The sequence below is a fragment of the Chamaea fasciata genome, unplaced genomic scaffold (assembly GCF_029207755.1).
Source record: "Chamaea fasciata isolate MVZ Bird 193981 ecotype frontalis unplaced genomic scaffold, bChaFas1.0.hap1 SCAF_1, whole genome shotgun sequence".
Lineage (NCBI taxonomy): Eukaryota > Metazoa > Chordata > Aves > Passeriformes > Sylviidae > Chamaea > Chamaea fasciata.
The window spans coordinates 135,048,153-135,192,331 of NW_027094086.1; the positions used below are offsets into that span (position 1 = coordinate 135,048,153).

General features: G+C 37.9%; 1 protein-coding gene across 1 annotated transcript; it reads right to left on the reverse strand.

Moving 5' to 3' along the window:
- Positions 1 to 268: 268 nt before the first annotated feature.
- On the reverse strand, positions 269 to 109,133 carry DNAJC1 (DnaJ heat shock protein family (Hsp40) member C1). The gene is made up of 12 exons (XM_066198951.1): positions 108,862 to 109,133; positions 71,576 to 71,677; positions 70,851 to 70,897; positions 64,555 to 64,720; positions 63,595 to 63,692; positions 62,437 to 62,530; positions 52,903 to 52,993; positions 43,081 to 43,247; positions 15,812 to 15,931; positions 3,009 to 3,057; positions 2,080 to 2,558; positions 269 to 896 (listed from the first exon to the last, which is right to left on the reverse strand). The coding sequence occupies exons 1-12, from the start codon at positions 109,024 to 109,026 to the stop codon at positions 828 to 830; spliced, it is 1,647 nt and encodes a 548-aa protein (XP_066055048.1). The 5' UTR covers positions 109,027 to 109,133; the 3' UTR covers positions 269 to 827.
- Between the last annotated feature and the right edge of the window lie 35,046 nt (positions 109,134 to 144,179).

Genomic DNA, 144,179 nt, shown 5'->3' on the forward strand with positions numbered 1-144,179 from the left:
TTTATTGCTGTGATTTACAGCCCATTAAATATCCTTTGTTCCAGCATTTTAGGCTTTTCACAGTTTTGGAAAAGTTAAACAAAACAAAATTACAAGCATGGAATAATATAAATAACCCTTATTACCCCATCCTTCAAGTTAAATCCAGGGTATACAATCATCCCCAAAAGGAGAACTCTTAGCCCAAGAATGTTAGCCATTGTGTACTTAAAAAGTGGTCCTGAAGTACTTTATCTCTTAATTTCTAATTAAAACATAAAGGAAGGCCTTTAGTGTTTTTACCCATTTCAACTTTAGTGAATTAACAATGCTATCAAATACCACTGCAGGGTTGGCAAAAGAAGGTATTACATTGCAGGTCCATATAAATATATGTGGAAGTTAATAATAGAAATCCTACTTATTTCAAAATGTTACCAGGTATTTTTAAGAACAAGGTATTTATAAGCAGATGGTCTTGGATTTAGATGTACAAGAAAGAGAAAATATATTTTGAGTGCAGAGTTTCATTAGTCTTGTGCTTGCTTAACAGTTGCAAACCCACCAGATTCATCATGTGAGTATCAGGGGGCTTTCCTGAAGCTCTGCTCACTTCTAGACACTGTTATCACACATCTGCCGAATGCAGATGTGCCACTTCAATACAAACACACCTTCATTCTTCAACACACAAACCAGGTAAGATGGTATAAGATTTATTGTTATTTTCTTTTACTAAGGCACATGACGTATAGAAATACTGAGGTACAAAAATGCAGCTTCCTGCATATGAGATTCAAAACCCCATTTTGACAAAGATGAGCTACATCTCTTCTTGCTCACAACATTCAGCTTTTAGCCATTTTTTTCTTTTGTACCAGTTCAACAAGCAACTTGTATCTTGCTATACACTCCTCCTGAAAGAAAACACAAAAGTGTTATTCAAAGGTTGGTGTTTTAGTACCGCTTTAACTCTATTCATGCTCCTTCATTATAGAAGAAGAGCTGGGTTCTGGGGGTTGTGTAGGGGTTTTTTTGTTTGTTTGGGTTTGGGTATTTTTTTTTTGCTGCTGTTGTTTGTTTGTGGGGTTTTCTGTTGTGAGGTTTTTGTTGAGTTTTTTTTCTTGGCTGGTTGGTGGGTCGGTCGCTTGTTTTAAAGTTGCACTCTGAATTTGCACACTACATCTAGTGAAGAGGGGATTAGAAAAATGAACTTGCAATTTACATTTCTTAGTGGCTCATTTATCTGAGGAGCACACAAGAAAACCCAAGAAACAGTAGCCCAGTACTTGACAATGACTGCAAGAGCAATTACGGAACAGCTGTATTGCGGTATCTGTTTGAAACAGTTGCTCTGGTGTGAGCCATACTGCAGGCAGGTTAAGCTGAGCCTTCAAGGTCACTAATGCAGCACCTGCTGACACCAGAAACTGCTGAACAGCTTCAGAGCCAGAGACACCAAAATCCTTCCCCACTTCACTTCCTGCTCCCTCACTGTGTTTGGCACAAATATTACAGGGCTTTTCTGCAGCTACAATGGCTGAAGCAAGCAAACTAAAGTATCACAACTATTAGGAAATCTAGTACAGATCATCTATATAAATGATAATTAATGCAATTTTTAAAAATTACACTTACAAAAAGATCATTAGATAAGTTATTGAGCATTTAACACTTGCAGATGGATTACTTATTTTGTTTGTTCACTGAGATGGGTTGAGAAAGGTATTGTGAAAGTGTAAGCAAAGCAGCTCATCAACGTTTGGTTACTAACTTTGAATCAAAATTTGTTTTAAAAAACTAATTTTGTTCTGCAGTTGAAGATATGAAAGGCAGAGAAGAGGTAGGTATTTTAAATGAAACGGCAGTTACTTCAACATTTTCTGTATTAGATCACACAAGCTGAAATAAATGAAAAAGTATTTTAAATAAAGCAACAAACCTGATAGTAACGCTCTTTAGGTCACCTGAGCCTGGACTGAGAGGCCAAGTATAGGCCTCACCTTTCTATGTGGGCTCTCTTTCTTAAGGTAATAATACATTGGAAGCAAATATGTTTCCCCTCAATTTATACCATAGTTCAGTCAAAACAAGTCATACCTTGCTTCTTCCAGGAACACATTTTGCTATTTTATCCCAGCGATCCGATGTTCCCTTTGGATACTGCTGCAAGGCCATTTCAAGAAGTTTCTGTTGATTTTGAGTCCACAGTTCTTCTGGTGCACGGCTTTTCTCCCTTCTTCTGCTTTCATCATCACTCTCTTCCTCTTGCTCAGTGTTATCAAAATCTCTCTGACGTCTCCCTCTGCCCTTCTCTTCTGGCACCTCTTTTGTTGCCAGCAGAGCCGTTTCAGGTGCTTTGACAGTTTTTCGTCTGCGGTGTCTAGTTTCACTTGCCATGCTCTCCTTTGGATCTGTCTGGATATCCATCTGATCTGATGTAAGATTGTAGTTCCCCTCTTCCTCCACTTCCTCTTCCCTTTCTCTCTGCGTGATGATGTGATCCGGTAGATTCATGTTAACTTTGAAATTTTTGGAATTGTGTGCCAGCGTTTTAAGCTCTGAGAGCCTAATGACACCTGTTAGAAGCACTGCGGTTACACTTCTGAAAAAATAAAACACCCAACAAACAAGCAGGGAACTGCCCACAAATTAAAGGTTCTCAAAATAGTGCAGAGTGGACAAAAAGCTCTTCTGAACTGACAGCTTAAGAAAAACAAAATTGAGAAATCAAGGCATTCACTTGATGATCAAGATGATGAACTTTGCCAGTTAGGAGCTTCTCTGATCTAGGGGAAGAGCTACTGAATTCTCACACTGATACAAGCAAAGAGAGCAACGTGAAGAAATGACCAAACCCCACAATAATGAGAAAGCCCAGGAGGATGTAGCTAGAGGGAAAGGTGCCCTCAGAATATCCAGCAGTTCTCTTTCCTCAAAGTAAGGCAAGGTTTCAAAAACCTCTGTGCAGAGCAGACTCTGAAAGGCACAGCTATCACCCAAACCCAGTCATTTTCATAAGCACACACCTGGTGTATATGTAACAGCATCCTTCACCTGTTTGGCTTTCAGGGTAACCTGCATGAAAACAACAAAAATGAAGAACTATTAAAAACTTATATCATTGGGGCTATTGAAGAATTCATTATTAGCTTACCACAAATCACCTGCACTGAAGACACAGTAAATATGGTGACGCTGTTGTTCTTTGGCCGCTTTTGTTCATATGTGGAGTTCAAACTAGTGTGAAGTAACCTTCTAGATTTTGTTCTTTCTAAATCATTCCTGGCTTATTAAATTAATATAACATTTTATTTAATATTGAATAATTAACATAATATAACATTTCTATTACTATCACCATAATGCACCACAGTTGATACTCAAATTTTATTTTCTTTCCTTGTTAAACCCTAATTTTCTGGCCTAGAAATACCACAAGGATGGGGGGAAAGAACCAAATGAGTTATCTTCTCTCTATTAGTTTGTCAATACTGAACAAAAGAACCCACATAGGTCCAGATGATGAAGCACAGAAGTGGACAGGCATTCAGTCCCCAAATGAAAGGTAACAGTGTGACTGCCAAAGATCAGCAAAGACACCTCCTAAGTCCTGGTATTGCAGCAATTACTACCGATAGTCCCAAGGATAGAGACCTGCATAATTCAACCTTCCATGTATACTGAAATCTCTGTCCTGGGAGAAAAATAACACTAGTTTATTTTTTAGAGTAAAAATTGATTGTTTCAATATTTGTTCTGTTTGTAAGCGAACAAAGAGGCTTTCTCCCTACCCAAACCAAGGAGCTTCCTCATCCCAAATTTCTAGACTTCACAACAGACAAGCAGCCAGGCTTCACTTAAAATTAAGATTCCTTATTTACTTAGCATTTTTGTTATGTAGAATGACCACAGAATTATAGAATGGCTTGAGTTGAAAAGGACTTTAAGGATCATCTGGTTTCAACCCTCCTGGCCATGAAGACACCTCCCCACTGGACCAACCAGGCCTTGAACACTTTCAGGCATCCACGACCTCTCTGGGAAACCTTTTCCCGTGCCCCACCACGCTCACAGTAAAAAAATGTCTTCTTAATATGTCATCTAAACCTACTACCTCTCAACTTAAAGCCATTGCCCCTTGTCCTATCACTACAGGCACTTGTAAAAAGTTCCTTTCCAGCTCTCTTGTAGCTCATTTTAAGTAGCAACCTACAGTCCCAAATTCAGGTATCATAAAAAAGCATCTTAAAATGTAGTACTCAGAGAACTACACAATCTTTTTAATTACTGAAAATGTTTTCTAAATACTAGATACATTTTTTTTTTCTTTTTGAACTTGAGGGCTTTATTAAACAGCCAGAAATTGGAATCAAGTAGTCTGAACCACTCAAATCAAACTTAAAATGTGAATGGGCAACACCCTGAATCAAACCTGCTACTACGTGGCATGAGTTCCCTGTGTTCCCTGCTCTCTGAAGCTGGGACCTCAGATGTTAACATCCCTTTAGTGTAAGGTGTGTGGTAGTGTGCTGCCCAGAGCAAAAATACAAAATACATCACTTACAAAGTCAGGAATTCCTCTGTGTGGGATTTATGGGATTTACCCACAACAGGAGTCATTTAGGCCTCCTGAGCCACAGCACAGACTTCTGCTGTTTTAGCTACCTAATGTTAACAATAACAATTATTCCTCACTCACAGCAGCACTAGAGAGCAGACCTGCCAGAGGGTTGTAAAGCCATTTGCTGTGAGAAGAATTAAATAATAAGATTCAGGATTTTTGTTCTATGACAAGATTCATAAGTGAGCACCTCAATAGTTAAAATACCTTGGTACCATCTGCTTCTGGTCTGGTCTGTTTGGTTCCTCCCACCCACCTTTCTGCCCACAAAATTGCAGCAGTTTGCTGTAAAAATAGGCTGGTGCTGGATCTCCTTAAGGAAATGACAGCAAGACTTAACAAGGCAAAGTGGTCTATTTTCCCTACAAATTAAGCCTCATTTTCTGGGATGATTAAGTTCAAATGAAAACTCTGTGAACAATGAAATCCCAACTCTAATTAACCAAAACCTTTATCCAGAGGTAGACATCTGGCACAGAAAACTCCAGTTTCTACTGTTGCAGTACGATAAAGTTTTAATTGTTCAAAGAAAAATGTCAGAATACTGTAATATGAACAGATAATTTTAAGTGGCACTAACAGTTCAGGGATCCTTGTGATCCCAATTTTGAAACAAAAGAAGGAATCTTCTTTGAAAAACATGATCCATTAATAGAAATTGCCTTCCTTAAAAAAATATATTCTAAAATAATCAAAATTAAAATATTTGTGTTCCATCTTTAGCAGTGTCTCTACAGTACTAATAATTTAAAAGGCTGAGAGGAACAGAAACCATTCTTGACTGCTGAACAGGATGGATCCTTAGTGGTGTCCTGCTATGCATCTCTTAAATAGAAATCATGTTACATAAACTGGATTATAATAGATTATTTTCAGAAGAGGGAGAAGAATTTGCCATGCAAGTAAGTAGCTTTTAGAGCTTCCTGCAATGATGCAGTGGATTCATTGTAAATATGACAAGGCCATATCTATCTTTGCGTATTCCAGAAAACTGTCTCTAAACCATTTTGCTGTCTTTAAAGTCGGTCTTTCAGAGATTTACAGCCTGCTCATAAGGACACGAAGGCAAGAAAAAGAGAGCAGAAAAGATTTCCTGAATTAAATAAAGCACAATGAACTGCCAGCAAAGACAGGTACCATGAGCTGCTGCCTCAGTGCCAACTGAGTTCAGTTTTCTCTCTGTTGAACCGCTGGTGTTTTCAGAGGTCAGCAATTACCAGTTTATCTTTCAAGCTGAGACTACACATGCAAAGACAAACTTTGCTTTGGAAGTGGTGCAAATCAGCTGAATTTCAGTTTCCTTTACAAGACAGGTGTCCCCAAATTCAGTTAGTGTATGTATCCCGTAACAGATACAAATTTTGCTGCATATTCCATCTAATTGGACTGGAATCTAAACCATTCCTCTCCATTTGAGCAGTGAAGGATTTTGGTTTATTCTCAGATCCTGACTGCATTTCACATTTCCCTTTACGTGCAAAAAAATCAGGAGTAAGTCTTTTCACAGGTTATCTCATGTTGGCCAACTTCAGTCATTATAGCTTGGTGAACCCAGATGTAACATTTGCAGTAAGTTACTGCATCCATCACATCTAATATTCCCAAGACTTTATCTTTTGAAGGCTTTATGATATCTGCTCATGTTTTGATGGACTTTCAATTTGAACATTCACCAGGTAAGCTGGAAATAACAACTGCATGTATGGTTTAGATACTGAAAATCTACTATTTCAAACATTGAACAAGCACCTTCATTTGACATGAGTTTGACAACTCATCAAGCTTCCCACAGCTTTACTATCATCATTCACAGGTTACAGGGGAAGATTATTTGTCTATTATTATTTTTGTCAGCTTTCTTCTTCATAGGGATGTTTGCAAGTCCTTTTCCAGGTACAGTTCAAGTTTACTTCAGCTCTTTTCACTGAGAGTTCAGGTATCACTTATTTATTTAGGCTTCAGATTTATGTGTCCATCAGCCTCAACTGTCATTGTCATTCCAGATGCTGACACAGGGCAAGAATCGTTAACATGTCAGTATTAAACTGCTGAGGATTATTAGGAATCCAGCCTATGGAACATATAAAATTGTATTTCAATTTGATCTGTTAGAGTTTAATCATTGTTCTTGCCACTCAAATCTGCAGACTCTTCTGTTGCCTGTTCTTCCATGCTTTTTGACATCCTTAATATAAATTTAGATATCCCACTATTCCTTTTCAGGGGTGAACAGTGTTATTTACTAGCTAGTTCCTAACTGATTCATAAAAAATTCACTAAGTTATGCAACATAAATTGCTCCACTGCTTTCTCTACTCAATTACTTACCATAGCTTGCTTATATGATATTACTTTTTCATTATGTAGCAGATAACATACTTGGAAAAATTTATTCAAAGTATGAAGCAGTTGTAGAATACTCTCTTGTAGTTATTACTGCTATTTGTTCCTGCATAATGCTGAAAAATTATAGTTTTCATGTATATTAAATTATGAGTTTTATCCTGACTGTGGGAAGGTGTGCTAAAAGCCTGCTGTTAGGACAACAGCTTTCACCAGTGTATTAGCCAACCCCCTTAAAAAATCTTGGGTCTGGGGACACCTTAAATAATAAGGATCAAGACTGTGAAATTGATTTAAAATGGAAGACAGAAGAGCTCATATTTCTGCAAGTATTTGTACAGCTGAACAGACACACTGCATTATTTTATAGGAATCAACTTTAAATGTTGTAGTCCACCAGGGATAACAGAAGTCACAAATAAAGTCAGGTAATATCATGCACAGTGAAACAGATTTCCTTAGACAGATAAAGATGACAAAAAAAAAACCCCTGGATGCAAGCAATCAAATTGCTGGAGTAGAAATCAAACTATCTTACTATGGGACCTACAGAAAGAAACCACAGGAACAATGTGCTTCTGAGAACTCCCTTCTGAACGGAGTTTCAATAGCTCTTCAGCTATAAAAAGATTCTATCGAAAGCAAGTGGGATTAGTGGGATGATTTTATGTGATGAAAGCCAGACAGCGCTGGTTTCCTCCTGTACTGCTAACAATTAGTCCAGATCACAAAGACTAGTTGCTACTTAACAAGACACCTAGAAGTAAAAACATTTCTCTTCATGACCATCCAGATGTTAAATCTCTTATTACCCTGGACACCTGCCACCTCTCTCAGATGGGACAATTGATACTTCAGAGATATATAGGAAAAATATTCAGAATCAGCTTAAAAAACTCTCAGATGCAGAGGCAGAAGCAAACTTTGCTATCACATGAATGAGAGGGTACATTTCACTCTGCAGGGAAGGCAGACATAAAAAAAGCACAAAACTGTGACAGACCTAGAGGGAAAACCCTGTAAAGTCAGGTACAGTGAACCTACCGCTGCTAAACAGAGAGACAGAAGCCTTTTGCAGAAGATGAAGAGCAATTCCCCATTCTCATATCAGCAGCCACTGGCCCACCAGCTCAGCTGAGCCCTCCAGCACCACTCCCAGCCCAGCCCTGCAGGACACACGCCAAGGTGCCATTGAAGCCTTCTGCTGTCTCCTGGCAATCTTCTGCGGGCAACAACCCATCCGTCTTCTCTAGGATAGTATTTGGATTAGGGTTGCAGCAGATCATCACAGAAGTACAAACCTCTCGGGTTCTAATGATATTTTAAGAAAATAATTTGTAGGGATTTGTAGAGGAAGAAAATCTACATCACTTGGCTTTCCAAATGTATATGAACTTCTTGCAAGGAAGAGTGACAGTATGGTGCTAGTAAACACTGGAGGGTCTGGAAACATTTTTTATTACTCTCAGCATCTTCCTGAGCAGGAGTTCTCTAAGTATTTACTAAAGACATCATGGTTTCTCAGCATTAACTATCAGAAATTTGCTCTCCCAGTAGCAGTCTTCTGCACCCATCTGCACCTGCATGCTCCCCATCTAGTTATGAAAAAATGCCAAGATCTGTGGAGTTACGGAAAGAAAGAATGTGGAGACAGCCTGTGTGTAGTTCAGATTATTATAAAGCAGTGAGGAATTTCTTGAATCTTTGAGGTTAATTTGAGTTTTAATCACATTTTTTCTTACAAGGGAAAGCCAGATACAGAAGGATTTTAATGCCTTCCTGGCTTTGTCAAAGTAGTAGGTTTTTACAGATCTAACTGTCCAGAACCACACAGAATAACTTGCCAAATTTAAAGTTCTCCCCTTATAACCAAAATACTACCTACTGCACTGAATTTTCTTCCAGTCTTAACAGCTTTTTTCATATCAGCCACAACTGTATCAAGCATTGTTTGACACAAGTCAGACAACAATAATGACCCATTCTTTTATTTCCATATGACTCAAAATTTGTTGCTTTATACACTGCTTTTCCTTTCAGACACTAGAAGGGCTGCTAAAATGGTCTTTCAGTTTTACCAGATGGGGGAAACTTCAAATACTGAGGCACTGAGCCAAATCATTCTCCATTTTTCCAAGTATCCTCATTTGCAACTTACAAGACCACTTGGAATAAGTATTCCAAATCAGATGTACCTTTGTTTTGGCGCTGCTTGTAATAGTTTTGTAGAGTGCTACAAACTTTCCTAAAAGTTGGTAATGTAAATAATCTCTAGCCACTGTGGAGGTTAAATTTCATACTAACTCAGCAAATGAGTATTTTAAGGACAACATTCTTGAAAGAACTACAGACTGTGTTATGAATTTAAATGAATTTGCTTAGAACCACCAGTTGCAGCCAGCAACAGTACAGTTATCTTACGCTTATGGACTTTGAAGCCATGTGTGATTCTGAAGTTTGCCACAGCAACAGAAATCCCCAAAACAACTGTGAGTTTAATTATGAGGCAGTTTAAGATGTAGTCTGCAAAAAAGGCAAATTCAATCTGAATCACCAGATGTAGAACTTTCTCAGTTTAAGTCCCCAAACAGTTAATTTAATGCAGAAAAAAAAAAAAAATTGCTCCTTTCTTCAGAGCACAAGAGGAAGAACATTGCAATTAGACTTGTGATAATACTGGAGACTTCGTACTGTGCTTGTTTTTTGTCAGTTAAAATCCATGAGAGAGCTTTTAGCTCTATCCTATGGCCACTCCTGCAGGAGAGGAGTTTGACTCAAATGCCCACTGCAACAACTACTTGGACATCTTATTTTGTTACTGATGATGCAAAATGCATTAACTTTCTTGACAGTCAGAAATTCGAATTCTGCAATGAAATTCAATCCCAGCTCACTGTGAGCTTTGTGAGATATTACCTTAATTTACACCACTGTATGAAATGTTGCAATATCACTGGCTTGACCCCTTCACAAGACATCTACTTGGACCAAGAATTGCTATCCCACTGCTTTCTGTAAAAAAACTATTCCTTCAAGTGAGAAGAATGCTCTGGTCATGCTTTATGAGACAAAAATCCATTTTGTTTATAGGGGCATTGTACCGCCCAATCCTGTAAAAATGGCAGGGACAACTGTAGGAGCGCACAGAATAAAACTGTACAGTGAGAGTGCTGTGAACAGCAACTACCTTTTCCTCCCTTCAAATATCAACAGAGTCACTCTGGTGGGATTAGACAGGTGTTTTGAAGACTTCACTCTCAGACTGAGGGATCTACATGACCTATATATTATCTAAACCCCATCTTAGATATTCATAACTTCTCTTGGACCTCGATCTAGGTCTTTATACTTCAATAAGCAACTGGGAGAACTATTGATTACATAAATATATGCAAACTGCTAAGGCTGAATGTTTCAGAATATCCACAATTGGATTGCACTGTAACTGAGTTAACACAGACACAGTATACAAAATGAAATATAAAACAGTCTTAGGAAAACAGTTAATCTCCAGAAGCAAAAGACCTAATAAATTCATGAGCTTTTACATATGGACCATTCCTCATATAGATGTTTTCTTGATGACAAAGAAATGAGCTGGCATTTGTCAAAAATAAGAAATCTATTTTGCAATGGCATATAAAGTATAATGAGTATAAACTCACAGTCAGACTTACAGGCTGAAACTGTTGCTTGGACATACAAGAGATATCGCAAAATAAGCACCTACCCCCCTCAACCTTATGCTTTCAGGTTTCATGGTAATTCAGAATGTCTGCCACCTGGCTATTGTTTTGCTGTCTACCTCAGTGTTCTTCTATACAAGCAGCAAATCCCAATCAGTCTGTTTTTGCAACACAAATGCATGAGATTAGTGACTGCAGGAGCAAACAGAATCAGTTTAAATCCTGTAAGACAAGTGAATGATATTACTTCACAAGTATGAAATCTGAGATCTCTTTGCCTTTAATTTAAAAAACCTGTACCTAATAATCACATTAAAGTCTGTTTGGCATGCCAGACAGCTTTTACTTCCTCTATTATTTTTACAATTTGAACGTCCTTTGTAGTTACTGAAATTAATTTATGCCTTTCAGCAAATATTTTTTTTAAACTTTTTATCTATAAAGGTTGGTATTGTCAAGGACAATATACTTCTATAATTTCACATCTAAGTGCTTTCTCTCAATTTTTGAATTCGGCAAAAGCTGACAATCATTATTATAAATCTTCATAAGGCTTAGCATTTGTCAAATCAAACAATATAATTTCTGCAGAAATAGTAGTATTGCAACTCCATTCATTATTTATACTATGTAGTAGAGTGTTCACAGTGCTTAGGAAATTCAAACATAACTTTTTTATTTTCTTTTAAAAGGTCAATTATTTCCTTAAGTATTGGCAGACAGGAATGAGAACTAACCCTGGAGCAACAAATTCAGCAAGGAAAATGGGTCAAAGAACAGATGTTTGGAGGATGACAGAGAACACTGGTACAGGTAACCAGGTCAGCAGGCAGGAATCCTGATTAGAGTTAACTGAACTCCATTTCCCTTTCATAATCAAAATATTTGAAAACCTAATTTACAATAACAGCCAATTGCAATAAAAATTACTTTAAAAGCTGCAGAAGCTTTCAGTTGTGAAAGCAATTAGATTTCATTATACTAAGCCAGCTGAAAACCATCTTTATAGGAAAAGATTGCTAAATTCCCTATATGCACATATTGAAGTGACAATTAGCAATTTTAATAATTTAAATAATTAAACATACTGATAAAGTGAGCACAACTTAACTTCATCTGTTTTGGGTCGATTATTCATTGGCTGTTAAATGATGTCTTCCCAAAGAGAGACAAGATAAACATATCCTACATTTACCATGCCAGAAGTTAATGTAGTAAACCCTTCTTCCAGTATGTCTGTACCATGGCTGCAAGCCTACCCTAGCTCTGAGATGAAAAGCACAGGAATACGCTTCAAAGATATTTCTGCTGGTGTCACATGAGGCAGCATAAATAGAAACAGTAGAGCTGAGTGAGCTCAGGGGCACTACAGCATGGATGCAGCTGTTCACTGCTGGATTTTGCGGGCACTTTCCCAGCAGCCTGCATCACACTGGGTGGATGTACTTGTTTGCACAGGGAACCTGGTAGACATACCCATATAATGGGCCTTACAGTAATCCTTATTTGAGTTGTGCTTTGGGAAATAACAATTAACAAACTAAATTTCTACAAAACACCAACTTGAATAGCAGTAGACAAGAAAAAAGCTGAAGGAACACTATTAGGAATTACTGAATTTAAGAAGTCAAGCCAAGGCATATGCAGTGATTACTGACCAACTGTGGTGACTATCTGGCTTTAATTCTACATTTTTAAAAGTGAATTCACACATGCTTCCAATTGTAGGGAAGGTTTTGTTTCCTCCCAGATAGCTTGCACTTGCTGGTGTAATCACAGACCATATGAAGAGCAGGACCTAACCTCAGGCAGAACCACTATATTGATGTTGTTTCTTGCAGATGTTTGTGTAACTTGTTCTTAAAGGCCCACAAATACAGAGACTCCACAGCAGCTTATTCCACTGCTTTATCATTTCCATTGTAATTCTTCGTCCTCCAGTGTCTAACTCTGCAGCCTCTGATTAAATTTGAGGCAATAACTTCTTGCCCTGTAAAACTAATATAGTGGACAAGACCCTTCCTCATTATGGTTTTCTTTTTATGTAGTTGAATACTTACATTCTCAGTTCAGTTTGGTTTTCTTTTTAGTTTAACAACATGAATTCCTTCACAATCTTTCCTTGTAGATAACATTTCAGGAACCTATTATTCTCATCTGGACTCTTTCTATCAAACCACATGTTTAAGTGCAATACTGAAAACAAGACCAAACTAAGGATGTAGTAAGTTAAAACAACACCATGAAGCTGGAAAGTTCAAAAAAGTCAAAAACACTCTCCTCAAGTTGCTGTTTCACACTGCCTAAAAATTACAAGTGGAAACACAGTTGGACGTAGTAGGAATTTATTTCTTTTAAAAAAAGAATAAATGTAAGACAAAATAGAATTTCTTTGGGGTGGTTAGAGGGAGTGAATTTCACTGATGCTCTTCTGATACATACGAATGGTGTCAGTTTATTCTTTAAAATGTTTTGAGATTTATTTCTAACTTTTTTTTCTTTCCCCTGAGGAAGAAAGCTTTGAGACAGAGGCAACAATAGAAACAGCATTTTGGACTGGATTACTCTGAGCTATTTTTATTAATACTTATTTAGCTAATCTACTATTAAATAAGGTTTGAATGCATAGAATCACTCAGAAACAAGCATGTTGTACCTTATTAATCCTTTCTATCATAATTCTCTAACTGTGAAAGGAAAATCAAGCCTTGCTGCTCTTGATACTTTGCAGGAGAAGAATGAAGCAGACGCTAATCTCAAGTTTTTAAAAAGTATTTCCTATACTAGAAAATGTTAGAAAACCAAATTCAAATTCGTCCTTGAATGTTTTTCTTTCTTAAGACCTAGTACATTTCCTAGATAATACATACTTCAAACCCTCTCTGCCTCAATTCCTGTTAAACCAGCTGTAAGCAACGCATTTCCCAACCTCTGCTACACAAGCTGTTTCAAAGCAGCACCTTGTACACCAGGACTTATCTCCTTGCCCTGCTCCCAGCAGAAATAGGGAACAGCTGTTTGGGCAGCAAATGCTGCCTGCACATGCAAGCACCTTTCTTACTGCACACAAAGTTTAACAACCCAGAAGTTCCTCCTGCAGCTTCACCGTAACATTTCTTATCTAATTATGCCCAAACAAAATAGGAATCCTTGCTGTAAGTTTAGATCCTGTGTTACCTTCAAGAAGGATACAGGATAAGCTGTACATCTTATTGAATATTGAAATCTTACTGAATGGATATATATCTGAAGTAGTTTCCAGTTTAACCATTTCTAGTACTGACGCAGTAACAATCTGAGACTGAAAGAAGTTCCCATGAAGCTTTTGTTTAAATCATTAATTTTGTAAAACATTCGGTTTTGTTTGCTGGTAATACCTAATTGCTGCAATTCTGTGTAATGCAATGACAAAAGTAGCAGAAACTCTAATAATTAGTTTGTGTCAGGAAAGCTGACCTAGCACTAGCAGCAGTTGAAAATTTTTAGAGAAGTAAAACTTGTATGGAGAACAATTACATTAATCATATAGTTGGAGGTTACTAGAAGTAAAAAGGATTACACTCAGACCTTTCTCCACACATAAAAATCTTGGAAATTCCTTTTTTCATAGAAGAAAATGAGGGCTCTTAGAACAATGACATTTCTTCCATTTCTCTTTCCTACTCACTGAAACAAAACAGCAAGTTGCTGAGGACCTCTCATCTAATGGACGAAACAAATGAGCTTTGTTTTTTTCTTTCAGTACTGGCTGTGTGCAAGTATGATGGCCAAATATATTATGCAAAGAATTCTTAATACACCCAAGTCAAGGAATAAAGCAGACACTGGGTGCAAAAGGCAATCTGAAGACAGTGTTAGTTTTGTGATGGATGTAGGTAGGACTATTCCACATGTCCATTCTATCTGTATCAAGATAATCAAATTTTCCAAACCAATCTCAAAAGCTCTTTGCCATGAACACTGTATACTAAAAAAAAGTGAAATATTTTTGCTGTTAATATCAGTAAAATGTAGCATCTTTTAAATAAAATCACTCCAGTTCAGTAGTATGAATACTTCAAGACATATAATACTGAACACAATAAACCTTAAAAATTGTAATTTCATTGGAGTAGCAGGTTAGTAGCTTCTTGCTTACATACACTGCTTTGCAAATAATGTATTGTTGTAAAATTAGAATAGTGCAAAAGATTTATTTTTAGTATATGAATCAGAACAGTATTAGTGCATTAAAACTTTAAAAGTAAGTTCTAAAAATATCTTTTTATGATTATATCAACAATGAAAAAAAAATTAAGAAGTACACAAACTTCCCAGAGGGCTATAGTATTTTGCTGTAGTCAGTGGCTTTGTTTCCTATTATTTAAGATAATTCCTGAAATATGATAAATAAAGAACATCTAATCTCCAAGTGTACATGAACAGATTTAAACATTATTCTCATTAACCCCTACAGAGCCTATAAAATAGGGTCAGCTGAAAGGGCTTTCAAATGGTCCTCAGCAGACACTACATCATGTTCTAGTGATCTATTGCTTGAAAAGGAAAAGTCTTTTACAGTCTAGCCCCTAAGGGTTTTAAGATCATAACACTTAAAAACCGTAAGTACAAGCTTGCTTTGGTATCTGGCACATGCTATAAAATATGAATTAACAAGGACATTAATTATATTATATAATTTTTAAGCATGCTATGATACTGAAAACGCACTGAAATAGTATCATACACATTACACATTTTAAAATTTGTAATGATATTTCTGCTTAATTAATGAAAACCACCTGTCTAAACACCATTAGATCATATGCATTTTTTAGAGGACTGGCTTGAAACAGGGATGTAATCTTTAACCAAGTCACACCAACATTCACTTGCAGTGAAAGGAGGTTGCTCCAAAACCTGCAGTGCATTGTTTTTCTGTTAGTGGGTTACAGTAGCTGAAGTTTGTAAGCACCAGAATTCCCCATCCAGCTGATCAGTTACAGCTGTTAATTGTGGAGGGAGAGACTGGCTGACATCTGCTTCTTGCATAGTTAGTTAATGGTTCACTTCCAGGTCCTAAAAGGATTGTAGCTTCTCTCAAAAGACAATGTCGGCCCCCATATATGTCTGCCTTCTACACTGCCTGTCTTGTTCTGGTTTGTCATCCTCTACACAATGCAAATCTGAGTGAACTCACATCTGCCACTGATCGACCCAATTCGTGAGCAATCTTTTCCCATCGACCGGGGGTCCCCCCTGGGAACTTAACCATACTTCTTGTCAGCTGGCTCAGGTCCTCCTCTGTCCATTCAGGTGCCTGTAAAACATTTGTAAAACATTCATTACACCGGAATATTGGACATTTATTTGCAAGGTAATATACGAACAAAAAAAAAAATCTTTAAACAAATTAATCTAATAAAGTAAAAAAACCCAACTGGGTATCTTCTCTGTCTTGTTGCTGAAAATGGATAAAAACAATAGACCAACAGTAAGATATTAAAAATCCTGAACACTCAAAAAATACACTTTGTCTATTATGTAGACTAACCCATTTAGTTTCTATTAACTTTAATACAACATACATAACACACCACTATAAAATGCAGTAAAGATAATACTCAACAATACTTTTATTTGAATATGGGTTTATACAAAAATTAGATGGGCCCAAGTCCAATAAGAACTTAATCTGACTACTGCCATAAAAGACAACAAAAAATGTTTCTGCAAATCCATGAGCAACGAAAGGAGAGCTAAGGAGAATCTCCATCCTTTAGTAAACATGGGCAGAAACAATGCCACCAGGATGAGGAAAAGGCTGAGGAAATTCATACCACAACTTTGCCTCAGTTTTTAATGGAAAGATCCATTGGTCTCCATATACCCAGTCCCTGACCTGGAAGACAGAGCACAATGAAGCCCCCATAATCCAAGCAAAACTGGTCAGGGACCTGACAAACACAAGTCCATGGGGCTGGATGGGATCCACCCAAGGGAACTGAGAGAACTGAAGGAAGTGCTCACTAATTCCCTTTCAAACATTTACCAGCACACTCAGTTGACTGGGGAGATCCCAGTTCACAAGAGGTTTCCAAATGCAATACCCATCTACAAGAAGGGTTAGAAGGAAGATCCAGGGAACTACAGGTTTGTCAGTCTGACCTTGGTGCCAGGGAAGGCCATGGAGCAGATCCTCTTAAGTGCCATCACACAGCATGTGCAGGACAACCAGGGGATCAGCCCCAGCCAGCACAGGTTTGTAAAAGGCAGCTCCTGCCTCACTGACCTGATCTCCTTTCCTGTGGTAAGATGACCCACTTAGTGGATGACTGAAAGGCTCCAGATGTGCCTACCTGAATATCAGGAAAGCCTTTGACACCATTTCCCACAGCAACTCGTGCAGAAACTGGCTGCTCATGGCTTGGCTGGGTGCCCTGTTGGATGGGTAGAAAACTGTTGGGATGGCCGGGCCCAGAGGGTGCTGGTGAATGGAATTACATCCAGTGGTGTTCCCCAGGGCTGGCACCAGTTCTGTTTAATGTCTTTATCCATGATCCTCATGAGGGGATCCAGGGCCCCCTCAGTCAGTTTGCAGACACACTGAGTCAGGTGGGAGTGTTGATGTGCTGGAGGGCAGGAAGGCTCTGCAGGGGGATCTGGACAGGCTGCACTGATGGGGAGAGGCCAGAGCTCGGAGGTTCACCAAGGCCAAGTGCCTGTGCCTGGCTCTGCCCTTGGGTCACAACAACCCCTGCAGTGCTACAGGCTGGGGCAGAGTGGCTGGAAAGACGCAAGTTGGAAAAGGACTTGGCAGGGCTGGTCAACAGCAGCTGAACATGAGCCAGCTGCGCCCAGGTGGCCAAGAGGCCAATGGCATCCTGGCCTGGATCAGAACAGTGTGACCAGTAGGACCAGGGCAGTGACCATCCCCCTGGACTCGGCACTGGTGAGGTCACACCTCAAGTTCTGTGTTCAGTTCTGGACCCCTCAATTCCAAAAGGACATTGAGGTGCTGGAGAGAGTCCAGAGAAGGGCAATGGAACTGGGGAAGGTTCTGGAGCACAAGTCTGAGGAGGAGCAGCTGAGGGAGCTGGGGATGTTTAGCCTAGAGAAAAGGAGTCTCAGAGGAGACCTTATTGCTCTCTACAGCTACATGAGACAGGAAGCTGTGGCAAGGTGAGGACTGGCCTCTTTCCCAGGTAATAAGATCTAGGACAAGAAGAAATGGCCTCAAGTTGTGCCACGGGAGCCTGAGATTGCATGTCAGGAAAAGTTTCTTCACCAAAAGGGTTTTTGAGCATTGTAACAGGCTGCCCAGGGAAGTGGTGGAATTGCCACCCCTGGAGGTATTTAAAAGATCATGTGTATGTGACACTTGGTGGGGTTCACAGTGCTGGATTAATGGTTAGTCAATGATCTCAACTGCCTTTTCCAACCTAAATGATACCATGATTAAAATTGCAGTTTAAGACACAAAGTTTTAAACATTTACTTAATTGCATATCTAATGTTTTTTCAGCAAAGACACGGAAAATATCTCCATTTTGACATATTAAAAAAGACTCTACATGAAACCAAACAGTCATCTTAGCTTTTTGTCACTGTTACCATCCTGTGTTTTAGCACTCTAGCATGAACCAGGAATGAAATCTGTTGACTCTAATATTCCATCAAGATGATTAAACAACACCCCTCCCCCCTCCCTAAAATGCAGTTATGCCAGAAAACCAGACCGGATGCTTCTACTACCCAATAACCGAAAGATATAAAAATGTTTTACTCTAACTACATGCCAAGCTGTTAACAATGACTGTCTTCATAACGGCCAAATAAAAGCGAACAAAACAAGGAACACACAATTAGAGCACTTTAAGGCACAAAGTCGCGGTTGCCTCAGAAGGCAAAACGCAGTAACCGTCCTTGACATTTGCAGCATCTTCGGCAACGACTGCAGAGCCAAATCTTTGTTATCATCAGTAGTTTGCCATTTTATTTATTTTTAAGGAATTCTTTATGACATACCTCTTCTAATCACCATTTCCGATAATGAACAGGCACATATCAAGCGGTTTGCATTACAGAGCCATCAGCACAGAACAACAGTCAGAGGTGAGTGACCCCAGGGACCATCTCCACAACTACAGCAAAGCTTCTCCCTGACACTAATCCTGCCTGTCATTCTCCCACTGTGCTCTAACCACACTGACATCCGCCCGCCGCACTGCAAGCTTAACGGGGCCCTTCCTGACTTTTTACTGTCTCCCCCAATCAATGGTTCAAGCGTGCTCTTTTCACCATGTCCAAATGGCAGCTTCACTCATAATCAAAGTGCATTGCTCCCGTTAAAGGGCTTCCCGAAAGGCTTCACCATTTGCATTCATTTGCAAAGCAAACTACTTTTATTCACTTTGTTCTGCTATCAAGAGTGTTCCCTGAAGCAGATAAATTGGCATAAATACAACCTGCCACTTAAAAGACAGTAAATAATAGCCAATAGTAGCAAGGATTTTATCAATCGCCCTGGTTTGGATCCATGTAGTCCTCGATTCAATGCTGAAAGCCTCAAACATTCATAGATTTTAATTCAAGAATAAAACGAAATGAATTATCTCTGATGATTCAAACACAAGACTCCTAAGTAACGTGTGTGTATGTGAGAGATCTCACACATACAGTGCTCGCATTATACAATTACACCCTGGCCTACAGAAGAAATTACATACTTAGAAAAATCTCCACATTGCAAAATAGCCTTATTACTTTTATTGGTTTAAACAAGTTAATATATGATATACCTTTATTACATTATACTCCATAGATATTTTATATGAAAATATTTCTTAGGGATTTCTGTAAAGAAAGATTTCCAGTGCTTAATGTTCTACTTATAAAAATTTTTACCACTGTAATTTAAATAATGAATTCTTCTAAAGAGTTCTGGTTAAAAGCCTTTTGTTTAAAAATCAGCCAAATTTCATACTCCAAAATTAGGGTTAATACGTGGTTTACTGCAATTTTCTATTTAATTTGTACTAAAACTTGGTGGGGGTTTTGTTTGTTTGTGGGGTTTTTTAAAATAGATTCACAGCTACATTCACAGCTATTCTCTTTTACCATATCCGAAGCATATCTAAGCAATTACACATGGAAATCAAGATGATCTTTTCAGTGATATAGAGATGTCGAAAGCTTTCTGCTAAGTTTTATTTTCAGACTTTTTTGTAAGCTTTGATTTGTGCTCACAGTTTTACTAACCATTTCTAAATATTACAGAACTCTTGAAGTTATCTTCCTAAAAAATTGACAAAACTACAATCATTCTGTAGATCTGTAGTTAATTACACAACTAATTCAGAGCACACAAATTCATTAGCTACATTAAAATATCAACTTCTTAATCTTATTTCAAGCTGACAATAATATTAGAATATGAAGATCTACAACATTTATACATTTGGAAAATCTCTGAAAAAGCTTTTTCTTTTTCTTTTTTTTTTTTTAGAAAATCCACTCTCAACGGCAAAAGCTGTAAAGGAGGCTTTTGTGAATTTGCAATTCCTCAGCAACAGTTAATTGTGTCTTTAGATGCAACAGCGCCTACTGTGATCCAAATACTACAAGCAGCTACGAGGGTGGCCATGGTGTGAATGTATTCTCCCTGTTCTAATCTGTAGCCAACTGTAACTGTGAGAGTCAAATGAATGCATAAACATACTGCTTTGTCACCTAAAACCATGTGTGTCCAATATTACTGAAACACTGGGCCAAAATTCATCTCTACAGTAAAGCAATGGAAGACACCACATGGTGAGGGGACAGCTGTTGTTACTACACAAGCATTCAGATTTTGCATCCAAAAAGCCCCATTCTGGGATTAACTCCCCATACTGAATACAAAATTAAAAGTACAGAGTTATGGTCTAAAGTCTTGAAAATGAAAATAAGCTACAAGTATAGACATAAAAAAAATTCATAGCATTCCCATAAATAATAATCTTTTAGCATGATTTATTGTACATAGCTGGCAATATTGAGGGATTAGTTCACCCAAACCACTATGCACCTTCTGTAGAAAAGAAATATGAATGTGGTTTATTGTTCAGCATCACTCTTACATGTGCATCTGCACTCGGCAATTCCATCCCACCTCTTTCAGTGTGACAGTTTTACACTATTAGGATTTTTTAAAATATGAGCAACACTATTTTCAATTACATTAAAAGCAAGTTTTTAGACAACAAAGCATTTCTCGTCAAGATAAGTCTGACTCATTTAATCCTGTTAATAAGTATAGAACTATATATGCTTTTATTGATAAAAGCAGAAAGTGGCTGGTGTTTGAGAGTTTTTAAGGAAACTTTCAGTGCCTTGACATTGAAATAATTTGATTTTTCTAGATTAAATTTTAGCTTTAGATAATTTCTTCCTGTCATCAATATACTGTATATTCAATTAAAATCACTGTTGTATGGAAGATTGGCTAACATTTCAACCTATTTACAACTTTGTGCTACACTTCATTTAATTTTGGTGATTCGCTGATTTTGAGCACATCTAGTCCATGATCTTGCAAATAGAGCATGAGGCAGCATCTATTTGAAAATACCTGTACAAGTTTTTTTAGACTAAAGGCTCTAATAAAACTGTGGACAATTTTGCAAATCAGGAAACATTTAACCTACAAGATGGTGGTGTTTTGGTCCAGTAACTAAGGAATAGAATGTGAACACTTTCCTGATTTAAATTTTTGCTCATAATGTCTTATTTTTATTACAATATTCTTCTATATTGTTACAATTTCCTGCTTTGCCTACAAGAAGTCTGAAGTCAGTCTTGTATTATCTAGTCTGATACACATTTGGCATTGTGATCTAGGTGTTGCTGAACACAAAGGGTCTTGCTCCAGTTCTAAAGATCTGGTGTGAAGCTCTCAAGATCAGCTAAAGTGTATTAATGATCTGAACCAATATTCAAAGCCACATGTTCATATATAAATAACTCTTTGGTCCTTCAAAGCTCTTACACACATCCAACTTTCACTAGTACTGTTTTTATTAGGTGAGCCAACAAAAACAAAGAGAGCTATGCTGTTTCAGAGCAATGGTCAGAGCAGGTCAGTAAGCTCATCATTTGTGCTCAGGGAGTGCAGCAGCAGAAAACTTTGTGATAACAAGAATGATTATGCTTAGCATTCATTCTTTTCAGTCCCACCCTGCTCTGAAAAAACAGGGACCATATGCACATCCAGGAGTTAGATGAAGGCAAGCATATAGGTTACTTTTGCTTCCCCATATATTCTCCCAACTCCAATTATTTTCACCTCAAGCAACTCCTCTAGCTGAAATATTTTATTTATTTAGATTTATTTATGTGAATCTGTTTTTTCCAGTTTCCCATGAAACTATGCAAACTTCCTGGATTTGCAACATCATGTTCACGAGGAGCTGCACATATCTGCTACTCACTATAAAAGAATTCAGCTTATTTTGTGTTTGAACCTGGCTCCCACTAGCTTTGATGAAATGTGGCTCTTGGCTTTCAGAGAGTCACCTCCAAACAGTGTGCATCTACTGACTTCCATGTCACTTACAAATTTGTTCCCTCAAGGGTATTCCTCTGTCAGTTGTCTCTTTCTGGCTAAAGGGTTCTGATCTACTCAGCTGTAAAGCCACGTTACTTCCCACGATGCCTTTTTCTAAACCACCTGCAATTCCATTGTAACCAACCTCTTTGAAATGAGGTCCCAAACTGCACAGAGCAGGATTCATCCTAAGTTATACAGTGGAATAAGGATTCTTCTGTTTTGCTCTCTATTCTTAATAATTTCTAACAATTTGCATTGGTCTTTGGAATGATCCTGAGCTGATGTTTTCAATGAAGCCAGCACCGATAACTCCTAAAGGATCAAGGTCAGCTCAGAGCTTGTTATCCTGTGCAGGAAGTTTGGCCAGTCAGCCACTGTATCAACCTTTACATCACTTTGTATTTATATACTGGGAAATTTTTCTGCTATTTTATTGCCCAAGCAGTCAAACTCCTAAGATCACTGCAGTTCTTCAGTGTTTGTTCTAATGTTCCACACAATACTACCATTGATAAACTCTCTCACCTCGAGAATCATCTTTTTAGCATATTACCATCTTCACTATATGAATACACTGAACAGCAAGATTCCTGGCAGAAATTCAGCTAAACTGTACTGCTAACCTTGCTCTATTGAAAGAGATATTTATTTCTACCCTCCATTCCCCACCTTTTACTTAGTTATTTGTCCGGGAAATAGCCTCTCTTATTCCATGACTATTTTCTTTCCTTTGGAACCAACAAGCCTTGTTAAACCTTTCTGGAAAATCATGCAGACGTTATCAACCAGATCACTTCTCCCTGCATATTTGTTTATCTTTCTATAAAGCACTAAGGGTTTAAGCCAGGATTCCCATTATGGAAGTAATGTTCAGGACTCCCTGCAGGTCATATTTACCTGATGCTCACGAATTCTTCTCTTTGTATCAGTGTTTTGTTAGCTTTCTCTAAAGAGCTGTTGTACTGGCCTGTAAAAGTCCCTGAATTCCACTGACAACTTAACAAATACTCAGAATGACACATTTGCCATTTCACTCCCCAGGCACCCATGAATGTAAACAGTTACTTGAATTATTTAATCCTTAAATTTTCTTTGAACTCTGTGTTGCACATCCTCTGGTCCCAGTAACTTAAATAATTTAATCTTAAACAATATATTACAGAGGTTTAAAGAACATTAATTTTAGAATTTTTCAAAGCAACTACATGTAAACATTAAGATATAAGTAACTGTCTTCTCTTACAAAGTTGTCAAAATAATAACCTAACCATAACCATTTTTTGTTTATACTATTCCTCGGACAGGAATGCCTTTGCCATTAAAAGCATTAAAACACTAAACAATATACATAACTAGACAACAGCTCTTAGAGAAGAGTGAGAAGCTAAGAACAGAAGCACGAAGTTTCATCTGCCTCAATATCAGGTCTTCTACCACATGCAGCAGCAAATGTTTTAGGACAGAGATTCTTTCCTTCCTCACAGCTTTCCCCAACATGGATTAGCGATTTCCTAAGCATGAAGTTGAATCCATTTTGGTTACAAAGCCAATAATGAAGTTGTTCACTCTCTTCATTCCATTTTTGCTCTAAATCAACATCATAAGCTGGCTTTTTACACATTCAGTTTCTCACTTCTTACCATACCCTGCTGCCTTTTCATTTCTCTGTCCAACATATTTCTGCTGTGCTCTACAGCTTCAGATATTATATACAGGAGGGAGAAGAGGAAAAAAACCCCCCACAATAAAAAATAAAACCCACCAAAAAACCAACTACCAGGAAGTCATGTGATTTCTTTACTTTCTAAACCCACAGCTGAAGAGAGTCCATAGGAAAAGACAGTACTCCTTGGAGAGATTTTTCTAGACCTTGCCTGTTTGAGAATGAGGATTTCAGACATTTCAATTAGTGCTGCCCTGAATAACTGTTACCCCTTGCAATTCACTGCACTATAGACCATTTCCAGTACTGAATAGATCCTTGCAGATTTAGATGAAACTCCTCCAGTGACATTTTGCAATAACAAAAATGTATCTGTTTCCTGTTCTTGACAAGCATTACTCTAAAGATTTTCCTTTCCATCTTAACATTACTTTGTGTCTATAAGAAGTCTTGCTGACAGAACCTGTCAAAACCTTTATAAAATCCAAGTGCATTGTAAAGCTCTAATAGTAAGGCATAACTTTTCTTTAAATTCACACTGACTTCTTACTATTATTTTTAAATTGGCACTCCTAATAGTACCATTCATTTCATAACTTCAAAAAATTACCCAGTATGGAATTCATGCTAACCAGCCTGTACTTCCCAGAATCCTCAAGCAAACTCAAAAATTGGTATCCTATTTCTAACTTTCATTTCAAGGCTCATTTAAGTAATTGCTAAAATATTAACAGCAGTATTAAATGGATTCAATATTAGAGTTCTTTTCAGGTCAACGAATGGTGAAGACCATTGTTCCAAGCAATTTGTTATTTATCATCCTCAGATGAACACTTCAATTTAAAACATTCCCTTCTCACTTGTCTTCAATACACGATGTCAAAAGTCTCTAAACTTCCTTGTAGTAAACATGGGTGAAAAGGACTTTTGGACCTAGCATCTTCTAGAAACTGCTTTATATTTTGATCATCCAGTATTTCATCAAAATCCTTGATAGCGTTCCTTTCTCTATTTTGTGAGAAAACAAAAAGTTGTAATTTTTTGTTCTTGGGCTTACCTTATTCTGGATTCCTCTTTCTGAAGCTCCTCACCACACCAACCCCTCAAAGCCACTATTTTCACTTTTTAGTCTGAGACAAGAATAACTCAATTCCAGTAAAATGGTTATATTTGTGATTCCTCCGTTGGCTACCATATTAATTATTCACAATTTTTGACAATTTTGCTTCACCTTCAAGCTATACATTAACCCATCCTAACTGCATGTCAACAGATGATCTGTAAGCACTGAAACAAACAAACAAAACCAAAAAAACCCAATCACCTATCCAAAAAAAAACCCCAAAAAAACCACCCACAACCAAAATTCAACTCTGAGAGTTTAAGCACAGTACAAACCAAAATGCAAATATGTCCATAAACATATAATGCCAATACAACAGATCCCATACATTTTTTGGAAAACAAAAACAGTTGCCATCTATTCAGAAACAACAATTAAAATATTTATTTACAAGTACACTTCACAGCTAATGCAGGTCAAAAAGTAATTTCTATTCAGCTCTCCCATTCCTAAGATGTGCCTCTCTCTACATATACATCCACATGTATCTTACTTAACTTCAGCAGGAAGCCATAATGAATAAGAGATTCTCCAGCACCTTCAGCAGCATTATTTGGTGCTGCCAGGGTATTCCTAGATTTGGAATAAGCCAGACCTTAAGACTGAAGAATCTCTGTTCAAAAAAACAGACAAAAATCGAGGGAGGAGGAGGAGAATTAAATATAAATCAAGTTAAGAACCAGCTACGCGGAGCAGTAAGAGATTTTTTAAATTTATGACTATATTCAGAAAGTTGGAGATACTTGAAAAACAGTATTAATCAGTCATCTTACAGAAAAGGTGGCAAGCAGAAACTTGAAAATGAAGCACAAGATGTGCTGTATACTCACAAGATGAGTACCATTATTCTGCATTCATTCCAACACCTCTGCCTTTCACTTCTAGCCACTGGCCTTTCACTGTCTTCCTCCCAGACCAAGCAAACCTTTAACAACAAGTATTTTCTCCCATGAAGGTCCCTCTCCAAGTATCAGTAGACACCATTTCCAACCCTTCAGTAATTTCTCGATTTTCTTTCTATCTGTTTTACACTTTTTAAAAATGTAAATCTTGAAATGACAAAAATCCATTCCAAGTTGATTTTCCCTTTCCTACTGATTATTTATTCCTACTTCAAGAATTCAGAGCCAAGAGGACTTTTTAACACTGACTTTAAAAATGCTCCAGTTCTTGATCAATAATCTGTAGAGGACGGCACAGCTAAGCAGTAATTCTTAGATTTTGCAGAACAAGAATACCTCAAAACCAACTTTATATTACTTTAATAAAAATATTTTCTTGTCAATAGAGCTAGAAGTGCTCAAAAACAATGACTTGTTAATGCCTAGTCATTGATGTGAAGTAATCTGGTTAAAGCTATATCACCTTGGAAAAACAGGGGCTGTACAAGAATGAAAACACTTAGTATTAGTTGCAAAAAACTTTAGAAATATGACAGAAAAAGTAAGAACTTTTAATCAGCTGACTGTGGGCAAAATTTTGGGAGCCAAGGCAGCATCTCTGAAAGGAGGTGAGGGGCTGCCCTGTGTTGGGCACTGCAGAGCCACTGCAGGACACAGCTGAGCCTGTGAGCCAAGCTGGTGGCACCTCTGGGAACCTCTGGCAGCACTTGTATTTAGGAACGGGCAAAGTGCTGTTCAGCAGTGTGAGGAGAAGTGTGCTGGCACCGAGGGGAGAGGAGAGCAGAGGCTCCCTGGCAGCCTGTGGAATAGACCATGCTGGAGCAGAGCCATGCTGCAGCCTGTGGAGGACCCACACTGGAGCAGGAAAAGGTGTGAGAAGGAAGGAGTGGCAGTGAGGAACCATTACAGACTGACCACAAATGCTCCTGACCCCAACCCTCTGGACCACAGGGTGCAGGGAAGAGGGAGAAGAATTGGGAAAGGAGTGAAGTTGAGCCTTCAACTGCAAGGGCAGTGGGAGAAAGATGTTCTAGGTTTTGTCTTGATTTCTCACAATCCAACTCTATTTTACCTGGCAATAAATTAATTTTTTCCCAAGTCTATTTTATCTGTGCCACCAATGGATTACTTGATCCCCATACCTTTACCTCAACCCATAAGCTTTTTCATCTTATTTTCTCAGCCAGTTGTGTTAAGAATAAGGAGTGAACAAATGGCTGGGTAAGGACCTGGCAGCCAGCATCAGTACACCCACTGAAGAATTATGAAGTACCAAAATAAATGGTTTGTATCTAGGAGAAGCTCTGGGGAAGAAGTTTTTGGTGATATCCCCTTAAAACTACAGGCAATTACCAGCACCTACAATTGCTGCTGTTGGTTGCAACACCACAAATACCAGATTTTAAGTAAAACTCTCCTAGCAATAAAACAGTCTGCAGATCTACCTCCCTAAGAAATAAATATCAGAAATTTATTATTTATTGGTATAATCTAACAAACTGGTTGAATTTCCTACACCAAGTAATGATAATTTTAATAAAAAGTTACTCCCTCAGTTATTTAGGTGCTTCTGAAAAAAATTATTCACTTTTTTTTACTACCTTATTAAAAAGGAAAATCTTCCATGTATGTCTACATCCTAAAAATGTTATTGTCACCCCTTTTAAGTGGCAGAACATACTGGTTGACTTCACTTAAATGCTGAAACCTTTTCATTATCACAAAGGTTCAAAGAGATTACAGATAAAATTTACAATTCTATAAAACACAGATAAAATGAGCATATATAAAAAGGACACACAACCAAAAAAGAGGTTGTTAGACCATAAATGTCTTCACTTAAACTTAGAGAACAATTACTCCCTACACGATCCTCAAATACTATCAGAGGCCTAAATGAACTAATGAACTTCCTATGCCTGAAAGCAGAGAACACCTCTTTCTAGAGGTGTTTGGAAGAACCACTTCTATTTCAGTTTTACTTGATCAGAAAGACACAAGACATCACTTATATCTGATGAATAGGATGTTTCTCTCAGAATACTTTCTTACAGTCAATTAAAACTGCCATCACCCAGGAATTGTTTGAGACTAGGATTAAAGTCTATATGAGTAAATACACACCATTTAATACAGTACAGAGCTGCAGAGCAGCTGAGGTTGGAAGGCACCTCTGGAGGACATCTGGTCCAACACTCGGCTCAAGCAGGTCCACTAGGGCCAGCCGCAAAGGATCATGACCGGACAGTTTTGGAATATGTCTCCAAGGAGGGAGACTCCACAACCTCTCTGGGCTACCTACTCCAGTGGTCTGCCACTCTCACAATAAGACAGCACTCCTGATGTTCAGAGAGACTCTCACATTTGCAACCACTCTTGTATCCTGAGCCACAAAGCCCTGTCAGAACAGTTGAATTTGGGTGAAGGTGCAAGTCATTTATCAATTAGGAAATTGTTAAGAGAAATAAAATGTTTTTCAAAGTTATACTTCTTAAAATTCTACACAGCTTTCTTACATTGTACTCTCCCTCCTTTCTTAAGCACATCCACCAGTCATGCTGACACTGCTGTTTGAAGACACTAAGTTATGAGCTTGGGACTGGAACTGAAAGACTGTTCTGGTTCTGATTAGATCAGGGTAAATTTTTGCAGTAGCCAGAAGGAAGCACAATTAGGACCCAGAGGTTATTCTATACCACCTCATGTCATCTTCTGGGGAGTGGGGAAGGGATCCCTTATGGCTGGCAGGGGCAGAGGTCAGGTGTTGTCAGGGGGTTTCTGTGGGAGCTGAGCAATCACATGTGAATCATTCACCTTACCCTGTAAACTCTGTCATTACATTTTACATACTGTTGCTGTTTGCCTTCTTATCTCAGTGCTGTTTCCAGTAAATTGTTCCTATCTCAACCCATGATCTTTATCTTTACTGTGCCTCCAATTCTACTTTGCAGCCCATCACAGTGAGAGGGGCAGTGATCAAGCAGCAGCACATGGTTTGGAGTGTTTCACTGAGAACCCCAAATTGGGAAACAGCATTCCAAACCCTCAACACTGTTCTGTGATGTCCTCTCCAGCAACAGTCTCTTTAAATGATACTAAGAGCCCTTCCTGGTAGTGAAGCTGCTGTGTCCTCACCACAGCATCTAACTGAGGCACAGTTCATGGCAATACCTGAACTTGTGTAACAGAAAGAAATACAACTAGATGTCTTAAGGTTAATATCAGCCCTAAGATAGAAGTTTTCATGAAACAAGATTGAACACCAGAAAAAAACGATACTCTAAATTTCTGGTTTTTTTGCAAAGACCAGCATATCCTAAGAACCTTACGAATCTGGTAATATAATTGGGATGGCATTAAATAAAGTGCATGATACTTTCAATTTATACATAAGCTGGAAACTCATCAGCTGCAAGTGATATAGAACCAGGTTTACTGGAAGAAGGGTCACTATAAACTTCCACTGTTATTCAGAGATCAAAACCACGAAAGGTATTACCAAACAGACAAAATAAGGTCCTTCCAGAGACACAGAATCTCACTTAAGAAAATAAAACATCTTTTTAGGCCAGGTTTTGTTTTGCTTAATCAGAGTTTTCTGATTATGTTCACACCCCTACAGCCAGTAACCTGAACAGAACAGAGTAACTCATCACTTAAGAGGGACATGAGCACTTAGCTTTTTATTTACCAGAAGTTTATCCTGGATATTAGAAAATGCTTCCATGTGATTTTCAGCATGCTAAAAGGACCTGGAGGGCTCAAAGGGGAAAAGAAAATCTTAATCCATTCTGATAAGGACCTTGTTCCATGGCAAGCTCTCTCTAGCATTAACATAAAAATGTGTTAACTAGCTGTTCACATTTTCTTTTTAAAAGAAGGAGCCAAAGTAGTAAAGCATCTGTCTCCAGCAATACACACCTGAAAAAGGCCACTGCTCTACAATGTCTGTTTTCACACTTCAGGTTCCACCAGGCTTTGGGTTTAGACTTAACACAAAGCTTTCTTTAACCTATAGCTGTTAACATGACCAAGTACGTGCATGGATGTTTCAAATACCCATCTATATTACCATAAAGCAACCTCAGTATTCCTCCTTTGAAATAGTTTTTAAAAACATGAAAAATAATTTGAATTCTAACATATTTTCATGGCTTTTGAAATTAAATTGTTCCATCATATTTACACAATTCCCAGGTAATTCTGTCTTTTTCTTTTTGTCATTACAGCAAACCATGAGGGTGGGTAAAGGTTACTTCTTGCCACATTCTCAAAATCAAATCTACTTTTGCATCAAGCATGCCAGAGGAAAAATGTCACAATTAAATGGTTCATAAGTATAACACTAAAATTACTATTTAAGTCAATGTAATTGAACAGAAATTAAAATGTAGTTTTTAATTGCATATTACAACTTAAATGGTAGCACTTAGCAGAAAGTGTTAACTCATTTATTTTTTAATTGTTAGCTGCTTCAAGGCAATTGTTTTAATGCAGAAAAAAAGTGAGAAGCTCTTCACTAAATTTGATTGTAGGACACTCAGGCATGTAGATCAAATAAAATATAGGTTGAATAGGTAATTAGGTTTGGCCTGTGATAATGTTGAGACAAATTCTGAAAGAAAGGGAATGAATATTTTTCATTTCATTCTCTCTCAAAACCCACTCTATTTAGATTCTTAAATGCAGTTCGAAAAGTATTTCCATTAGATAGAAAACATGAAATTGAAAATCTTCTATAGTACTTAGGTCAATGAACTCTTCAGGAGAATTTTGTAAATTTCATAAACTTCAATAAGTGCATAGGGTAGTAGGACTCAACACATTGCATGTGGCAGCTTATTTCATAATTACTTGACACATTAAAAATCTTTAGCCATGCTAAATTCACTGGAGAAGACAAGCCCAAGGGCATGCAGATACATTAAAGCATATGATTAGGCCTTACTAGTAAGGAGTGTTTTTCCTTGCAAGGTTATTATTTGACTCATGAAAGTATCAAATATTTCACAGCATCGGGCTGTATACTCTTCTTTTACTGACTTCAGTACAACATGGCATGTGATGGGTATTCTGAAAACATTAACATACGGTATTTAAATACCATTCAATACACTAAACCATCCTGTGATGGTGTCATAATGAACAAGATACTATTACACAGTTAATCCTGCTGACTGCTCTGCAGTGCTGTCCTCTTCTCCCTCTTCTATCCTTTGTCCAGCTTTTCTGTCAGGCTTCCTGGCACTATTTAACATAAGATAAAGATCTTACCTCAATAACATCTGGATATGTTTGGTTTACCGTTTCTTTTACACTGGTCTGTTGCTGGCAACATGTTTCTTCTACCTTCATTCATCTTAAATAGCTTATCCAGAATCAAGGGGGCTTTTTGTGTCCCTTGACTTCCTTCAAATATAGTTTTAACTGTCTCCCTCTGAAGTATTTCACCACCACAGACAATGACTAGATAATGTTCTTCCTTTCACATCAAATGCAACTGAATTCTTTTACTAGCAATGCTATCTTGCTCTAATGTCCTAGACCAGCCTGAATATTCTGATCTCTTAATTTTTAACTCAAATGCAGGAGGTACTTTGCATCCCCAAAGTGTGTAGACATACTGTGGAATCCAGTACTATAGAAGGATGACTCAGGTCTCTCAGTATGCAAAACCCAAAGGAAAAATTCAGCACCCTTCTACAAAGGGACAAGATGTCCAAAGATGATAACATTCTGCTACAAAGAATACCAAAATGTAGAGATTTGTTTTCAACATACAAGTTCACTTTGGTAGAGAACAAATGTTCTGACATGGTTCAAGGCAAGTGAATTTTGGCTATGAATTAGAAAAAAAGAAAAAAGGAAAAAAAATCTATTGTCACAGCAGAATATGCCTGAAATAATTAGAAACATTATATGCATTTAGGACCCTAAATGGGCTACCTGGAAAATGTCATGAACATGGCCCATACTAAACCTCAGTTCTGTTTTCCAACAGTCTAAGTTGCCAAGCAATAATGAAGGGATTGTGTGTGTGTGTGGGGGGGGGAATTTGAGAAGTTTTCACGTATTCATAAAACACAGATCTGTGATGACAACCCCATGCAGAGCACTGTCAAAAACCTACCAAAATTCGAAACTGTTCATTATCATGAAATAATATACATGGAGTCGAAAATAAAGGAAACACTAGTAAAACTAGTTAAAACATATAAACAGCGAACCTGCCTGTCAAATTCCCAAATATAACCACAAAGTTTGGGCTAATTAAAAATCAAAGGTAGCCTTTTTTCATACACACAGATTTTCCTTCCCATAATTTGTGGCCATTTGAAAATGTACCATTAATGTCAGTCTCGTTCTTCCTGTGCTCACTTTCTCATTACCAGGCAAGTTTTCTGACCAAGGGCAATAAAAAAAACGCCCAAGGCAGTGATATATTGCAGTTACTGGTATATACCCAGTCATTGAGACCAGTATCATTAAAAAAACCCTAAAACACACCCATATGCTAGAAGTTACAAACCTACATCCTCTATTGATATATTTTCTTTCTAGACCTATTCCAATCCAAATTTCCAATGTGAATGACAAATATCACTGAGTAAATAGTAAAAATTCAAGTACTATGTTTTCCATGTTCATGTTTGTATGTTTCTTAAAAAAAACCCCCAAACCCAGGCACACAGTTTACTTTATGATTAAAAAGAACACCCCTAGGAGAACTTTGGATGGTCAGAATGCTGATGTTCCCTAAAGAGGTCTATGTAAAAAAATCTGATGCTACACAACACATCAGGTAGCAGCACACTGTAAATGCGTGCTTACTTTGTGAAAGTCTGGGGGCTGCAAAAACGCACAAGCATTCCATAGTATGCAGTTCCAAATGATGCAAGAGCATCCACTCCTTCACAACTGCATCTCAAGCCACTGTATTAAAAAAAATCCGTGTTTTGGAAATTATAGAAAGTGCCATCACTAATACGATAAACTAACCTCACTAAAATGTGCCATTCCTCATACTGTGCCAACTTTAAGAGTGCTCTCCTCTTTTGCAGGTTTGGGTAAGTAATATATTATCCAGTAGCATTTTATAAGAATAACTCCTATTCGTTGAAATGGAATGCAATTGCATGCTCAAGTGTGCTTAACTGAGAGTTTGAAGACTAAAGGCGATCTTTTCAAGACTACATCCTGCCTGACAAAACCCATACAGAAAATAGCTAATTAACTGGATTGAGATTCTCTGAAAAGTCTGAAGTGACAGAATGCTTATGTCAGAAGTACTAAATTGTTCCTTAGCAAGGCGGGATTACATATTTTTCTTTACTACAACAACAAAAGCCAAACATCTCTCACACTGTTCAGTTTATTTTTAGTAATTGGAGTTTACCATAGATTATAGTTTCTGGGTAATTTCTATAAATAAATTTGACCAAACCTCATTACAGTCAAGGGCTCAGGAAGAAAAGGAAAGGAAAGCAGCAGCATTATGCACAGTGAAAGATGTAAGATTCAGTAAGATGCTGAATCTAACCAGATTTTAATTGGTTTGTCTGGAAAATATGATATAGAAACATCACTATGGATTTACACTTATAAATTAAAACTGGATTTATTTGAAGCTAACTTCCTGCTCCAACTTAAAGATAGCTAAAATCATATGAAGAAAAGTAAGTAACTATTTTGCAACAGTTTGCACTTTTCAAATTCATGTTAAAAAGCCAAAAAGAGCAGCAGTGAATTGAACTACAGAAGTCAGTGCTATAAACTGCAAATTCTTTCTGATCCCTAAGTTGTGGATCCTGTGAAAATCCCATTTCAGGGATATTTAACATCCTTGCCCCTCATTTGTTGCCAAAATTGTGAGGATACAGGGATTGTTGAATTGCTCTCTCCCTTCTCTTAGACAGGCAGGCAAGTGGGGCAGGGTCACAGTGATTAACCAGCTTTCACATCTTCTTCCAGCTCTTACCCTTGATATGCGCAACGACTCCCTTCTGCTGCTTCAGTCTTGCTTCCGTAGTTGAGGTAGGAGTGACTTTGTTTCAGGAAGTGAGTGAGGCAACTCTGTGCAGGAAAACTAGTATTTCCACCACCCCCTGACTCCAACTGGGCTAAATCAGAGCAATCCCATCAGATGTTTCTCTACATCTCTTCCAGGCTGAGAGGAAAACAAACCCAGTGCAACAAAAGCTCTTTATTACAAAAGCACTGCACAATTTCTTGGAAATTTATGTCAAATGGATATGACCTTCAGGACACATGAGACACTGACAATGACAGAAGTCAGATCTTCAAGGATTGACTGGGAAAGATCAATTTCCAGTTTCTCCTCACAGGAATGAGGTTGCTCTTCTGTTAACTACCATGTTCTTCTGTGATAGACAACTACCATGTCAATCTCAGAAATGCAACAGGACTCAAGACCTGAGGTAGATTAATAACTCCAACCAGAGCTATAAAAGTTAATGTAAAAAGCTATACAGCCCTAATCCGGACCCAGGCAGGTGCCTGAACTGAGATTATAGTACTGCCCAGTGCAGAAACAGAGTTGCATTTTAAAAACACTGTGCGTTTGTCCCCATAGGTTAATGCTTTGCACAATTAACTGGAGGTCTTTGGTAGTTTTCAACTGACAGACTCAAAAAACCTGAGGACTACATAGTAAAAGTACATGTGTGAAATTAGTCAGATTGAATTATGGCAGCAAGTCACATCAATCACTTCTTCTGGGACACAGATTCAATTAGAAAACTACTGAAAGCTAAAATACCATAGCGTGGTGTTGAAATCAGTGTATTACTCTTCTTGTCTGTACAAGACAAGAACCCATGCTACTATATTTAATTAGAAGGAAAATTTAAAAACTCAATCAAAATCAGGAAATATCAGGCAAATGTCAACTGTATTGCCTTAATTCAACACATATGCATGGCTGATTTATGTTTTTAACTATTGCATAAGTGTTTATATAACGTATTGTTACTATCTTTAGGAAATATCCTAAGGGAAATATATATTTTGGCTCTTTGTTTCCTTTCCAATCTAGACTGAATTTTGGTTGTGCTGTGAAACACACAATTTCCAAACCCTCTTCTTTTTCTGGCTGTCATATCAAATAATTTCCCTATATCATTTAGATAAATTCTAACATTATCTTTAAATGTTCATAGCATTATTTTTTGCTTGCAGTTCTAGCTGGCCTGACCATAGTATATTTGAAAGCAGAATATTATTGAATTATCTGTATTCTAAAAACACACCATTACTTTCTATAAGTACAAGAATAAATAAAGAAATAAAGTTTCCTATGCTTTGTTAACCTAACCAAAGGTCAAAGAGAGAAAGACAAAAAAGAAAATACATAAATTACACATACTTACATAGCAGTTATTCAGTTTGTGTTTATTCACAGTCTTTACATATTCATGACCTATTTCAGGCAAAATTCTAACTCTCGGTTTAATGCTTACTACTTGTGGCATTTGTCTCAGTCATAAAAACTATTTTCTCTGAATCCAATGCTGGGAGAAATTAATTACTTCATTAGGTGTTTACAAATACAATTTGTTTTCTGATGCTTATTTGCCATAACATTGAAACCACCAGCCTGAGATGCTAGTTAAAGAATATATCATCATCCCACCATTTTATTCTTCCTTAAGAAAACCCGAGGACTAAAAAGCCTTGCATGTTTAATACTGCAGATTAAATTAGATTCCTGACCCTAATGATTTGATATTCACAGCTCAAAAGCAGACAAGCCTTATTCTAGATTTAAATATGTGGGTCATCCTCTCCAAGGAAAACTCAATAATTAAAAATAAATTTTTTTTAGAACCACATTTATTCTCTCCTTAAAGCTATTCAAGTCCAAAGTAAAGTACTTAGACACTTAAATATTCAAAACAGAAGGCTGAAGAGAAGGTTATTGTCTGCATTTAAGGAAAGATGACTCAAAGAGTACATAAAAGTAAATAAATTTATTGTTTCTAAACAAAATAAAAACTACACCAACTGGATAGAAATATGCTAAATACACTAATTTCCTAGAAATAGACTGCTCTGGTTCAACAGTCATATAAAGAAACAAACAAATTAGACAGAAAACCAACAAAAATTTGGCTGTCAGTTAAAAGGCTTGAAACATTGAAAAAACCTTTCTGGTTTTCTTCTGTTCATTAGGCTGAGTTGGTGGCTAGCAAGGATGAAAAGAAAGATGAATATAATCACTAATATGTAATTGCATAAACATTTTAGAATAACCAAGGTATCAAGCTATTTTATTGGTATATCCTGTTCTCTACACCACCAACATAACGTGTAAAAAAAGAATGCCTTCTCCACACTATCCCTGGGTGAAGGAAGGCCATGGAGCAGATCCTCTTAAGTGCCATCACACAGCATGTGCAGGACAACCAGGGGATCAGCCCCAGCCAGCACAGGTTTGTGAAAGGCAGTTCCTGCCTCACTGACCTGATCTCCTTTCCTGTGGTAAGATGACCCACTTAGTGGATGACTGAAAGGCTCTGGATGTGCCTACCTGGACATCAGGAAAGCCTTTGACACCATTTCCCACAGCAACTCGTGCAGAAACTGGCTGCTCATGGCTTGGCTGGGTGCCCTGTTGGATGGGTAGAAAACCGTTGGGATGGCTGGGCCCAGAGGGTGCTGGTGAATGGAATTACATCCAGTGGTGTTCCCCAGGGCTGGCACCAGTTCTGTTTAATGTCTTTATCCATGATCCAAATGAGGGGATCCAGGCCCCCTCAGTCAGTTTGCAGACACACTGAGTTGGGTGGGAGTGTTGATGTGCTGGAGGGCAGGAAGGCTCTGCAGGGGGATCTGGACAGGCTGCACTGATGGGGAGAGGCCAGAGCTCGGAGGTTCACCAAGGCCAAGTGCCTGTGCCTGGCTCTGCCCTTGGGTCACAACAACCCCTGCAGTGCTACAGGCTGGGGCAGAGTGGCTGGAAAGACGCAAGTTGGAAAAGGACTTGGCAGGGCTGGTCAACAGCAGCTGAACATGAGCCAGCTGTGCCCAGGTGGCCAAGAGGCCAATGGCATCCTGGCCTGGATCAGAACAGTGTGACCAGTAGGACCAGGGCAGTGACCATCCCCCTGGACTGGGCACTGGTGAGGTCACACCTCAAGTTCTGTGTTCAGTTCTGGACCCCTCAATTCCAAAAGGACATTGAGGTGCTGGAGAGAGTCCAGAGAAGGGCAATGGAGCTGGGGAAGGGTCTGGAGCACAAGTCTGAGGAGGAGCAGTTGAGGGAGCTGGGGATGTTTAGCCTGGAGAACAGGAGGCTCAAGGTGGGTCAGATAACAAACACTAGGACAAGAGAAAATGGCCTCAAATTGCACCAGAGGAGTTTTAGATTGCATAATAGGAAAAAAATATTCACTAAAAGACTGGCAAAGTATTGGAACAGGCTACCCAGGGTAGCAGTGGAATCACTGCTCTTGAAAGTTTTCAAAAGACTCACAGATGTGGCACTTAGACATGGCTTAGTGGTGAACATGGTGGTGCTGAGTTGGACTAGATCTTGACAGGTCTTTTCAAACCTAAATGATTCTATAATTCTAACTTATCAATATTTCATCACTAGAATTCTGTTACAGAGAAGAAAAATACATACATTGTTCCATACCTGTCCACCGACCTCGGACAGGAGCCAAAAAAAATAGGTAGATTTAAATGAGTATTTTTAAAAGTATGTGTATGATTTTTCATTAATAGTAGGAACTCTAATGCAAATATGCCAACTGCAGGAGTAGCCTATGCAACATAACGTAACAACATAAACTGTAGAGTTGCTTTAACATGCAAACTCCAATATTCTGTTCACGCTGAGTCTACAGTATGTGCAGTGACACTAACCATAAAAAACCACAGGAAAGTCTGACCTCTTAACACTTTCAGTAACACTCCAATGCAGATTTTATTTTATTTTTTTAGAATGAAGCATCTTTTCAGTAACATTACATTTTTAAGAGTTTGGTAATAGAATACTGAGATTTTCACCTCAGGGTTACTAAATTCAATATGGCCCAGATCAATAGTGACTCAAAGTCATCACCATTTGATGAGAATTTGGAGCTCAGGTTAAAATGTATTATGAACTTAGACTAGCTCCAATGAATAGCTTCATCACTGACACTAACATGTATGGTTGCTGGCAGTCTCAATACAGAGCCTTAAATTCACTGGGATCACAGAGAGATTTACTTTCTGGACCTACAGCAATCCTTCTGATTCAGGATTAAGGCCCAGTAGTTCACACTATGAGAAATCTCAGACTGCTAGCTGTTCATTTGTACCTGTCCCAAGAATAAAAGAGCATTAGAATCCAGACACACTTTTCAAATCGCATATTTGCTTCATTGCTTAGAAAGAGAAAATAAATTATTTCAAAACTAGATGACCTCAGGCTGCACACCAGAACAGAGTAACCTTTCCCCTCAAAGACCAATTTATTAAAACATCTGGTTTACACAACACCTTAATCCTGCTAAGATACAAGCTGCTTGCTTAAGAAATTAACATTTTTTAAAAGCCTGGAAACTGTATTCAGGTAATCCGTCATATGACATCTGATTAGAACAAGCACCACATTATTTGCTGCTAAAGAAAAAGCATACTCGAATTTCAAAGCAGCACAGATGTGGGAAGATCCAAGGCAGAAGAGAGCAGGTGGCAGGCTAGCTGGCAATTACAAAATGTACAAGGTTATAAAATAACTAAGACTTAATTGTCAAATCTATACATTTTAAGCTAACAAAATAGTAATTTAGCTTTTGTATAGCATCTTGCCTTTTAATGTTAGAAAGCAGAGACATCTCTTCTGTACATTTAAACTTATATTGCTGTTCCACAGCCAGCTTTCAAACAAAACCTTCATGATTAAAAAGCTCAGTCAGTTATCAATATCCTATATCTGAAGCACAGTGCTTTGATGGCCCAGGCTGAGAAAAACAAAAGCACAAAACGCATTTTAACCAGGAAGGAGTTCAGCACCAGAATGATCAGTGTCCACAGTTCAATGATTAAGAAAAAATGGTAACGACCATGTTTCCAGCATCTACAATAAACTGTAAAAACAATGCTTATTTATACTTATGTATACTTTTATTTCACAGTATTTTTACTAATTCTAATTTAAAGGTTAACAGTATATCAAATACAAGTGATGAAAGCTAAGTTTCCCATGCTCTGTGCACAAAAATAGTTTTACTAGTCCTGCTTTAGTAAAATCAAGCCAGGTGCTCCTGCAATATCAAAAATACCCAAATGCCAAGAAGTGCCGCAGGATAACATGAAAAAACAATAATGAGAAACATCATTTTGTATCCATACATCTGGTCCAGCTGGAAGGGATCAGGCACTGTCTTTCTCCACCTTTATCTCCTCTTTACAGAGCCAGCAAATATCAAAAGGTCAAAAGTATTCACCAGTCATTGAGACAGAACTTGGAACTCTATCTTCATAGATTAATGAGTCAAAAAATGATATGAAATGGAGATTCCAGTAGAGACAATGAGGAATCTGTAAACCAAAAGGAATTATAATCCTACTCCCACTGAAGGCTGATAAATCTCCCAATGATTTCTTAAGGGCCAAGATTTTCATGCAACAACAATATTCTTCACATAAGCAATGAACTCTCATGAAAACAACATGTGTTACAAATCACATAAAATCAAATCAGAACAAAGAGTATGAGGGAAATCCCACTGAGAGAAATGATTCATCAATAGCATGATTCCAAAAACAGTGAATACACGTATTCTTGCATGAATATTTGCAGAAATGACTGAATAAGATCAGATGTAACAAAATATGTCCTCTAATAAGTTCCTTTTCTTTCTTCCAGCTCCACATAAGAGGTTGCTCAACAGGGAAGTAAAGGGTTAAATGGCTACTAATTAGTGCAATAGTGGCTTAACAACATACTCAGCCTACAAAATACTACATCTCAAAGGAACTCCATTCCCTCTAAATTTCCCTTAATTTCTAACAAGAAAACATAGAACAAGTTTTCCAGTCACTTTTTAGTGAGATACAGGGGGGCAAAAAAAAAAAAAAAATCAGAAACTTGAGCTAAGTAAATTAAGATCTCAACAATCTGTAAGATCTTGTAGATCTTCTTTTCAGAAACAGAGCACATTCAGGGACAAAACAAAAATAATCTCTGAAATAAACTTGGCTTGTTTTGCTGTGAAGAGTTTTGTTGTTCAGCATGAGAAGAAGATTTTAGCAATTCCTCCCAGGTCCTTAGTCACATGTAGTTTGCATGAATAGTACAGCCAGCACTATATGAATGTGCAATTTAGTCCTAAATAAGTATATGATTTCCTATATAGCAAAAAAAAAAAAAAAAAAAAAATCCTCTCTAGAGTCCCATACTTCATTTCATGCTCTCAAATACAACTGAGTCAGCTCACACTATTTCCAACAGATCAAGTTCAAGAACAGGATAGATGGAAAGGTTTCATAAATGACACAGGTAACATGCTCTTGGTATGTGCCTCCACCTACATGTGTTTCCAAATCTGAATTTAATCATGCTGGCTGCAAAGCAAATTGAGTATTTCTTTCTCTCTGAATTTATGAAAAGCAGTAAGTCATAATAATTTATTATCATTTTACCTAAAACAAAACTGGAATGGGCTGGAAAAGCATTGTATCCTATTATTTCCACACAGCCTCCCTTTTCTGCGGTCTAAAATTCCAACTATTTAACCTTCCCTCATAAATAAGATTTTCGAAATTTACTTTTACTGTTGACCCAGTCTTTCCATTAAGTATTCTTTTTTTTTTTAAAGTACAACAATTAAAACTATACTAAAAGGTACTATAAAGGTGGATGGATCACTGCTACACAGATATACAAAAAATTACCTCTCCTTTCTGCAATACTGATATTATCTCTCTCCCAATAGCTTGCTTTCTTTTATTATTTCATTTAAATTTCAGTTCTAACTAAAGAGTAACAACATGGCAAGACTAGCTCCTTATGGACATAAGCTCAGTGCATTCTCAAAGTTGGGCAGAAGAATAACTTTACAATGATATAAGCATGTTTTCATCCAACTATGTAACCTTACTGAAAAAAAAAGGAAAACATTCCTCTTTCTCCTTCTCTTGGTAGATTGTTTTACAATGCCTAAGAAGGAAGCTGTTTCCTTCTCTACAGCCTGTTCTTTATCCACTTCAATACTTAAATCCCATTGGATCAGTAATCAAAAAGAATAAATCACAAGGAAAAAACAAACTCAAAGTATTCAAAAAGAATAAATCACCCTAAGAACTGAACATAACCTAATCCTTCTATCAAATTAGGCCCTTTGCACAGTACAGCATTTCCAAAACACTAGTTCATGGACTATAGGTACCTCTAAAGTACAAATATTAACAGTGCAGAGCAGTTGAACAATATTAAATTACTGTAATTGTCTACACTTAGGATGCCAACAGCAGGGAAAGCAACTCCACTTCTTACTCCTGGAAGGATGACAAAGTAACGTACTACTTTATCAAGCTACTTTGATGTGGGCTGGTACACAGTCCACATCCCCGCGCTACCACAGAAGACAAGGGAAAAAAGAAGCTAACAGGCTTCTTTATGAGTGAAGAATGGCAACCCCAAGAAAAAGTCTGACGGCAAAATGAGTTACGACAGAGTAACTTTTTCCTAAAACAAGCAGAAGTGCGAGGTGGATGTTACACACCACTTGGTTTCACGTCCCTGCAAGAGGCAGAAGAGGGATGCTGACCCAGTTCACATCCATGATGTGATGAAAAATATGTATTTCTAAAATGGAAAATGTGACAAATGACAGGTAGGAACAATTCACTTGGGGTACAAACTTTTTCCCAGTGAGCTTCTTACAAATCATATGACACAGACCTTCTCCAATTAGATACAAACGGGTACTATAGGCTCCTGGAGCCAGTGACATATTCTCCATTTCTTTGTGCAGTTTATGAATCTGTTTCCCTCCACAACTGTATTAAATGTTGATGTTGCCATGATAACATATCAGCTGTCAAGCAGAGGAAGCACAACTCATCACAGCTTGTTCAGGTCAAACACTTTACCCAGACAGCATACCTACAAACTGCCTGGTTGTGCCTAAAAGGTTAACCCATTTTGTAACAGAATATGATTTTTAAAATATACTAATTTATCAAAGCAATGAGATACAATACTGAACATCCAGATGAAGTGTAGAAAATCAAGTTAGTTTTGTTGAGGACATCTGGAAGGGTGGACCCACAACTAGTTCTCCTAGCAATGTCTCTGAACACACAACTTCTATATATTTTGTGAGGAGGTGTGAATTCATGGATGTGATAGGCCCAGCCTTATTCAATTTCTGCATTTTCATGGAAATTCAAAGACAGACTCATTTTGTCTCAGAGGGGAAGAGGAGTTTGGGGATCCAGATGATCAAGCATGCAACCAACCCCACTTCAAACACACCCTTCCAAGTAAGACAGATTTTCAAGACAGCAGACTAATTTACAATGTTTATTCTCAGTTCCGAGGTGAAAATTATACATTTTCAAGCTTGTATGATTTAATAAAATTTACCAGAACACAATTATATTAACTGCCACTAAGAACCCTTATCTCTGAGTAGAAAGAACCTTAACAATCGGCCTGAATTGAATTGTTAGAACTGTTCCATGCATCAGATAAAATGCACAAAGTACGTAATCAGTTCTATAATCAAAAGATAATACATCTGCATATTACAAAGAGAAGACTCTTCTTTTTCCTTTGCTTTTCTTTTAATAGAGAAGAATCTATTCTTGCAAGCAAAATGTTATTAACTGCAATTAAGAGAAAGAACCAAGCCTCATACAACTTGACAGCATTATGTTCTACTAATTTCTAGTGAACAAGAGTAGTATTTATATTAGAAACCATAGAGGGCTTTCATATGGCTTAATCAACGACATCCTATTATAACAGCATTTCCAGCATCATTACACAAATTACATTGAACATTAATATAATTTTTTCTGTTATATCTCTGCCAGACAATTAATACTTCTCTACACTTTCATGGTATTATTAATATTGTGGTAGTATACACACAATATTCTGTTTTGCTGAGAGGCAAGCAAATGACTCAACATTGAAAATATATAACATGAAAGATTTTGAACCTACCTTCTTTTTCTGGGTTCTGTTCCTGCCTCCCAACCAATCATCCATCTGTTCCTCAATCTCTTCAATTGAAGCTCCATGATCATAAGATGGTATATATGCACTTGATTCCAGAGCTGTATATACAGGGAATTCTAATTTTGGTTTCTTGACTTTAGGCTTCCTCTCTTCTATACAAAAGTAAAAAAGAAGAAAAAGTAATGCTACTAGTACTGCAGGCATGTATAAATTCAGAAGCAGGTTTAGCTCCTCAACTCTTAATCCTATCTTAAAATTTCCACTGAGGAAGTGGCTTCAATTTCTTTGTTAAAAAGAGGAACAGAGTTTTACACAATAATTTCATTTTTATTGGAAGTAAATAACAATACAGCCACTCAGTCCCTCTTCCGTCTGAACTATGCCTGAAAGGGCCAGATGAGCTTTTGTTACTGCTACACCACTTGGCAAAGAAGATTAGTGCAGGCAAAAGCACAGGAGCTGTTAAAAGATCCTGAAGTCCAGCTAGCTTCAGAAAAATTGGCAAAGGTAGAAAGGCGAATTTTAGACAATTCTGTATTACTTTATGGTCAGCTATGCTAAGTAGAAGCTTCTGAGTCAACAGATGGCTTCTCTATTCTCAGATTTCTCCAACCACAAATAGCTGTTCTAGCACTTACACATTTAGTAAGATTTAAATGTTGGACCTCGTTTCTAACAATTATTTCTTTTATGCTCTCTCTGCCCTTCAAATGGTATTAAATGGGAGCAGCCAACTCATGGGAAAGGAAGGAAGGACCACAATAACCTCAACCCCAGCACCTAAAAATGCATCCACTATATAAGATGATCTCAAAAGTAAGATTTAAAATGAACAATTGGCAGAACTTTAGGAAGGACAAGAAGATGAGGAGCAGAAAGAAGCTTGGACATGCAGAAAGCATCCAGAAACCTCAGGTGTGCCCAGTGGGACTCTTCCGGTTTTTCACAATGACTAAATGCTCCTAAACTGAAAGAGTTGATCTAATATTCCACTGCAACCAAGAGGGAAGTTCTAGATTGATTCCACCTTTTCACTCTCCACTCACTGCAAGTCTGTGCTCCTCTCTCTGCTATTGTGTTTCTACAATCATCCAATCACTCAGCAAACTCCTTCAATTTACTAAGCAGGTAGAAAACTACTCTTCAACAAATAGAAAATAATCCAAGTCATTTAGAGAAGGTGGGCAAGGAAATGAAGAACCACGCTTGTCTGATCAGCTTATCTGCCTTTGCAACCACACCCTAATAGTTCAGAGGAGAAAAATCTGGTTTTCATGGAAACCTTTAAAAAATTCCTAAAGAGGACAGAGGACTATTCCCTAGAGCAGAATTCTTTTCCTAAAAGTATATGTGTGGAAACAGCACAGTGAAAAGACTGCAGATTTGACAAACCCTAGGAACTGAGTCTATAAGAAAACAAAAAAAGAGATAGAGAACTGTTTCAAGTTCAAAATGACAAGAACGAACCCAAAACGAACAGAAAAGGCATAGAGATCTTGAAAGTTAACAGGATGCTCATCAGCTTCTAAACTTTTCACTTTTCAGAGTTTCACTGTATGTTGTTCAGAGATCTGTTTTTAAAAAGAATCTTTACCTGTCAAATTTCAATAAATGAAATATTAAGTTAAAATCTGTATTTGTATTTTTTTAGTATCCCTCTATAGGGATATGTAGAAAATAGAGTGAAATGACAGATACTCCTCAAAATTAAGTGAAAATCCAAAAGTGTGATACCAGATTTGTCTCACTATGCGGCTATTAGTAAAGATAACACACGTACAACTTTTTTGTTTATTTCAAAAGGTAAATTTTATAATCAAATCACATATATTAATTATTCTCTCATTTTACTCCAAAACTGCCATGTATAACAGCTTCTAGAATCCCTTAAGATTTGTATGGATAAGTAACAATAGCTTTACCAACTCTTTACTGCAAACATTGACACTAGGCAAAAACATTCTAGGAAGTCAACTTCAATGACAATTTTCACCACCTTATTTCAATCTCTCTAAACAATCAAGCACACTGTGTGTGCTTGTTCACTTGGAATTGCTTAACAGTGGAGACACCCCATGACAGTTGGCTTTTCCTGTATCTTGCACCCCATCTGCTACTGCTTAAGTTTCCCCTCTCAAAATATGCAAATAGTTAAAGCCTGAATGCTTCTAACCGACATTTAAAAATTAAGAGCATAGCCTGAAATAGGTCATCTAGGCTCTTGCTGTAGTTTTGGAAGTAATTCTGTAACTGTTTCCAGAGGACATTGTGCTCCACTTTAAAATGAGGTATCAAAGACAGTATCTAGGCTTTCTTTAGGCAGTTAAGTGACAGAGGAAGACCTAACATAGATAAGACACCCTGCTGTTTGCTGACTATCAAAGGAATTAAAAATCCCACCTAGAGAAGATGGCTGTACAACCTCAAACAAGCACTCAACCAGAATTAAAAAAACCTTATCTCTACTGTCTCCCATGCATATACAAAAAGATGAAGGAGTTCAGCATATCTCTTGATACCACAATGGCTGTCATTTTGAATTAAAAAAAATAAATAGAATTGAAGTCACAGCACCTTTGACATAGGGCTCCCAATAACCCATCAAGAACAGTTTCACCTCAGAATTTTCAAAGCCACTTTTTAGAACAGGAGGGCACATAAAAGCAGTTTAATGGTAACATCTTAACGGATTTTAGACAGAGGAAGTTCAGAAGTTATGTTTAGCAGTATGAAGCCTCAACTTAAGGCAGCCGAGCACTGGTGCTCTTACAGGTGAATATGGAGAAAGCAAAACAGACCACTGGAACTATTTCACCCAAACAACAGGAGTCTCCAGGAGATACTCAGGAAGAAAACCTCCCTCTTTTATGTTATCTTTTCACTATCAGCAATTCAACTGGCAGCCTAAGAGACACTTCCGACCTGACCAGGCACTTTGCCCTGAAGAGAATGTGGATCAGGTTTTCCAAATACTAGATGATGCCTAGACAGCTGAATCCTGTATCTGCTAAGGCTTGACAGACAGCCAGGAAGTTGGTGCAGCTGCCCACCAACATAATCTAACATAAGGATGTGTTTGACTGTGCTGCCGGTAGTGACAACTGCAGCTGTGATTCAGTTTTGAAACACAAGCGTTCCCTTAATATTTAGTGTCATTTTCTAATGGTGCTGGGTTTAGGCCATCCACTATAACAGAACAGGCTTTAAAAATACATTTTTCTCCTCCAGTCTCAAATATTGTTTAAATATCGTTACTCACAAACCTAGTTAAAATGTAGGAAAAACGTACAGAAAAGACTTCCTAGATTCCTCTCAGTTCTGTGACAGCGAGCTCGGTGTCTGCTGGAGACCCAGTCAGACCACAGTGCCCTGTGTGGGCACGAATATCCAGCAAACCTTCACTATAATCAGAGTAACTGGCACTCATACAACTAAACACAGGGGAGAGAAAACTATCTTGGTTAAGCAGAGCCTGACTTCAACAGGGTAAATTAAAAGCTTACTTTCATTACTATTTTCTGGGAAGATTATGTGCTTTAATTGCCAAATTATAGAGTAGTAACTTTTTCAGTCTATTAAACAGAATTAAAAACAAATGGAATTTGGGGTTTTTTTAATATATGGAATCCAAGATCATAAGCATAATGGAAATTGTTTAATATTTACCAGCCCAATGTCAACTGATCAGTATTTTACATGACCCATAACTTTTAGAGAGTTCTACTTCTTTTTAACAGAAGGAATTTTATTTCCTGAATTCATACTAATAAAATACTATTTCTCTACAAGTATTTTCCACCTTTAGAATTATCAAGTTCTTTACCAGAAGAATAAAATCAACTGTGTATTTAACAACTTAAGAATTAAAAAAACAGAGATGCAGCTATGTCCCCTATGTTTGAACAGCATATAAACACACCTACCACTGGGATGTGCAAACTTTACAGATAACAATTAGCTAACTCCCCTAAAGTACAAAATGTTATGTTTCCAAAGGCCTCCAACACTATTCTTTTACTGGCTATACATTTTACTAGTTTATGGTGTCATGATCTGGGTTTTGAAGTCTGATGAATTACTTGAACATAATTAGACACTTTTGATCTTCCTCATTATTTCTTCCAGCTTGTTAGTACATTAATTTTATCACTGGCAAAATTAATAGTATCTAGGTAATGGTTATTTGCTTTAAGAGTGTCAGATAAGGAATCAGCTAGACTTTATGGATCAAGTGCCATGTAATAAAATAGTGATGCTTTTTCCATAACAAGTATCAGAGGTCCTGCATTTTAAAGTTTCCAGAGAAATTTATATTGATTTTACACGTGAGCTGATCTAAACATAAAGAACTCAGAGAATTTTTCCACAAAAAAAAAAAAAGAGCAACTGCTTTATTGAGAAAGAAATAAAACCAAAACTAAGCACTGAAATTCTGCAAACAAATTTTGACACATCAAGTTGTAGCTCCCTCTCTCTGGAAGGCTTCTAAGTTTTAAGTATGAACAAGAATTCACAGAAAATACAGTCAAAAAAAGACAGTGATATCTTGAAAATGAAAGCGACAATCTGCCTGATATCTCATGCATTGGTAAGCAAGAAATATGACCACACAAAAAGGTAGACAGCAAACATATTTTTGACAAATCAGTAACATAGTGCACTGAGATCTTTTTTCAACACAGTTCACTTACCTATGTAACTATGAAAGACAACCAAAGCATTTGTAGCATTAAAATTTGTTGAAAACATGACAGGAGAAAAATTCACTTACACATATATAACACAGACAGAACACAAAGAACCCAGAAGTCTAGAAAAAAATTGTATTAAGGTTTTGATAGTCTATTGAAAAAATGGAGCAAATTATGTTCAATATCAATGCAAATTTGGGGCTTAAAAAAATCTTATGCACATATGCTCAAAAAAGTACACATTTCTATACTCAAAGTCAATGGGATTATATGAATATATCAAGAATTAGAGACAGCTATATACATCATCTGTACTGGGACATACAAGCTACTTTACTTTTGAGCAAACTGACTAAAGACATGCTCAGGGATGAATGCATCTCAGCTACAAAAAGCTTCTCACAAGCTTTCGGTGACTTTCATCTTTTTTTCTGAAGATCTACCCTTCCCAAAACTTCCAATTCCCCCAAAATACAAAACAGTTAGAAACAAGGCAATATTTGACAACAAGCACATAATGAAGCATGCATGCCTCTCTCAAATGAGCCTCATGCATTATATTTTTGCAGAATATTTTCCATAAAGTCTAAACCAAGTTTTGAGGGGAGAGGTATCATACAAGCCTAGCTGAAACAACTGGGAAAAATACGCAAGCTTTAAAGTTCAAAATTCTTTCAGCAGGCCTGCCAAAACAATCAGTGAAATGGATGATACGCAGTTTGCCATAATTAGGCTTCAGAGATAACAATTAAGTGATCAGAACATTCACACCCACACCAACCAAAAAATCGTGCATGGCATAAATTAATTTTCTCTGAACCTGCCTGTCAGCAAATCATTACTGAGCAGCCATGTCAACACTGCATTTTGGCAGAGTTTAATACTAAACACAATTACCCAAGATATTTATCAAATATTTGGAAGTAAAAGGGAAGTAACCATCAGTATAGTGCTAGATTCCACAAATTTGGTCCAAATGGTTTACAGTGAAGAGGAAATAGCAAGAAGAAGTAGGAACATGGACTGGTTGGTAGTCTGGGTTACAGACTAGTTAAGGGCCTTATGCCACATCTGCACTTAGAAGGGACTTTGGGCAATGAGCCATTGATATCTGGGCTTGCTGTTTTGGTGGACAAGCAATCTGAAATGAGCTCTCAGAGCAATGGGAACTAATGTAACCTGTGATTCTGTAACAATAGCCACAGAAGAAACATGATTTTATAATCAGAAGATGACAAACTTTAGAACATTATAAACCAACCCAAGGTCCAATACTTCTAGATATATTGCAAAACTAAATGAAGTACAGAAGATCCATAGAAATTGAGGGCTCAAGAAAGGCTTTATATGAAGAAAAACTGCAGATAAATAAAATCTTTTTAGGCACAGACATGCTAATAATGAACAACTGAAAGCTAAACCTGGAGAAATTCATACTGAAATTAGGACAAAACTATGTAATACCAAAATTAATTATCTGAACAAACCATGAAGAACAGAAGGCATCTCAAGGTTTACTGATCACTGTCGTCTCTAGAGTAACAAGGAAGCCCAAAGCTGAAGCGCACCACTGGTACAAGCCAAACATAACCAGAGAAACGGTATTTTTCACTGATTTTCTCCTGTAAGAGTCTGAAATAAACCCATTATACTAAATGACCTAATGATGCCTCCTATCCCTAGGTTTCATGAAACAATATAAAAAGCTACCCAAGCAGCATGCTGTATTCCAAGCTGTCAGGAAAGGGCAACCAACCAAGCCTAACCAAACCTGATCAAATATATGAAAGGTTTCACTACAGCTCCAGATGTTTGGTGGTAGGCACTTAGGTAAGAGTGCTGTAAGACCCTATAGAGAGACATAACTACTGCATCATAAAAACCTGATGCAGAAAGGCAGCTCATCAAGCAGCCATAGGGCTCATAATTTCATATTCCGTTAAAGTTTGAATGATGGGGGTAAGGAAAAAGCAGGAAAACCTACATCCTATTCAATATGGTTTATAACTAGAAACAAAAGAGTTTTCTGCCATAGATTGTTCTAGATGCCTTGTACATCATGGCCAGAATTCTGGATTTGCAATGCAAATGTGTTTTGTAACTGGGATGCCAGTGAAGAGTTCACCTGCAATACTTAGCAGGCACCATTTTTTTAAAAAAGGCATATTTCAAAAATAAATTTAAGTTTTCATACTGAATGTCAGGGAAAACAAACTAAGAAGAATGTAAAGTAAGAGAATTGCCAGGGCTAAGTACAAAGAAAGAAAAATAGATGTGTTTCTCCTGCAAACTGGACATCGCTGAAAGAAGTACTCCACGCAAAAACAGCCTGAGAGCTGCTAGAATTTGTCCTGATAACTACTCAAACCTCGCAATTTAAAGTTAAAAACTGAGTGATCTGTCCTGATTGTATGCCTATGTCATCTTAGTTCAACAATGCCCATTCAGTGCAGCTAATACCTACTGTACTTTCTATCCCATGACTATGAGGAACAGGGCTATCCATTGTGAAAGAACCATTCTCTGATGCAGGGATCACATGCATATGACATGACAGGACAGGGAGAAGTTGGAAGAAAGTTTATTAATTAAAGCACTTCAATTTAAAAATAAAACATTTGTGTTCTTACATCTAAACGTGAAAAATGCATCAGAAAAAGTAACCTCAACCATTTCTATTTCTGTCCCTAAAGTACACAGCTCTCTGTAATTCCTACAAAACCATATTTCCTAAGAAACCTAAAATTGTATTGTAAGTTGCTTTATTTTTGTAAGGTAAAGTTGCTATATTTTATTAAGGTAATAATGACAGTTTTGGATGGATTGAGAAGTGCTGCAAAAGGGCCAGAAAAATAAATTAAAACTGCATAATATTGACTTCCCAAGAAATTATTTTTTCATACTCCTTCCCAAAAATAGAACTTTAATGATATCTCAATACTCTCCTCTCTTTCCTGTTTAGCAAGCTATATTTTCCTCCTCCAGTACCCTGCTCTGGTTTTAGTTCAAGCTGCCTACAGAATACTGCACAGTTTCAGCAGGAAAGCAGGCAGACAAGGGGGCAAACTAGCAATTAGGGCATGAAAAAACAAGCACTGTAAAACAGCTATTGCTAATCAGCATGAGATATGTTTACTCAATTAAATAGATGGAACCTTTATTATGACCTTGCATCCCAGTGTCTAAAATTAAGAAGAATGGGGGCAAACAAAATGCACATTTGGTGATTTACAACCTTTCTATGCTAATTGTGATGTGACAATGCAGAACAACATAATGAAATAAGCAAATTTAGCAGATGCTTTGCATGCAAGCTTCAGGAAAAAAATGGTATGATTTTTTTTTTGCCTACAGTAACATGGATGCATCTCTTGTTCCTCTCTTGGGAGTCTTACTTATTAGAAAAAAAGGTAACTGACAGCTCATTCTGCTGCCCAGCTATAGCACTGCCATGGCTGACCAAATAATTCCATGCCAAATCTCAAACTCTGCTAAATTACAGGTGGTGATTCTCAAACCTCCTTGCTCCCTGCCAGCAAGCCCACGAGGGGAGGGCAGGATGCCAGCCAGTGAGACTGCTGAGGACTGGTCCCTGCTCACACAAGTGACACTGGGTCACCTGGCAGACAAGGGAGTCACACCATGGTGCACCCAGCAGCGTGACAGGGGACAGGGTGGTGCTTCTGTGAGAGGTCAGGGGTGACCTGGAAGGCCAAACTTGTGCATCTCAGGAGCAGGCACTGCTACTGGAGGTAACAACAAAAAAAGTGACTTTCACAACACATCTGGCAGTGGGGAAACACTTAAAAGTTCACCCGTGGCCTTTCAGTGGCCATATAATTTTAAATAACTTTTAATAACTTTTCCTGTGCACAGGAATGTGCACACTATGATTTTAATAACTTTATACTTTCATGTGCACTTCTATTCTCAAAAACTAGTCCTTTTTAAACAGTAGTTCACAGATTTCAATGAGGAATGCATGCCAGCTATTTTGAACAATGGTAATACATTACTATCTGACAATTTAACAAGTTTTTAATAACCCGAGTCAATACCCTTTTCAAGGGCCCATTTTGTGCTAGGTATCTCAAACATAATGGCAGGCCTTCCTAACAAGCATTAAATGCACTATTTTGCTAGATTTGGCCTGGGTCCATGATGCTCACAGAGATGCTGAATGTTACCCATTTTCCCAAAATAGATTCAGCTACAGATAAGTTGGGAATTATTGCTGGAACTGGATCTCTTCACTGATTTTACAAAATTAAGCTATTTTGTAAATATAAATAATGCAGCTGTATTTTAAGTACCTAAAGGCTTATGTTTACTCCAAGCTACTACACTATCAGAAAGCACTCAATGCACTTGTCAGAATAAGGGAACTTAAAAGCATGCACTTAAGTACAGTAAATAAAGCAAGCACACACACATACAAACATGGACAAAAAACTGTTAAAATTGTCTTCAGAAGAGGGTAGGTTTAATCATTCTCCAAAGCAAATAACTGAAAGAAGAAAAGGGAAAGAAGTCACCTATAATTTTTCTGAATACTTTATTACAGAAAACGTTAATTACCTTCCGTGGTCTTTTATAAGAGTATAAAAACTTTAAAGCATTTATTTCAACGATAGCATGAATCCGTCTGAAGTCTGCATCCATGCTTTTGGAAATTCAAATTATTGTCACTTTATCACAAAAAACTCAATATGCACAAAAGAATTATTAAACACATTATTAAAAAAAATTTTTACAAGAAAACAAGAATACAAAAACGCTCAAAAACTCAAGAGGTCACTTCTGAAAACGCATAGCACATTTGAGATCTCCCCCTCATTAAAGGGGAAGATCTCAAATAAAAAAGCAACACTTCTGGCAAGGTATGTTCCTCTTGCTACAATCTAACTGACCACCTGAGTTGTATGTCCCTATAGGAACAAACCAGCAAACCTACTGCAAAATTAGCCACGAAATTAAAAGCTTATTTAAATTTAACAGCAGTAGATATAAAGCATGTATTTTAGAAGATTAGAAAAATGTTTGTTCACATACAACCAATGTAGAAGGTATATTGTATTACACATCTTTGTTTATTAAGACAGTGGTAAAAACTCACTCTGAAGGGTTTCAAGTTCAGCCTTAGCCAGGGCATCTTCTTTCGCCTTCATTTTTGTTTCTTTATATTCTACATATAATTGTCTGGCATCCTTTAAGAAAATGTTGCAATGGCATTAGCATCCTTATACAAACAAGTAATTGCAATGGCTCTGTTTTAAGTTCTCACTTAAACTGACAAAAAAAAAAAAAGGAAAAAAAAAAATTTGTCTCCTTGAGTTACAGCAATTTTCAGTCTATAATATAGAATTTGTGTAATAATGGCTCAAATGTAATAGCATTGATATTACAGACGATGATGTTCATTGACAACCTGAAAAGCAAAATGGTTAGAGAAACTACCTACAGATTTGCAGAGCCCATGCACCCACTTTGGTCAAATCAGCAATCTAGAAGTTCAAGGGAGAAAAGAGATGTTTTTAATTAGAGTAGTGTGTGCTGGGACAAAGGCAACTGCTAGGCACCAATCACCTTAATGTGAGCTCATTACGGTAACACTAACTGCATGTGCCAACTTCCCCCCTTTTGTTTTAGACCAACTTCTACATTGCTACTAAAGGGTTGAAAATATACTTTTTTTTTCTTCAAGAATTAGATTCTAATCTGAAATCTATAAAGCAAATGTACACATAAAACTAGAAGTCCTGTCACACATACATCACAATAAAGTATACCTTTCCAAAATCTGATGAATGAGTAATTATAGATTTCTGTTGAAAGCTTTCCAGTATGAACAACCAGATAGCTGAAGTAAGAAATATGGAGAGTTTTCTTAATGTCACCAGTTTAAGAGATTTTTATGCTCATTAAAACACAAGGAATCCATAACAGAAATGCTGAAATAGAAAAATTGTTATTTATCTTTATCAGGCATGCAGAATGTCTATTGTATTACATAAAAATTAATTACAGTATTAGATGGATCTAATCTTAGATCTTTTTACCCAAAAATACTTTTTGGTGTTATTACACTAACAGTACCACTTTTTACACGTAAAGGGTAACTTCAATTTGAATGCAGAATGTATTGTAAAATGGTAGTAAATTTTTTTTTATATAATTTCAACTGTATTTAAACCAAACCTGGTATCATCAACATGTAATAAGACACCTTAAGAAATCTTGAAAAGAAAATTCTGAGCTAAGCAGTCATTATTGCTGACTCTAATGGTAGAAATCATCCCATTCTCCCTGCAAAGATACAGGAGTCGTTCATGTCCCGCCTGCACCTACCCTTTCAAAGCTACTTGAAGGAGGTTGGAAAGCACATGACAGGAATCGAGACCAAGCTCTGAGCAGAAGTTTGTAGTGGTTTAGAGACATCTCACAGATAGAGGTCAGCATGCTTGAAGAAGAACTCTGACAAATTCCCACAAAAGATCAGTAAAGTTTCACCTCCTTCCAAAACACTTCTTCTTACTCTCTATTTTTCTTTTTCAACTGGGTACAGGAAATAGAAAGGTTTTTTTTGCCAATTTTATGTAGGAAATCTCTGTACACAAAAAGCAGTTTTAAAGGGTTTATGTAACTTTTCTGCTTCTGGAACATTACAGAAGAGAGCATCTCACATGCTAATAGTTCTAGGATTGAGAAAAAGGGGTATTTTCAAGTAGAGTTGTGGCTAAAAAAAGTGTAATTACAGGAGGACTAGCATTAACAGCAGACATGTAGGCTTTGAGGAGACATATTCGAATTACAAAATTAGGATCAGCACTGGTTCTCTTTTTGGTTTACCTGAAATAAGATTTCCCTACCACACCGGAAACTTTCCTTATACTCCCAAGGTTTGGCCTTCTTACAAAATTAGGAAACAGAAACAGCTGTAAATGCAATAGTTCATTTCTACTGAGTTTGAGACATTTGGGCTGCGCGGCACACGCAGGACTCAGACTTATGGATATCCCAAAAACGATTTGGTTTAAGGCTATGATTTTGAAATGGCTACAATTAACTGGCATTTAAATTTAACCCATTTGACACTGAAAGCCAATATTTGATGCTAAATTCTGGTGTAAAATCCATTATTGCTTGTGGGATCTCCAGACAGCAGGCACTAGGGGGTAACTGTCAATCTCTCCAGCACGTCAATCACAGAACAATTGGAAATGTGGCTCAGATGAAAATGAGACACAATAGCTGAACAACAAAGAAAACTAGTCAGAAGCACGTAAATGAAATTTGGTAGTATTGTTGCTTTATAGATATAAAATGGATTATCACTACAAATGGAGTAATATGCAGGTAACAAAGGCACCATCAGTCTTTCATCTTATCAGTAAGATTATTATGGCTAGTACCATAATAACAAAAAAAGGGGAAACTGCACATTTTGAAGCATACACAAGTGTATACATGTAAAGAATAGCAAAGAAAAACAACAAAAGGCTTTACTCAAAATGGATTTCGAAGATTTGAAAATCAAATCCTTCCCACAAAAAAAAAATGAATGGCTCTACAGGTTGTAAAGAAAAATTAAAAGGCATACCTGAGTAAATACTTTAACCACAGACACAAATTTTATGCATATCAGACCTTATAGGACAAAATGAAAAAACACTGGAAAACCATTTAACATAGAAGTTCTTTGAAGAAAACTTCTGCCTTAATGTAAATAAGTCCCTTTCAATTTGTTCTTCATTAGCTTTTAATCAGTCTAAACAGGTATATTTGATTTCAAGAATATTCAGTTTTGGTAGTGTAAGTATTTCTAAATAGATTTATGCTCAGATTTTTTACTTTTCCAAAGTGATACATTTAAGCAGTCATTTTGTCTCAATACAAACATTTTAGGGCCCTAAAGACACTGACAATCTCTCCCAATCTAAAGCTCCTTCCCCATGATTCAGTAACAATTTTATAGCTCAAAACATCAACATTTTATACTTAATGTATACTTCACCTTCAAGAGGAACAGACATAAGAAAAGCAGTATTTTTGTACTTCTGAGGTGGAAAGATACAGAGAAGAGAGACACAAACACAAAGCTTGGAAAGCTCTAATACCCCACCTTACCTAATCAGAAATATGTTCTTATTTGCAGGAGTTTAAGAAGTTTTCCAAAAAAATCATCAAAACAAATACATAATTTCTTCTCACCATAAAAGCAGTATAACACATAATTAGTTAAGCATAAAGAAGGGGGCTGATATATGCTGGTTTATTATGCTATAAATTCAAATAAATACTTTCCAAAAAGGAACAGAATGAAAAAATAATGTATTGGAAATGCAAAATTCTGCTATGCTATTAGTATTTCGAAATTATATTTAAACTGCCATATATAGGAAAGTCCTGTGATTACCCTCATATTTAATCATAAATAAGAATGAACAATACTGAAAAATTCTTGAAAATATAGTTTCTCTCTTTATATCAGTATAATCTCATGTTATTAAATTGAGATTGCCCAGAGAAAGCTGAGCCAGAGTTGAGCAGAAATAGAGAAATTCCTGATACAGAATTTTCCAGGCTTTCTTTCCTTTTTTTTTAGGGTTTGAGGTCTTAGTTGGTGTTTTAGGTGGTTTTTTGTTTGTTGCTTGTAAATCAAGAGATACAGCATTTATTCAAACTGTATTAATTCTGGAATAAAAAACTTTCATTTTGAGTAAGACTCAGTCATTTCAGATTCTCCTTGATTTATGGGGAGGGTGATGAGGCTTCGTTGGTTTGTTTGCTTTGTGGTTTTTGGGTTTTCGTTGTTTAGGTATTTTTCCCCCCAGTAAAAATTAAATCCTCCTGGCTTTCTGGTCTACCTCAAAAGAAACTGGAGATTAGGAGAAAGCAAGCAGACAACTTGAAACAACTTGCTGTGTGAGAATCTTCATTTCAGATTTTGTGATAGAAACACCTCACATTTTAGTTCTTTGAGTAAGGGACTGATATAAACAGAATTCACCGTTAAATGAAAACTTTCTCACAAGCATACTCAAAATCAGTTTACAGAAATAATTTTCTTTGGAATAATTTTTGTTACATTAAAAACATAAATACTTTTATGGAGCTATTGAACCAAATTTTTGTCTCTTTGACCACAGTATTATTGTATGCAATTTATATTAAAAAGAGAGAAAAAGAGAGGTAAATTAAATTTATTCCACCAGCTGACCTTCAATTTGGTACTTCCATGCAATTAAAATTCCAACCATTACACCACAGCAAAAATACTCTTTGCATAGGGTTCTGAACCAGTGCTATCAATGTGTTATGGTAAGAAATAGTGTTTTAAAAAGAGCTGAACATTATGATTTATACTTCTCTTTGGCATTTTTACCTCTTTGCCCAAAGGCAATCTAGTAAACAAATAGGAATTACATTACTTCCTCTTTTATAATCAAAAAATCATGCTTTGCCTGTAGAATAATCCCAGGTGTGGGGAGGCTCTTCAGCTGCGTACAGCCCGTGGGCAGTTGTGGCTGCTTCCCAAGCCTGGGCGCACCATGTGACCAGCAGCTGGCTGTGCCACTGCAGCCTCTGCTGGCAATTCCACGTGCCCAGAGGTGAGACAAAGGCAGCCAGAAGGGGAAACAGTGGTCAGGGCTGCAAGGCCTCTCTGGGACCCATTTCACACCCCATGAAGCCTCACACCAGAGCAGAGCAGTGACAATAATTGAGAGCCAGTATTGCCTCCTACACATGAACCACTCATACTCGTGGTAGGACATGTAGACTTACAGTAAGTGATATAAAGAAGCTGCCACAGCACAGCAGGCAATTAAAAGCAAATTTCTTTACTGTCTCACATTTATTTAAAACTTTTAGGATTTTTGCAGCACATTTTTCCTCCAGAGCCTCAAGCAGCACCCTGTTAGACACAAATTATTTTTGCTCACTTGCATATACTCAGAATACTTGTTTTACCATCCACTCTCCTCTGACCTGCTTCTAAGCTTCTAATTGACCTCAGGGTCAAGAGCTTCATCCTTACTTTGGTTCTCCCAACAGCTGCGAAATAGCAAGAAACAGAGCAAATGGGCAATCACTCGTGCCACACATCCTGCAATTGCTCGCTCCCCACAAATTATACCAACATTGGTGGTGTACAGTAAATTGGAACATGTCAAAACCCTCAAAACCCTGTAAAGGTGGGAAATAGAGAGATATTTAACCTTTCTGACTTGAATAAATCCTTTGTTTAAAAAAAAATATTTTTAAGGCATATGTTATTAAATGCAATAAATTTTGTTTCAATCTCACACCATTTCATATAAAGTCACATGTGAAGACAGAAACAACCCACAAATACATTTGCTGACCTAATCAAATCTTGCTTGGAAGCTAACCTGCCAAAGGAGATGCCCTGCTGGCAAAGCCTCTTGAGTTTAATGACACATTGCCAATCCGTTTAAGGCCAAAGCTGAACCATCTCTAAACAGGTGTTGAATTGTGATCATGGATTAAAAGAAAACCTGAGGAAAAAAAGCCAAGAAATTAAACACCTCTGGGTCACTAGTTTGAATCTATTCCAGACTACTAAATCAGCTACAGTAATTACCATCTGGTAGTCTACATAAAAATAAATTACTGGCTTTTTTGTTTTAATTCACTTTGTGCTACACAAAGGTCTTTATAAACACAAGTTTCAATTGTAATTGAAAGCTTTCTTGATAATCTCACTAGGTTATACCCAGTGCAACTATGTACTGAACTCAAACTGCCTTCTCACTACTGGTGAGCCACCAGTTCTCCCAGCAGCTCACTGCTAGGGTGTGTCTTCTACACCAACAGATTACAGATTGAAGAAGGAAACTTTATTTTTTTTTAACAAGAAACCATTTCTGTCCAAAACGAACAAAAAAGCTTTCTGCTCCATTACCCTCAGGACAACAGCAGGGTCATAATTCAGTCAGTGAAAAATAAAGACATTCACTGCTAAGCTTCACCACATCAGAGTGGAGGGAAAGTTGACAGGACCACTAAGTAACAAGCCTATCTTCTGTTTTCTGAAGGAAAAATTTTGTGAAGAATAATTAAAAGCATTTTTCAGAAAGACCATTTTTCTTAAGTTATATGTCCAAACATCCAACAAAAAAATCACCCTCTAGTCAACTGCAATTTACTTACGGCAGTTCTCCCTCAAAACATAAGTACACTTAACTGTCTGGTCTGTATTACATACACAATTTGAACTGAAATTCTTGCACACTACATGTAGCTTGTTTATTTCATTCTAAGAAGAAATTTCAGTTTCAATAAGCATTTTAATTGATTTTCTGGGGGTTCTTCCCCCCCCCCCCTTTTTTTTAAAATATATTGCCTTTTTTCCCAGTCATACTCACGAAAGCGTTAACTAAAATGGCCTAAGAAACAATTTTCATTCTTTTTCTATTTTTTTCTTATCCTACACTACAAGAATTAAACTTGGTAATAGGCAATGTAATTTACACTCCACTTAGTGTTTCTTTCGCAGCACACATATTTGATTTATGATGCATTTTATGTATTTCTCTCCCTTTGCTTCTTCAGACAAACTTTAAAATGCTGTTTTCACTCCTAAACTTAACTAAACTCAATGTGTGGATATAAAAAACTATGTATTTTCTCTTCAAAATGCAATCGTCAACAGTTTAAAAAACCTGTTCATTTTCTTAGTTTCTCTCATAGTCCCCTCACACATTTTTCGTCCAGTTTCTTGACATAAAATGCAGGCTACAATAAAATGGCATAGGCCATCACAAGGGCATGCAAACAATGCATTTTTCTTCAGTGAAGGCCCACCTTAATTATTTTAAGTGCCTCCTTCTGAAATCTGACATTTTGAAGGAGGAAGGGAAGTAGGAGAAAGACACTCAATTGGATAAATGAGAGCCAGGCATGAGCAGAAGCTCAGCAACCTGAATCCTCAGCTGTTTCAAGAAGAATATTCACATTAACTATAGGGGGGGAGATGGATGCTAGGTAAAAAAAATTAAATACAAGAAGGGCTAAAAAGTTTTATTTGCTGCTATTGTTGTTATGACGTTATGTTTGATTTGTTTTGGTTTTTTTTTCTTTAATGAAGTCTCCTCTGAGGAATAACTTGTGTCCGTTACAGGCAGGTACTTCTGTTTCATTGGTTTGAGGAAACGGTTCAGCTGATTTACTGGCAGGGCTTTGAAAAACTCAATGGCAGAGCAACATTCAGTTAAAAACATTGCTAAGTCTTCCCCTTTCCTGTCCCAAACATGGTTCATTAAAATATGGGTGCATTTTTACAAGTTAATCTACAACTGGATTAATTGCAGCTGAACGACAGATTTCTCAAACCATTTGTTGGCTCTTAAATGACTGGAGAAATCATTTAGATTAAAACAAACAACTAAAATCTCTAGCATCCATCCTGATGTCAACCACTTGCAATACGACACGTAACAATACTCAGTATCTGTAGGATCCTTCACCTTCTTCTGCCTTAGTGCTTTTAGTTATATTAAAGCATTAAGTACTTTGAAATCTCAAGCCTGCGTACCACTGAAGAAAAAAGCATTCAGATTTAAAACATTATACCTCTGTACCAGGGTATAATCTTACAAGTACAGATAACTTTTTGCTTCATGTTGGTCATTAAGGCAGATCTTGCCAAAATGTTAGATACACCAAAATCAAACAGAACCCAGAGGTCTCCCTGTCAAGGTAGTTGCAACATACCAGGTATCTTTTCAACTGTCATTTCAGAACACAGCTCCAACATGAGGTCACTGCTGCTCTTATGCTCCTCAGAAGAGGTGATACTTCTTCAAGTATTGTTAACTAATAAATAATAAGCTACAATAATTTATTTCAGTCACCTGAAATCCTGAATAGTTTTAACATTGGAGATTATTTATGGTTTATTGCATTTTAACTCACATAACTAGTGGGTCATGTGAAACAACAACAAAACAAACCCTGCGGTTAAGCAGTAGCGTCACTTACATGTGGGTCAATTTACTCTAGAACCCCTCTCTCTTTCCTTCCTCTTTGCTTCAAAGCCTTCCTACTCTGACTTCCTCTACAGCATGCTTCCCCTGCCACCAAACCCCTGCTTGATGGTCTCAAATTTTCCAGGAGTTGCTGGACAGCTTTTTTTCCAGTACTATTAATTTAATGGAATAGGAATCCAAAAAAGGGCTAAGTTCTACAAAGCATGAAACATCACTTTTGTTGGGTTTTTTTCTGCCACTTCTGACAGGTCTAGGAGCTGCTTTTAGAACAGAAAACCTGAAACGTGTTATACTGACATAAAACTATCTTATTATCATAAAAATTATAAGAAGCTCATAAGAAGTCCTAATTTTAAATTATTCACTAATCTTACTATATTGTGTGATTTTTTTAAATTTTGCAATTAAAGCAAAACGGGAAGTACTATAATTATGAATAAAGATTCAAAAATGCAGCAACAGAGTTTGCTGACCCTAATTATTTTCTGACTCACCTTGATGAGGAATGAACATCAAAGCTTAATTTGGACACAACAGTTGATTAAGCATAATCAACCTGCTTTACAAACTTGCAAAAAGAAAGGTGTTGGTTTTTTTTTTAATAAAACAGCCCCAAAGTTCTGATGAAAATTTTAGGAGACAGAGATTAACTTTTGCCTCTGAAGGAAAATCTAAAGGCTATAAAAATGGATTCTGGAAGGCATTACTGCATTTATAACTTTTACAAGGGTTTAAATAGGAGAGTAGGAGTTATAACTATAGTCTTTTTCTAGCTTGAACACAGACAAAACCCAAACACTGATGCCATTTCTACCACTTCTACTTTTAAACTAACACTTGATACTTCAGTAATCCAAAGTAAAATCCACCTCACCTTGCCTGATTCATATTATCAGTGACAAAGGTATTAAAAACTAAACAGCATATTTAAGGAAGATGCAAAGAAGGAGCAGGTGATATTAAAAAAGTTATTCTGGTAACTGATGTGACAATGCCTGTGTTGGTTGAAAACCAGCTAGATTTTACAGTTTATAGTATTAGATTAAAACACAACTACTGTGAGCAAGCCTGCCACATTGATGTTTATAAATTACAACCATACGTTTGTTATTTTACCTCAGCAATTTCAGGTATTAACCTGTATCATTATTCAGTGAATTAAAGGAAGAAACTCCGTCATAAAAAGTAATGTCACTGTTACCCCAAATTTAAATGGCATATTAAAATTTGCTATGAAAGCACAGCATCTGCTGATTTGAGATTAAAGTATTTTTGTTAACTTCACTTAAAAAACATTGCTATTCCTAATCAGACAGATATATATCACCCCTCTCCCATCATTTATTCTTGTAGTTTTGCCTAACAGAAATTGCTCTCCAAGCTCGTTAAGATTAATACCCATTTAAAATACGTTCATATTTCCATGAACTTATGATAGCAAATTTGCCTCCAAAGACTAATTTCTTTTTATATATTCATATATATATACATACATACATATATATATATATATATATTTATATATGCTATATGTTTGAGCCAAAAAATTAATTAAGAACAACTGTTACACATCTGATTATGCATAATAACACCATCAAGAAAAATTGAGTAACACAATTTAACATCATTACTGTTACCTGGAATAACTGAGGTAAAGCTTTCACTGTGAGACAGAACCATATTCCCAGCTTGCATGGAAGTAAGTCATGCCATTGTGGTTTGTCCAGTACCCTGCAGTCAAATAAAATTGTAGGTTTTTCATTATTGCCACACAATCTCTAAGCCAGAACTTTCCCATTTTCCTTTAAGATGATTAGCACTTGTCAACTCCCACAAAAATGTCTAACTATGTAATAATAAAGATACATTTAAAACATTTAATTCCAAATATGTAACAGCTAACTTCTAATAATTTCTGCATTTTGATCTCCTAAAAAGACTTTTCTTCAAGAAAATAAATTCATAAGCCACATAATCACTTTAGTTTAAATAAAAAAAAAAACAAACCAAAAAACCACTCAAGCCTCAACCAAGTGTTCACAAGTGCTGACAACCAGATATGAAGACTGTAGCATAAACAAAACAATACATAAAAATTAATGTCATTTGCAGTTCACTGGAGCATTACTCACTGATGTCATCAGGAAAGACGACAGGCAGAATGGTCTCTGATCTCCATCCCTCATTGATCCAGTTCATGCCCCTGCTGTGTGAACTATTTAAACCCTTTATTTCTTTCTATGAATCAATAGAAGAAATAGTGGTATCTTTTGGAGTGCCCTGAAAGTCACTATTTCCCTATGTGTTCCTTGACAAACAATGTATTAGAAGCTTTTACCAACACAGTTATTTTTAAGTTACTCAGATAAAAAGCATTTAATCAGACAAGCATTAAAACCCCATAAAAACTCCTTGCTTGGAATAGTAATAAATTAAAGCTCAAATAAATTGAAATTTGTTAACTGTAATCAAAAGCAAAAACCCCTAAAGTGGGAAAGTTCTAAAATCTTCTAAAATCAACTTGTAGAAATAATACCCTTTTATGAGATGCCTTTAATTCAGCCCTGATCTTTCAATGATTATTGATCTGCTGAATAAACACCACATGTTTATTTACAAATCCAAACATGAAAACATATCTAAACTAGCACACTTTGTATCAGCAGTGGCTGTTACTGCAAATACAGTTCTTTTTTTCTCACAGAGTATTTCAAAGATGCAAAAAGAAAATGAGAGAACTCTATCAGTAGCTGACAGAATGTTTTAAAATGCAGAAAACAAGAGTTCTTTCCCACCTTTCATTTTTGTCTAGAGCAGCAAGTTTGGCTTCATCTGTACTCCGGCCACCCGTTTTTTTCTTCTTTTCCCTCTTTTTTCTGCTAAGCAGTTCATCCTTGATGTAGAAAGAACTACGGTTACAGGTTATCATTAGCATGTAAACCACAAATGTTACTGGGACTCCTCTGTGAAGGGTAAACAGTAGAGTAGCATTCATGCAAATGGATCTGGGGTCCTACATGATTAAGTAAAATGATCTATCTTAACAATAACTGTTGCCATGGTATCCAGTCTTTAAACACACATGAAGTCCAGTTCTGTCACTCATGTGTATCACCATAGCAATCAAAGTTTTCTAAGAGGAGAAAGCATTCAACTTGCCTCCTTTCTCATTCATCAACTTCAATAATGCAGTGGAAAATAAAAAAATGTAAATAGATGCTAATGTATGAATATTTTTCAAGTTATGCTTAGTTTTTTTCTTAGTCTAAGTGCAACAGACTTTTTATGTGACAAAAAAATTATCAAAAAATAACGTAATTTATACTGCTTACCAATTCCCACCCTGTTAAGAAAAACCCAAAACAAAAAAGCATTCAGCTTAGAACAAAGGCAGAGTATGACTTTTAAACAAATAAAACCTGACTATTTTAAACCCTAGATATGACTACAGTAGCATATGATTCTTCCTCAACAAATAATAGACTTTCTCTTTTCCTTCCAGCTAAAATCCCAGCACCAGCTCTTGCAATTTACTACAAATTCTAGAAAAAATTAAGTTGTTTTTAGATTACTATTTCTGAGATGCTGAATATCTCATTCTGTAATTACCATCATTTGAAATATAATAATTTTAAAATACAAAAAACCCCAAATTCAAATCAGGGGAAGTGGTAGAGATCTCTATAATATGCAAACTTCTAAAAGAAATTCAGTACTAATAATTGAAGCAAGTTTGATTTATTACCAATACTTACCAGCTGTTTTTCCAGGTAGATTGACCAAACCACAGCATAATGACCCACTGTGAGTATAATGAACAAGAGCAATGCCAGCTCAGCATTGCTCATTTTTCTCACCCGCCTGTAGTAGAACACAGGCTGTCGCCAATCTGGTAGTCCATTGATCAGAATATCATCATACCTACAGTAGCAAACATAACAGGCTTTCATGGAGAGCTAAAAATGAAATAAGCCAAACCATCCAATTATAAGACAAAAGATAATCCACGGAGTGCTTGAATAATACACACACAAAAGATCATTTAGTTTTTTGTTGGGGTTTTTTTTTTTTTGAGAGCAATGCCTTGTTTTGTCAGCAGATAGGCTTGCATGTGGAAACAAACAGGCTCCAAACACTGGGGCAGGGAAAAAAAATTCAAATGTTCCTGCAACACTTATCCCCCTCCCCCTCCAAGTTCATTCACTTTTGAAGAGACTTCCAGAAATGTCGAAGTGTTCTACGTGCTCAGTAATCAGTGGGCAGGTCTCCATGATCGAAGTAAGTAACAACCCAATAACAACTAAATAGGCAGCCAAGAACAAATGTCTCAAACACTTGAAACCCTTTTTTCTTTTACAAATTAAACGCACAAGTGCTGGGGGGAGGGGAGAGGTATCTCTGCTTTTTGTTTTTGTCCTTTAGTACCACAAAATCCATTAGGTAAAAACATGCCAGACTTATACCTTCTTTGTAAGATAAGAGTTTAAATTAGAGGCTTCATATTGATGTTTGAAAACAAAGTTCACCAGTTTTTGATCTTCTATTTGAAACTATTTCTATTTTGTCTTCAAAATCAATCTATTTTAAAACTGTTTAATTACTAACCCTACCAACTGTACAGAAACTATTTTATGACAATCCCTTTTCCTTCACACAAATGTCTTGAAATATCTTAGTATGCCTGAGGTCTTTTATTTACAGTATTTGCTCAATTTAAAAATAAACAAACCACAGACACACAAACCAGAGTTTTTAAAATTAACTTTTCAGAGTAAAGTTTCAAACAAAATTCTCTACAGTAAACCCAAAAACCTGTATGCTCAAGATGCACAACCTGTTAATCTTAAATTGAACACAACTCATTACATATTCTAATCACACCATTTCCAGAATTAAATCTGCACTGAAAGGCCTAATTTGGTGCAACACATTGACCAAAATATTTTAATTAAAAATATTCTGAGTTAGTCGCAGGCCTAATTACAGGAATAGAAATAGGGCCTATATTGTCATGCAGGTCAGTAGAACTCAGTAGTAGGTTTTTCTCAAGTAAATTGACCAATCCAGGAATAATAGCGCAGCTGCTAAACTGCCAGTCTTGACATGTAAATCAATTTAAATGCAACAACTGCACTAGCTACTTTGATAGTTATTAAATTGATACCTTGGAGATGTACTAAAAAAAATTTCCACAAGCAAATTCATTTTAAGCAGAAAAAGCAGCAGTGGTTTTCAATTAAAAAATATACCTTAATATAGTGCATATCTAAAAAGCTAACTTCTGATAATACATTTGTTCAAGTTGGCACCATTATGTCTGCATAAAAGATTTAACACCTCAGGATTCTGCTGTGTTCTGAATGGTACCAGAAGTAAAATTCATATTACAAAATTCTGTCTTCCATTACAACTATGAGAATACTACAGTTAACATCTATTACTGGAAGATTTGAACTAATAACTTTTTTCCTTTCCCAGTAAGTCAGAACAAATTAACTACTGATACCTTAACACAAACTCTGTTCAGAAAAATTGCTTATGATGTTATTTTAAAATTAAAATTTGTACTTAATTTTTGTTTAAGAAATAAGTAGAAGTTTTAACCTTTAAAAATATGAAGATATTTACAAGATTTTACTGATAATACAAGAGAATATTTTAGAAACAAAAACATCTTTAAAACAAATTAGGTTGATAACAAGGTTTTCCATAAGGCGTTCTTCCTTTGAAATCTTCAGAGAAATACATTTACAATCTAATTTATTACTAATATACATTTATTAAGCAGTTGCCTTCTTATATATTAAGGGTTGTTAACTGATGTACTGAAAAAGTGGCTACTGATTAAATGAAGTCCATATATGCTGATGGTAACAATATAGTAATATGCAAACCAAGATTCCAACCTAACATTTTGCACCCACATTCTATTATAAATTATCTGTTAAGAAAAAAAAATAAATTAAGACAGCAGAGCCTCTTGCATTAAGTGCTTTAAACAGCACTGGGTATTTACCAGGCCATGGCCGCTGTTCTGAACAACAGCCTCCCCGGATTAAGGCTCCGAATCAATGCTCTATTGATTTTACTATCAATGAGCATTATGGCTCACACGACTGGCCATTTTAAGGGAAGATCGCTTCTATTATAACCCACTTTTTAGAATATATACTGTTAAAAGATAAATCACCGCTTTCAATAGTAATTAAGCTCTGTATTTGAAAAATAAAGATATCAATGATTTTTAGGTTTTCAACTGGAAAATGATCCTACTGAAACTCAGCAGCTTTCATAAATTTGAATCTTAATTTTCAAATTTAGAATGTGATTTAATTAAAAGCAAGTTTCTCGTTAAATAATTCCTGTATAGACACTTATATTAACTATGAAATACAGTTAATCCATGTGCATCAAGAAGTACATTTGGAATTTAATTACAAAGCAATTCTATTCTTTTGGCAACCTATATTAATCGTAACTCTGTGTAGGAAAAAAAACAACCTGAAAAGAAAAGACACATCTGCAGGGTTTTTTCCACAAACATGCACACAGAACTCAGCAAATTTTTCACATATGAGTTTGCCTACCAGTTGTCTCTGAAATGTAGCAGTCAACAAGCTACCAAAATCCCAAAGCACCAGTGCAGAAACAGAAAGCCAAAAACATTCCCCACTTAAAACTATGTTAAGTATTTATTTTAAAATACTCAGCATTCTATAAAAGACTTGGTAGTCCTGTACAAAAAGTAACAAACTGCAAGATTATTAACATTTCCTTTTTTCTGTAAAATTTCATAAAATAATTTTTAGAGTTCTTTGTGAATCAATTGCATTGCAAGTAAAAAAATCCAACTGTAGTAAGTAATTACAGTATCATCAATCTTAATATAATTATAATTTACTTATTCCTTTAAGAGAGCCACTGCATTTCATATTTCAAATAATTTCAGAGATCTGATGTAGTTTATATACTATAACTTTGAATTAATGAGGACTATTCTGAACTATGGAAAGATTGCACTGGTGGATTTTATTTTGGGGGGCGTATTTTCCTTAAGCTGTCAAAGACATCCAGCACATCAGCCAGAACAATTTCTACCTATGAATACAGACATTTAATTATTAATGAGAACTAAGATAGACACCTTTCTTACTCTACACAAGTGTATTTTGATCCCTTTGAAAATGTTTCCTGTAATCAAGTCAACATTATTACAGAGGACTGGCCTGGTAGGGAAAAAAAAACTCCTTAAAAAGGTAACAAACAATGAAATTAAGATTTAAGATTTCTGTTTTGTCTAATTACAATTAACAGAAGTGCATAAAACTGTCAATTTTTTCATAAACTAAGAATATCAAAGGCTAATAAAATTCATCACCACCATATTGATTTACCAATAAATGCCCTAAAGGTGAAGGGTATTTCAGGAAATGCACCTATCTCCACATACCCTAAAGACAAAATTTTCGGTAGAATTTAACACTGGCACGTGTATACGAAACATAAAATATTGTGTTCTGCTGCATGTATGTTTAATTTAATGTTAAAGAGTGAGACAATAAATGATGCTGCATGTATGTTTGTTGTCAGAATACTTGAATGTTTTGACCATGTTTCACTCAAAAGTGCGTAGCAGAGAAGTACTAACATGGTAGTATTACTATATGATGCAGTACTACTAATGATACTGGTATACTTCACGAGCAACTATATAATTTTCTCAAACAAGAAAACCATGCTTTAAAGCACAGTGGTATCACTGTCAGTACAGGAACAGTAATATTTTAAGAAAGGCTTCTGCCATCAGATAAAGTAAAAATTCACTGATAAATAAGAAAAACACAAAGCCTTTAGAAGAATAATAGCATATAGATAGGCAACAGATCTGCCTTTTTAAAACACTCTTTCTGTACTCACACAAATGAACAACAGCTCTGACATTCACCAGGAATGACATTCACAGAGAAAGGGTTTTATTGTTTCAAAGTGAGTTCATCACTCTCTCGTACAGTGCAGGACCTCATTCCTGCCTTTGCTGGCTCCACTCTCTAAACACACCAGGAACGATTACATCACTTTTGAGAGGAACAGGAAGAGCCAGGTCCAGCTGACTTCACTGCCCAGAAGTAGAAACCTGCAGCTCGCTCCTCTCTCGGTGGTATAAACCCCTGCCCCAAACCATTCCGGTGTCCAGTTGTGAAGGGATTCCCAGCTCAGCTGCCAGCCTAAGGCCGCAGTGCTGTCTGTGCCCAGTGCAGGGACACTGAGTAAGCTTTGAGCCTATTTCACTATGTCCATCACCTCACACAGTTCAAAGCCTAATACCAACATTTAAAGTAGAAAGATTTCAAAAAGTAGTAACTCCCACCCTTTCCTTTGGTGCACAGCTCAAGTTACCTTACAACAGAACCAACATAACAGGGACAGCAGCTCCTATCACACTGAAGACTTGTATATTAGAGATGTGTTACAACAATACCTTACAGGCCACCCTCTGTTAGCGAGCTCAGAGAGAGATTATCATTACACTGCGCAATAAACCTGATCAATACAGGGCTTCTCAAAGCAATGAGACCATTTACCTCTGCTTTACAGGTTATTTCTAAACTCTGCATATTATTTCCAGAAAATTCTCTGAAAGTAAACACTGTTTAATCCACCACATTTCTATTTATTCAATTATGAAATCAGTATCAACCATACATTGTGCAAGAAAAATGAGACACTGTCTATGTACAAAATATGTTAGTGACAAATCAATCTAAGATGGAACAACATACTGCTGCTTTAACTTCTCATTTGTAATCACTGATGCGCTAATTAACAGTATTTGAGTAAGTTAGTCACATTTGTAATGTATGCAAGACTTAAACCATAATTTTTGCAAGCTACTGCATCACAGCTTCATGCAAAAAGTTTCTATCACAGCTGCAAGGAAATTCCTACAAGTTCCATGAAGGAACTTAGCTCCAGAGAAGCAACACTCTGAAGTGTATGCAAACAATGCTATAAACAAATAGTTGGGAAGATCTGGGGGATAACTCACTTTAAGTGGCCTGAAATCATTTAGCTAACTTCTTTTTTTTTTAACTTTTGTTAAGTGTAACTTCACAATTAAATTCTCCTTAGATGGATGAAATAAAAAAAACCCCCACAAATTTCCAAGAGTGCTTCTATGAAGTACATTTTCATGACACTTGAAAAGGGGATTATCAAAAAAGTAGATAATCTGTACTATAAACCCTGGACTCCTGCCAAGACATCTACAAAGCCAAAATCCCTTCAAGAAATGTCGCATAAAACCTCGTTTAAAGACTTGTAAGCTGAAAGATGATCTACTAAAACACTAACCCAAAAGTCTTTCAGTGTCTCAGTTTTTCTGATAGTCACTGGTTGACATTCCTATTTGTTTAAAAACAAGGAAAAAAGTTCAAAATAATCTTCCAGAAAGCAAATTAGCCCCAGGTTTCCAGTTCTTTATCCTACCCCTTCCAGGTACTGCTGGAACTGCTCCTGAAGCAGAAAGGACAACTAACATTCATTAAAAAAATATTTAAAAGTTTGCACTATTAGAGATAATACATCTGAAAGTAAAAAATCCCCTATGAACTAAGCAACAGAAAACAATGCTGAAGACAACATACAATGGAAATAATCCCTAAATATCACACAACAAGCCTTTTACTGATACAGGGTGGTATGACTGACATTTCAATAAGGGGCCAACACTTTTGAATCACAGTTTTAAAATATTGACAACTGAGCAAAAAAAGCTGATATAGCTGTTAAGAATTTTTAAAAATTGCTTGAAATAACAGCTAGCTTTCAAAGTTCTTTCAAGTACTAGTTTTAAAGGAGAAAAAACAGTATGCCATGCAAAAATACCACTTTGCCGTTTAAGCCACAAAAATCTTTAATTCAACAATTACATATAATTTACTAACTTAAATTATGCAAAAAAAAATATAAAGTGTTACAACTAAGTCAAACAGGGTTTGAATATAGCACTGGTATAAATGCTTTATTTAAAAAGCTGTGCAATTTAACTCACCTCTGCCTCCTTTCTTCATCCTTTAAAACCTCATAGATGGCCACCAACTAAAACAAACAAACAAAACACAAAAAAAGAAAACACAGGAAGATTTTACTTTATCTTTGAATTTATAAAATTTCAACAGTAGTATCATTTACATTTGCCAACAAATGACCTTTGCTAGTTTTCATTTTTCCCTACACCACTAAGTAGCAAACCCATCGAGCAAAAGAAACAGTAATATATTAATATACAAAGTGTCATCAGACACAAACAAGCAACTCTTACTAAAATTAAGTAAGCTGATTTTTGCCCCAGGTACATTTTTAAAGGTAGAGCTAATTACAAAGTCATGTTATTTCATTCCATAAATATTCAAAAGTAACTAAAATTAATTATTTTCATCCCAACAAATTATGTCTATCTAGGACCTGTGTTGAGAAATGATCAGAAATTTTCCCCACTGCTTTAGGAAGTGCAAAACATTTTCCTCCTAATAGTATAAGTATTATGTGCAAATTACTTTTAATATACAGGTAAATACAAAATACAAGTTATTGAACAAGTTAATTTCAAAAAAGTGTATTAGGTTTTAATCTAGCTACATCCACAAAAATGTAATTCAATGTTTAACTTACTAATTTCATATGTGTACCACTCTTCTTACTAAAAAAAAAAAAACCCAAACCAACATAAAAATTCTATTTTCCCCTAAAAGTTTTATTGCCACACGTTGCACTTACTTGCCTAAACTGTATTTCTGCATTTTCATCTTTATTCTTGTCTGGGTGTAAAATCAGAGAAAGCTTTCGATACGCTTTCCGAATGTCTGCAGATGAAGCATCCTGAAAAAAAGGAAAACAAAGCAAATTGTGAGAAATCGATTCCCTGAACTTTTTGAAGATCTGAAGACAGCCAAGCAAGTGTAGGAACTAAGGCAATGTAATTTGAGACATCTAACAACCAAACCTGCAACCAGCCCAGCCTAAATGACTTAACAGCCATTCAGTCCAATTCATCTTTCATCTTAACTCCTTTCATTACCATACATCCATTACAACGACATTTGCCAATACTTCCAAACACTTTCTCGCTTAAAGCCTAGCCTGGGCACTTCTGCACCATTTAAAAGTTCAACTGAAAACTGAAAATTATTGCATCTGCATATCTTCAAGACAGACATAATTTCAGCAAATTATCATGCTCAATTTCCCAAACTCAGGACTTGCTAGGAACTCTTCCCTTATTAATATTTACATGCAATTCACTCCTAATAGGACTTCCATTCAACTTCAGTTTCACCATGTCTAAAGAATTGTATTTTTCTAAAGTAGCTTCAAATTGCAGTCTTGGAGCTACACTGTAGCACTGACATCAATCTATACCTTAACCATTAAAGGAATTGCACACATTTTGGGAGAAAAAATAAAACTCAAACCAAAATGATGTACCAACTAAGCTGCACAAATGCAAATTTCTGAATCAATGACTGCTATTTAGTATCTGCTATAAAGATATCAAAAAATGAAGATATCAAGAGCTGTATTCTATGTCATACAGGTGTTATCCTCACCAGAAGATACACAAAGCATAACATTTAAACAGAATAACTTGCATTTTACTGCTAACATGACCAAGGCAACACTTTAGAAATCAACTGCTTATCTGACAATTTTTACTTTTTGACTTTATATATATTGTTCCTAAGTATATTCTCTCTCTCAAAATTACAGTGTAAATGGGGATTAAAAACCCAGACCTGAATTAGCTGTAGAACAGAGTGAAATAGGATAATAATTAATGCAATACTGTAATTAGTCTGCTAGGCTTTTTATTACAGATCATTACTTTAATTTTATAATTTTTGGTTTTATAACATAAGGCTATTAAAATGCTGTGTACAAGTTTGGACCCAGAGTTAATAATAGAAAAAGACTGAATGAGGGGAAGGAGAAAAACAGGGGGAAAAGCAGAATTTGTGAAAATTCAGCATGGAAACCATATTTTAAGGAAGTTCGTATTTTCCCCTAATAAAAGACCAAAGTTTCCATAGTCTCTTCTCTGTCAAAGGAAAATATTTCTGTTACTGAAAGAAGATTTCTCCTGAAAAGACCACACATCCATTTTTAAATTTTCCCATTTTCAACAGCTACTTCTAAAGCGTGCGCACACCAAAGCAGAATTCCTCTGCTCAAACAGCAGCTTGCTTCCAGATTGATTACTGCCAATGAGTTGTTTCATGCTGCCATTGTTTTATGTTTATTTTCAACTCTCAGCTAAGGGGAAGGAAGAGACAGTGACTAAATATCTATTCTAAGCTCAAAGAAACATTAAATCCTTGATGCGCAGACTTAATAGATTTATATGAAATACATGTGAAAATTGGATGTAGAAATATCCTTTAAAAATTAGGGATTGACACCATGATAACCTTGACAAATGAGTACCTCTAGATTTGTATTTTGGATTAACTACAACTTACTCTCTACCACACATTTAGATGTGCTGGCTATTATTTTTGGAGCACTCATGATTAACAGTTAAAAACAGTTAAAAAGCATATTAAGCTATTAATATGTTATGTTAACATAAAAGCTGTTCTGCAATATACTTCCAACTACTTCAAACAACAAACAAGCAAAAAAGAAGTTACAGTGTTTTCAGTTGTATCTGAAAAATTGAAACTTTAGTTTTATTTGGGAGCAGCAGGATTATTTGTGTAAGAGATCAAGACAAAAGGTAGTTTATCTGTTTAATGCTTAAGCAGAGCAAAAGATCCAAAGACAAGTCTGAAATAATAAAGTTGCTTAAATATTTATGTTGTTTCACCTTGAGAAGTTGAGATTAAAATGTATAAATTTACAAAACCAGATTGTTCATCTTAGTTACCAGAAATAATGTAGAGATTGTTTTGTTTCCCCTCATCTACCAACCCAGTCAGTCACTTTCTGAACAACATGGGCTTGTCTTCAAACAAAATATAATTATTTAAACACTACTATGGCAAATAAAAAACAGGAAATAGTTTACTGGTCATGGTTTTATCTAAACCATGAAAGTGATCTTTATCAACATATCAGCTTATTGTAATTAAACCTCTAAAAGGTTGAAGAGTGCATTAAAATATCAACAAATAATTAACTAACGGGATATTACTATCAATTATTTTGTTACAACTGGTACGTATTAATTTCTAAAACAGTAAATCTGCCTGCTAACCTATTCTCTACAATATCCCCAAACACAACACAGTGGACCATTGTACATTCCAAATATTTTACCAGTTAATGCTACGTGTGGGTAATGTTAGGCATCTTCAGCCAGTGTTCCAGATCCTCTAGGACCTGAACAAGTCATTGGTTTTTGAGAAAAGCCTCTCATCTCTACAGAACTTCCTACCAGTGTATAACTCTAAATAAGCTACAAAGAATGATTATTTTCCAACCAATAAAGAAACACCTCCCACACTGCTGTCAGCTGTTCTGAGAGATCTGACTCTGCTGGCCACCTTCAGTAACATTTCCATAAAAGCTAAGGCTTTTAAACACAGAGTTGAAAGTTGGTGTTTTCTGCAGACTAAGACATTATTTTACATAATACAGCAGAAGTCTGGAGACTAGGGAAAGCCATGACCACACCAAGGCTTTGCTTGTTTTAAAGAAACAACATGTTAGATTGCTTTATTTACAAGAAAAATTGCAATCTCAATTACATCTAAAGAAGGAAAAGTAAAACCTGTATAGGCATCTCAGTTAATAGCAGAAGGAGCTGACAATGTTACAGACAGCAAGAGCATTCGCTGATTTCTCCAACACTGCTTCACGTTGGCAGGTTTTGCCACCGATTATGGCAAATAAGCCTGTCACACTGTCACCCTCACGTGGATACAAACATCATGAGTATCACCTTATTTCCTAATAACTATCCTTCCAAAGCAATATTGTCCTATCATACTTCTGAACATCTCCTTGTTTTGTGCTAGAATTAGTTCTCAAAAATACATAACTTCAAGTCTACACTTAGGTAGGCCATGGTCTGGCTCCTTATGTATGGAAATATGCAAGTATTCATTTTTTAACGCCCAACACTTCCTCAGTGTCCATATGTCTAGTTACATGATTTCTAGGCAGAAGTTAGAAGTTCAATCTTGTACATTTTTAAAATAATCCCTTCTACTTCAAACAAGTGTTTTAGCACAGAAACAAAATTAACATTTGAAGGAATCAACTGAATGTCAGAAGTTAAACACATTTCTTCAGGTTCTCTGTTGGACTTTCACATTTTTGTCTGAAGAGTAATACATGTCATTCAAAGAGTGGGATAGAAGAGGAAACATTCTTCTTCCTATTTATGATGTATTTTTGGCAGCTTGTTGAATTCTGACAGTGAAAAACACATTACTAAATTTTATTTTACTCAGCATCATTTCCATATTCTCTAGTATTACCAAGGAAAGTTCTCTCATACTACAAATATATAAGTAGGAACACAGAAAGGAATTTTTCACAACAATAAATAAATAAAATATACAAATGCACATTTGCCTTCTGTTCTTTTAAAATTAAATTTCTGCTCAAGATGCACAAAGTTTTGAATCTGGTCTCCTCCCTTGCCTATACACATTTAGAGTCCCACAGAGTTCATGTCCACCTTAACAATAAATCAATCAACTGGTGTAGTACCCACTACAAGTATGTTACTCCATTGCCTTCTATTCCTAATGTAACTATGATTACTAATGAAGCTTTAAAAAAAAAAAAAGGCTCATTGTGTTCCCAAGACAATTCTTGGTGAACACATAACATATCAGATATTGCCATAGGCAAACAGTGATTAGGTCAAGGGGAAAAAATAATCAATGTCTACATAGTTTTCACTTACCAACATACACAATTCAAAACCTAAATTGTTCCCTTGAGTGCAATGCAGTTATACAACAAGACTTAGTTACTCACAATTTAGCAACTGCTTCTAACACAGTAAATGTGCTCAATTCATCTTGGGTTTTAAATATGCCTGCCAATGTCTTCAAATAGGTGGCAGTATCTTTATTAGCAATGGGAAGGCACATGGTCCAGGAACCAACTATGCAGATAGAAATCACGTTTCTATTCCCCTGCAGTTTCTCCAATCACTAGTTAATGGGTGAAAGGAAAATGACATCAGTCTATTTATTTCATTGCAGTGCTGCTGAATGCCGGTGTAGAATTTTCCAGAGCTATGTTAACTGAAGCTATATGGCAAAAAGTGACAATTGTATAGAGCACCAGCTAACTGTATTTCAAGTCTGAACTTGTAAGTAACATCAGTGCAGGCAAGCTTTCATGAGGCCTTTTTTAGTCTTCCCAAACTATCAATCAAACCTATGAAACTTTTGTGTTTGGATTTTCTAATTTTCTTTTTTTTTTTTTTTCCTAATTCTAGAGCAATTCAAATGTATGGGGTTTCTTAAAAAAAAATATTTCATTCAGTACTTCTGTGCAGAAGAGAGGGTATAAGTCACTACTTTCCTTCTGGTGAGCATCAGCCATACAAGCTGAAGCAGAAGGGTACAGAAAAGGAAATAAAGTAAGCTTTGTAAATTCAGAATCACCTGTTTTTTTTACTGTGATTTCAAACTGCAGGATGTACACAAAACTGTCCCACAAAACTCACAAACAAGTAGGTGCAGATAACTGGACAGAAGCTACCCCGGTCTATTAAACATTGTGTCAACAGTGATACTATCTACCTGTTTGTCTTCATGTGAAGTCCACAGCGAACTGAGAACCCTGAGTGTCAGAGACCAAACGTGACTGTAGGTCAACAAATATCCACTGTCCTCATTCCTTAAGCAGCACCAAGGAACTCAGTGAGACACTAAGGAGGTGATCACCCTAAGGTATGGGGACAGAACAGTGAGGGCTGTGACTCCACAACTCTTAGGTAAGTCTTAGGATGGAAACCATATAGCTGTGGTCCTTCTCCCTTATTCTTTACCCCTTCTTTGGTTTAGCACAGGCTGACACAGACCCTCAATACCACTCCCAGATTTACTTCACACATACTCACTGCAACCTGGTCCTAATTTAAGCTCCTGTGACCAGATTAGTTCCAAGAAATACACCTGAATTTGCCAAGTCTGTATGTGGAAAAACATTTATGAGGGAAATAGAATCTTGTAGAAAATTCCAGAGGTGGGAAGGACCTGATGGCAATCCTGAAGAATATAACTCTAGGAAAGGAAAACAAGTGTCTCCCAGAAGACCAAGCATTATCTGTGAACTTTCATAGTTGATAGATACCAGCTGAGTTTTGGCTTAAATTTCTCGCTGGATAACCTTTGTTCAATTACCTTTATTTTTACTGAACTTCCTTCTAAGACACTCATCTTTTCCAGGGATGTAAAATGAATTAAACTCAAATTTGCTGCTTGTCTACAGATGAATACTCTGAGCATCCGCAGGCAGGAGGAGAGCTCTGCTCTGCTGCAAACCCAGCCATGTGTCTCACAACATTCCCTTGATTTAAACTGAATGACAGCACAGCAGGGAAATATACAGGAACTCAAAATAATGCTAAAATGGTGTTTTAATGCTTTTTTATGCTGCTAAGTTTTAAAGCAATTCATGAAATGAAAATGAATACAAACCAGCACAATGTATTCCTGTAAGCTTCTGATAACTGGCACAATCCCCTCACTGGCATGTTTGTTTCCAGGGGAGTGTGTCAAATGAAAGAAGACTCTGTTTTCAGCCTAGCATGCCAAATGAATGAAAATTCTGCTGCCTCATGCTTGAGAAACCAAAAAAAGTGTTCTCCTCAGAAATGTGCAATTATACGGGCTTAGGTTTTCCTGACCAACGGTATTTATTTATGGTTTTTTTTCTTCCTTTCAGCTACTTAACCTTCTGCATTTTTTCAGAAACTGATTACTCAGGAAAAATTAGATTATCCAAGAGAACAGTGTCATGTACAACCATAAGTTTATATTTTAACATAAACTTTGTCTCTGAAATGCAGAAAACACTCTTCAGCTCCCAATAGATTTAGAATTACTCTTCAAATTCACAATGGATGGAGGCTACCAAACAACAGTTGAGGATAACTCAAGCCAATATTGACTAATTAAAAATTCTTCCTACTGCTGTATTTTATTTCCATGTCATTTTTTATTCTGATAGTTCAAAAGGAAGGAATTAGTAGATGTTCTTTACTCATTTCACATGCTTTTCCAGGAACATTATTACATATTTATTTTTATTCTATTTGATAAATTACATTTCCTCTTTACATAGTTACATGTGCTACATATCTTTGTAATATAGATAGTTGTGTATATTTATATATATACCTATATATTTATTTTTATATGCGTGTGTCCGTATGTCTTACAGGCTAAAGAAAGCTGTTTCTAGTGAGTTCTCTTTAAAATCTGCCTATTACATATCTGAGTTTTTCAGCCTACAGCTCTCACATAAAAACATCATCTACAAAATTCCTGATCCTGCAACATCTTCAGAGGAACTAAGTTGCTACAAAGAAAGACTACTTCTTTTGCAGCCCAGGTTGGCAGGGAAAGCAAAATGTGGCGTCTCCTGCAGTGCATTTCATGCTCAATGCCTTTGCTCTCAGATAACACAGCCCCTTGATTGACAAGAGGTGACACTGTACCCAAGGACAGCTGCATGCAGTCCACATTCACCGCTGTGGAGCATGAGCAAAGATTTTGGGGTGTTGCATCTGACAACTTCCAACCCTTCCCATGATATAATGACAAAAATATGCTGCTATTGGATTGTTTATATAGTTTTCTTGCTACATTTCTGTTTCAGAATGTTTCCAGCTTCTTTTCTTAGCATAAGGAATTAAAGAAAATTAGGAAATCAGCAAGGCTACATCCATACCACACCTTCACCTCTTCCTCCTTTTGCTATTCCTGTTGTCACTACACCCTTCCACCAGAACCGACCCATACACTCTGACATACCTAGACATCTTTTCAAAAAAACACTTCCCTGATCTCGAGTTCAAGGGTAATTTTTTGGAGGGGGATTTATAACAACTACAGACTCGGGTTTTAACAAAAATTAAATACCTACATTAAAAAGAAAATTAATAATCCCCCTAAAATTGCTTGCGCTTCTAATCACCGAATTCCTGTGTCACCTTAACAGTTACTGTCACTTCTGTGACTACAACTTCAATTGCTAAAACTTTCCACATTTTTGTAAGGTGTTTGCTACCCTCCTTCTGATGGCCAAAAAATGAAGAAAGAGCATTTGAGAGGCGGGATATAGGAGGCATGACTGAAAACATTATAAAGCCATACAAGAAGTGAACAGAGCACAATTACCTCCGACACCGAAGTTTTCAAAAATCTACCCATTATCTTATGTATCGACAACATTTACAAGGTGAATAATCCCCACAGGCATTCATTTCTAGAATAAATATTAACTATTTATTAGCAACTTCTTCAGCCTATCAGCAGTGAAGGACACCAATTTGTATGCCCATACACCCAGACACATTCATCATATAGATTTTCACATCTATACATACACACTAGTTTAAAAACAGGTGTAAACAACCTTATGTCCCCAGCAGTCCTCAATGTTTATACAATACTCTAATTTATAATCGAAATTGTTGCTTAACTTCATGAAACATTTTAAGAACACAGTTAAATAAGCTTGGAAAGAATAGTGTGACCATTTTTGTACACTGACTTTAGTAATGCTTTTAATGTACAATCTTGTTTTAGACGAATGACACATAGGTATCATAAAGCTTCTCTTGCAAGTGCAAAACAAAATGGAAAGAAAATAAATCATACCTTGAATAGTTAAAGGCTCTAAGAGTCAAAAATGAAAAGGTGTATCAAGCAGGATTTTATGAAGCCTGTCCCAAGTCCAGACTCAGTATTTTAACCAGCAGGTGAATTATAGAATCATGATTAATCAGGTAGTTAACGCTAACCTGGAAAACCTACATGATGCAGTCGAAGAGAACTAGAATTTGAAAAGATCTGGACAAAATGGAGAATCACGGTAAAAAAATACGACATTATTTCCTAAGTGAAAGACTAATGGTCTACATCTGGCCAGAATTCACCAACTACAAAAACACAGGATAGAAGAAAGCAGTTAGGCAGCAATGATCAGTAAATCACAAGCTGAGCCGTGAGTCAGAGGCACGACGCTGCCTTTCTGTGCTGCACAGCACTGTGACACGAGCAGTATGGCAACAAGCAGCCGGGCCATGTCATGCAGGAATTGTAAAACAGCCGCAGATTGCTGCATCCACTTTAAACAATACGATTCAAGACAGCCAGGAGCATGTTCAGATGATAAAAAAACAAAAAAAATCTTACTAATAAGAGGTCTAGAAGAATAGAACAGTGACTTGTTCAGAGAAACCAAATAACAAGGGTGACTTAAGCTTACAGAAAAGGCAGCTGACACAAGGAAACAACATCTTTAAACATGCAAAACGTAGCTTTAAACGAAAACTTTAATTATTGCTTTGTCTGATTTACCCAGGGCTAAGCACTATCAGTCAGTTGGCAGCACAGGAAGATTCAAGTTAGGTACCAGGAAAACATCCCATAAGCAACACTAGCATATCACTGGAAGAGACTGCTGAGGTCTCTTTTACAAACGAGCCTTGCACACATCTATCAGGCGGGACTTAGATTTAACCAGCTCTGCCACAGCAGGGTACAGTAGGTCACTAACAGTCCTATATTTTAGAATTTAAATACTCTTTTGATGATCAATTTAATAATTACTCTGAAAATATTCCAACTGGATTTACTGCATCTGTTTTTGTAGTTTAAAAGGTCCTAGCTGAAAGACAGTATTCTTGTCACACTGAAGATGACAGATGTTCGTTCCGGAAAAGTCCGTGAGATTTTCACAAAACCTAAAAGGGCTTCAAAAGGAGTAGCAAATAAAAAGAGGTGGCAGGAAACATTTCTTTGCTATGAAAACCCATGGGACCCCACTCCATGTCTTGCACCACTAGGCATTAGGCTGATTTTTCCTGTTACACAGCAGCTGCTCCAAACTAAGAAAGTCATCCCATAGTAGATGATCACGAGTAAGGCATCCATATAATTTGAGTTTAGAATACTTTTCCATCCATTACCAGCTTTAACCTTGAAAGATGGTAATACAGAACAGATATGATAAGCAAGGTTACTTGACAATGTCAGATGAAAATAAGGATCCAGCTGAACAAGAAAAACAAGCAAAAATTTCTACAAGTAAAACTTTTTTTTTTTTAATTAAACTATTCCTTTAAAAATGTTCTTTATTTGGTTTATTATATCCTTAAATGCTGCAACAAAACCACATAAATTAGGATAGGGTAGAGCTGCTGTAGTAAACCACATCCATGCACAGTAGGCATAATTTCTTCATTCAAGACAAAAAGCAGGAGCACCTCTCTCGAAATCTTATACATATTATTTATGTTTACAATATATTTATATATTTTCATTTAATATATTTCATACTTGCTTCCACCTTCCTTTTCCTATAGTATTACTGAAGGGCTCATTTTGTAGAAGCAATGTTATTTTTCTTATGTTAAGGACACTTGGAAATAGCTCTGTCCACTGAGCTTGAGCTGTGAGATCCAGGTGTACCTGAGTCCACAGTCTGTTTGTTTATCCTCCTAGAGCCTGAAAGAAGGCATGAAGCATTTGCTGAAATCAAGAAGTTTTTGATCTCACTGCTGCAAAATTCACATTGTTCACTTTGGATAAATTCTTAGCACCTTTTTGCAGAAAATAACCACAGTTAAATGAAAAAACTAGAAAATACCATCTCAGGTGTGAGGTGGTTTTATTTTCCATGAACAAAACCATATTAGGGGAATGCCACTCTCCTACCACAAGGCAAAATTGTTCCACCATATATTTTTGGCATATAAAACAGAAAATGTCTACAAATCCTCAGCTATGGGACATTCATTTAAGAGTTGAACTTGATCCTTGAGGGTCCCTTCTAACTGAGAATATTCTGTGATCTTAAAAAACTATCAAATGTAAGCACTTACAAGGCAAAATAATTTTTCTTTTTTTTTTTTTTTTAACTTCAAACCCAACTGATCAGAAGTGGCAAAAAGGCTGCCTATTTTTAACCAAAGATGCTTCATTACACTACGTTAAGGTAGTTTTGAGATCATACAGGATACTAATACTTCTGAAAGCCCTAATATACATTTTTTAAATAGTATTTAATCAAAATTTATTTCTATGAGTATTTTTCTCAAAAAACATTGCTTTAAATAGCTAGATTTACAAAGAACTACCACAGCAGCATTTGTCAAATTCTTTCCTTCTTTATTCAGAATACTTTCTACTGAACTGAGTTAGGATTAGCCCTACCCGTCATGTAGGAGAGTCGTATAATGATCCCTTTATACTCATTAACTACCATTTTAATGAGCTATTACTACCTCGGGACTCAGAAGACCTCAGGGAGGTTGTAACATGCCACTACCTATATAGTAATTCACTGCTGAGTTAGTACATAGCCTCCTTGAAAGAATATAGGAATGCCCTCCATCACTCTCTTGAGTTCAGATGCCAGCATCAGCAAAATTTCTGCATGTAAGACACATCCCAGCCTAAAACTTCAAAAACATCTCAGTTAAACTCCAATAAGCCTAACAGATTACCGTAACTACAGCCCACCACGCTAGCAATGTTTGCACACTCCTAACAAAATGAGCTGAAATCATGAGCATTGTGTGATCACTTCAGCTGGCAGTTTGATGGCATAAAATATTGCAAATCTGATCAAGGGCCAGAGTAGGAGGCAGGGGACACGATCATTGCAAAAAGCTGTTGGCAAAATCTGCCAGAATCTGTAGGAGTCCTAAATTAGGCAGCTGACGTCCAAAGGTACACAGATAAAGAAATCAAGTTTAGCATTAGAAACCATCAATTAAAATTCACACAGAAAATTAATTTATAAGCAACTGGAGCCTGAGTAATGTTAAAATTTTTAAATTTGCAGACATATTTTAAAAGCCACATACATGCAACAACTTACAATGGGACTGACTTGAAGACAGCCTTTTCCATTCAGTAGCAATTTTGTATGGAAAACTGGTATTATGGTCTCTAAAAATGCTTATCTGACATTATTTCTACTGAGAATGAGCCAAATAATCCTTAAGGAAGATAATTACCTCTCAGGATTTATGGCAGCTGTGGGCAGATACTGTTACACACAGTGGCATGCTGTTCCCTGAACTGCCCTCTGTGTTTTTCAAATCAAAATGTTTTAACTGAATCACACAGGTCCAAGCAAGGGGCAGAAAGATCCCTTCTCTGCTTTCATAAAGCCACACCCTGCAAGCAGTTATTGCTCTTCTCTTCCAGTACTTTGGAGGCATTTTTTTTTTGCATCAGGGAAGGAGGGGGGTAATTCATGCTGATCCATAAACTGCCTCCTCTCCTGGACTGCAAGAGCTGAACCAGACACTGAAACACAGACAAGACAAGAGACAGAGCACAGATCTGCACAAGGAAGAGAAGCAGAGAGGATGATCGTGAAGGAAACACTTCTGATCTACTTCAAGCGTTCTTCAGTCAGCTGAGTGCAACACCCAACAGCCTCACCACTACAAAAGGCAGTGGCTATCAACCACATATATGTGCCTGCTTCTCTCCTTACACATAAAAACAATTCAGCAAAAACAAGCCTTTTGTGCTGGTAAGCTAGATAGCTCCTCATCACCCTCAGAGCACTGAGAAAGGCACAGTAACAGCCAGTACTCAATACTCGCCCTGAAGCCATGACTGCAACAGATTGGGAAACGCTCCCTGTTCCTAAGAGAAAAACAAGTAAAGGAGCTAAGGCAAGGTCAGTTTTTCAGCCACTGATATTCACAGGTAGCTGTTGTATGGATTGTATTTCCCTCCCATCGTGTGTCATCCACCCATAGAGACCTGTCCTCAAGTCATAAAAGCAGAGTTGAAACTGAACTACTAAAGAAATCTCTTGCTTCCTCCATTTTCAATTCCCTACCATCATAAGCAGAAGTAACACAGATAAAAGGAATTTTCCTCTGACCCCTGTATTTCAAGGATACCTCCTCAGTCTGGAAGGATTACAGAGCAGAAAAGAGAGTGATAGCCAACTGCAGGACCTACAAAGATGGGTGAGCAGAGCTGGCAGCAAGACAAACACTGCAAAAGGCAAAACTCCCAAAATAAAGAGGAAAAGTATGCCTTTTTCTATGCCTGTGGAAAAGAAGAATCAGCAGTTGAGTGAGCAGCAATAAAAACTTGGCACAGGTTACATCCCATTAACTGTGCTACCAGAAATCTGTTTCAGCCAACTGACTGCAGAAGATAGTGGCTACTACCAATTCATTACTTGCCTCTCAACACGGGATTACAGGATTATCAGCATCAAAGATAACAGTGAAAGTTGGGAGATAAAACTGTGGTCCTGCTGCCTCAAGTAGAAACACTGGCAAATGTAGAATATTTCAAATGCATAAGATAAAAATGAAATGAAGGAAGGATAAATCCTAACATGGGTTCTCATCCAAGTTTAAATTACAAAGTCAAGACTAAAAAAAAAATATCAAGGTACAAGCAAAAATATAATTAGTAGGTAACTTTTCACACAGGGGGAGAAGAAAGGACTGCAGGTACACAGCTACTATATGGAAATAAGCATTCTGTTACTGACAACCCTGCATGTAACAATAATATGCCAAAACTGCATTTCCCTCTGTGTCATAATCCCAGTCATGGAATCTAATCCATGAGTGCATTTTCCCATTAGACATAATTTCTTCTTCTCATAACTTGTCATTTTTGGAAGGAAGAAAACCCAAACACAGAACAGTGGTGGCAGAACTAGTGCAAGACTAGCTCAGAAAAAAAATCTGTCTCAGTAAGTACCACTGGACAACATAACAGAAATATCCCTTCAGAGTGAAGAAACCAGGAAGAAAGGACTAACATTAATCTGTATCCTTGCCTAGCTCCCTTCTTCCAATTAGTACCACACAAACCCTGAGCCAACTTCAAGCAGATGCCAGCAGTGGAAGCTGAATATCCTGTGGCAATGTCAACAAAGAGCAAACAGACCTAAAGGATAAAAATATATGGTCAAGCTCTATTTTTGTTCTTTGAATCAAGAGAAAGGGTAAAACTTCTTAAGTAGCAAGAGAATGTATGGTTAAAAAATAATGAGATTGCCAAAAGATAAGAGGTTAGTTTGATTTTAATTTCATCTAAAATGTAAATTTACAGTTTAAAAATCAGGAGATAACAGAAAGATGATAAAGATAATACATGCTACAAACAATAATAAATATTCCAAACAAGTAAAGGGGATTTGGGAAGAACTCAGAGATTCCCTGAAAACGGACTACAATCTGTCGTGGTTACTGCTGCCACTCTGTCTTTATGCCACACACAGAAGATGACTGCTTACCCAGCCAGCAGCTATTCAGGATTTTCCCCCACGCATTTATTCATGTGCAGCCTCATCTGCTCGTAGCTGCATGCTGTTCAAACACGTTTGGAAGCCGTGGTTATTTGTTTTGATGCCCATCTTGATGGCATCAGAGTTCATCAATATTATTCACCATTGTAGTATCTTAAGAGACAGGTGGACATTACTTGCTTTTTTTAATATATTATAAAATGAGGCACAGATGAAGGTAAAATCCTCAGTAATCTCAGGTGCTAATTTTATCTCAGCTATGATTTTTCCAAGTGCTCAGTATCAAACAACATTTCATACATTCAGGGCACAGACTTTAATCGACTTCAGCTGCAGCTGCAAACCCTCAGCATTTCTGCATATAAGGCCCTAGTACCTCAAATTATGCAACCAGAATTGCAGAGCACTCAAATCAATTAGTCACCACTTGGGAAAAGTTTCGTTTAAACGACTTGCCGAGCATCACATAGGAATTCTGTGGCAGAAAGAGGAACAGAATTCAATCCTCAAGGGCACTTTTCGTCTGACTAGCTTACCCATAAAACCATTTCCCCCTGCCCCCCACAATCTTCTCCCCCACTCTCTACATACCCTCAACATCTACAGGTTAAACAGTTTTTACAGACAACAGTCTCTTTCAATACATAAGCCTGAAGCTGCACTGGGGCTAGATCTCTCCCTGAGCCTGAATAAGTAAAGACCCTGTAGAATATAATGTAGTGAATTAAAAATCATCACAATGAACAAGCACAAAGAAACCAAATTAAGATTTGAGACATTCTGAAAACTGACATTCCCTAATTTTAGAGTACGCAGCCCCAGAAATTTGTCCCTAGTCTTTTAGAACTGATATTAAGGTACATGGCTGTGGTACAAAAAGACAGAGAAACTAGCAGATTTGGAAAGGAAAAAAAAATTTGCATAACCAGTGCAGACCTGCTTTATAATTCTAACTCACAAGCAGTGTTTTCCCCCCTCCCTTTAAAAAAACCCCAGCACTCTGAAGCATCATTTTGATTCTAATAGGCTCCACAACAATCTAGCTAGTTAACAACTTGCCTCTTCCAGATTACAGACTTTAACACAAATAGAACATAAAATGGATTTTTCCTTAAAAGCATAACGTTTCTGTGAGATGTGCAGTACTACTGGTGTCTGCACAGAACTAAGAACCAGAATATCGTTATAGAAGGGCTTGGAGAAATCAGTAAAGCAAGGGGAAAGGAAAATGGAAAGGGAACTGCATGTATTCAAAGCAGATGAGCCTGGGTGTAGACAAACAGGTCTGAAACACAGTGTCCATGCAACTGATGATTGTCTTACAGGAAAATGTACTTTTTGTCTCAAACGACCCAGAAGTATTTACCAAGCACTCTCCGCAAGGCTTATGTATTATAATTATATTATGTATTTGCCTATGGCAAAGCAGCCCAAGACCCAGCACCCGGCAAAATCTCTCAAGTGAAATGATGTAATGAGAGTCTAAAAAAAAATGGCAGCCACGTGAGAAAGTGGTAAAGTGTTTTAACTACTAATTTTCTTACGGTACAACGAAGTTCTTCCTTAATAACTCAGCAGAAGTTCCCGATATGAGAGGGTACCCCAAAAAAACAAATGGAGATGTCTCCTTCTGGATCACAAATAACAGCAACAATTTTTAACCAAATTATTTGGAATCTTACTGAAATATAATTTGTGAGGCACATTTTCAGAAGTTATAAATAATCCAGAACCGTTTCACTTACATGAGTGGCATTGTTAGCCTTTATCAATACAAGACATAGTTGCAACACTTTATAACACTTCTATCTCAATTTATCATAGTAAAATGTTTTAACATTTAATAAGAGTTGAAAAGCTTTATATAGCCAAATTCCATTAAGCTGAATAAACATGACTAATCCAAGCCTTTACTTAAAAAAAGCTCCAGGACTAAGTATTATAGTAATATTTTTGAAACAATATTTAATGTATTTTATATTTGATATTGTTTTCCTGCACTATAGAAAAGAATAACTTAAAATATAGAACCATATTATTCCCACATGGAGCAATCAAAGTTTGCATGCAATTAAACCAACATTGTTTTAAATACTGAAACTTCAATTACACAAGTTTTCAGGACTCCTAGGACTGATGCATGTACTTACAGGGGAGTCAAATGCTGCCTAAATACTGATGGAATTATGCTCTCCAACTGACAGGCATGCTAAACCTTCATTCCATAATATTTACAGATCTCCAGTCAGACTCACATCTATAAACTGAAAAATGTTGCTTTCTTTATGAGTCTACAGGAATCTTTATCTGGGTCTGAAATACAAGTGAGTATTGAATAAGGGCGCACAAACAAAAAACTTGCTGTTCCCTGCATAAATATGTTGCAACAGAAGTTCAAATTCTGAAAGGCTCTCTTGTGGCAAAATAAAACATGAACGGTTAATTCTATGAGCATTTTTAAATTCTTCATATTTATTCTGTTCTCACTAAACACTTCAACAAGAAATGCTAATCATTACATAGTTTTCTATAATCAGTTTTATCAGGTATTTTTTCTATTATTCTACAATTATAACAAAGTAAAATAGAATTGTTTAAAAGGTCTCTTCATTGAAGGGAAGCTTCTGATTATTTTCAAGTAATTCAATAGCTTTGAATAGTGAATCTCCTCTACAACTACTAAAAAGCAAGTAAATGTGAAAATGAACTCCACAATAGTCTTCAGTTCTGGAAAGGCATTTTTATTTATAAATTACAAAGTAAAGTATTGCATACATAAAGGGAATTAATTCTTTATTCAAAATACATATCAGAGTAAACACAGGAATATTCAAGGATATTAACTCCATATATTGATTGGTAATTTGTTCAATTTTATGCCTTTTCCAAGAACTGACTTGTTCCTTCTGCCCACACAGGAAGTGACCATTTGGGATTTGCTCAGCAGTCAAGGATAAATAAAAATGCCATCAACAAACCTCAAAGTTTTAATGATAAAGTTAATATAAAGATATAACTAAGAGACAGTTTCAGGGCAAAAATTATCCCAAGTGTTAACACTGTAAAAGCAAAAGGCCAGAGGATTTTTAAAAGATCAATATGAATTTGCTGACTTCCAGAGAGATAAAACCTAGAAATTGAGACCTTTACTATTATCTGCAACTCTTTACCAGATAAGGAGAAATAAAAGTAACACATTGCTTCTGGGGAATTGCTACTACTGCACTGATTAATACAGAAACTATTTAGCACAAACTAGTTACCCTCTAGAAGGTATGAGAGTTGCATTGTATTCATGGCCTTTTTTCCCCCCCTTTTATAAAATGTGATTTCTTCCACACAATATTTAACAATTGTGTGCAGTCATATAACATGCACCCCTGAATAAGTTGCCCATCAGCTAGATAAGTTTATCTCTAGGATGAAAAAAAACAAACAAACAAACCAGATTTTTTTAAAGTTACATCTGCTGAAATTCTTAACAATCACCTACAAAAATAAAATTTATTTTGCACAAATAGATGTATTCTTCCCATATCTGATTATTTGCATTTATGCTGTTTATCCTGGCAAGCAAAACACAGTAAGATTAACATTAACACTTCTTAAAACTGATTTCATGTTTCAAATCCTGCCATAATTTTCTTGTGTCTTTCAAACTTCAGATTCCCTTAAATTGAATAGCAGCAGCTAGAAAAGCTTGCACCACCTAATCATAAAATTGTATTGAACCACTGTAGCCAAGATTTTCCAATGGCATTAAATAAGTTCAGCCATACCACGTAATGAAGTAAAATTACATTATTTTCTAACAAACCTTACTTAAAACAGCATTGACAAGAAACCCATTCGAATACTGTTTTATGCCACACAACAAACCAATACCATAGGCGAAATGCTACAGTCTCACAGGGCATTCCCAGCAAATGAGTCTCCCCTGACTAAAACCATCATTCTAAATACTGCACTATCTTTGACTACATCTTCTAACCTTTTCTTTCTACCAGTAGACAGAATTTGTATTTGATATTTATTTGATAAGATAAACCTGAATTTTTCCCAGTAAGTATGCTCTGGCTGCCATTACATTAAACCAGCACAGCAATCCATCAATTGGAATTGCTAACACTAATATGAGGAATAATGCTAATTATGAGGAATAATGTGCTTTAATGCTTTTTAAAAATAAGAATGGCATGTGAAACCAAAATAAATATTTGATAGCTCTGGCAATTTTAACTTATTTTCCACTGTGAGTTTATATAGCACTATTATAGAACTAGAATAATGCTAATAATGATTAAAACATTCAATAATTATGCAAATTTAGAGTTTGCTTTTTGACATGCTCTTAAATTAGTAACAGGCTGCACACATGGGAAACTTAACAAACCAAGCTCTTAACTTAGCATCCAATCAAAAATATAACTGCAAAATATTAGCTATGTGTATTCTAACAAAAAAGTTCAATCAAGTTGCATCTGCGTGGATGTTTTTGATACTCATTCAAAATCACTTACATGTCAAAGACGCTGCATGAAATTGAAACCTTTACTAATGCCAAGGTTTGACCCAGGATCCAAAATAAATCTGCATGTACAGACCCTTGTACCTACACAAAGCACCAATTACTTCAAATAAGGTTTTGTCTGTGCACTAGAGTCCACCCATGTGGAGCCAATTACTACAGCAGGGCCATTATATGGTTCATTTCCCCATACCAGCTTGGCAAGAGGTGTACATGGGTGTAGGAAGTGCAAAAGAACCTTCACTAATAAAGCGCCTCAAACACACATCCGTGCATTGTAATATTTAATGGTACAACAAACAACTTCTTCAATGGGACCAGACCACGCACAACAGCAAATATTGTGGGGCACTTTCCAGTGAATAGCATTTTTCAAGTTTCTCTTTTTGGTCACCAGTGAAATCCAACTATCTTCTTTTTATGAAATCTTGAATAGTTATGTTGATCCTTAATCTACAACACACATTTTCTAACAGCACCTGAGAATTCCTAGGAATCTTGAGAGGTTGTAGGATTTGAACAGAAGGTGTGAGAAAAATGCCAGGATTGCATGTTCTTCAAGTAGTATGCTTATAATAGCAGAAGCAATGACATTACTTATTGATAATGTCTGGTATCATTCCAGGTCTAAATGGGAAAGTTGTTGTTAGAAACAATTATTATAAATAGGAGGAAACCACTTGAGTATAAAAAATCTCTCCCCCATCGAAAGTACTGAAGCTCCATCTAGAGGCTTTTCTCCATCGACTGTCATTTGTGGTATATGTAATATCACCTAGAAATGTGAACAATATTAAATGTCAGAGGCTTCTTTTGTACCTCCTCTTTTGTTATTCATAATGGGTTCTTGCCCTGAACCTTTGCCCGGCAACACTAGCTCCTTCACTGCCATCAAGTGGTAAGAAACCCAAACTGAACTTAAAAATGTAAAATCTCAATCACCAGATTAAATGATCAGTATGGTAGAGAGATAAATATAATTACTGAATACTGAAAATCTTTATGGTTCTTTTCATTGAAGTTCTAGTATATCTACTCAGAGCACTACAGTGCTTCACACAATAAATTCAACAATGGTTTCAAATGTCTTTTTGTAAGCATTATTTTTACTTCAAATTGCACTGAATAAAAATCCACATCCATATTCCCTAACACCAGATTCAGAAAAAGAAAAGCATCACAACAAAAGAATTCATTTATTTATTTATTTATAAGGAATAATACACGTAATGCTTAACACTTTAAAATATTTCATTTGGCAATTAGGAAGAATCTAATAACATAATTAGAAGGAACAGCACAAATGTCACCTCAGACTTTGTGTTGCCTATTGGCAGTATCTCAAAGGAAAGAGCGAAACAGCAGCTCATCTCTCCAGCAGTGTCTAATGCAGCAAGGGTGCAGCTCTGTCAGTCTCTTTGTGCTCTACAGCTATCATAAACTGTGGACATTTGTCATGTCAGGAGAAGCCTTAATGCTCTACAATCACAAGTGATCTACTGAGAAAAAAGCACACAACACACCAAAAAACTGGGAGGGTTTATCTAGGCCAAATAAATAGGAAAAAGAACTAACAAAGTAACTGCAGAATGGAGCCAGGCTGCAAGACCTTGATTATTTCAATTTCAACCCCTCAGTGACTTTATGGTACAACTACTCCCATGGTTGCCCGTCACTACCACATGAAGTGTTTTGAGTTACAGAAAGCCCAAGAGGTCTCCACCATGACCAGGAATACAGCTGAAATAAACCTCCCAGCACAATTCCAGTGTCACACACTGAGAGCTTCTATGTGCTCCTGCATGCACACCATCTTATTTCACTACATTTTCCTTTCAGCACTTATTCCAATTGAGTATTTTGCCCATAGCAGAAGATAAAGTACAAAGACTTCTTGGTGCTGTCCTATTAGACAGAATAGTGAGCAGTACATGCAATGGAGCTTAGGAATTCAACTTCTGTTACAGAAATTTAAAAACAGAAAAAGGAATAGTTATCAAAATAAAATGAACAGGGAAAAAACCTCAGTTTTAATAGCAGAGATATTTTATGCCTTATCATTATTTCATTGGTAAAGAAAGAACTATTGATCTACTTCTATGCAATCCTCTGTCCACCAATCCACAGATCCAACCTGATCTGTGTAAGTACTGGGTGGCGACTTACCTACTTCTAACTGAGCAGAGAGAGCTCTGCTGATAAGAAGGCTCACACAAAGCAGTCTGCTAAAACTTTGCCATTTAAAAATCAACCTCCAGACAGTCAAACTTCCCATCTGGAAGAGATCAGCCTGAAAGATCTAACTTCTGTGTTTGCTTGTCCCTGGAACCCAACCTACTCATTCAAAGACCCTTAGTTTCTAGACTAGAAATTTTCAAACACAGTCATAAAAAACCCTCCTTCAAAATAATAATTGATACAGCACCTACATATTGAAATTTAGAACACATCAAGTATTTATTTGCAAATGACTTTTAAAAGTCACAAAGAATAAAATTACCTATTGGGAAACTTAGGACAATTATTTTTTCTACAATGTTGGGAAAGGAGGGATAGAACTGATACTGGCAGGCTGGAGTAAAAAATGGATCCTCAGGAATTACATGAATGAGACTAAAAACTGAACAGAAATCAATGAACTGGCAAAGACAAAGAACAAATAATAGAAAAGCACCACCAACCATGCCAAACTATGTGAGGATTTTAGAAAAATGGCAGTATTTAAAAAATGGGAATATACAGGGCAACTGTAGCATGCAGCCTAAAGCCACATGTAGCTTTAATATCAAGGCAACACTAAGTGCCTGTTGCTTGGCAATTCATCTCCAGGTCCAACTGAAAAGCCAAAAGCAATTTTAGACAGTCATTTTAGTTACAGAAAGTATGGGGGTTAGACAAAGAGGGTGTTCCTGAAGTAATTGAAATGTAAGTTAACCAGGGTGCATGCAACCACTTCAGCTCCCAAGCTTAAAGGGCAGACTGAATTTATGATGAGCAGTGAAAGCCACAGTAAAATCTGATGGCAGGAGGAATACATTTAAAAACAAACCAACCAACCACACAATAAAGAGAAAAGATGACCTCAAAGATTAAGAGTGACAAACAGAAGACACTGGAGATTAAAAAGAAATTTAAAAACCCTTAGTTTTTCCTCCCAAACATGATTACGTGTAGTTTGAACTGATTGCAGATATATCTCAGAAGAATCAAATACATTGATAAGAAAAAGGAACCAGAGAAAGGGTGTTTTAAAAGCTACAGATATCCCTGGAAAGTATCCCTGATTAATAACTCTAGTTCTTCGTAAGAGGACGAGTAAAAAAAAAAAAAAGGGAAAGGCACTCAGAAGACAAAGTACAGTATAACTCAAGCAGAACAGAGACTGTCAGACCGTTCATTCTTGCAGCCTCTAAAAATTAGAGGAGAAAGAAAACCAAAAAACAACAAGCACAGGAGCCATGGAAAAAGCCATTAAAGAATAGAGAATAATTATTAGCTCCAGAACTGCAGGGCAGAAGGTTCCTAGGATGTACTCCCAAAGCTGTAACACTACTCGAGCACCACAACCAGCTCAGCAGTTCTCAGCTGCGGCCACAAGGGACCTCGGACACTGCCCTCATTAAAGAAACACTCAATACTGGCTGGGTGAAAAATAAAGCTTCAGGCACACCAAAGAACAAGAAAACACTTACTTAACTATCTCGTACTTCATCATTTTTCTAGGGTTAACAGTTTGAAGAAAGGGATTCCATTTGGGGGAAACAGGATGCAAAAAAGGAAAAAAACCAAAACAACAGCAACAACATCAACAAAACTACCAGGAAGTCCAGCAAGCTAATGGCAGCAAAAACTGCAAGCCTGTTGCCAAATATCAATCTAGAAAACAAAGTCCTTGTAGGCAGATCTGTTTTGAAGTCTAGAGAGAAATTAAGAGACTGAAGAAAGAAAATATTGTATCCGTGTGGGTCATTTTGAGGTTTTGTTTGCATCTTTTCTGGGTAAAGAATATAACTAAGCTCAACTAAAACAAAACATGCAGGAAGTCTACAAGGAAGCATCATCTTCCTTTTTTGGGCCACAGGTGTTATCCCAGCAGTAACCAGAAGAAAACCTGGCTTTGCTCTTCTCTGTCAAGATGGGACTCTAGAAGAAAGGCTGTGGCCTAGAAACCGAAGATCAACTCCTCCAAAATATCATCTGAACCAGGCTTTGCCAGAAAATAGAGTAGGTATTCATACTTTACCCAAACAAAACCACCAAGGTCCGACTTAAACAGAAACCAAAGGACAACATAATAAGCAAGATGCAACTTCAAAATGTCATCAAAAGATCAGCAATGAATCTCTTGAAGATTAGCTCCTTTCCTTGGGCTATATTAGAAACTGCAGCACTTTTCCTGGTGCTTGAAAAGAAACAGTTCCACCAGAACACAAGCAATAATTCCTGCTAAAATCACCAATTAGATATTTATCTTAAAAATGTAATACAGAACACCTCAAGCCTGTTAGGCAGTTAGCAAGACTGACCAATCAGAAATTTCCCTGGAGTAACTTCCTATTCCAAGCACATGCTGGCTCGCTCTATTCTTCTGCTCTCCTTCCTCTTGCCATAGTGTTGGGCCTCAGCAAGGTGCTATCCTGCACATCAGCTTAACTGATGGATTTTACACTAGTATAGCTCATCTAGAGTATTATTTCACCTCCTTTCCTTAACCAAGTCATTGCAAGACTGAATCCTTGTGAAAAGAAATCCTGTTTTCAAGGTGCCTACTGCCTGTGTAGGAATCTGTTACTACCAAAATCCCAGAGCACAAGTCTTGGGCTGAGAGTCAGATCAGCATTTTCTAGACCAAAAAAATTATCTCAAATACACTAACCATAGCCTAGCACAGAAGTTAATACATTTTATACTAATTTAGTCACACCAAAAAAACCCCACAACCCAACAGTTAAGCAGGGAGGGAGGGGGAAAGATCTGTTAATTCCCACATTTCACTGGATTTTTCCATGTTTTTAGAGTATCTGAGAGATCAATGTCCTTCATGGAGTCTTAATTTTCCTTTTTACCACCAATTCAGGATTCATACCATCTCATCTTTAACTGGCAATACTGGTTTCACTGTATAACTGGACAGAAGACTAGACTTTTATCATGACAGTTTGTTATTTTTCAGCTTTGCCAACTCATACAAGATTCCATCTTTTTAGGCATTCTTACTTTCATGCCTAAATCCTTTAATAGATTGGGAGGAGGGTCAGAGGGAACACTGACAGTATTTTTGTGTGTGAATCTTTTTATCCATCCACCACTTGCCAGTGGAGAGTCCAAAAGGAACCTCTAGTTGAGCAAGATACCCCTTAAGAACAGTCAAAACAATAATCTTACTAAATTATCCTGTGAATCTGATACTCAGATGAAGTGTGGCAATGACTACAATCTATGTACTCCTTTCAGGCTTGCAGCCAAACACTCACTCCACAGCAGCCCTGGTGTAAGCTGGGGGCGGGGCGGGTGTTTGGGTGTATGACAACAGCAAGTTCCACACTTGCAGCTAGAATGGGAAATAGTTTGTATATTTGTCTTAACTGAATTGCAAAATATTGAATACTTGATCAAGATACAATTCTATCTTGACTGAGAAATCAATTTCAGAAAGCAACCAGTCCAGTATTGTCTTTCCTGGCCATAGTATCAATCCAATCACGTCTAACCAGCTGTCATGTAAGGCTCTCATATCTCATGACAGCAGACAGGATAACCAATACCCTGATAATAATGGGATACCATTAATTCAATGACAGTGTCTTTGAGTTAATCTGTTAGAAAAGACCCGAGAAGCTACAGGAATGCAGCCAGAAGTGAAGACACACACATTTTACAGCCTTCTGCTTCCTTTAGGTCTGAAATTTAAGAAGATATGCCCCTGTTAACAGTTGTCGAAATACCAGTCATATTTTCTTTTACAAAAATATATTTTTGTGTTAAAAATCTGAACTTTGAGGAAGTCAAACATACAGAAGACAAAGGAACAAATGTTTCTTAGAAAGAAAACATGGATATTCACACTCAATGTTGAGCAGTGTTTATTTATACAAACACATTTACAAGGGAAGTCAACATTCTGCAATGCAAAATGGCAACCTACACAAGAGCACTTTTTAAACAGAAGGTGTCCCAAATTACTTTTTAGACTTCAGATATTATGAAACGAATGCCAACAAATATTTTGTACTGAAAACTTTAAACAGCACAATTTAAAAGAGGAAATACAATATCAAGATTAAAGTTTTTTATTGTCAGGCCGTGATTTTTAATTCAAATGCATTTCTCTCCAACTCTGTCACTATTCCTTTGAAAATAAAATTTATTGGATAATAAATTGTATAAATAAAATTTATTCAAGAATGTAGTACTACCTAAACATTTTGGATATAAATACAGCCCACTCAAACACACATCTTCAGAGACTGAGAGAATTAAATATTTCAGTTTCACCTAAAAATCAAGCTAACCATATATTGCAATTTGCTGTCAGGCTAAGACAAGCCTTTAAGAGACAATCCCAAATGGAACACAAATCAGAAATTATTTACCACCAACATCCTCTGCTACAAAACTCTCCACCTGAACTTTGCATCCAGCACATTGTACCCACAAAACAACTGTTCCCAGAAAACAGTCTGATTTCATCTTTCATTACCCCACACTTTTTTCTAGACACTGTTTCTTTGTGTTCTCTAACTTGACTTCCCCATGTACCACATCAGACATGCAGATGCCTGCAAAAAGCACAGTCTACCCTAAATTCTCATCTCTCCATGACAGTCAAGGTGCATGCACAGCATGGAAGCAACATACAGGATTAGAGACAGCATTTAATTCCTTTAAATAGGACCAAGAACTATAACTTCATTATGTCCCTGAACAATAAACAGATCAACTCTATTTAGAAGAAAAAGAAAATTGATTATACAATAAAGAACTGTACTAAAACCTTGAAATTCAATACCCTTTATCTGATACAACTTTTAGCTTTAGTATGTTCAATTAAAGCTCCTCTATTTCAAACAAGTTCCCGGCTGCAACAGTTATTTCAGCAAGTCTCCACCTTTTAAAAGCTTCTAGAAGTGAGAGTTTCATTTCATAAAACTCTGTCATGTTTCTCCTCACAATGCCAATATCTGATAGAAAACACAAAATTGAAGTTTTCACTGTGATTTACACAACAAACAATGCAATACCAAAATCTTGCCTAAACCAGTAAGAATAAGCAAAGACATAGCAAGTAAGTGGTATCATCAAAATGACAATAACTGAATTAACATAATCTTATTGTTTTCTAAACAATATACTTGTTTCAAACCACAGAATATGCTGCAGAATTAATAAATCCACTGATTTACTATGGTATAAAGGAACAGTAAGTCAATAAGGAGGGAGGGGGGGGGGGATGACAGGATAGAAACCTACTCTGCTTAAGCCTTAACTCAAGTAGTTACACAAGCCCAAGCCCTCCGTCTTACTGCCTGAAAAGAGAACTACTGTCCATCACAGATTTTACAGAATTGAGGCCAGTGACCAGAAGCAGATGATACATTCCCGAACTCCCTAGGGATATGCCAATTAAAAACCTGGGTTACTATGAAAACATGCTCAACTATTCATGTGCAGCAGCTAACCAAACAGGAAAAATGGCATAACAGCAGCTTTTCTTCCTTCTACTGATAAATAACCACAACAGCAACATGGTAGATATTTGAGCCAGTTCCATTAGAATCCATGGAATGCATAGCTAAAAAAATGTGTTGTCTACTTCTTTCCAGCATGTTACTGAGAGCTTTTGTATTTGTCCAAGCAAACTAGAGTGGCAATTTATTTGATTTTCAAAACCCTTTTATTTCTCCAGATGTAATCAAAACCAAGATGTTAGAGACTGCTTGATGAAAAGTTTCACTCAGGAACAAAGCTACAGCCAAGTAATTTAATAATTCACTTAATGAATCTTCCCTGTTGGAGAGGCTAAAGAGATTCCCACACCAACATGTTCTTTGCCAGTCAAGAGCAGCTAATTCACCTCGAAATATATATTATGCATATTACCCCAAACAGACAAACAAGATGCTAGTAAGTCAGGACCATGGCTATCACCTGAGACTGCTGAAAGAAATTTATATAAAAACTGCACACCTGCAGGTGAGGAAGATAAGCCAGTGCTGCAAAGAAAATACCACCAGGGACCTGGCAATTCTGTAAAAGCTTTTGACAAGGTTCCATACCAAAGGCTATTAACGTGACTAACTTAACACAAGATGGGAGGAAAAGTCTTACAAATAGAAAATTAATGAACGGGATACAAAAAGCAAGGTCTAATGGCCAGTCTTTAGGGCAGAGAAGAGGCAGCTGAAAAGTCTCCTGCTGGGGGATTGGTGCTGGGTCTGGCTTCTTTCAGCATTTTCAAAGACAACCTGAAGAGCCAAGCATGCAGTGACACTAAATGTTTTGGGTAGGTACCAGACACAAGCAAGGGAATACCAAACCAAGTGATCTAGCAAAAAAGTGAGAGAGAAGATTTAGTGTAAGACTGTTGCCTTAAACTACACCTTTCCTAAACAGAACAGGGCTTGCAGCTGGCTATTATAAATCACTAAGTGATCCAAGACACATTGCTGACAGTTCTACAAATCCACTGAACAGCACCAGACTGAAAGGTAGCACCAGGAATGCACCTTTGAGCATTGTTAATCAAAAACTGTGGCAGCTGAAAGGTACAGGGGGCAAATGGACTGCAAAACATGGTTAGGTTCACATGTGCTCCCCAGTGACACCATCTATTGCCACTGGCTTTATTGCTTTTATTAAAGAAAGAAGTGCAAGGATAATACAGAAATGCACAAACAATAAGAAACAAGGGCAGAAACCAGAAAGCACATTGACAGCATTCAACATTCCTTGAATGTATCCAAGCAGCTTATGGACAACATGGAGGGGTGCCCTAACTGGAGACCAAGAAGAGCATGGGATGGAAACAGGCCCCCACAGACACCAGGATGCATTGCTCAAGACAATTCCAGACTATTATTAAGCATCTGCAACCCAGACAAGGCAAGCGTGCTCAGTACTCTCAAGTGCATTAAAAATCAAATTGTTTTTTAACAGCTCTTGTCCTTTAATCCAAGTTCACTAAACAGAGGTCTGCACCTCCTCCAGAAAATTAAGGCATCTACAGATCATATCTGTTTGTAAGTAAGAAAGAGAAGTGTAAGTGTATGAAAGGCCAAACTCATCATGATTGATGAAATTCTAAAGTCAGTAACTCGCTGATAGGTTAAGTTTCTATCTCTCCAGCAAACAACTGGTTTCATTTTTATTTCCTTTAAAACAAAACCAAAAACTCACACAACTGTTTTCTAATTAAGCACCTAGTATTACTCAACCAGAAAACACAACCAAAAGATATTTACTAAATGGACTAATGGTGCACTCCAGCATGCGAACTCTGTACTATGTAAGTGAGAATGAATTTAAGTTAGCTACAATTAATTTTCAGATACAGTACACAACTTATGTACAGAAGAAGTTTGTTCTTTCACCATCATAAACTGCAAAAAAACAACTGACTGGCTGATCCCCTCAATGTGTATTTCAACTATGGAAACTCTGTTCTCAACAGACACAAGCCAACACTGGAATTTATTGCTTTGTTTTGAATATTGCTGGCTTAACTTGGAGTGTGAAAAGGCTACTAAAGTAGAAATAGAAAATTCTGAAGTAGAACAGAAACTGAAAGCCACACGAGTTACAACAGGACAGAAGAAATACTTTTTATTCAATAGATAGGTAGACTCAGACTGGACAACACATTTATTTCAAGTTTTTAATCAACTGAAAGAAATGCGTGAATTGAATAAGGTTTTTAATAAATCTTAACAGGAAATGGGAAGAGGCTTCCATATAGGATTAAATTTTACAGACTTTCTTTGTACTCCAACATTTTAGCAGCTGCTGTTAGACCCAACATCCAGTAAAGCAACTCATATTATGACTTAAGACTGTCAAAAAGTTAAATGGCACACAAACTCTTTCACTCTCCCATCACGGCATTTATATCCCAGAGAACACTAGAGAAATCACTGAATTTGAAATGGTGAATACTGAATATAAAAGCTAGCCTAAATCAGTTTGATAAACCTGAATTAAAACTGATCAATTTGATAAAACCAATTTAGGCTAAATAAATCAATAAAATTCAATAAAGCATTGATCAATCACAGTAAAAAAAAAATTGTCTGTAATAGTTTTAGGGGTAGGTAAAAAGAATCACTGTCCCTTAAAGGTGAACCTAAGTCAATGCAATAAGGCTATTTCACAGCTTTCTCATGTCTTCATCAGCACTGAATGCTTCCTTCAACAAGTGAAAGTACTTTACAGTACTGGAGACAGCAGCATTTCATAATTACAGCTCATGTGACAAGACCCCTCTAGTTCTTCCCTCCCTCTTCAGTCATAACAGAATCGTTGAGTGACTTTATTTCAAGAGCTCCTATGCATCGTCTGCTTTCCTCCATATATTTTCCAGATAAGGATAAATTTCAGATCTATCAGAGACTGCACAGGAACTTTCTTCACTTCTCATCCCACTGCTCATTTGACATCAGTAAGAACAGTTTGCAAGGCCTGCAACCAGGTCATTGAAGCAAACTCTCAGATGGGAGACCAGGAATACACAATCCTGCTTTAAACTATGAACATTTTGCATAACTGTAACATACACCACGTGTACAACATTGCCACATACAAGAGACTGTTTACAAATCACTTTTATCCAGAGTTATAACATCCAAACAAGACCCTCATACAAACAATAAGCGAAAGAAACCCAGAAACCCCCAATCTCTTCATAATTTAGGGAAACCAAACAATTTTACACTGCAAGGGAAAAAAGAACAAAAGAGAAGCAAACTTCTAACCTGCACAGTATCTAGCTAAGCAAAAGCACAAAGACTAAGAAGCAAATCAAAAGCAAGACTGCAGATTTTCATATGCTGCATGATTTTTGTTAGCCCACTAGGATTCCGTGGAAAACCAAAACATTTCAGATATTAAAACGAATAAAAGGAGGAAATTAATGTGTATCAGACCCATTCTTAGAGACAAAAAATCCCCCTTTGTTATCACTTATACTCTCATTCTTACTGGCTCAGCTGCACAACAGCACCACAGACTCTTTGTTACCGGCTCTGCTGAGAGCACAAGAAGCACCAAACCAATTAAGGAACATCTTACATGCTGAATTCTCATTTTATTTTTTAAATTTTACCATATACTTAAAGTTAAAATAGCACCATAGATACCTCCAAATATCTCCCTTAAAGCTACAGTTTTCTCTAGATCTGATTAGAAAACCATGTTAATCTTCATTGTAAAATGACTCTAGATGGAGCATAAAAGCTTTATCATTCAACAGAATGAAATTAAGGCTGCCTCTAAGATTTTTTTTTTTTTTTAACAGACAAATATGATGACTACAATCCACAGCAGTCAACCAGTAAAAGGCCCACTGGGAAGTTGTTTACAAAATTCCATGTTAGATCAATTATGTAGCTGCTTCAGACACCAACATGGGCACATACTTAGAACTTCAGCAAAGGAGATGAATTCCAAACAAGCATAAAACGTCAAGCCTCTTGTAAGCACCAAAGGGCACCAGCACAGGTTACCCATCCTTCTACACTAAGAAACTGGTCAATCCCTTCAATGAATTACAGGTCAAACACAGAACTACTTGGGAAAAAAAATAAAAAAGAGGAAAAAACCCCAGAAAAACAATTTTTATTTCTACAGTTTGAAGATCAAATTATTATGGATATATCCTTAAAAGATTAGTGAAGCAAGAAGCATAGAAAGAAAGAGCTGAAACAATATTACTGCTGCAGACAGAAAAAAAACCAAACAAAACAAAACCAATTCAAGACTGCTTGTTTTATCCTTTTTACTGTATTTTTCATACTGTCAATTCCTCTGAGTTCCTAAACACAGTAATTTCTTGTTGCTGTAGGTCCTTCTAAACAGCAAGGAAGAAGAAAAAGATAACCTGAAAGAAACCAGGGAAGGACTCTATGAATGAATTGTCAGGGAAAGTTAACAGCAAGTGTCTTTAAAACTACTTAAATTGGTAGATTCCAAAGCACTTTTGTGTCTTGAAAAAAGGAGACAACAATGAAAGAAAAAAAATTCTTGGACAACATCCAAGCAAAATTTTAACAGGCAACAATACAGAAAAGCCATTTTTATGGAAAATACAAGCTTTACATGTCTAGATGTTTCAATCATTTTTATACGCAACAACGACGAACAAAAAGATAAGGACAGGGTCCTTACAGAGTAGAATATATTATCTATCAGCAGTTTACCTGTAAGTTCAGCAATTTTTAACAAATCCCAAAAGACACAGAAACCTGTACCCTGCACCATCCCCAGTTACAAACGTGGCAGTTATCATTAGCACTTCTCTATGGTGACTCTTACAAGCCATTAAAGTACTCAAAATGGAAACAACTTTGTTCTATAGGATCCAAGTGAATAAACTCAACGATGACTTCACACAACCTTAACAATTTACATCTTTTAGGACAAGCAGAGTTTCCAGAACTGCTGAAAATCTCAGTTCCATGTATCACTTCAATGTAACAGATTTAGAAAGGAAGTTTAAAATCATAAAGGGATACAGAATTGTGCCCCAGTAACACACTGGGAAAAAAACCCACAATTACTTTTATGGAATGAACTGACATTACAGTTAAAGCCACCAGAAACAAAACTGGATTTTCTGATGCTGTTTTTGCTTGAACCAGTGCAATGGACTATTACTACCTCAATGCTGACAGCATAATTCATGGGCTTTGAAGAAATACAGTTTCAGGAATTACTAAAAACCCCCAGTGTCCATATAAAGGTCTGCTACTACTATAACCCAGTTGTGTATTAGGGAAGTTAATTCTTTCTGAAAGCTTGGAGCAAGAAAATGGAAACATTTCACCTTTCTAACTGAGAACTCTGATGTTGCAATTGACGGTGCATTAAAATCTAATGCTTTCCAATTCAGATCTCCTTAACATCATACTTTGAACAAGAAGTAGAAAGCAATCTTGAAACAGGCTGAGAGCATTAGACACGATGTTTAATCACGAGCTGAACAACTTTGATTCGTCAGAAATGAGCGAGACACCAAGGTGCTACATGGCTCCATGTCATTTCACAGCACAACACTTTTGAAGGCCACAGTGAATATCTTCTTTGTCATGCAAGACAAAATAATCTTACATAACAAAGCAAGAATAGCTTACAGCTCATACTTTTGACACAATCATGTGAAAAAGTGATGTTATAATCACATGCAAGTGAAGTTTTGTCTCACTTGAGCAAATACTTCTAAAGCTTGGAAGACCAAACCACTACCACCAACCTAGATTTTTGCTAAAACGTTTGCAGATAATGCACACTCCATGATTTTAGCAACACTGCACCCACGTACATTAACCTTAAAAAGCAGCAGGGAGGAGAACAGTCTGAAGTGTTACAAGAGCAACCAAAATGTGTCTATGGAGAGTGATCCAGCTTGTCATTGAGAAGAGCAAACTGTTGAGTTTCTCCTCATTTCCCTCCTTCCTTGCTCTAGTTATGTGCACCTTGCCTGCCAGGAAAGACAGAACTGCATGGGTACAGGTAAGCTGTTCTTGAGCAGGACTTAAGAATATTCCTTGGACAGTTACACATGAGGGAGAGCTGTTTCTTCCCACTTGAAGGGACCAATCCATGTACTCTAAGTTCCTCAGAAGTTCTACAGGAAAAATAGTTTAATGTGGATTTTTCTCTGGACAATAACCTATTCAAAGCCAGAACTACAGCAGGGTCAGACAAAACAACACTAAAATCTTCTGAGATTGCCATTATTTCTGAAAAATATGTTACTAAATTTACATCCAAGAACTTTACTTATATAACATACAAATTCACAGCTTTTGAACTGTGGTGATGTACGTATCGCATGCCATCAGACAATGCACTTGCATAAAACCGACCACGTAGAAACACCTTACTGAGAATTTTCTTCCATCTCCAGTAGCACTTGATAATACCATAAAAGCCACACAGTTTGTTGTGGTGTTCATTCCTCTTCTTACAGAGCAATGGCAAGAGGTAAAATTCAGTGTCAGCCATTTACTAGAAACCATACTCTTTAAAAAGATGCAGATACCTCATATTTTTAGCGCAGCCCAGCAGTGCATGTGTAAAGCAAACTTATTTATTGAACCTACTGACTGCATATCATGAAGCAGTCCTGGAGGATGAACAGGATTCCTTTTGGAGAGAACTGAATCACAAGATATGAAACCAAGAGTGCAAGCAGCAGGTTTCAACACAAGCAGGCATTGAGTACATGCAGCCAGCCCGGAATTAGTTCAACAACAAGGGGGAAGGGAAAAAAAAAAAAAAAAAAAACACACCACAACAACAACAAAAAAAAACAAACCACACCAAACAAAACCACCAAAACCAAAAACCACAAAAAAACCCTGAAATGCAAACAGTAAGGACATCAATTCTGCAGCACCAAACATGGCATTCTACAGACATAACCCTGTCAGATCCTGCGACTCGACACAGTACACAACAGCTCATCTGTTCCAGCGTTCTTGGAAGACGCCTGTTAGCCCAACACATCCAGCTCATCTGAAAAGCTTGTGGTTTCCCACAGCCAGAGAAATCCAGCTCCTCGGTCTTCATGTCATACACTTTCTTGGAGTTACTAACATATCAATGTCTCACAGGCTGTCAGACCACAATCAGGTTCTGTATACCTAGTCCTAACTTTGTGCTGCAGCATCATCTTGCAGTAGATATAATGCTCTCAGTTCTCTACAGTAAAACCACATGAACACATCAGAGCCTGGTTCAAGATAAAGCTCGTGCCATAAGAAAGGCATGGAAGCCAACATGGAAGAAAATACCCCTCGCATCATTTTTCATTTCAAATTTATATATTTATCCACCATGCTGGCCAGCAAGCCCTACTCATTTACTCTCCCTCAAGAACCTGAGCTCCCAGGGCATCTTCCACCACCTCAAAGAGCACCCAGAGAGCCTTTCTGTGTTTGTTTCCCTACTCTGCACAGGCCTGGCACAGCTTTCAAAGCCAGCCCCTTCCCTTAAGTGATTACCAGTGGAAGCCAAAGCCTCATGCAGACCTTCCTTGGCCCTGACACGCAACACAGGGCTCCACACAGCTCAATTCCAGCACTACAGCTCATACATTCTGATACATCTTCACAAACAACATTACTAAAAATTTCTCCTTCAGATCCTTTGTATCCAAGAAATGTAACACAAAGTTTCAAAAGACATTCAGAGGCTTCTAGTGCCTTCCTGGCTGCAAGCCAAAAAAAAAGTAGAAACAATTAATTCCCTTGAAGCTCTATTAGCAAGTTACAATCAAAAGCACATTTTAGGAAGGAGATCCACAGGTTCAATTGATGCAAAGTTGATTTATCCAAAGCATATCATATTCATGAAGGTATCAACTATTAAAAGCTGTAAGAGAAGATAACATTAATTTGTCCCATTCATTTGTCCACCATACAAGCTTGTGGCTCCTCAGATCTTGGAATTTTTCCAAAGAGTTAACATCGCATTTCTGTGTCCTCAATCTCAGGTAACAGGTCATCATAATACTGAGTCTGCATAGCCTCTGGTTTAATTCTGCTGCTTCATCTAAGTGTTTAGATTAATACTATTTGGCCCTGATTCCTTTGTTGATTTGAAATTGGCTATATTGAAGTGATTACTGAAATTATTACATCACATTTGTCAAGAGGTTATGATTCTATTTTCTTCAGTAACCACTTGGGGGACAGGGAAATGCAAACCAAAGGTTACATCCCCATTCTGTTAGGTCAAACTTCTTGAAAACAGCAATGTTTTAAATGAGTCCTTTAAGTTAATCACATCATCATTTTAAGAACCACCAAAGAAAGAAAGGGTAGTGCAATTCCCACATTGGTCAGAACAGCAATAGTAACAATGTAACAATGCAAGACTTCCTCCTGCTATGTTACTATTAGATCTATTTAAAACCCAAATAGAGAGATTGTGTCCTTGCATAAAAATCAGACACGTCTTAATCCAGGTGCTCAGCCCTAACATTTGGGGGTTGGACAAGAAGGGACCTTCCAACTTCAACCTTTCCATGAGCATTTGTAGATTGCTCAGCCAATTGCTCTTTGAAGTCAGGAACAAAGGTCAGTTATTGAACAGCCAAGACACTCACCATCTTATTTTTACTTTGTCATTCCACACTCAAAACCACAACAAAAATCACTTCGCTTAGATCATGCTCTATCTCTGCCATTGGTATCAGAAAACACTACAGCAGCTCAAACATAACACCCTGCCAGAGCTGGGTGAGTTACCTGACAATGCCAGGAGGCTTCCACAAAGCCCTCAGAATGGCAAAACACAAAATCCATACTCCTGCAAGCATAGAGCAGCAACAAAACAAACCCCCAGTCATTTCTCTCCAATTTCAGTGAAAAAATCCACACGCCAGGGGCTTCACCAAAGCCTGTTTCAGAGCTCCAGCACCTCTCACAATGCCTTCTGCATCTTGTCAGTTGAGGTCAACATCAGCTTCTGACATCGAGTATGAGTTCAAAAATCAGTGCCACAATTCTCCCATCAAAACCTAAGCCACTTTAATGCCTTAAGGAAGCATTGGAGTCATTCCCTATATTTTTTCAAAACACAAGATGACATGTTTAGAAGAAATCTGGCAGACCTAATACACTATTGTTAACAAACACAGTTGAGCATCCATATCTCAGATGTAGGAATTACACCCTGCATAATGGAGAAGTACTCTCTCCCCCAGAAGTACGTGAAGCAAGATATTATCAGGATATGACACAAGGCAATGAAATAGGAATGGGTGGGAGGAAAAGCAAGCTTTGATGAATGGAAGATAATTAAACAGTTCAAAGGTGCGGTCATAAAGGTTACTGTCACATACACAGCCAACTCTTGTTGACAAGAAAACCACCCCAACTCAGGGAAGGAAACCTCTAGTATGAGAATTACAAAAAGTGAAATTACAGCACTGTGAAGGATACAGTGTGAAAGAACCTGTAAACCCACACAGCGTTTTCCAATCTTACAAATTTCTATTGAAGCTCAACTTCCAACACTGCATGCTCTGTTATTCCACTCACAGGTCTATTCTGCTGTATGTGTAAAGTATCAGCACTATGTACACTTCCAGTCTTGCCTATAATGACATGATGAGTGTCAAGCACTTTAAACGAAAGTACACTTCAAACAAAAAAAAACTTGGTTTCATTTGCATTGCACTTCCACCAACTTCTTCCTTGCTCCCACACTGCAAGTGATACAAGTTTTCCACTATGATTAGGAGTAGAAATGTGAACTAGAAGAATAATTTCTTGTTAAAATTAACATTTTGCTAAACATACAGAGCAAGATACAGATTCTGCCCTAGAAAAAAGGACTGTGGAAGACGTTAACAAAAGAGTTGCATACCAGACCTGAACATCACCAACAAAGTTTTGCATTCCTACATTATCTAACACTAAAATTGTCTTTGAGAATTAACACCTAGATTTTTAGGGTCTTGAGAATGAAACATGAATAGCAGTGCTCGCTGTGTTGTATAATGATGGTATTCCACAGTATTTAACACTGGATGCTTAAGAAGGACTGAAGGAAAGAAAGAGATGAAACAGAGTCAGAACCAGAACAACAGCCAGTAGTTTCCAAAATTGGACATTTATACATTGCAGATATCTTTCCTCTCTTTTTAGACATGGCCTTAACGAAATGCACCTAAAAATACAGTCATTACTCTCAAAATCTACAAGAGTTACATCAGAATAAACTTCAAGGTTGGCAGGGAAGCCATTTAAACAGGATCACTCACCAGAATATAGTACTGGAGAGAGAAGGTTGTAGGGGACAGAGAAAGAGCAAAATGTCTTTTGGGGACTCTGGTGAAATAACAGCATATAAAAAATTGTGCATTTCATTATTGAGGAGAAGAACACTGACTGGAAGAAAGCAAAAAAAAATTGTTAAGATGCATGCAGAGACACTGAGCAAGGTCACACACAGAGCAGAGCATCAAGAGATAAGAAAGGGCAGCACATGGGAGCTCAGACAAGTGATAAAAGTTGAAGATGCCAAGCGGCAGTGAAACCAGCAACCACATCTAAGATGCCCACAAGAACCATGGGATAAAAGTATTCCTAACAGGAGTTCCTGTCTTGACCACACTGGCATGAAAAATTAACTGAAGGTGCATAATAAATTCTTTAAGATAATCTTAGGTATTACTCATCGAAGAGAGGTGAAAATCACGCACAATAACCAAGATACATGGAAAGTAAATAAATTCAACAATCTACAAGCCATTAACACAGCAAAGGGTCACAGTCTACTACGTGGCATGAGTGAGAGAAAATATGAGCCGCAACACATGGCGATGCACAATCTTAAGATAAGGAACTAGCAGCTATGCAGAATGAGGGAAAGGTGAGAAACTGCCATACCGACGATATGAATGGGAAGTGTGAAAACCCCAGAAGCTACTTCTGTCTGGCTGTAGATGCATTTGAAGAAAATAAGGTACGTTCAGAAAAGCAACAGGCAGTAGGAACACACAAAGGTACAGCGGGAAAAGGAGAACTGATTTACGGTGGGGCAGGAAGGAGCAGTAACAGAGCAGTACCTGGAGCGGAGCAGAGCCCCGGCGGTGGGAGGGGAAAGGCTGGAAAGGGACAGACGCGCTGCCCCGACCCGCGGGGCCGGGGAGCCAGGGCAGGAGGAGGGTGACAGCGCCAGGCGAGCGGGCGAGGGGCCGGCGGGGGAGCCCAGCTGCTGTGCCGGGGTCACGGGCGCCGGTGACCGGCGGGGCCCGCGGGAACGGGCTAGGGCAGGGGACGGCGGCGGGTAGGCTCGGTCCCTCGCTCACCTGCTGCACCCCCAGGAAGTCGTAGAAGTTCCGCGGCACCTCCTCCACCAGGTCAAAGAGCTCCAGGTCGCCGCTGTCCCAGGCGCGGGCGCGGGGCGCAAGCAGCGCCAGCAGCGCCAGGAGCGGCAGCAGCCGAGGGCGCGGCGCGGGCCGCAGGCGGGCCATGACCCTCACGTGCGGTGGCGGCACCGGAGCGGCGGCGGAGCGGGGACGCGCCCGGGAAGCCCCGCCGAGGCCGCGCTCACCGCGGCGGCCGCTCCGCACTGAGGGGACGCGCGAGGCCCGGCCCGGCCCCGGCACGGCGGACCCACGGCGGGGGAGGGGTGGGGGGGGCGCTCCCCGCCCGGCCAATCGCCGCCTCCGCGCCTCGTGACGTCACGCGCCCCGGCAACCGCCGGCGCTCGCGCAGTGGAGAGGCCGGAGGGGGAAGGGCGCGAGCGGCTGCCGGCGCGAGCTGAGTGCGCGCGGACGCCCCGCCCCGCCCTTCCCCCGTCCCGCGCCCTTCCCGCCGGGAACAGCGGGAGCGCAGGCGGCGGGCTGCGGGGACACGGGGACACGGGGCTGCGGGGGCACGGGGCTGCGGGGGCACGGGGAGGGCTGCGGGGACACGGGGAGGGCTGCGGTCTCTCGCAGTGGCCGTGGAACCCCGGTGTCTGCGGGGTCCCCGCGCGCAAAATCTCCTTTCGATTTTCTGTCTTCATTAACTCCTTAAGGGCGTGTTTGATTCCCGTAACATCTTTTACCCTAAAATCGCTCCACCCTGTTGTTAGTAGCAACTCGATTTTCAGGGTGGTGTCCCCGGACCTTTCGTTCTTTCCTTGCTTAAAATTAATTTGAAATGTTTCACCTGGAACGCTAGATGGGAAATTAGATGGAACCTTAATGGCCGAACAATACAAATTATCAGCGTTGAATCAGTTTTCTCTGCCACGGACAGACTCCTCGGCACATCCCATCTGTTTCGCCTCTCTCGAAACTAGGCCTGGTTAATAACTCACTATGGGAATCTTTTTAAGAAAAGAGAGATCCACTCATCTGACAAATATCCACAAACTAAATTTTAAAAAATAGGGTTTCAATTTAAGAAAAAAAAAACCTCAAATGCCCATCTTATCTGCACCTGAATTCACCTAAGAGGAGCTAGCTGCCATGCACAGAATCACTGTACAGTAGAGCGCTTCCTTGGGTACTCCATGGGAATATCAAGATGTGGCTTTAAAGTACACTCTGCTCAATTCTGAGTAAGGACTTGAACCAACATAACCATTATCAATTTTCCAACTCATAAAGTATAGAGTAGTCTTAGGTATTCTCTACTATCAAAACTGTTCCCTTTTGTATAAACTATTTAAATATTAATTAGATTGATATTCAAACTCATGTTTCCATATCCCATATGCATGCCCACTGGGCTTTTAGGATCACAATTCTGCCTCCGGCTCTGCTTTCTGAAAAGAGTTCTAAACCCATTTGGCAGGAAATTATAATTTAGCCAACAGTGTCTTATGTAGACCCTTTTAACTTACCCTTTACAAAAAGGTGCACTTAACTGTTCATTCGTAGCATCTTAAAAAAGCTTCCTCCCACTTGATCACAAAGTCCAAAAAAAAATCCTTTTCTAGCGAATGACAAAGTAAAGAGAAAGTCATGGGCTTTAAGTTAATTTATAAGCTGCTTTTTTTGGCTGGAGCAAATGAACCTGGTATAGATCTGTTTCTTCCCACGTCCTTACTTTGTTATTCTGTTCTGTTTTGCATGCCAGTATCCACAGTATTAATTTGTTGCCCTGTATTTTTACATTATCCTTCCTTTCAAGTCTCAGGCTTTATTGCACAAAAACACCAGCTTTGGATTCAGACCATTTCCTATTCATAAGATTGTAGAACAAAGTTCAAAGATGCAAAGCATCATCAGAAACTAGGGGTAAATAAAGAGTAAAATAGGGCAGCATTCTTTTTAAACCAGGTGAAAGATTTTTTTAAAATGTGAGATTAGTAATATTTCATTCCCCTTAATAAATACTTCCAGATTCTCCTTTCTTTCTGACTTGTTCTGTATTTTTCATATCTACTTCCTCTTGCCTCATTAGCTTCTAAGCCTCCATAGTTAAGTTGATCTAGTGCCATGATGAACCTTGAAGAGAAGCATTTGTTATTTTGATCTTATTTTTTGGCATTTGGAATTTGTTATGAAAAATTACTCCTTTCAAAATGCACCTCTGGCTGCTCTTGCTGAAACTGTTAAAAAAGCCTTCAAAAAACCTAATAAAAACAGGTCTCTTATTCCTTTCTACTGAGACCAGGGAAACACTGGTCCTAACACTGATCACAAATTGCAGGTGGCTTTTGGCACCAATGCTTCTGAGAACACAGCTGATAATAGCTATTTTGATAGAACTATCTCAGAATTCTTCAGATAAATTATGGCTTCTCTTAGTCAAGAGGAATGTGAATTTGGAAAGAATAATAGGAGGAAAAATGCACTAATGATAATGGGGTTATGATTATCTAAAATACATATTTAAGAAATCTCTTAATTTAAGTCAGGATAGTTAAATTATTCGAATTTGTTTTAACAGTGTGAGAAACTTGAATCTCATTTTTATTCTGTTCCTTAAACCATTGGAATAGAAGGCCTAATACTGCATGGAATGTTTCCAAAAGAGATTTTTTAAAAAATCTATGCTATGAGATTAGATTAAATGTTTCCATTAAAATTGTTCTGTACTTCAAGCATAAATACTGGAATTTTGGGAAGAAAATGCTGAAAATACTATTAAAAAGCAAGAAGTGCCTCCAAAATAATGACATCCCCTCTTTCTTCAGTTTTCTTCTTTAAAGTCATGAGAGTGAGTCATGAAGAGTACTTCCCCATTCTCCAGCACTACAGTTAATCCGAGTTACATTAGACCTCCCCAATATAAAGAAAAAAAAAATCAGTTACAGTACAAGTCTGTTCTCTCTCTTGCCTTCAGAGAAAGACTTGAAATATAAAACAAACATAATCAAATTCAGCAATGTTTGGCCTCTCTATGAGCCTGCAAACTACACGTGAGACATCACAGGCTGGTGAGTTGGGAGGCTGGTGATGACGATTTAAATCTTGCTATTGCAAGTTCTGACACAAAGGTAGAGGGGAAGGTAAAGATTACACATGGCGTTTTCATCATTGTCTAGAATTACTCCTGCTGGGAAGTATTAATATTTTTCCTGTGACTCAGCCATGACATTTAAATTGCTAGAGGATCAGGAAAGTTTTTAATCCTGTATGTAGTCTCAGCAGCTGGGCAGCTCATTTAAGAATATTTAAGAATATAGAGAGCTATGAAGGCAAGGATAGCATTTTCTTTCTGTGCCCCAAGTTTGCTCACACATGCTGACAGGTGTCACTGAAACAGGTCACTTGGTCATGAAGCTCTACTTTACAAAGCGTAAGGGAAAGAAGCATATACAGAAATAATTTGTTTAAATAAATCCCTGTTCTGACACTAATTGACAGTAGCACCCAAGGCCCGAGGCATGAACCAGTTATTATTAGCGTTTTTAACAGCACTGAAAGACCAACATGCTTCATAAGCCCAGTAGGATTCACACGATCATATTCTGAATAGCTAAACAGCCTGCGATTTCGGTGCCTCAAATGAATAGCAGACGTCTAGGGGAAAGAGCTTATTATGGGACAACCCCTTTTCTTCCTAAAGATAAAGCCTTATCTCCAGCAATTGAAGAGCCTGACTGCTCTGCGGTCTGTTCCAGTTCTCTCCTCTGGCTGGTTAGTGTAGGTGCTCGGCGTGGTTTTGTACAGCCACAATGTTCTCCTCTCTGCTCACAAAGCTGGCTTGAGAGTTTCCTGCGCCCTCCCCCCAGCCCAGGCGCTGGTTCCCACCTCTGCGCCGCTGTTTGCTGCCTCCTCAGCTGTGCTAATTCAACTCTTTGTGGGCCACATTATAGATCAAATGACTGAGATGATCCAGCTTTAAAAGAAAAAAAAAAAAAAAAAGTTAAAAAAAAAATTAAAAACCCACGACAACGAAACTATTCGCGCACACGTGTACACGCGAACAGAAAAACTCAGATGTTTCACTGATCCAATTTCTAACTCAACCCACGAACAGCTGCACTCGCACAATCACGGGGACAGCGAGCCCCGATGAGGGCAGAGCAGGCAGGAAACAGCCCGACTTAAAGTGGCTTTTCCACTGGAAAAAAACACAAACCCGCTGTACAGCTAGAGGCGGAGAGCTGAGGGCGAGCGGCTCGCCGGCAGCAGGGCTGAGCAGACGGGGGCAGGAATTGTCTCACAGCTGGCAGGGACGCTGCGGGACTCGCACCGGAAGAGAAGGTTCTCCTGCCGAAGCGGCGAGGCGGCAGCAGCCCTGCCCGGAGCGCTGCCGCAGTGCTCCATCCCGACAGGCCAGTGGCCTGCTTATTGCCTTTTTAAGGGATTTCTTTCCAAAGTCAGATCATTTGGCAGATGCGGTTTAGCGTTTAGCCACGTGAACAGGCGAACGGAATGGAGACCGAGAGAAGATGACATCCAGCGTGGCAGTGGGAAAAGAAGGACAGTGGGGACAGGACCGCTGTATAGCAACCCTCCCCGCTGAAAATTTGTAAGGAATATGCCATTTGTGTACACCAGCTGTTACCTTAGGCCAGACATAAGTCAAAGTAATGAGAAAGAAATGTAAGAATGAGAAGCAAAAGCAACAGAGCTAAAAACAGAAAGCTATTGCAGTCCATCAGACATGAAAGAATATTATTTAGGAAACAGCTCGTTTGTGCCTGGTCTGGGCAACTCAGTCGTCTCTTTTAGCTGCTTTACTCTTTCCCCCCCCCCCCCTTTTTTCTTTTTTTTCATGTTACATCTTTAGTGCCAAAACCCAATAGTGCCTGCTGAGCATGCCATATCTTTGATGCTATTTTCCAAACTCAAAAACTACCTCAAACTCAAAAAGCCACACTACCATCATACAAGTCATGGTAATATACTCAGAGTGTGCAACAGGAAAAGCAAATATCAGCCGTATCCTAATAGTTTAAAGCCAACATATGAAAGCCCTGATAGTTATAAATGGTCTTTTGTCAGCATAAATGTATAATGTTTTGCTGCATGACATGACAATAGCCTGTCATTAAATTTTAATATATATATTTCTGAAGAAGAACATCAACATGGGGAAACACTCTCAGGCAGAAGATTTGGAGGCACAATAATTAAAAGATAGAACAAAATCAGTGATTAAAAGGCTAATGGCATCTTTTTAAACAATGTATTCTTGACAGCTTTCAAAATGATTTGTGGCTGAAATTGCAAGTGGGTGACTACCAGTGTTAATTTTGTTATTACTATTCCAAGAATGACATCCTGGTAGTCTATTCACAAATAGAGATGCTCAGCATATGCAAACTGAAAACCTCTAGACAACTTTTAGAAATATGTACAGCTATTTTGAAAGTTTCATCCATGGAATGTTATTCTAGTGGCCCAGAATGAGAGCTCTCAATGCATGGACAACATACAGAGAGAGGCAGATGTAAAGATGCTGTTCAGATGAAAATAATTTCCATAGTTAATTTCTATTAAAAATACTGGAAATTAGGGATTCTTAAGGAAAAAAAAAAAAAAAAGCAAAGTAAGAGACGTGATTTTGAAGTATTGAAGGTTTCATGCAGTTTTCAAACAATTTTTAATCTATTCTGCAGTGACTATCAAAGATTGATGGTGCTTGCTCTTAACAGGATTTTTCCTAATTATGTTTGACACATTAAGTGTTGCTTAGCAGTTTATTATTCCTTGTATTCAATGAAGCAATTAGCATTTATTTTTCATTTTAAGTAAATTTTCCTAAAAGTGTTGTGTAATATTTTTCAAAATTAATTCACCACCAGGGGGCAAAGAACTATTTCTCCAGAGGGAACATTTTTATATTGGTTTCATAGATGCGTGACCCTTCCAAGGTCCTTTTCTACTTCACAGTAATTGCAGATGTGATTAAAAACAAAAAGTGTGCAGACCTAAAAATACATCAGAGGGACATCTTTACCATTTTTGCCAACTTTTACTGCTCTAAGGTTGAGACAAGAGTTGGGAGAGAGAGCAAGCTGGAGGACCAAAAGAGGTGGTATAAGATGGCTGTGACGTGAGCGCTGCTTTGTTCCTCTGTGCTCGTGGCTATTCTGAGCCCCTGTCAGGAACACGCGGTGCTGTGTCTTGTGCAGAAAGAAATGACAACCATCTGGGCATTAAACCAGGTAACAAAGTAACTCAGTATTGTAAACAGTGTCGTAACACTTGTCACAGAAGCATAGAATCATTCTATTTCAGCTGATTCTAATTCCTTGCTCAATGCTGTCAGTGCTGTTTTGTTTCTGCTTAGTCTCTCCTATTTGTTGCTTTGCCAGAGATGAGCTGATGTTAGGAATGACTAAAAATAGAATTTGATTTTGCAAATGAAAAAACCATTTTAAATATCACCTGGAAATTTTCTATGAAGATCATACAATTCCATGTGTCAGTACATAACTCTCATTTCCCATTTATTAATGTGGTAGGCATGTATGTTAGTGCCATTTGCTAAGGCACCCTTCCCAAGAAAGGATCTACCACCATAACATATTGGAGAAAAGAAAAAGGATCAGGGAAATCCAAAACAAAAAACACATCACCATAAAATAAACTAGTATGACCATGCATAGTGAGACTGTGCAACCAGCAGCACAACACGCCAGCAGTGTAACAGAAGAGCCTGTTACAGCAAACACATGTAGGAATTAATCATGGACAGCATTTGGTTTGTGGGATATCTTTTCAATAAAATGATTGAGTCCATTTGGAGAGGAAACTGAAAGCTGTGATGGATGGACATAGAATACATTGTTTACTCAAAACTGCTGTTTCCGTACCATAGGGGGGTTTTAGGTGGTAAATTGCTGTCCTGTTCAAAACTGAGGATAATAATTTGAAATTTGCTCAGGATGTTCAAAATATTTTCTTCATAAAATAAATTTCAAATTAAAAGAGTTTTCACACTTCAGGATTGCATTAACAAAGTACTCATACTCTGACTTACTTTTACACAGTGCAAACCCAGCAGAACTAATTAAATATAGGAAGACTATTAATATGATGTATGTGTACAAGTGTCTTTCCAAAGTAAAGCCTATTAAAATTCTTCAAATTTCCCTTTAAATTTAACAGAGTACTTAATTGTGACTGGAAAAAAAAAAAATCCTTTGAATTCTCAAGCACAGAATTCCAGTATATACAGATAGGGAAAAGAAATTCCCAGGAAGATCAGTCTGGATTGACTAATCACAAGTACACAGCAGAAAAAGTACATTTGTAGAAACCAATATAAAGAAATGAGGTTTGATTATTCCCTGTTTATTTACCAAAGGCCACCTTTGAAATCCTGCCCACAGCTACAAATGCAGACACATATGTGCTAAAATGAGCATTATAGTGTCTGATATAGATTTTCTTACATTTGTATCATGTCAAGTAAAGATATATTTACCTCATGATTCACTTGCTTTTATTAAATTAAAAGTTCAGTGTTAAACATGTCACAGCATCTTGCTGGTGGTGGATTATATTTGTGGTTTCTTCAAATCACATAAATGGCCAAAATTCTTCCTCTGCCTGCACAGTTGTGATTTCCATTTGCTCTCAAGGAATTTATTTCAGAAAATAGAGCAGGGCATGTTACTCTTATTACAAAACATTATTTTCAGAAAAACAAATTACTGTCCAAAGCACTTTCTTTGCCAAAATTCTGCAATGTAATTTCTCACAAAATCCCATTAGCCAATACAATCTCTCTGGTAAGTAGCCTTTAACAGAGCTTTAACAGCTCTCAACCACATGGGGATTTTGTTGTCGTTGTTGTGACTAGATTTTGCTGTGGTGTGAGTTTTATTCACTGCATCACAGACTGAAACAGTAGAAAAGCAAAAATAAAGATTTCTCATACTAAGAACCTGTCATTGAAGATAAAATGTGCCCTAAATGTGGAGAACCCAAATAGTCCAGATCTGATGAGAAGTGGTTCATTTGTGGAGTTCTCTTGAAGCAACACATTGTTAGACAAAGCATGACAGATGTTAATAGTTATTTATAATCTCCTTAAACATTTTTTTAAAAATTTTGACTTTTAAATTCTAAAACTTAAATAACTGAACTTCTCTCGCTGCTTACTTTTTTCAGAATCACTGCCATCATGCAGAAATATTTCATGTTCTTTTCGTGCCCTTTAATCACTTTTTCTTCCTCCTCTATTTGCATTCTCTCTCATCTCCCCTGTATCTACTGTATTGTGCTAACAAATAAATATTAAATATGTTGTACTCATTTAGGTCTTAACTAGGCATTCAACTCACATGACAAATACTTCTTCTGTGGGCAAATATTAGACAAGGAATATGTAATATAGAGTGTTATTTAGCAAAATATATTTAATGAATTCTAACAAGTGAGAGGTATAAATATTGATTTCTCCTCCATGTGGCATGCACAGGAAGAAATCACTTAGTGGATGCTCTTTGTACATATTCTTGGTCACTGGTAGGCTGGGGAGGTGGCTTGCAGAGCACAGAGTAGGAATGTACACAAGGGTGTTATCTGGATCCACTTTTAGGTAAGTAGAACTAATGAGTCACACCTTCAACACAAAGAATCAAAAAGTTACAAGACAAACCCACCCCTACTTAGTATCTTGCCAATAGTATGGCAATCCTCCCAACATCAAAACTATCTATGAAAACAGGGAAAGCAACCACCCTTAACAGCTGTGCTAATGGAAGTGGTTAGTTAAATTAGAGATTCACTAATTTGTTTCCCTTGTGTTACAGGGGCCGAACAAATATTCTCTCCTTTCTTGACCCATAATGCAAGCTTCAAAACTCTCTGATATCCTGCAAATAAAAAGGAATTTGATGTCCCTTGCACACCTTTAGGATATCCTTGAATATAAATATTAATGCCAAATAACAGCCCACTTGTCTCTATTTCACTTAGCCCTGATATGCTTTTATAGTCCAATTATATTTTTCATCCTTACTTTTGTTGCAAAATATTTTTTGAAACAGTAAACAAACACCAGGCTAGCAGAATTTTAATCAGTGCTAGCTCTAAGTGCTGTTACCTCTGTCTACGGGGCAGCCAAGGGCTCCATTATGTCACTTGAGCACCATTGAAGCTGAGTCGGTGATTTATCCTTGCAGCACGTCGGAGGAAAGTGCAGAAGGAATTCTTCCCGCAGTACCTCCTGCTGGTCACAGGCTGCCCTCCCACAACTTGCCTCACATGTCAGGGACAGATCGTTTCTGCCACCAGGCATCGGTGTCTGCAGTCCTATCGAACCCGGGGCTGGAGATGGGTCGTGCAAAGCCAGGAGGTCCCAGCTGACAGTAGTGCATGTGCACACTCTGTGCAGGCACAGCAAATCAAACACACGGCAGGTGAAGCCAGAAACTGAGCTGCTGTGCTGGGGCTCATTGCACATGACCATCACAAGATGCAGAGAACTTTTATGAAGGATGCTCCGTGTTCCAAGGGATGTCTGACAGTTCTGGCTAAGGAAAGGCATGACACCTGCCCTTCCCGGCGCTGTGTGCTGTGAGGTTTTTCTGCAGGGCGCTCCTGAGAGCACAGGAACTGCCATCCTGCCTGTCCTTAAGCTTTAGGAACCACCAGCAGCTCCCTGCAGCAATGCAGTCCCTTCCTGCTGCTTTGTACAGCCTTCTCTCTCCCATCCACCCCAGAGTCTGCACTCCCCTGCTGCTGCTCCAGCATCCGAGCCAGCCTCAGCCTTGGCTATGGAGAAAGGACCTGAGCATACCTGTCCTCTGTTGGCACATACAGCTGCAGAGCAACACGCAGAGCTGGGGCCCCTCCTGCTCGCTCCTGTTATGTGCCAACAGCCACTCCTGCTGACTTTCCCAGGAGATAAAAACTGATTTAAACCATGCAGCTTGGCAACAAGTAACTTTCCAAAGGCCAGTCATAATGGACGAGTTCTAGCCAGAAATCATACATTCCAACTTTCCCAACTTCCCTAACTTCCCTTTAATGAGTTACCTTTTCCTTTAAAGGGCTTGGGGGCAAACTCAGCCTATTCTGTCAGCAGATCCAGCTGCGAACGGATCGGGTATTCTGGACATGAAAAACAAGTCAAAATAGCGGAGCAGGAGATGCATCTGTGACCATCTGCCCTCTGAAGACCTGACAGAGGCAATGAAGAGCTCTCTGGATGCTGTAGCTCTTGGCAGGAAGAGATCCATCCTTGTATTTTTCTGAAATTTGACATTGAAGAATGCAGTATACTGAAACACAGAAGGTAAAAAATAATTTGGTTTTCCATTTAAAAAGATTAACTGTGGGTTTTTTTCATATCTGTTTTGATTTTGATTTTTTTTTACTTACCCCTTTGGGTACATATGTGATTGTTAGTGTTGTCTGGTTTCCCAGGAGTATTAAAATCCTTTCTGCAATTACAAACAAGCAAGAGAACTTGCCACAGCTGTGTGCTGCGTTCAGGCCCAGTAGCAAACTCTTCCCTGACTCTCCACACTGCTTTTCCTGTTCCCACTGGGCACAGAACTAAAATTCACCAAGATGACAGTGCCTCCATAACTACTGTACTTCCCGCTGTGCCAAAATCCCATCATCTCTGCAGTCATTTTAAAGTACAGGAATATTGGAAACAAAACCAATCTGGAAAGAGGCACAAGTGCAGCAATAGGTCCCTCTTGAGCTGGAATTTCTGTGTGTCTTTATAGAGAATGTTAAATACTGTTGTAATCAGAAACCTACTGCTGTTGTGCTCCATGGCTCACTATTGAAGATAGTTAATTTACATTTAAAATTTACATTTACATTTAAAAACACATTTGTCTTATGGAAAAGAATATTGAGTGAACATTAACAGTAGTATGTACAGGACAACACCATGTAGAGACACACCATATCCTCCATATTAAGGACTGTACAAAATAGCAATGGCAGTCCAAGGAAACTGCAAAATGGTGGTCATGATGCTCTCCTGGCTACTGTTTAATTATGCCTCAGTTATTGTGTGGTTGTTTCTTTCACTCTTTTACCCGTATTTTTGAAGGCTGTCTTCTGAAACTGCACCCCACTCCAGAAAATCTTGGATACGCCATCAGTCTCCATGCCTGTTAATAGAGTGATCTCAACCTAAAAGGAAAGGAATCAGACTGGTCAGTTTAAATGTCTAAATTGCCTTTAGCCATCAGCTCTCTCAGCCAGAGAGCTGTAATTACCATGAAACACCCAGGGAGGCACTTACCATTGTTGCTTTCTTTTTGTACTAGTCTGTTACACTTGGAGTTATGACAGATTACACTACAGTTACTATAAAGTAGTATTTCCCAAGTGAAAAGACTCTTCACAAACTATTGTCTTTCTTTCTGTTTTCATTTTTGCCAGTAAGAGACCAAGACATTTGTTATAAGGAGAAAGAAGCAGCATAAAGATTTATTTTGGAAAGCAGATTTTGTAGCTGAGGAATAAGCAAATTGGATCTTACTGTTTTCTGGTTACATTTTGCCTTTTCACAGTAAGTGAAACAAAATGGTGGTTTCTCAGCTATTATGATTTTAGAAATATAGTATTTAATGAAATCTTTTAATAGCAAAGTGTTGTACCTGCACCCTTTGTGTTTTTTGTAGATCTGAGGCTTGCCAAGTTTCACCCAATTAGAAAGAGATCAGTCATTCCAGAACTGAAAGCAATTTTCTGGACTATCTCCATAAAAAACAACATTGAATAACTTAACCGGATGTAAGAACTTCTAAATAGTAAGGCATTACAAGCCAATTTTTAATCCTGGTCTTTTAAATTTGGTGCATAAATATACCATTTCATTCCTTCCTCATTTAACTTCAGAGACAGTCTTAAGTACATAACACCTCTGAACATTAAATAACACTCACAGTAAAAGGCACTTTAAGAGGAATTTTGGTCTGAAATAGCTTTTGCTACACTCACTCAGTGCTGAGCACCTGATGGAGTAAAACACATGGATCTTTCCCCAGCATTAGTTTCTCTTTAGTGATGATAATGATTTATTGTACCTCTTGAGTCCTAATCTGGAGCTCTGTTTTACTGCCACTTCAGAAGACAATGCAGTACCAGCAACAAAAGAGACGAACAAGTAGAAGAAAAAATAGTGAGTAAAGGACATCTTAGAGAAATCAGTAAAAACTGCACTATGCACCTAACTTTTTCTGAAAAACCCTAGAGAACTGAGCAAAGCAGGACAATTTTTTTTTTCCCCCTGAGGAGATTAAAAAGATTAAGAAGTGGTCTAAGGCATGCTGAGACTCAGATGCACCAGATTAGACCAATAGCCTATGTGCAGGTGAGAAAGAGCAAGACAGCTGTTACACAGCACTAAATAAATGACGAGGATTCTTCAGTTACAGAAAGGTAAAGCTGCAGAGGGATGGGTTTCCTCTAAGAAATCAAAAAGGAGATGTGTGATGCTTTATATGTATTAAACTGTAAAGCCATAAAGAGATGCAATTGTGAAACAAAACTGAAGGCTCTATAGAGAAGTCCACAAAATACAGTCAGAGTCGATTTGCAAGAAGTCACATAGAAGACGGCACAAAGGCTTGAAATAAAATATAGACCCAAGCAGCCTCTGGGCAAATCCATTATATTTGTAAGAAGTAAAACAATTCTGCAAAAGTCTGTGGACAATGGCTGAAGAGAGGCAAAAAAGAGCTAGAAAGAATCAATTGTAGCAGAAATTTTGTGGATTATCACTTTGGATATGAAAAGACTACCTATGATTTGCATTTGGATACCATACACAAGTTATACTATATTTGGAGTCCCAAAAATACTTTTGAAATGAAATTCTAATTCTATTGAGTACAAACAAGCAAAGCTCATTTCCTTGGAGCTGTGCTGTGGGGAATGTGAACTGCAAGCCTAGGCAAGACAAAATTTAGAAAATCTAATATTTGCAGTGGATTCAAAAATGAAACACTATCTTTTTTCGTTGTGAAAATGTCAGATACTAGATGATAATGCAAATTATGAAGAAAAACACAAGTCCAGAAAGCAAAACCATAAAGCGGAAGTGGAACAAAATGAAACGGAATAGAGAAGTAACGTGGGAGAGGTAGCTTATTTGTATCCTTTTCTTTGAGATGTTGAATGTCACTCATACTGTCAGTGTAACTATACCCAAGCAGAGTTTGCCAGATAATTTATGTGTTAGTGCAAGAGACACAGTATCAAAGGTATGCCAGACAGATCTGTCCTGGGAGCATGTAGCTTGGGAATAGCCGATGGAAGTCACTCTACCACCCAAGAAAGAATGCTGACACTGCTTGGGAAGGTATTTAGGATGAGTGTAAAGCAAAAACTCTAAAATATGTACATGCCTGTCTGTTAATAAAGGCTACCATCTCTTTTTACCCTCCTGACTGAAATAACTGTGAGGTTGATTTCACCAAGAAACAAATAACGGAGAAAGATTTGGAAAGTGTCCTACCGAAGATTTGAACACTACCTCACCTGGCAAGGAAGACCAAGACCCTGACAGGAAGAAACTTTGTGGAGTTCCAAGAGCATTCAGAAAATCCAAGTGGAAAATCCTTCACTTGTTGACACAACATGGATATGACTATGAGGGCCATTTCAAACAAACTGATTAAAACATCCTTTCCTATGAATCATAATCAGCACACTTGCTGCATGTGCCTGCTGAAATCTCCACTGCTGTTTATCAGGATATCACCGGCCTGAATAAACAGGTAAGCTGTCATGCAGAGAACCATTGTCTACTGCTGACTAAAAGCAAGCTCAGCACTAGGGGACTGTGGCACTGAAATCAGTGTTTTAGGAAACTGTACCAAGAGCTTAGGTGTAGTAGAGAAAAAACTGCCTTAGGCCATGGAAGAATCACCACAGTGACATAGTGTCTTACCTACTGGATGACTACAGTCATGAAAGAAACTTCTGTGAACAAATACTCCTCTGACTGACAAATCAAGAAATGGTCTAAGAACTGTAGACATGAGCAAGCTCCAGGGCAGGAAGACTGATTCTTGCAGTGGACATTGAAGGCATAGGAGACAACCTCTGGCAGGTGGTAGAGGATCTTCACCAAGCTGATTCAGTGGGCATCTTTAAAGGACATAATTTATCATTATGTATCAAAAAAGACTTGTAAATTAATGACAGGGACATTGAGGGACATTGACTGAGGGGACATGGTCTACACAAGGAACAAGTCAATTTTAAGTCCATTCAAAATCCCTCTGGCCATGTTAGGGTGGAGGAATAATGTGATAACAAAGCTCTCTCATCATTGAAATGAGTGAGACACTTTCAGTGTGCTCTCGTGTCCTGAAGAACACTGAGGAAGCAGAATTGTTTCAAAAGGACATGTCAGTGTTTAAGAAGCCTGTGATCTTTGCTTTGTGCTTTTGCTGGTGGAATTAGGATTTTCTCCAGAAATATCTAACAAAACATTGGAAAGCCTTCTTGCTTTCCAGGGAAAATAAGGAACAGATTACAAGTCTGATTCAGTCTTCTGATTTCTCTTCTGCAGTGTAAAGGAAGTTATAAGGTAAAAGTAAATGCTGTTGAACCAATGACCAAGTTTCATCATAATATAAAGGAAAACATCAGGACACAAACAGAAGCTATTTGAAGAGAGAGTCAGTGTCCAGGACCTATCTGTGAATGACTCTGGAGGGAGCAAAGTACCATTGTGGTTCTCAAAAATATGAGAGGAACAGCTGCTCTGGAGAGTCTTGTGAATTGTTGTTCCAAACCAGGTGGTCTTGGAAGACATGGCCTGAGCCAAAGGTGAAGACCCAACCTTTGCAAGCCTCCTTCTGACCAAACCACATCTTAAAAGCCAGCTGTGGGGTTTGAGAGACACAGACTGCTACTCCAGAAAAGCCAAGCCCCTTTTATAGGTCCCCCAGTATTTACAGGTCTCTATTCTCTGTACAAAATTTTCTACTCAGACCCCTTTGCCCCAGTCCCCTTAGAAACAAAATCTTCTCAATTATCCTTCTTATGCTGTAATGTCCTTGTTATCTCTTTCAGCAGAAAAGCCCTTGTTACATCTTCCCTTGTCAGAGTGGTTGGTGTCAGAGGGTCAGAGTGACCAGACATAACACCTTCACTTCTGTTCTTGCCTAGAGTTCATCTCTCCCTTGGCGTTCACTGTACCAGGGCCAAAAGGTCTGTAGTGTTACCCAGTCCAGCTTGTGGAGCTGTCAGGTCTTACACAACAGCAGTCTCTTTGTCAAAATCTAGTTTCTTCTTTCTGGTTGGAGAAACATGAACCAATCCAAGAGCTGTCAGGCAGTTTGTTCTTCAGGCTGTTTGACTTAGTAGAACCTTTGGATTTCCTCATTCAGTGTTCTCAGAGATAACACCAGTGATCCCCACACATCTGAATCCAACTTTGAACATCTTGCCAGGCATGTGCACTTCCCTACAGCACTTAAGACAACAGCAGCCATCAGAATTGGAAAAGCCGGCTCCCCAGGGAAAAGTCCAGCAATCTATGCCACACAAACAAAGCAGATAACAGCTGGTGACATTTTGCCCAAAATAAGCTGAAAATTACCCAAAGTTTCTATCTACATGTATTTATATTGATATGGAATTTTTTAAATCCATACTTCATATTATTTACATATGGATTCTGTCTACATATATAAATATCTATGTGTATATATATATATATACATTCTATAAAAATTGTTAGCTCTTTATAAATATCAATAAGTATGTTTAAGCAACCATGAGACAGCATGTTTTTATCTACAACAGCAAACAGAGGCTCAAAAGGCATGGAGATAGTGCTTTACGCACATAGACTGCAGTAGGGTGAGAGACATCCACAGTTTCTGATGGAAAAGGAAGAAAATTAGTAAGATCCTAAATTTATAAATTCCAAAGCAGAAGAGACTATCAAGGAGCCAGAGGATGATTAGCTTATACGAGGAGAAGACTACGCATAGAACAACACACAAAGTGAAAGCCTATGGGTGTTCACTCTACAAGAATTCAAGTGTAGGCTCTGTAAGATTGAGACCAAACTGGCATTGACGGAGCACTGTTGAAATACACTTCCTTCTTTTAGAGGGGGAAAGATGTTTGGATGGCTGGCACTTCAAAGCTTTCAGCCTCCTGCTTTCAAACCGTAAGTTAGGGTCTCTAGTCACTAGATGCCTGACAGAATGGGGGTATTTCTCTCCCCCTTGCAGATTTCTCCCCCCCTCTCTATGACAGCTTAACTTTCAATAAGAACTAAATTCTTCTCTCTTTCACTAGCATGTAAGAATATGGATTAAGTTGCAAAATTTAATACACCCGATAGATGAAAATGTCAGCGTTCACCTTCATATTTCTTTTTTCTTAGCTGTAAAGTAGGGATAGTAAATTTAACAATACAGCTCACATGATTCATTAGGCTTCATTAGGATTTCCACAGATTGTATTTTTTAGCTACTGAGTGTTATTATTTTTATCTCTCTCCCTCTGATAAAGGGATTTAGAAGGTTTTTCAGCATATTTCTTATCGCGTTGGCCTTTTTTTTTCTTAAACTCAGACATTCAGAAACTGGTTCTTGAAAGCTCTGTGTAATATCTAGGTTGATAAAACATCTTGAGACTCCTCTAGGACAGTTCCAAGTGTTTTATGCATACACTACAATTAACATTCTTTGGTTTAAATTACAATACAACCTCAAATCCTACCTACCCCCCCCCCCCCCTCAGCTGAGAACCACAAATACATTTGTGGAGATAATCTGGAGGGGCCTGCAATTTATTACTCTAAATTCACATTCGCTAGAAGCTGTATGTAAGGAACGCTGTTAATGTTGTGAAGGCAAATATTTGAAAGTTAAATACCAGAATTAGAACCAATTCCAGAGTAACTTACCTCCTGTTGACTTAACATTAATGTCTAGATACAAAAGTAGGAGTTTTGCACTAGTCACTTAGAAGTTGCTTTACAGGGTTTTCTCACTTGAATAATTCAGTACCTTCAAGTATCAGCACAGATTTTTCAATTCTTTGTGAACAATTCTGCTTAATTCAACACCTCCCCCCCATCAATGCCATGACAAACCCACTGTATGCCTTATAGATGCCTCTTCTCAAATAATTGAGTTTATTACTTTCATGCCAAAATGAACAGATTTGTGGAATTTATGCAGTGGAGTTTCCTTTTGTACACAGTAATATTCTAGACCACGTGGACAATTTTAGGGCTTTAAATCACTAGAAGAACAACTAACAACTTTTTATGATACCACAAAATGACTGTATTGTGCTCTGGCTGTAAAAAGCTGATGTGAAAATTACAGCTGAGGTTTTACCTTGGTTGGGGTTCTTTTCTTTTCATTTGTGTTTTCAGGCTAGTCTGAGATGGATTTTCACCATGCCATGACAAGCAATGATAGCAATTGAACAGAACATTTCTTTACAATGAAAGTTTATATCCTTCAGTTTTGGCTAGTTCTGAACCCAAGGAAGTTAGTTCCTTAGCAAAATAAAAATCACAATAATTTTTTATTAAAACAAGTAAAAAAATATTATATATAAACATTTTATAAAATATTTTGAAGTCCTTTATTTCCTGCTTTCTTTGCAGATTTTGATCCGGTAAAAAGGCTTTCATAAGGGAAGCCCTAGCAGGTTACAGGGATAAAATATTTCCCCTACTTACTGGTTACTCTCTCAGGATTATCAAACTTCATTATCAGTTACAGCTTCTCTTCCCCTGCTGTTTTTTAACCCTAAAATTTTCCCATTACAGAGCACCCAGCGATGCTCTATGAACCACTCCTATTCCCAATTAAGCTCCACTTTACATGCTTTAGGTCTTAAATGATATACAGATGCCAGTTTGACCTTCTGCCCATTCTGTACATGTGGAAGCACTGGATGGATGGATTGTAAAAAAAATCACAAGGCCCTACAGTGCAGACAACCTGGCCCATCCTTCCTCCCCAGCCCAGGCAGGAGGACCCTGAGCAAGTTCCTTCAATGCTGTCTTGGCACCCTACTAAAGGCACAAGGACAGGGGCAGTAAATATTCAACCAATGGCTGTAAAAACATTATCCAAGATGAAAGTTGCAGTGTTACACTCAAATCTATATGCCATTTTCTTTTCTCTCCTTTTTATTTTTTTGGCAGGGGGAGGGTGGAGAGAAATCAAATTGCCCCCATCTGGGTTGCTGAGTAAAAGCACCTTTTTGGCATCTTTGAATTAGGTATTTTCAAAATGTTATTTTCCATCCCTAAATATATAGGGCAAACTAGATACTTCATTTAGATGAGCAGCTTTTGGGCATGAATGACAACAACTGTTCATATGGATTTTTATTATGCAGATTAAATACTCTCTAATTACACATAGTGGAATACTTCATAACAGTCTGCTGTGTTATGTCAATAATCCATTAAGATATGAATAGACGCTTGGTAAAACTTCTGCTGAAAGCAAATGAGCGTTTATAATCTTATTGGAGAAAGCACAACAATCCTATTGACAAGAGCCCGATGGGATTGCAGGAATACAGTCTCATGAGCTGCGCTTGAAATCCAAAGAAAGGTCCTGTGATGCTGACAAACTGTAAACTGTAAACTGCAAACTAAAGAAAGCACAGAATTTCAAAAGTAAACTTCTTTCTTTTTTTTTTTTCTAGATTAATTTCTCATGTGAGTAGGAGCAGCTCCACTAAGCCCTGTGATGCTTTATCTCTCCTTCCCATAAACAAGGTTAGACCTAATTTCCAATGTTTCTGTCTTCATCACATATTTAACCATACAGTGATAACTTTGGAGATTCTCTCAGTTCAGAACTAGAACAAGGACAGTTTGAGTCAGGAGATGATTCTGGAAGAGATAAGAAGGTATCAGAAGGTACCCTTGCTCTCTTCCACAATTTCACAGAATCATAGAATGTCCTGAGTTGGAAGCGACCCACAAGGATCACTGAAGTTCGTCTCCCGGGTCTGCACAGGACACCTCGAGAGTCACATCCTGTGCCTGAGAGCATTGTCCAAACACTTCTGGAACTCTGTCAGGCTTGGTGCTGTGACCACTGCCATGGGGAGCCTGCTCCAGTGCCCAGATACTGTCTGAGTGGAGAACCATTTCCTAATATCCAACCGAACCCTCCTCTGACACAACTTCATGCTATTCCCTCAGGTCTTGTCACTGGTCACCAGAGAGATCAGCATTTGCCCTTCTGCTTCTCCTTGTGTCCTCTGTGCCTGCTCTGGCCACCTCTCTAACACTGGGTCAAGCAGTCAGGGAAACTGGTTAAAAAAAGTCAGGAAGACTAAATCAGACAGGATGGATGATATTCAAAAATCATGATGATCAGAAACAGACATTTTAGAACACTGATTTAAATCCTAAACACAATGAGGTACAAAACAAACAAACCAAACACAAAGTTATTTGTAGTTTATATTGACTGACCCAAGAGCAGGAAGAGGTATTAACTTAAAAACACCAAAACTCATCAGCTGCTAATATAACTGTCCTGTAATATCCTTTTCAAACTGAGTATACTGCATCTGCTTGTAGCTCCAGTGTGACTACAACATTGATGTGCCTTCCCTCCATGCCACAAAGTATTCTCCTTTCTTCCCAGAGTTCTGTGTGGCTGTCACTGGAGCATCTATGCATTTTCCAACAAATATATGCAGGGGAAGATGTACTTTCTCAACATTAATTGCTCTGAAGAGTAGCAAGAAAAAGCAACACTACCTATCTGTGTCAGCAGTGACTGGTGCAAGAGGAAGGAGCCACTTGAGGCAGGGCAGAGAGACACAGCAGCTGGCAGACCTGGAACCAGCCACACAAGAAACCTGAGGGCAGAAAGTCAAGACAAAAGGGAGAATGGGAGGCAGGAGATACTGGATTTAGAGACCAGTTGGCTTTAGCCCGTGGGGAACATGGTATTTGATTAAGAACTATGTGAAGAGGAGTGACTAAGTGCAATGAGGTTTTTCAGTGGTATCACTAATTGCTATCAGACTATCAGAAATACTCATGAAGTGAGATTTGCAGTCACAAGTAGTGCATTCCATTAAATCAAATTATGATGGTTTGGAGAATAAGGGGTTGGACAGACAGACACTTCTTCTGGTCTTAAATAGAGCAATCTTCAACATTAGGTAGAAGTGCTAAGATTTACTGGCCATGAGATTCAAAACAGATACAGGTTCATAAAAGATTGGAGTTTCACAAAATCCCATTTGTGAAACTTCCTAATTTTAGGGAGCTTGATTTTTCTATCTCAATACAGTTGGTTTTGTTTACATGTGTGTTATATACCTGGAATTCCTGTGTGATCCCCAGAACAGACCAGTGTGAATGCTCAGAGGATACCCCTGCATTTCAAACGAGTACATTTGGGATAATTCTTGAAAAAGATCCTTTTTTTATTTCTTTGACAAAGTCGCGCAGTATATTATGCAAAAATAAAAGGGGGAAAGAGATGATTTGTCTTTTGATCCATCATTTGTTGGGTCCCTTACACACAGCTGGGAATACATGTCAACTGTATTTTGTTAGTTGGAAACACACAGCAGTTGGGTGGATCTTTACACTGGCTTTAGGGCAGGTTACATTTCTGCTCTTACCTCATTAACCTTTATTGCTAGTGCTTTAGTTTACCAGGATAAAGTTTGTTACTCTCCAATCCTGAGTTAGATTAAATAGGATGTTTTGTAGGCTGTCTAATTTCACTGTATTCCTCTCCTTAGCTCAGTATTGTAGTTTGTTACTCATTTTGAATAAAGCAGCCTCCAGATGAACCAAATAAAGCTTATTTACAATCTATTAGCAATAAAGGCCTATACAAACAACAACAAAAAAATACAGGTTGCTTTTATTTGTCTTTTGATTTCCAAGTCTTTGGAGCATACATGAACATGGCTTGTAGCATTGTTCTGCAGGCAGGGACTTACTTCAAATTTAATTAAAGTTGGAATTCCCGCTGTAATCATATGAATTTAAGAGTTAGGGCTGTAAAAAAATTACTAAATATTTTCTGACTCTCAGCTGAATTGTGAGTTATCAACACTGAACTGCAGAGCTGCATGATTCACTGTGAAATTGATTTTATCACATGGTTCCACAATGCATCCTATGGGGGTTTTTTTCATATTTTCCCATGCATTTTTAATGCATTGCCTGATCTTTGGGTACAAATTCCTTTCCCTTCAGCAAATTCTGACTTTCTAAACACTTGAGCAGTTTCAAACACCTGATACTTAATTTTCATCAGTCTTCTAGGGAAATATTTTTGCCTCTCACATGTGGATATCTTTCTGCTAAAATTATATCTTTCTGAAGTACACTATTCAATCTCAAAACATGAGGAGTTGAAGGGCTAAAAGCTAGATCTCTGTCATTATAGACAGAAGCAGATATAATTTTCTTATAAAACTCAGTGCTTGCTTCTGTCACTGGCAAGACAGTAACAGGTATTCACCATATAAAAGTTTACACTTTCATTAAGAGAAGAACCATACAAAGTTATTTTAGAACCAGTTTGTCTTCAAATTCTGCTACTCAAATTCTCTCACAGGCCTTAAATGCATTTCTTCAGGCACATTCATTCTGTTGACACCAGTGTAATTCCACACTGTAACACATTTAAATGCTTCGCAGAATCATGGCCCTACAAACATGGCCCTATAGGTGAAGAATCCCAAAGCATCCTAACTGTAATATAGCTGAAATTCTACTTTAAAAAGAAGTGACTGTGATTCCAGATGTGTGTGTGCATGTGTACAGATATATATATAAAGGTCATATGACAAATCAGCTTTTATTAATACTTGTTTGGAAGGATATATACATGCACACATGACCAGCTGAGTTTTATAGAGGCTCTATTGTCCAACCATACAGTGGCCAAAACACAATTATTTTTTTAACAATCAGGATAACCACACTCCCTATTTACTTGGGTAATTGGCTAAATGGCATAATTCAGCTTCATATTTTAAAAAATGAGGGGTTTATATTAAATAATTTGAGATAAATCGTGGACTGCTTGAAGGACTGTAAACAATTAATAATGATAAATAGGCTGCAATTTGTTGAAATAGATGCAAAGAGGTATCTGGGGAGATACTGAAGACGTCAGTGTTGAAACAAATTTACTATAAGCATAAATGTTCTAAAAGGGGCAGTTGAATAAATGAGTAAATGATATATCTTTAAATTTCAATGTAAGTGAAGATAAGGGGAAAGAACCATAGTAATTGAAAAAACGTAGCAGCATGAGGTTACTTCAACGGAAATGTAAGATAATAATATAAGAAAGATTAATCACAATCATAATTATCTTCTCCTCACACAATTATCTTCCTATATAGTTATTGTTTAAAATAGATTAAATAACTTAAGGCACTGCTGGCTTCAAAAGCCTGATATACAGGTTGTTAAAATGAAAGGGAGTCTTTCCCTTCATGTCAGTAACTTTGGTTCCAGCCTGACAAAAACTTTTGTACTTAGGATGGAGTTAATGTAAAGAGTAATAGAACCCAAAAGATGTTAAGGAATATGGTTAATGATAAGGTGATCAAAAATGACAGAATCTCCCTGCAGTGGCACAATAACACTACAATGAGAATTAAGTCACATCAGTATTTGTGACACAGGTTAGGGTAAAATGCTTCAAGTAACCTTACATTGTGTAGTTCTCTTCTTCCATCAAAGCAGGAGTACACACAGTGAGAGTTTTGGGATTATTACTTAACATACAAACTTCAGAAAAATAAGGTTTTTTTCCTATGCATTTACTTCATGTTGGAGGACAGAGCTATAGGAATACAAACAGCTGAAGAGAGGTTTATGTTAAAATATGAACCTAGGAAATTTAATTTTCAAATAATATAATCTTCTCGAATCTGATGTGCTAAGCATAATAAATGAACAAGCGTGCAGTACTTTATGCATAAGCGAAAATAAATCAGTGCAAAGTTCCTCCAATTCATCTGGTCAAGAAGACTTATTAGACAAGGTCATATTATATGAAAATCAATCTTCGTAGACTGAATCTGATTTGCATTAGTAGATAAATGTTTACCATAATTTCAAATCAAGAGCAAGACTCTACAGTAATTCCTTCATCCACGCTCATGGTCCGTCATACCCAGGGACACACTGTTACCCAGGCTGTGCTTGTGCTTGGCTCAGCCAAGAAGAGCTCTGCAGAAATGCAGCTCAAAGCAGAGACATGGAAATCACTTTTGTCTGACTGCGGGGAAAACACCCTGTCCTGAGTTAACCTAAACCTATTTTTCAGTCAATTAGAAACAAGTCTAACAAAACACATTGTTTTCCTCTGTCCTCTCTTATACCTCCAACAGTAAGAAAATCTGCCCTCCAGTCCTTCTCACTTGACTAGATGAGGAATTTCACTCGCTCTCCCATTTCAGAGAACTATACTAGACATGGTCTCCAGTCTGCCAGTAGTTTGTCACCCTGCAACAGACTCATCTTCCTCAGTTGTGTGGACTGTATTCAGGTGTGCCTTTGAATCTAGTCCAAAAAGGATTCCGGAATAAATTCAGAAAATGCCAAACTGATTTTCTTTTTTATAAACTAAAACTATTTTCCAGTTTCAGCTCACATTTGCAAATAAGTTTGGTTGTCCTCAAATTTCTTGTGGTGGCCAAGTAAATAACTGAAAATCCTAAGTCCCGATTTTAGTTCCAACCATGTATTTATTCCCCCACCCTCCCCTTCAGTCCTGGTCTAGGTAAAGGCCAAAACACCTTGTAGTGCAACTCTAGTATGACACCAAGATACCACATCCTAAACTGCTCTAGATTACGCTGCAGCAAAAGGCTGAGCACTCTGTTTCAAGTATTAAATTGCAGTGCACAGAAGGTAGAGGGCTGGTGAGGGATACTCACATGAGGGAATGCTTAAGTAATTTTTAAGATGGCTTCAGCACCCAGCGCAGCCATAGGCCAGGTCCAGAATAAAACTACCACATCTGAAGTGCAACTAGGGTAAGATTTCTGACCTCTTTACACTTCCTAGTAAGTTTCTCTGCACTGGCCTTTATTCTGATTTTTCCTGTGGTGGCTTTACACTGATATAACTCTACTGGTGGGAAATAGAGTTGCTCCAGATTTCACCTGGCATCAGACCTCTCTGAACGACACTTTCTCAACAACTGTAGGACAGTCCTGGGTCACAGGAAGGCATCTACCCCCCTGAGCTGTAAGTTCAACCTGTCAAATGAGGTTAGCCCTAAGAGAGACTGTACACTTGCCCTCAGGAAAGCCAGCAGGGCTGGAGGGTGGTCATCACCCTCAAAGGATGAGGGTTTCTGGAAGCATCCCCCTGCTGAATGTCCACCTTTGAAACCCTGTCTGGATTCAGCAGTAACAGCTGTACTGAATTTTCTGTCCTAAACTTTTATTAATTAAAAAGCTTTAAAATCTGAATATGACTCTGGATTTCTCAAATTCAAATAAGAAGGCTTTTCACATTTGGGCCAAACTCTATTGCAAGCTGTCTGGCTGTGACACAAACAGTGGCCCTACGCCAATGAAATGTGGTGTGTGTCGTGCTGCAGTCTGAGCTGTCTTCTTGGGAGGCTGGGAAAGCCTGGAACAGCTGTGTCATTTTAATTTACTTACTCTTTCCAGATTTTTTCTAGCGCCATAGCTACTTTCTGCTCTGTTAGATACATGATAAATTACTAGAAACTACTTTTAAAATTAAGCAAAACATGTAATGGATGCCGGTAAACTGGTGCCAGAGAGCCCAGTCCACTGCAGGAGTGCAGCTGTTGACCTGATCAGTACTTCCTTGTCACCTTTACCCTTTTTTCCTCCTCTTCTCTCCCCCTCTTTACTCTTTTCTTCTGTGTGCTAAAGAAAAGATGACTTGCTAGTCAAACTCACCTCCCTGTCTTGCTCACCTCGCAGGCCAAACTCCACAGGCCCTGCCGTGGGGTCATGCACTAATCAGAGGCACCTCCCCATGATCTGGGGAGGACTTCTCCACCTCCATCTCTGACTGACACTCCACAGGATCCTGTTAGATTACAGTTTTGTAATTAATGGAACTAGAAATTGCTTAAGAAAAGACAGTTCTCACCTACAACCTGCAAAGTACCCCCTGCAGAACCATCTCTTGGTAATTAAGAGCCTTCTTTGTTAGCAGTCTAGAAGACCTTTCCCAAAGCAATCAATCCATTTCACCTGTAACAGCAGGCACCTTGTGAAAAAATAAGAGGTCAGGCATGGGAGCTAAAGAATATGTGACATCTATGCTGTTCTGCTAACAGTGTCTGTTCCTCCTCTTCCCCATGCCACAGGAGAGAATTGGGATGGGCAGGGCTGGAGCAGAAAAGTGGAAAAAAGCCATTGGTAGGGCTTATAATGGCGGTCCCACCCATCCCTGCTGAGTACAGTCATCCTGCCTACATCCACGGTGTTCAGCCACTGCGGCTGTGCTCAGGCTTGGGTGTGCTGAGCCGAATGACAAAGGTCAGGTACCTGCAAACTGTCACCCCAAGCCGTCTTTGCTTTCTCTGCTTGTACCCACGCGTCCTGGTTCTGGCCGGGACACAGTAAATTTTTGCAGCAGCTGTGAGGGGGAGAAGCCTGGAGCTGTGGGTGGTGTCTAGGCTGTCACCGACATTCTCTACCACTGGCATCTCCACCCGGGGTGTAGGGGACTACTACTTCCAAGACTAGGGGCATGGCGGGAGTGGGAAACCTGTCTGCCATCGTTCAATGTTGCATGTAAATCACCCTCTCTTTTGTACCCTTTTGTTAGTAATATTGTTGCTGTTACTGTGTCTTTCTTGTCTCATTGGTTACCTCACTGTTTCCAACAAACTGTTCGTAACTCATTACCTGTGCCTTTTGGCTCTCTCACCAGTGTGGGTAAGGAACAGCTGTGGTTTTCTTTTTAGTGGGAATACTAAACTGGGGACTACCATTCCTAATCTGTGGCACCGTGCTATATTTTGGCAGGAACAAATGTAGGCTGATCAGTCAATACATTTTTGAATGGCCCCTGGTACTCACAACATTTTCAAAGCATTGCTGAAACTCTTTTGGATTGGAAAGACGGCCAGTCCAGGTGTCTGCTTAAACAGCAAACAAGCAGAAGATGGGACATGGCTTAACATCTCATCTCCACCAAATCCTTACGACAGGGAATACACACCTTGCACTACAAGAGGACAATTTTGGGTTCTGAGAAACTTAGGAGAGTATTTATAATTTTTATTTTATATTTCCACTGACCAGGCAACCTTTAAGGACCATATCTGTCATGACAGTGAGATATCATGGTTTTGTTCACATAGAACATTTATCCCGTAAAAAACTTCCAGACAGTGACAGAGACTTACATCTCTTCTGCTCTCCAGATTCCCACTTTCTGGGCAGCCAACACAGCTCCCAGAGACAAGCTCTGGAGAAGAGAGAAAGGGAAAACCAGAGAAGTGTTGTGATGCTCCAGCTGGTGCTCACAGCAGTGAGATGCTGAGGGCAGGACAGGGATGGTGGGTGGGTTATTGAGAATGAGTGCGGATGTAACTGAGGCCCAGCACAGGATGGCTGGGCTGATCCTGGCCCTGGGGAGATGGAGCTGGGCCGTGAAAACTGAACTCTGCTCTGCGGTCCTACTCAGCTTGTGCCTGGGTTTCTTGCCCAAAGACCCCTCAGGACCTCTCTGCCCTGGGGCTGGGCTGCCAGCCAGGACCCAGGCACCATGTCAGTGACAAGTGAACTGCCAGTGCAACTCTGTATTTCAGGTATTGTTCTTCCGGATCCTCAGTTCCCTCACTAAATATTGAAATAAAGACATCTTGAGATGATCCTGTACTTTACCACAACTACCTCCTGAAAATTAAAACCTGTGGCAGTTCTTTAACTAATCCATCCAGATAGAAGCAGATCAAAACTCCCAACAGTGTCAATGCCCACCTCTGGCCTCACCCCTGTGCCACTGCTTTCCAGTTAATTTATGTGAGAGGAAAGGCCCTTGGGAACTGGGCTTTAATACCACAGCTGTAATCTTCTCTGAGGCCAGGAAAGAATCCTGCTCAGGGATTTGATGTCTGCAGAGCTGTGTTGTAGTCTTGTCTGGTCTTATATTGTCTCTATATTTTTTAAGTTGTTTTATATTTTCTTACTCTTATTATGAAAAAAAAAAGCTTTTTTTTCCAAATAAAGAATATAATGTACATATAGATTATTTGCCTAAGAGATCAATATAAATTAATAGATACAAATTTCTGATGCATATTAGAAAAATAAAGAGGCCAATTAATTTGTTTTAACGTAGAAGACAGAAGAGTTACTGACAAATTAAAACTTGGAATTGATGATTTCCTGTTGCTGAGGTATCAGAGCACAGGAAGAAATCAGAATTCTTCCCAGACTTCAACATTTGAGGGATTGCAATTGCCTTGCTGAAAAATTTGCTGTTCAGCCCTACTGCGTCCTCTCTGAAACACACTGAATGAACCCATCATTAAACGTTTAAGACAGAAATACTTTAATTTTTTTTGCTTTATAGCTAATCAAGATCATTTTGGTTGAAAACCCACACACCTCTCTAACAGTAAAAGTTCTGTTCAGATATCTTGAGCTTCTGCCGTCTCCTCCAGACTTTCTGCATGGCTTGAGTGGTGGGCTGTATATTCAAACCATGTACAACAATATTTCTTACAGATGTCAAACATATGCAGCAGGAAAATGAACAGTATGGCAGACTAAGTGACTATGTAAAAGTCACTTTTGTGTTAAAGGAAGTCCCCTTTTACAGTGAATAGAAAGAACTGGTAAAGGACTTGGAGCTACAGAAAAAAAATACCGCTCCTTGCTGTCACATTTCTGCTTTGTTCAGGGATCAGGACTGTCTGTGCATGGTCTCTGAAAATAATCATAACAGCATCAAAGAAACACATTATTCCACCAGTAATTTCTTATTGCAAAAAATACTCTTATGAAGCTGATTTTTGGTTAACCACTCAGGTCAAATACATGAATAGTCTTTTTTTCTAGGTCTTGTATTATTAAAGGTCTTATAAAATGTCTTCTTGATTGCTCCCTTTGACCACAGGCAAGGGCTTTTCAGTTTCCTTGCTTTAGCGATAAACAGAATCTCAGAATATTCTGCTTTGGAAGGAACCTACAAGGATCATCAAGTCCAACTCTTAAATGAATGGCACATGCATGGATCAAACCCACAACCTTGGCATTATTAGCACCAGGATCTGACCAGATGAGCTGATTTCAGGGTTGGGAGTGGCTACATTTCTTCACATTCTCATGAGATCAGAGTAAGTCCCTAAGCAGTTGCCTGGGGAGGCAAGTCATGCTTTTACCTCTGATGGCTGCAAAGTTCACGGCCTCGCATCCTTCTTGTGGCACAGACACCGTGACCTTGGACAGGCACTTCCCTGAAGTCTCATGCTGGAACTCCAAAGAAAAAGACAATGAGCAGCATACAGGCTTTTGAGAGTGAATGCAGCAATTTTTAATCTAAACTTATGCTTTAAGAGGTGGAGTGGGACAGCACAAATTAGCGTGATGTTTCCACGAGCAGGTAAAGGTATTGCTAGTGGGTTTTTCCCGTAGATTCTGAATTAAGGTAGCTCAGTTTTTCTGTCTTTGAACCTTGCGTGTGGTTCGGCTTCTGCTGGGCAATCAGGCTAATCCTCAGTTTTCCCCACACACCTTAGAATGTATCATGAATCATGTGCACTTCTTTATAAAGGTCTCATTCTCACCCTGATTTTAGCCCTTCATCACCTTGTAATTAGAATAGGGCCTGTATTACAGTTTGCTACTACATTTCCAAACTGTACACAACTTGCACACTATACAAGAGAATTTCTTTGCAAATTCCTGGACCTTTTTTTTAAAATAGTCAATTCAAAGAGAAACAGAAACATAATTTTTGCAACATCATGTAATTTATACACATACACATATTACTTGACCCTAGTGCATGTCTTTTGTGTGCTAATGTGCAGAGTGTACCTCAGTCATGTTCTTATTGTTACACAAGAGCAAACAAACAGTTGAGTGCTACGTAGTTGTGTGTTTCTCTAATAAGTGATTACCCACAGAATATTACTGACCCCTATTTCGTTCATACCGACTTGTAATTGATATCCCACTGCCTGATTATAGCGAACACTCATCTGCTGATGATTAATTTTAGAAGATTCCACCTGAAAATGTGGTGTTTGCCATGATAGAGTGGGCAGAAAGTCAGTGCTGCTGGCATCCACACTTCTGCCCTAAGCATGTCTTTTCTCCTTCAGCCAAGGACCAGGAACAAAACCTTCATTGCAAGACCCTACACAATCGCACCTAATCAAGATGACACAAATCCTGAGCACGGATTATGGAATACATACAGAGAACTCTCAGGTCACTTCACAGCGATTACATGAGTTATGCAAATACAGGAGAAAATGATAAATTTATCAACATATTTGAAAAACAAAAAAAAGGAGCAGTTCTCATGAGTGCAATGGAAAGGCCAGATCAAAGCAGCAGCCCATGAGCCAGAGCTGGCTGCCAGAACTGTGTCAGCTGGCATATTAACTCCCCAAGCACCTCCACATGCCCAAACACTTACTCTGTAAACTGTCAGCCCACCTGTGTTGGAGGAGAACCCTGCTCTGATGGAGCTCCAGAGATCAGCTTACAGGGGTGCCCCAAAGCTGACATTTGGCTCATGGCACTGAAAAGGCTAAGCCAGCCTAGGCTGGATTTTTATAAATGACTGGCTTGCTTTCTACACCTTCTTGTCACCTCCAAATCAAGAATTACTATAATCTTTAAAGATTATTTATTATTAGTGCAACCAGAACCCCTGTTTAGAGACCAAGACCACCTGGCACAAACACAGAACAAAAGACAGTCCCTACTCCCAAAGTTTATGTGTTAAGCATGTTCCCTGGAAACAGTCTTCCAACTGGATGAATATCAGCAAGCTGACTTGTGTTTTGCTGTAAATCCCATGCTCCAACAAAAAGGGATCCATAAATTATCTGTATTTTGCTATCTGTCAGTGGTAGAATTCTACAACCAATGCAGCTGACAGCAGTCAGACCTGATGCAAGAGTCTTGTACTTATGGAAGAACTAGAAAATACTAAAAATGCAAAACCTGGCCAACATTTTTTGCATATTTATGCTCTTCAGATCTTTATTTCTCTGAGGTGGCAAGGGACATATGGTGAATCAACATAAAATTTAGCTCTTTATGTGCAAACCATTCTTTTTTTATTTTCTTTTGCCAATATAGTTGGAGCAGCGTATTTTACATAGTTACAGCTGATAGCAAGTGAGTCAGCTTGATCTGTTGCTTGTAAATCTGACAGAATCTCATTGATAGTTATATATTTTACCCCAGCATTATCCTTGGGCAAATAATGTTCAAGTGTTTTATTAGTTAAAATAATAAGTTCCCAGTCTCTTTTCTCTCTCCTCTGATCCCATCCCTATTCTACTGGCTACTGTAGTCTACACTGAACTGCTTTTTCCTCCTTTGCTTTACTTAGTACTGATGTCCTGTTCTCTGGAGTCTTCTATCTCAGTTTCTCTCTCTTGTGAGGTGCTCTTCCCACTCTTCTTAAAAGTGTGAGAACTGTTAGACTGTAACTAAGTTGATAGTGATGCTTTCATAACTTGCTATCAATATGAAATATACCTTGGCATTTTGGATTCTAACGAGATATGGGTAAATAAGGTATCTGCATTATTTTATCTCCGGGCTCAGGCTTCTCTGAAGTTTTCATTTCCTAACAATTGTTTTTTCAATACCCTCCAATCAGAAAGCTATTACTCTGGTATTGTGACATTATCTGCACATCAGTAGACTATATGACTCCGGCACCAAATAATGGAGACTATGGTGATAGTGTGAAGTTAAAATAAGTTGCAAATGAGACTGTTAGCTTTCAAGTATATGTCTAGCTTCATTTTTTTGTATGAATTTTTTTCCATTCTTCAGCTATATACTAACATCTCCTATTGCAAATACTTCACATTCTACTTTCTCAAAAAATAATGCTTAGATTTATGGAAAGTTCTTAAATTTGTAGATAAAATTTTAAAGCACAGTAATTGTTAAATGGAAGACCATCAAATTTGAAGGAAGTTATCTCTGATTTTAAGTAACATGTCTTTAGTCTGTGTTTTAGCTGAAACTCAGCTACATCTCAAGTTCTAAAGGTGCAAAATTGACCCCACAACCAAATGAACATCAGTTATTTGTATTCTTTATGGAATAATTCACGGTTGATATAGTAATCCAATTATCATGACTAGGCAAGTGATACTGAAAAGCTCCCCAGCTGTAGCTCTGGTCATGCAATTGTGTACAAAGAGATGTGCTCCAGGAAATGCCCTCAGAAAGAGCTGACACTGACTTAGCAGACCTTCTCCACAGCCCAAGCCAAGGGAACAAGTATTTCTGTCATCCTAACCAGGAAAATAAGCAATATAATCAAGAGAGGAAAGACTTGCATTTTCTCAATATTAAATTAAATGTATGTATCTGCATATTCAGTTTCCAGCGTGCCAATCTATACTGGCAACTGAAAACAGCATCAGAAGTTAGGGTGGAAGCTGAAAGTTCTGAATTGGAGGTCATTAGCATGACAGAGAACTGATAGGCTCACGTGTTTAACATGTTGCTAAAATGCTCAGGTACTGAAATAGTTAATGCAAATGCGGCTGTCACAATTAAGTTTCAGATTTTATCATTCTGCTGAAATGAAAGCTCCCTATTTTCCTACCATCCACGGACTCGGGGAGACAACACAGCAACTCTGCTGTCTGCTGGTGTTTTGACGGTTTCCCTCCCAAGAGCATGGAGACAACATCCAGCTCTCTGTAGCTGCACCACGAGTGACAACAGCACTGTCATGAAGCTTGGTTGAAATCTGTTGAACGTTCATCAGTGAAAAGCAGCCAGTGAGCAACTGTGACAGGCATCACAATGGTAGGCAGACAAAAACACCTGGGAAGTTTGTGGCGGTGCCTCGGGCTCTGCTGATTAAGATACCACTGTTATCTGTCAGATTGCAGCTAGCAGAGCTCCTAAACTCCTTCTTGAAGTTCTTCCAGGGATGGATTTAGAGCAGGGAGAAAGAGACTAATAATTAAAGGAGCCTCGATGCCTTTGTGAACCTCTGTTACAATGCCGTAGCTGTTTGTGATGCTGTAACAGGAACAAGCTACCTGCTACCATCTCTTTCTTTCCAAAAAATCCCATCTCATCATTATATGTGATAATGCTCATGTGCCCTGTATGTGGCTGGTGCTCTGCCACTGGAGCTGAGGGTCAGTACTGTGCTCCCTGGGTGGAGGGGGAGGTCCCAGGGTGTTAGGACAGAAACAGTGGTCATGGTACAATAACCCCAACTGAGCAGAAGGGACTACAAACTACAGGGGTTTTTTAACTTAAATGAGATTTCAAAAGATGAAGCAACGTTCTGCAGCATGATTGGATTCTGCAGTTAGAGGCCCTGAATAGCTGGGAAATGCTTAATACAGAACCTGCCCCATGAAAGACATGAGTAACAACAAAGATGTTGCCCACCTGTAAAGAAAGATTTCTCCATCTTGTATAAAACTCCTCTCAAGCAGAGACACAAACAGCATCACTGCATGAGCAGGAGGGGTCTCAGCAAATGCCTTCATTTGCAGGAGGCAAAGTCCTTCTGTCCTGCTCAGCTGTGCACTAGAGACCAGGGCTCAGCACCTCAAATCTTTCTAGTGAGATAGGAGAGGCAGAGCAAATCTATGAAATAAAAGTTATGCCAATTTTATCCCACAGCTTTTCCAAGTACCTTGCACTGTAATATCAGCATGTGCATCCAGTGCTCACAATCTCTGATTTAAAGGTCCTCTGCACAGAAGACTCCCTCCAGCCCTAACCTTTCTTTCACCCTTCCAAGCCCTTTTTTCTCTCTTCATCCAAGTCAAGGATCCGTCCCTCAGTGTTTGTCATCAGGCTCCATCCTGTATCCCTCAGTGCCTTCAGGGTGTCTTCTTTTTTCTCTCTTCCAATGGCTCCAGGGTCATTCACTGCTCCTGAGGGAACCTGGCTTTTTTCTTCAATCCCCAGACATCAGACATCTCTGGACCCCTCTGTCTATTCCTCTGTCTATCTTCCTTCATGGTTCTCTCTTTCAATTTGCAAAACCTTCACTCTATCAAGTTTTAACCAACAATATTTCAAGGGAATGGACAGGAAATTCCCATGCCCATAATTAAATTTCACATGTGGGGCTGTGCGTGCCTTAGTGCCCACACTGACAAATACTTTCCATAATGAGCCACGGCTAGTACAAATCAAGTGACACAAAACCTGAAATGATTGGAGAGAAAAGAATGTGACTCAAATACGTAAGACCTTTCTCTTACCACAGAGAGCTTTTCATTGTTAAAAATATGCTTGAATACAGCATTCAAAACCTGAACAAACTGATTAACCAGGGACCAAGTCAGTAAAGGAGCAGTGGCACTCTGTGTTATCATGTGAGAGGCCCCAGTTTGGGAATGACAGAGGCTGATGATAAATGGCTGCAACACGGCCATGATGCCACAAGTCTCTGTGGAACAATACTGGCTCTGCTGCCCTTCCTTGACAGCTGCACTCAAATGTCTGCAAACAAGGATTACTCTAGAAGGCCATTTGCCCTTCTCCTCTTCAAAAGATTGTCTGGGGAATACACATGGTCACTAGCTATGGGAACACACTGAAATGATCTCTGGTGCACAGCTTCACTGCATGTCCCTGCCCCTTTCCATTGGGATTAGGGACCTCTGTACCAGGGAATGAGCATGGAGACATTACATCGGCAGTGGAAAATCCGTCTACAGGTGATTCAGAAAGCAGCCTATTTGATTGTGCCAGCAAAGGCAACACGTATCCTATTACATCCCATTAGCTAAAGGTCATGATGATGAAATACAGTGTAGGAAGTGAAAGAGCAAAATACTAGTCAACCAATGAAGTTTTCCATTTTATTTTCCCCGAGTGACATTTTGTGTTTGAATTCCTTGTGAGCAGAGGCAGGAAGAGACAAAGTAAGTGCTCTTGAAGTCCACAGCCATCCATGTGCCATACAATCCAACCTGTGGAGCTGCTCAGAAAAAATGTTTTCTTTAAAAAATAATTACAGTTTATAAAAGTTTCTGGTTTCTAATTTTAAGAAATTTTGTTGTTTCTCCCCATCCCCTGCCCTTGTTTTAAATAGATGAAAATTATTTATGAAACAAAAAGAATTTTAGACAAGTCCTGGACTGTCCAGTGTCTCAGCAGAGTGATGTTGTGGAACCCTTTTCAAGGTTGTTTGCTCCCTTTCAGATTAACATGCTTGGGACCAGCTGTCTGTCCCAGTCCCTGAATTATCACATGGCAGCCTCAACTACACCTCAATAAAAACATATTTTCCACCCCTTTAAATTCTTCAAGTTACATCCTAAAGAGTACACGGTGCCCTGTATAGGGATTAAATTTGGGGGTTTAGACATAGCCATTGATTAAGGTGGGCATTTATGACTTCCTCTCTGGCAGGAGCCAATCTGCAGGAAAACAATCTGCAGCACAAGCTCTACAGACAAAGCAAGGTATGATGCTGTAAACCATACCCTATTCTGTTGCTGTGTTATTCAAGGAGCTCCATCAAATTATTACTACTATTAATACCCTAATAAAATGTAGAGGGCTCTTTCAGGTTTCAGGTTCTGTGGTGGCTGATTCCCTCCAAACATGCAATGAAACATAGCTCTAAGACTGGTAAAATGAAAACAGTTGGGAGAATTTAACGGAATTCATAATGAATTATTTTCAGGCATATGGTTGTTTTAAATGTTTTCTCATAGCTGGTAGTATTGCAGGGGGGGAAAAAAAGACATGAAACAACAAAGAATTTCATTGTCTTTAAGTAAAAAAACATGACATAAATCTGATTTAGATAATCCCATGTCACAGAGATGGTGGTAACACTGGTCCCATCGCAGACTGCCTCTCCCAGTCCCAAGACAGGGACAAGACACTGGCTTCCTCCGACAAAACAGAAGAAAAAGGATGGGTGCCCCCAACTGTGCCATGGCCCCACATGCCCTGAGGTTTTACACATATGGCAACACTTTGTACAGGTGCTTGTAAACATGATACAATTTATTACTGTTTCTCCTTCCCAGTAAACTAGAATCAGAACACTCATTTTCAGACAAAATTCCTTTTTCCTGACAGCTGGAACA

Coding starts and splice junctions, on each gene's coding strand:
- DNAJC1 (XM_066198951.1), bottom strand. CDS start 109,026: ATGGCCCGCCTGCGGCCCGCGCCGCGCCCTCGGCTGCTGCCGCTCCTG. Junction 64,721..70,850: donor GATGAAGAAAGGAGGCAGAG/GTGAGTTAAATT, acceptor TTGCTACTGTAG/GTATGATGATATTCTGATCA. Junction 3,058..15,811: donor TGGGTCGATCAGTGGCAGAT/GTGAGTTCACTC, acceptor GTTTTCATGCAG/GTTACCCTGAAAGCCAAACA.